The sequence below is a fragment of the Lepidochelys olivacea genome (genome assembly GCF_965140295.1).
Source record: "Lepidochelys olivacea isolate rLepOli2 genome assembly, chromosome: 5".
Lineage (NCBI taxonomy): Eukaryota > Metazoa > Chordata > Testudines > Cheloniidae > Lepidochelys > Lepidochelys olivacea.
The window spans coordinates 39,106,428-39,233,907 of NC_140415.1; the positions used below are offsets into that span (position 1 = coordinate 39,106,428).

The 127,480-nt window shown below is 42.5% G+C and overlaps 1 protein-coding gene across 4 annotated transcripts; it reads right to left on the bottom strand.

Moving 5' to 3' along the window:
- Positions 1–26,611: 26,611 nt before the first annotated feature.
- ELOVL7 (ELOVL fatty acid elongase 7) lies at positions 26,612–76,838 on the bottom strand. 4 transcript variants are annotated; one of them, XM_084628120.1, is made up of 9 exons: positions 76,720–76,838; positions 73,362–73,472; positions 44,143–44,233; positions 39,859–40,049; positions 36,710–36,790; positions 35,857–35,913; positions 33,576–33,681; positions 28,561–28,697; positions 26,612–27,197 (listed from the first exon to the last, which is right to left on the bottom strand). In XM_084628120.1, exons 3-9 carry the CDS (start codon positions 44,198–44,200, stop codon positions 26,988–26,990), a joined length of 840 nt encoding a protein of 279 aa, XP_084484246.1. In that variant the 5' UTR covers positions 44,201–44,233; positions 73,362–73,472; positions 76,720–76,838; the 3' UTR covers positions 26,612–26,987. The 4 variants fall into 4 exon arrangements, with proteins under 4 accessions (XP_084484246.1, XP_084484245.1, XP_084484248.1 ...); XM_084628119.1 differs by having other exon boundaries at positions 44,137–44,233; XM_084628122.1 differs by lacking the exon at positions 39,859–40,049 and having other exon boundaries at positions 44,137–44,233.
- Between the last annotated feature and the right edge of the window lie 50,642 nt (positions 76,839–127,480).

Below are 127,480 nucleotides of genomic sequence, written 5' to 3' on the forward strand. Positions count from 1 at the left end.
GGCACTGGGAAAGGGTGTTGGGAGGGGCATTGGGAGGAGATGGAGGGGGTACTGGGAGGGGACATTGAGGGTAATGGTGGGGGCACTGGGAAAGGGCGTTGGGAGGAGAGGGAGGGGGTACTGGGAGGGGACATTGAGGGGTGCTGGGAAAGGGCATTGGGAGGTGACGGAGAGGGCACTGGGAGGGGGCATTGAGGGTAATGGCAGGGATACTGGGAGGGGCATTGGGAGGAGATGGAGGGGATACTGGGAGGGGGCATTGAGGGCAATGGCGGGGGCACTGGGAAAGGGCATTGGGAGGAGTGGGAGGGGGTACTGGGAGGGGACATTGAGGGGTGCTGGGAAAGGGCATTGGGAGGAGTGGGAGGGGGTACTGGGAGGGGACATTGAGGGGTGCTGGAGGCGGGTGCTGGGAAAGGGCATTGGGAGGAGATGGAGGGGACACTGGGAGGGGGCATTGAGGGTAATGGCAGGGGCACTGGGAGGGGCATTGGGAGGAGATGGAGGGGATAATGGGAGGGGGCATTGAGGGTAATGGGGCTCACAACTAGGGGGCTAAATTTCTCAACTAGAGATTAGCTGGAGCAGCTAGAAGGGTATTAAATTACCAACACATTGGGAGAGTGTTAAGGAGGCAAAACTCAAACCCAAAGCGTCAAAGAACAAATTGTACTGATGTGGCAAAGAATGCAAAGAGGAGAATTTTTTCAATTGCTCATACTGTATATCAATGCTAGCAGTCTGGATAACCATCAAGAGGAATTATAAATTCTCCTTGATGAGGAAAAAAATTATATACTTGAAACCATTAACTATAACCTCTTCAGGAAAAATAGAGTGGGTAGAAGAGGTGTGTGGAGTGGCATGCCCATAGCATGAGTTAACTCATTACAGACAGGTTTCAGAGTAACAGCCGTGTTAGTCTGTATTCGCAAAAAGAAAAGGAGTACTTGTGGCACCTTAGAGACTAACCAATTTATTTGAGCATGAGCTTTCGTGAGCTACAGCTCACTTCATCGGATGCATACCGTGGAAACTGCAGCAGACTTTATATACACACAGAAAATATGAAACAATACCTCCTCCCACCCCACTGTCCAGATGCTTAAGGTGTTAAAAGAAATGGTGCTGTTATGGGGGAGTTGGATTTGGGAGACATATGCTAGAGGTTTCACGTGGTCAGTAATAAAACTTCCGTCCAGTTACTAAAAATTATAGATGATTTTCTAATATAGAAGGTACAGCATCCAACATGAGGGAATGCTATTTTGATCCTTATTACGACAGATAAAAAATTAATCACTGGACTGGATGTTGGTGTTTGCCTAGGGACCAAGATGAGGAAAATTATGAGTGACGTTGATTGGGAGAAAAAAATTAGAGAGAAACTGGGATTTTTTTAAGAGGAGTTTATTGGATGGACAAAAAGATTCCACAATCAAGAAAGAGGAAAACTTTGGTTAAAAGTCCATCCTGATTCAGTGTTGAAGTGGAGTAGGCAATTAGAAATAAGATATAGATAGCAATCAATAGAAATGAGAAGTTATGAAGTGTAGAAAAGTGATAAGGGAAGGGAAAATAGGGAAAAATCCATAGCTGGGAGGGCTAAAGCACAATAAAAAGGGTTTTTTAAAGAATATTAGGAACTAAAGACGTTCTAGAAATGGTATAGGGATATAAGCACATTACCAGATAGAGATGGTCAAATTGTTAATAATGATTCCGAAAGTATTCAATAATTATTTCTGTTTTGTGTTTGGAAAGAAGCAGGATGATGTAGTGTCTCATTCTGGGTGCAATCCAGACCATGATGGGTTGTGTCACTGTCTGCCCTGTAATTTGGGTGCCTCCCAATGCTTTGCTGTTGTAGCTCCCAAGCTGGGCTGCTCACAACCAGCCTCCCAGCATGCAGATTGCACCCTGAGTGTCTGTGTGCTCACAGCCCTGGTTCAGCAGCTCTGACCCCAGCAGCCTGTCTACAGCCCCACTCTGGCTTCCACCAGCCTTGGTTACTACTTGCGGTGCGACCCCCACATAATCCCAGTCCCAGATTTTTTCCAAAACCACGTGCTCTGCAATGTCCAGCTCTCTCCTGGGCAGTTCAGAGATATAATTTGGTTGATTTGTTCCTCGAAAGACACAAGAATACACCACAGTTTATTAACTTAACTGAGTAAATACACCCTTCCCTTGAAAAACAGCATTGAGCTGGTTTATTGTAAAAATGAAATAAATTTATTAACAAAAATATATATACAATTAAGTGAATTCAAGTATAAGGAATGAAGATAGAAAGAGTTACAAGTAAAACAAAATACACTTCTAAGAGTTTACAACTTAATCTCGGAAGATACAGGCTTTATTCAAGGTTGTTTCTCTCAGTCATTCTTTTTCCCAGCCATGGCTGGCTTTCCCTCAGTCAAGATCTTCCACAAAAGTGCAAGATGTTGGCTTCCCTTGTGAAAGAACTTTGCCTACTCAGGTTTCTCACCTATATTCAGTTCCAGAGACTTCAACCCTGCTTGGTTGAAGGACCCATCTTTCTCAGGTTGCAAGAGCTCTGGCCTCTTGTGTCTGTCTAGTGATGGATGCCACAGATGGCTCCTGCCCTTCCTTGTATCTTCCAAAGTTCAATTAACTTGTTTCAAGACGAAGGATGACCTCATGATGTTCTTCCCTTCCTATGGGCTTCCTATGCACCTGTATGATTTCTATGTAAATGGGGCTTCCACTGTTTCTGATTCCACCCTGCTTAATTTACATATGAGCTCTGTAGCCATTCCTGTCCTCCTGTGATTTTTCTCTCCTGTCTGGGCAGATTATACAGCCTAATATCAATGAGTATCCATAATTTCTTATGTAGTATTAATACATACATTTCACAATTATATTAATCACCAGTGTGTCATTAGCATTCAGAAAAGAACCACACTGTACACTTTTATAATACAGTAATATTGTATACAGTCAGTTGATTCTGTTGCTTATCACTTCAAGTTCAGTTCCCTGTCTTTATATGCCAGTAAACCTTTGAAATGGATTCTTCTGCAAAGCTTCTCTCTCTTGCTAAGTGTAGACACTATTGTGTCATCTTCCCCACTTGTTAGTGTATGGTTTGCTTCCACCTTTTGTTAGCTTGATGGGTCTATTTACTGTATATATGTAAATTGAGGTAACACACATTCCTTTGTTTAGCATACACCTGTTTAACAACTCCCCCTGACATACGTGGTTTGAACACCTTTTAGTTATCATTCCAGCATATATATATTCATAACTCCTAATGCCTGTCACGCACATACATCACACAAGAATATTAATTGTCAGTGAGTTATTAGTTGTCAAATGATATCTCCCAAGGCATATGTTGTACAAAGATTATTACACTAGTGGATAAGGTGTGAATACAGGGGTGCTTTGTGTCACATGTATTTGTATCATATGAAGCCAATGAATTTCTTTCCAGCCCATCAGCAGACCCTAATAACTTGCACCAAAAAATCCTAGAAGAGTTGGTTAAGGAAATCTCAGTGACTAAAAAATTAAAGAATAGGAACATAATTAATTCCAGTCAACATGGTTTTATAGAAAATAGATCTTGGTTTGGAGGAGGGGTAGACTGGGTACATCTGGGGAAGCCTGGCTTCAGCAGGGGCAGAGATCCCAGCTGGAGGTAGGTAGTGGGAGTGAGGGGCCCAGCTCAGTGTGCAGTTCAGGCTACCTAACCAAGGTAGGATGCAGCCCTCCAGTAAATTGCTAACAGTGATTTTTATACACAGCAGCTTACGGCAGGAAAGAGCAAGAAGCAACCTCTTACACGTTAATGGCTTCTACGGTACCAACCAGTGGCTTACTAGGATGAGAAGAGGCGGAACTAGAAATGTTGGTCGGGTGAGCTACATGTGGGAAATGGTGGAGGAGGAGAAAGACACACCAGTCCTCTCTCACGTGCGTAAAGTTACTGTAACAATCATGTAATAAAACTGTCAACATTTTAGGACATAGACAATGATTGAGATTTTTCTCATTGGCCCTGTTAGCAACTGTGAACGTTTCAAAGTATGACCATGATTCCCATTCCACTATAACAAAATATACAGGGGAGGGGAGCACTGAGGAATTACATAGCAACTGTGTGGCCTAGTGGAAAGATCACTGGACTGGGACTATTCCTATCTCTACCACTGGCTTGCTGGGTGACCTTGGGCAAGTCATGTTACCTCTCTGTGCCTCAGTTTCCCGTCTGTAAAATGAGGATAATGATGTAATAGTGTTTGAGATCTACAGAAGAAAAGCATTACAGTACCATATCAACTGCCAACCTAAGTGAGAGCTACAACTGTCTAAAAAGCCACTAACTCCTACCAACAAACATTTTTCTTTCTGTTTAAAAATCTAGGAATTAAATGGCAACAAAATTCTGTCCCTGTCCCTCTTCCTGGTGTCCTAATTCTCCCCTCCCCATCACCTGGATCCACAACCCTCTCCTGCTATTCTCCCCTACTCTTGCACGCCAATCATCCACCTCTCCCAGCAAGTGTTTGCTTTTCAGGGCCTTTTGAATATTCTGCTGTATTCAGATTATAATTTCCAGAAATAAAAAAGCTTTGACAAAGGCAGGCTGGAGCCGAATGCCAGCTTTTTTAACTTCAGATATCTGTCTTGGGTTGGAGTCAAGCACACAGAGCTCAGGATGGTACTCCGATTCAGAGACAGTAACATACCATTGGAGCTACACAAGTTCTTTTACATAGGACTAGTTTTCCAGATAGCCTTTCTTTCAGCACCTGAGCAGTGTAATCCATTAGGCATATCCAGATAAGATTGCCTTTGTGGTAGGTGGTCCGTTACACCCAAAAAAAAAAAAAATAATAATAAAAATAATATTGTTCAGGTTACTCCCAGTTCCAAAGTACCGTCACTTACCCCAGGTAAATTGCACCTTTGATCTCACACCAAAGACAACGCCTGTAGCCAATCCTGTAATAAACTAAACTAGGAAAAGGAAATAAGAGTTATTTACAAGTTTCCCAGCTGGAGGTGGGTAGTGCGACAAACCAGGTAAAATACACAAACACACAAATGAGTTACAGTCTTTGGTTCCAAAAGATAATAGAGGCTGCTGTTTAATATGCAAGCCCTCTAAGTCCTTTAGGCCTAGCCCACGCTAAGTAGCTGTGGATCCCTTGCTTATTCTTAGAAATCTTGCCATATCCAAGTCCAAGCAGCATAGAGATGCAGTTTCTTCCTGTCTGAGATTTTTATTTCCTTCCCCCATAGTTCTAGCTGATGGTACCAGTCCCCATGCACATCTCCTCTTCATGGGCACGGGGAAAGAAATGGAAGTAATTTGTCCACTGATGTTCCACATTGGTTTGTCTGATGTCTATGGCCCTTCTTTTGTTGGACAGGTGATAACACTTCCTGTGGCAAACTAGTATTTCATACTTAGTAGTGCTTTTCTCCTGACTCTGAGGGTTTACAGTTCCAGGGCAAACACTTAAATATTACCTTCTAACATGGGATATGGCTATTATAAATGAGATTACTGCTTGCAGCAGCTTATAAGCATTCCATAAAGTCTAAACACTAAAAACATTTTCATAAACTTAATACTTATTTTAACAATGCTAACACACAGGTGAGCCAGATTGGTTTCCAGCTATTCATCTGTCAGTGTTCAGTGAGGCCTAGGGGCTTTGGCATGAGCTGGCATCTAGTCTGCCAGCATTACAATATCTAAAAGATTTCCTACGTTCCTGAACAAAGATCACGTTCAGCAGCTCCGCTCCTCAGGCACAACAGAACAACTCTCTACAATAAGGATGAAACTTGTCTGTGCAGTAGACAGAACTTTCTGAGGGGCGTGACTGAATGCCCCCAAGAACGAAGGACCCACATAAACCTCACCACCTTCTGCTCCAAGTGCAAGGCCTCTGTCTATGTCTACTCTAATATAAACACATAGCAACATGTATATTCAAATAATTAAAAACAAAACCTAAAATCCAGACAGAACTAGACACTGCACTGCACACTCTTCGATCCTTGTGGAGAGGATGAAAGAACAAACACCATATGACAGATGTATAGTCACTTTGCTTAATGCACTATTGGAAGGCACTCAGATACTGCAGTGATGAGTTTGATATAGGATGATACAATAGATGTAATATATTTAGACTACTGTCAGGCATTTGACACAGTACCATGTGACATTCTGATTGAAACGTGACCACTCTATACGTCATCATTAAAGCACACGTTAAAAGGTTTAAGAAATGGCTAATTGTCAAGGTAGTTGTCAACGGGAAGTCATCACGGAATGGAGGTCTTTCTAGTGGGGGTTCTGCGGGGATCAGTACTAGGTCCAACACTATTTAACATTTTCACCAATGACTGGGTAGTAAATATAAACTCACTCTTGATAAAATTTGTGGCTGACCCACTGCTTGGCAAAGTGGTAAATAATGATGAGGCGAGAGTAGTCTTACAGAGAGACCTGGATTCAAATAAAACATGTTTAGGAACAAGGAACACAGGCCATACCTACCAAATGCGGGACTGGAAAACAGTCACTCTGGAAAGGATTTAGGGGTCTGTGACTTACTGTTGTGCTGCGTAGCACTTAGGTCACTGGGTCCCAGCTCTCCCCTGTCTCGCGTATCCCTTGCCAGCACTCACTCCAGCTCTGTGGCAGTCCCTCTTCCCGTAGGTAGTAACTTGGCCCTCCAGCCAGGTTACCAGTTGAGTCAATTCCCTTCCAGAGTAACAGAATCCAACAAGATATAGATGTCCAATGTCCCCACAAAATGAAGAGCCTTCAGCCCTCCTCCAGGTTCCTATGGGCTGCGTGCCCTTGACTCAGATCTCACAACATCTGTATTCCCCCTTAGTCTGGAGAAGGGTTTGCTCTTGTTTCATGAGAGAGGTTTGGCAGAGGAACTTGGGTCCTCCCTCTCCACTAGGCGCTGACTAAGGGCTCTACAAGTAGCAGCAATATCAAGTGTCTCCCTGGGACACTTCCTACTACTTACTTTCCCTGGGCATGATCGCAGTACCAAACAATCCAAGTGAAGGCTTCCTTAATCCTTAGAGATAAATTAATCCCTGCTCTGGGATAGCTGCTGTTTGTGGACCCACCTTTCCTGCAGCAAGGGCTTCTGCTATATGCTTGCACATGAGCTGCTGGGCTATTCCACTAGCCTATGTGCTATTTCCTCCCCTAACTGAGCTGCCTGGCTCTCTTTTAAACTCCTCTTTGCAGCGGCAGTGGTGTGGGAGCCCAAAACTGCTTAACCCAATTCTATCCCAATGTGGGGTATATATACCCCAACGTAGGAGTATAGAATGATAGAAATATAGGGCTGGAAATGTCCAGCCGCCTCCTGCTAACACACAACCAAGTAAACCTAGACCCCCCCGATAGTGGTTTGTCCAACCTGTTCTTAAAAACCTCCAGTGATATGGATTCTACAACTTCCCTTAGTATTTAACTATCCTGAGAGTTAGAAAGTTTTTTGTAATAGCTAACGGTCACAGGGTAACTGCTCTCTGAGGATAGACTGAGTCTAGCTCCTCTGCACTGGAACAGCTGATCCTAATCCAGCTAATTAAAGAGGGCTGGGGAGCAGTCACGTTGGAGTAGAGCTAATGCTGGTGGTGGGTCCCTGGAGCAAGGTGGCCAGGAGCTCAAGGAAACAATCCTGTGGCTGCAGCTCCAAAAGGGGAGCAGAGCTGGCAGAGGTGAGGAAGCTGCCAGGAGCTAGAGTACCAGAGTCCCGTGGGAGGGGTGGCCCTGAAGCCTGGGTAATGAACTAAGACGGCCTTGTTTGGTTTGCTATCCTTTGTTATAAAAAATTTAAATAAATAAACCTCCTTGACTGAGACTTGAGACTGAATGTGGCAGCATGTGCTTAGAGCCAGGGAGTAGTGGTGGCTTACGTGTGACACTAACCTATATCTCCCTTACCGTAGATTAAACCCATTATTTCTTGTCCTATCTTCAGTGGACATGGAGTACAACTGATTACTGTCCTCTTTGTAGCAGCCCTTAACATATTTGAAAGCTGTTATCAGGTTCTACCCCCATCTCCTACAGTCTTCTCTTCTCAAGACTAAACATGACCAGTTTTATTAACTTTTCCTCAGAGGTTGGGATTTCTAAACCTTTGATCACTTATATTGTTCTCCTCTGGACTCTCTCCAGTTTGTCCACATCTTATCAAAAGAGTGGCACCTACAATTGGACACCTTACTCCAGCTGAGGCCTCACCAGTGCCCAGCAGAATGGGCCCATTACCTCCCATAGCTTATATATGATGCTTGTTAATACACCCCGGAATGATATTATTCTTTTTTGCCATTGCATCACATTGTTAGCTCATACTCAGTTTGTGATCCATTATCATCCCCAGATCCTTTTCTGTAGTAGTACTGGCTAGCCAGTTATTCCTCATTTTATAATTGTGTATTTGATTTTTCATTCCTAAGTGTAGCACTTGTCTTTACTGACTTTTATCTTGATTGCAGATGCATTCTCCAATTTATCAAGGCCCTTTTGAATTATAATCCTGTCTTCCAACGTGCTTGCAACCCCTCCCAGTTTGGTGTCATCCACAAATTGTATAAGCATACTCCCCATCTTCCACTCTGGTATCCAAGTCATTAATGAAGTGGACAAGTAACTGAACAGGAGCTCCCGGTGCAGTGCAGGGGCTAATGTGATTGTTGGATATATAAACAGGAAAAATGAGTAAGAACATGGAGGTGATTTTACCTCTATTTATAGCAATGGTGAGACCAATACTGAAATACTGCATCCAGTTCTGGTGTCCACATTTTTTAACAGATTATCAAAAACTGGAGAGGGCACAGATCCAAGGGCTTGAGAAAATGCCTTACAGCGAGAGAGTTAAAGAGCGCCATTTGTTTAGTTTATCAAAAAGAACATTGAGATTTGACTTGATTAGGGTGTGTAAGCACCTTCATGAGGACAAAATACTAGGCATTAAAGGGATCTTTAATCTAGCAGAGAAAGAGAACAAGAATCAATGTCTGGAAGCTGAAGCCAGACAAATTTAAATTAGAAATTAGGCACAAATTTTTAACGAGAGTGATCAACCATTGGAGCAAACTACCAAGGGAAATGGTAGATTCTCCATGTCTTCAAATCAAGAGTGGATGCCATTTTTGAATATACATTTTAGTCAAAGACACTTTGTTACTGGACTCAGGACAGGGGTAACTGGATGAAATTCTATGGTGATATACAGGATATCAAACTAGATTATCTAATGGTTCTGTCTGAAACAGAATCGCGGGCCGAGGGACGTGCTGGCCGCCGCTTCCAGCAGCTCCCATTGGCCGGGAGCAGCGAACCGCAGCCACTGGGAGCCGCGATCGGCCCAACCTGTGGAGGCAGCAGGTAAACAAACCGGCCAGCCCGCCAGGGGCTTTCCCTGTATAAGCGGCGGAACAAGTTTGGGAATCACTCACATACAACATTAGAAACCATTTTGTATGTTTCCACAAACTTGATCAAACTGTCATGTCTGTGATGGAGTTCTGGAATTAAAACAGAAAGGAGGCTAAGATATTCTAGCCACACACAGAGTTCACCACACTCCATTAAAATGTACCAAGCCACATTGCAACTGTCTGAGTCTCATAGCAACACTAAAAACACTAGCTACTTCAGCTAACTGTCATATACAGGAATAGGGTACTATTCCTTTAAGGAGCTTGTGAGTACCTAGAGTGTTCACTGTTTTCTATGCTGTTTGAAGCCCTGTGGACAGCACTAAAACTAACAATAATCAATTGTAATGTTTACTTGCTATTTAGGAAAGTGATGAACAGGAGAGGTAGGTACTGAATCTATTTGTGGGCTGGGGGGATAAAATAATACAAATAATTTTTTTAAAAGGCTGAAAGAGGAATAGAGCACTGGAGATATTCACTGGTAGCCTGGAAGGTACGGGGAGAGGTATAGTGTTGTGGAGATGCCCCCTACTCACAGCATCTTGCAGGCTATATGGCAGTAGCATAAGAAAGAGGGCGATTCTCTCATCCAGCAGCTGAGGGTGGTTGCTTCACACCTATCAGACACTCACTAGACTTAGGGTGATATGAAATATGTAAAAGATGGAGCACATATGCAGTGTCCCAAGGGCAGCACTCTGCTAAGATTATCTATATCTAGGGTCCTGCCAAATTCACAGCCATGAAAAATGTGTCATGGACCACGAAATCTGGTCTCCAGCCATGAAATGTGGTCTTTTGTGTGCTTTAACCCTATACTATGCAGATTTCATGGGGGAGACCAGCATTTCTCAAACTAGGAATCCTGACCGAAAAGGGGATTGCAAGGTTATTTTAGGGGGGGCATGGTGTTGCGACCCTTACTTCTGTGCTGCCTTCAGAGATGGGTGGTCAGAGAGTAGCAGCTACTGACCAAGAGTTCAGCTCTGAAAGCAGCAGCACAGAAGTAAGGGTGGCAATACCATACTATGCCATCCTTACGTCTGCACTGCTGCTGGCTGTGACTTTGCCTTCAGACCTGGGCTCCTGGCCAGCAGCCACTGCTCTCCGGCTGCCCAGCTCCAAAGTCATTGCAGCAGAAGTAAGGGTAGCAGTACTGCAACCTCCCTACACTAACCTTGCAAACCACCACCCCCGCCCCTGGCAACTCCTTTTTGGGTCAGGACCCCTACAGTTACAACACTGTGAAATTTAAGATTTAAATTGCTGAAATCATTACATTTATTATTTTAAAAATCCTATGACGATGACATTGACCAAAATGGGCCATGAATTTGGGAGGGTCCTATCTATATCCCTCTCCAGGAGCTGGTATCAGTGGTGAGCAGTGGATTTTTCATCATAGTGTTTCCTTCGATCTTGCTGGTGGGGCCCCACGCACACAGTTTTCATATCAGCTCTGACTTGTAGGTGTGTGGTACAATGGTAAGACCCTGTGTTAATCACGTATGTTCTACCGTTTCAGTAAGGGTGTTATCAAATGGATTTTTCTCCTCCATGTAATAACTTCAAAATGCAAGTGATGCTCTTTTTCTGAAGTTTGACTTAGCTTTCATGTTAGTTATTCTAATTTCATATTATCATCTAGTATCTAAACAAGCTCTGCCAGCCTGGAAGTAACTGAAGTTTTGTTGAAGTAAGTGGTTTACTGCAACAAGTGCAAAAGACGGATTTTTATCACATCTATTAATTTTTGATCATTAGATCACACACAAGGCCCTGCAAACCAACAAGGTCACACTCTCCTGAACAGGAAAAGTACTTAGCACTACTGCCACAAGTTTGGAAAACATGAGAAATAAAAAATCATGGAATCGTATTTGGGACGATGTTTTGCAAAATGCCAAAAATGCAGGAATTTCTATTAAGGGAGAGGAGGACAAAAGGTGTTTGGAGACCAAGGTAAAATTTAAAACCAAGCGACTTCATTGTGTACTCAAGCAGTGGAGCAAGAGAACACCTTCCAGCTGAACCCCAGAACCTTAAGCAAAAGTGGTGCCAACCACTTTTTTCCCCCAGTTATTAATACATTAATGGGGAAATTAAAAGAAGGTTTTCTGAGGAAACGTCAATGCTTGCCAGAAGTGTAAATGCCATTCTGACTTGTGAACCTCTCACAGTTGACAAGGTGCTGGAAATCTAAGGGAAGATCATAGCAAGCAATGCCAGTTTAGCAAAATCTGAAATGCAGATTGCACATACTGATACTGAATCTCATGGACAGGTAGTAATGTTAGAAAATCTGAGATCCAAGCTAACAGCCTCAGATTTCTGTAAACTGATTCAGTTAGCTCTTCACTGTCTGCTGGCTCGGTAAAATCTCAAACATCCTTCTCAGCAATGCATCAAATTAAAACATACTTGAGAACAATAAGCCAGGAAAGGTTTTCAGCTTTGGCTATCCTGAACATTGAATCTGACATCACTGAAGACATTGATCCTTCAGAAGCAGTGATAATTTATGCTACCAAGGGAAACAGACAACTTCTACTGGAATAAGAAGGTAAGAGCAAGGTTTTTATTTTTTGTGTTCTTGCTGAATGTGTTTTACTACCGATGTAAGTGGACTAACACAAGATAAACAGACTGGCCACTGGGTTGTGGTCAAATGTTGTATACAGTAAGCAAGCAATGTTTCTGTTTGCAGCTTGAATATATATGTAAGCAGGGGAATAATCCTGTTATTGTGGGGAACCTTCCTGGCTTCTGCACTACCCCGGTGAAGTGGGCTGGCAAAAGGATCTGAGTCCTCGCTCCCACTTCCTTTAACCAGAGGCCTCCCTGCTCTTGAGGACTCCCCTTCCACTCTCCTGTCTGGCAGAGTCCTCGTAACCCCAACAAGGCTGAGCCTCAGATTCCTGGGGGGCTCAACCCCCAACCCTGCTGTGGTCACATAGGACAGGGACCAGGATGTCCCCACTCTGGGGTACTCTCTCTGCACTGGGCACTTCTCTGACCCACTGACCATTACATATAATTGAAAGCAAATGGAAGTTATTTAATCAACAATTAATTTTAAAAAGAATAAGGAAAAATGGGAAAGGTTAAAGGATTCACTTCAACCCGCTCTGTGGCAGGGAACATCACAACCAGTGTCTCTGGAATGCCAGGGCAGTTCACAGTCTGTTCTTGTAAGTCCCAGGCCTCCTGCTCAGGCTCTGGCTGTGCTGCAGGGATGCTGAGGGTCGGACACTCGCTCTGGTGGTGGCCACACGCTCTCAGGTTCTAGGTGGCAGGGCCCTTCTTCCCAGTGTTGCCACCGCCCTGTCGGGGTTATCAATCCCCCTCTGAGTCTGGCCTGCAGAGCCTCCTGGCTGAGGTGTCTCCCTGTGCTGGGCCCACTGCCCAGGGTCCCCCTCGCTCTCCCCAGCTGCTCACCGCACCCAGCTCCGGACTGCTCCAGCCCCAGCTCCACCATGCTGTCTCAGAACAGCTGCTGCTCTGCCTCCAGCTCCCTGGGCTGCTTCTTTGGCCCCTCTGGCTCTGGTTGCTGCAGCTCTGCTCCCAGGACAGGTCTCTGCTCTGCAGGCTGCTTCTGTGACTCTGCTCCCAGCACTGACCTACTTCATGGGCTGCTTCTCTGGCCCCTCTGGCTCTGGTTGCTGCAGCTCTGCTCCCAGGGCAAGTCTGCTCTCTCTGGGCTGTGCCTCTGGCTTTGGGGCTGCAGCTCTGCTCCCAGGACAGGGTCTGCTCTCTCTGGGCTGCTTTTCTGGTCCCTCTGGATCTGGCACAGCTCAGCTTGGGCCCCTGCTTTCTCCTTAGCTCGGCCCCACTCTGTCTGACCCAGGCAATTCGAGCTCACACAGAGGACAGGACCTCCCTGGCCTCCTGACTCCCTGATTAGCCGGTCCGCCCTCTGATTAGCCGGCCCGCCCTGTCATTCAGGCTGACCTGGAGCATTGGCCTCTCCTCATTGCTCCTAGGCACTGTCAGTCTCAGGGTCCTGATTTCCTGACGACACTTCCCCTTTTAGTACTGGGAGCTAGCCAACCAAAACATCCCTACTGAATTTTAGTAAGGGGGCATTTTATTTTAGTTTTAATTTAATTTTAGTAAGTCCCCTTACATATACACTATTATACACCAAAACCACTGCTGTCGGAATCGCTCAATTCTGAATGGCACAAAATGTTCCTGAGCACAGTTGCTATTAAGTTTCATTCAGTCCCCCAAAGAACATTTTCACCAGTCACCTGTGCTGGCTGGAATGTGAGACTTTGTTCTCCTACCCCCCGCCCCCGCAAGTTTCCTTCCCTCTCCCCCCCGAACCTTATTTCTTCTTCTTATCCCTCTCCTTTTTCCTTCTGTCTAATAAAAGTCTGGCTCAGCCAGCCAATACTACATATTTTACAATACCGCTGAGAGCCTGTGACCAGAAAACCAAGCAAAACAATGCCCTACACAGCCCCACACTGGAACAAGTTTGCCAGGTTTTGGAGAGGCTGATAAGGCTGAAAGGCTGTGCCTGTGTTTTTCCAGCCGAGAGGTTGCAAGTGAAAGTCAGCACCAGAGACAGAAGCTGCATTTGCTATCTTTACTGTTCTTTTCTTTCCCCTTTTGTACGTGTTTGTCCTGTTTTGTTCTCCAGGAAACAGGAAACAGCAGCTTCAGTCCATATTAACTAGCATTTTTTCTTTTCCCCAGTTATTACCAGTGATGTACTGCTAAATTTTATAGTACAGGAGCCCTGCAGAAATGATCTCACATTGGTAATTCTGTCACACGAGATAGTTTCTAAAATCTATCTTGTGTGTGACATCACCATAAAGTACCCATATTCAAAACCTAACTAACATTTTACCAGTAAATTTTATCTAACTGAAAATCTGTGCAACAGCAATTATGAGACTTCACACGTTAGTAATACATACACATATCTCATCAACATAAAACACACATAACTCAGCTTTTATCTGCCAAACAGTAAACTAAGGGTATGTCTATACTACGAAATTAGTTCGAATTTATAGAAGTCGGTTTTTTATAAATCATTTTTATATAGTCGATTGTGTGTGTCCCCACACAAAATGCTCTGAGTGCATTAAGTGCATCAGCTCGGCAGAGTGCTTCCACAGTACCAAGGCTAGCATCGACTTCCGGAGCGTTGCACTGTGGATAGCTGTCCCACAGTTCCCGCAGTCTCTGCCACCCATTGGAATTCTGGGTTGAGATCCCAATGCCTAATGGGCCAAAAACATTGCTGTCGCTGGTTCTGGGTACATGTCGTCAGGCCCTCCCTCTCTCCCTCCATGAAAGCAATGGCAGACAATCATTTTGCGCCTTTTTTCCTGAGTTACCTGTGCAGACGCCATACCACGGCAAGCATGGAGCCTGCTCAGCTCACTGTCACCGTACGTCTCCTGGGTGCTGGCAGATGCGGTACTGCATTGCTACACAGCAGCAACCCATTGCCTTGTGGCAGCAGATGGTGCAATTGGCCTGAAAACCATCGTCATCATGTCCGAGGTGCTCCTGGCTGCCTCGGTAAGGTCGGTCAGGAGTGCCTGGGCAGACATGGGCACAGGGACTAAAATAGGAATGACTCAACCAGGTCATTCTCTTTAGTCCTGCCAGCAGTCCTATTGTACCATCTTCTGCTGAGCAGGCAGGCAGATGAGGATGGCTAGCAGTCCTACTGCACCGTCTGCTGGCAGCCAAAGATGTAAAAGATAGATGGAGTGGATCAAAACAAGAGATACACCAGATTTGTTTTGTATTCATTTGCTCCCCCCTCCCTCCCTCCGTGAAATCAACAGCCGACAATTGTTTCGGTGAGGTCTGTCAGGGGCATCTTGAAAAGTTTAATGGAGATTCAGTCCTGCCTGAAATACTAGGGGGAGGGATAGCTTGGTGGGTTGAGCATTGGGTTGAGCATTGGCCTGCTAAACCCAGGGTTTTGAGTTCAATCCTTGAGAGGGCCATTCTGTGTGACAGTTGTTTTTGTTTCTCCTTAATGTAAAGCCATCCCCTTTGTTGATTTTAATTCCCTGTAAGCCAACCCTGTAAGCCATGTCGTCAGTCGCCCCTCCCTCCGTCAGAGCAACGGCAAACAGCCCAGCAAGAACAGCCACCTCCGAATGTCCCCTTAAGAAGAGCACCCTATTTCAACCAGGTGATCATGAATGATATCACTCTCCTGAGGATAACACAGAGAGATAAAGAACGGATGTTGTTTGAATGCCAGCAAACATACACTGAAATGCTTTGTTCTGCAGTGATTCCCGACTATGTGCTGTTGGCCTGGTGTGGTAAAGTGTCCTACCATGGTGGACGGAATAAGGCTGCCCTCCCCAGAAACCTTTTGCAAAGGCTTTGGGAGTACATCCAGGAGAACTTTATGGAGATGTCCCCGGAGGATTTCTGCTCCATCCCCAGACATGTTATCAGACTTTTCCAGTAGCTGTACTGGCCGCGAATGCCAGGGCAAATTAATCATTAAACACGCTTGCTTTTAAACCATGTATACTATTTAAAAAGGTACACTCACCAGAGGTCCCTTCTCCACCTGGTGGGTCTGAGAGGCAGCCTTGGATGGGTTCAGGTGGTACTGGCTTCAGGTCCAGGGTGAAAAATAGTTCCTGGCTGTCAGGAAAACCGTTTTCTCCGCTTGCTTGCTGTGAGCTATCTACAACTTCATCATCATCATCTTCCTTGTCCCCAAAACCTGCTTCCGTATTGCCTCCATCTCCATTGAAGGAGTCAAACAACACAGCTGGGGTAGTGGTCGCTGAACCCCCTAAAATGGCATGCAGCTCATCATAGAAGCGGCATGTTTTGGGCTCTGACCCAGAGCGGCCGTTTGCCTCTCTGGTAGGCTCGCCTCAGTTCCTTAAGTTTCACACAGCATTGCTTCAGGTCCCTGTTATGGCCTCTGTCCTTCATGCCCTGGGAGATTTTGACAAATATTTTGCCATTTCGAAAACTGGAACGGAGTTCTGATAGCACGGATTCCTCTCCCCATACAGCAATCAGATCCCGTACCTCCCGTTCGGCCCATGCTGGAGCTCTTTTGTGATTCTGGGACTCCATCATGGTCACCTCTGCTGATGAGCTCTGCACTCACCTGCAGCTTGCCACGCTGGCCAAACAGGAAATGAAATTCAAAAGTTCGCGGGCCTTTTCCTGTCTACCTGTCCAGTGCATCTGAGTTGAAAGTGCTGTCCAGCGCGGTCACAATGGAGCACTCTGGGATAGCTCCCAGAGGCCAATACCGTCAAATTGTGTCCACAGTACCCCACATTCGACCTGGCAAGGCCGATTTCAGCACTAATCCCCTTGTGGAGGTGGAGTAAGGAAATCGATTTTAAGAGCCCTTTAAGTTGAAAAAAAGGGCTTTGTCATGTGGACGGGTGCAGGGTTAAATCGCTTTAACACTGCTAAATTCAACCTCAACTCCTAGTGTAGACCAGGGCTAAGTAACAAGGCACTTCCAAAGCACATGTGCATTTCGTCAAAAAGCTCATGGGCGATACATGTAATATACTGGTTTTACAACATTAATATTCTCTACAAACTTCAAATAAAGCATTTAAGTTTCCAAAAGAGTAATTTACACTGATCTCAAACTTTACATAGATTTTAAGTTTCGAGTCTGCAAATTTGGAACGGTATCAGGTGATTTACTTTATGATAAAGGATTATACACTTCTCTTCTAGAGCAGGATTATGAACAAAGGTGCATGAGACATTTTCTGCCTGCTTAATGTCAGAGAGCTAATAATGAGAATTACCACTTTTCCTTCGTTAATTTCACAAATGCTCATGGGCCTCTGTGGCATGTGAGTTTATGCTCAATTGGCTGAATTTTCAAAAGGTTCTCACCAAAGTTCTTGAGTCACCATTGTGTTACTTCAGTTTCAAGTTTGTGTAACTCTGCTGGAACTAAATGAATGGAGTTACATCCCTGTAAAAGCAGAGTTAAAAGCAGGCCCCTTTATATCTGAACCCTCAATTTTGCCCCTGGAAAAACTTGCAATTTAAGCACAAACAGCATTTGTTGGTCATTCCCCAGTCATGCAGCTGGGCACCAAATGCAAACAAGTGGTCATCAACAAATTTATATCCTGTTTTTGAAAATGTGTTCTCTGTGTCACAGAAATCAAACACAAGGATCCATATTGCCATGCAATTTAAAAAAAAAAATTAAAACAACGAACCAAGAAAAAAAAGTCCCACGGTCACACCTTACTTTATGCTTAATCAGTCTGAATTGTTCATGGAATGCTGAGAGAACTGGAAATACTCCTATTTGGTTTAAATTTGTCAGATTTTCATCATGTTTAGATAGACCTTTGCCTCCTATGATGTGTCTCAGGAAAACACAGGGATGTGAGCCCTTAGTGTCAGGAAGTCTTTTCTGTGTCTACTATGAAGCAGCTCCCTGAATCCACCAGCCTCTGGCAACATAGGCACAACCTTGCAGGCCTCCACAAGCCTTGCTCTCTCTGTACGGGTTGCAATGGGCACACACCAACCTCTGAGTCCTCCAAGCTTCCCTCTGGAGTGCCCCGCTCCTGCTTCATTGAACACTCATAGAACACTCAGATCCACTACTCCTGAAGGAATAGTACCCCCTGCTTTCAAGATTCAATTCAGGATCCCCAGTCTACTTAATACACACCATTGGCAGGAGGAGGGAGAGCGAGAGAAAAAATACAAGAATGAGCTTATCATCAAAGAACAAATTCAAGTGACAGAAAGTAAGAATATTGGGGGGAAATGAAAAAAATCATATAAATTGTTTATAAATTGTTATAATATATAACATATAATAAAATCGTATAAAAAATCATAACATAATTTTTAAAGCCTAAGCTCACAAGGCATTCTGCCCCATCTACTACAAAATAACTTACACCAAGTCCTTTTCTCAGCCTTTTCAACCAGTTTGGCTGAGATCCCTTCTCATAAGATCAGGCCCACTGGCGTCTCGTCATCACACGTTGAAGGAATAGGGGTGTATCTCCATACCCCTTAATTTATACTCACAAAAGTTCATTGTCCTTATTTCAAACAGGGCTCTCCCTTGTTTTCTTCTTGTCAATGTCCTCTCTTTGACGATTTCACAATCCTTCATTATCAATCCACTCAGACGCTAAATGACTGCCCCTTCTGAACCATACAATACCTAATTTACATGTAAACAGACAGATGGATAAACATTTGTTGCCTGAAAGAAAACCTGCTTTTTACTTCTCTGATGACCAGTCCCTAGTCATGGAATTTAAGAACATAATTTTCAGTAGATATACATAATTCCTTACACAACACCCATACATATATTTTGCAGTGATTATGATGACCAGTGTGACACAGACTTTAAGTAGAGACCTGACAAGGTGTTCTTTTGGTGAACTCAGGGGATCTCTGTACCCCTGTGCCCTCTACCACTTGGCATCCGGAAGTTCTTGGCTCACATGTAGGACGGAAGAATCCCATGCACTGCTATAGGCTGGGGACCGACTGGCTAAGCAGCAGTTCTGCAGAAAAGGACCTGGGGATTACAGTGGATGAGAAGCTGGATATGAGGTAGCAGTGTGCCCTTGTTGCCAAGAAGGCTAACGGCATATTTGTCTGCATTAGTAGGAGCATTGCCAGCAGATCAAGGGAAGTGATTATTCCCCTCTATTCAGCACTGGTGAGGCCACATCTGGAGTATTGCATCCAGTTTTGGGCCCCCCACTACAGAAAGGATGTGGACAAATTGGAGAGAGTGCAGCGGAGGGCAACAAAAATGATCAGGAGGCTGGGGCACATGACTTATGAGGAGAGGCTGAGGGAACTGGCCTTGTTTAGTCTTCAGAAAAGAAGAGTGAGGGGGGATTTGATAGCAGCCTTCAACTACTTGAAGGGGGGTTCTAAAGAGCATGGAGTTTGGCTGTTCTCAGTGGTGGCAGATGACAGAACAAGGAGCAATGGTCTCAAGTTGCAGTGTGGGAGCTCTAGGTTGGATATTAGGAAACACTATTTCACTAGAAGAGTGGTGAAGCACTGGAATGGCTTACTTAGGGAGGTGGTGGAATCTCCATCCTTAGAGGTTTTTAAGGCCCGGCTTGAGAAAGCCCTGGCTGGGATGATTTAGTTGGAGTGGTCCTGCTTTGAGCAGGGGGTTGGACCAGGTGACCTCCTGAGGTCTCTTCTAACCCTGATCTTCTATGATTCTATGAAATCTATTCATTTTAATTATCTAATCAATTTGTAATTAGACACCACATCTTCCATTCTGTAGATACTGGGTTGAAGAGGTTCAAGTTCACACCAAGTTCTTTGAAATGTAGCACAGACTTAAGGCCATGCCAAAGGAAAGGATTGAAATCAATTATTTTTCTCATAGCACCAATAAAAGTACGTTTTCTTGCTCTGTTGAGTGTTTCATTCCCCAAAACTAGCATCTGTGCAGGATTCTAACTCCAGGATCCTAACAGCAAGACTAGTGGAACTCTCCTAGTTTGCTGCCTCCCCCACACCCAGAGGCTGCCCTACCTACAGGCAGTTAAAGAGGGTGGCAGCTGCCTATGGGGTGGCAGATTTCTGGGAGAAGTGGCTCTGCAGATGGGGGTGTGAATTGCAGAGCACTGACACCGCTGCGTAGACTCTGCTGGCATGAACTAAAAGGTACCTTTGTGTGTAGGGTGACATATTCCTTCGCCTGCGGTTAGTACCATCCTTTTAGCCATCCAAGAGACTATCAGATAGTGGGTTCCCTCTAAAAGCTCTCTTCAGCTCGAGAGAAAAGGAACAAAGCATGTTGTTAAAATGAAAGCCTTATTTAATACTTTACATTTGAAATGCTTTAACTGGTTTTTCCTTTTTTCTTGTATTTTAATAAAGGGTTAAAAAGATTTTTAATGGTGTGTTTGCCATGGGATTAAGCAGGCTGAGGTCTCTGTGTACCAAACCCCAACCCTTGTTTAAAACTGTTTAATGTTGGACAGTTGCAGGGTCATGTTAACACCTTTGACTCTTTGGGCCCATATATTCAAATTAAATTAATACAACTCCCCTATGGGTTTTAATGCCACCAGTTGAGCGGTGTGCCTTGTCTACACTAGACTTTTCTAACATATGCTAGCAACACATGTTTTATCCAGGAGTGGAAGTAACATAAAAGAGTTACTGGTATGGGGGCCCAGCTCTGGGCCCCTGGAAGGGGCGGGGCCTTGGGCAGAAGGGGTGGGGCTGGGGTCAGCCTCCCCCAGCCGGCCCTTCCACAGTGCCCGGCTTGCACTGCCCAGGGCTCTGGTTGTGATTTAAAGGGCCTGGGGTTCCAGCCGCTGCCATGATAGCAGCGGCTGTGGCCGGGAGCCATCGACCCTTTTAAATAGCCAGACCCTGGGGCAGGGACCCCTTTTGCCCTCTCCCCTCGCCCGCCCCGGTCAGTGGCCCTAGTGGGAGGGAGGGGCAAAAGGAGCAGCAACATTAAAGCACTGCTGCGGCAGTGTTTTAACATCTGCTGTGTACAGGCTCGTCCCGGCGCCCACGTCTTACCAGTACAACATACCAGCCCACTTTCACCTCTGGTTTTACCCTAATCTAGGTAAGGCCTGGGAGAGCAGTATAGCACCTACTGCTCCCATGGGACAGAAGTGGAGGAGAGAATGAGTTAACATGGCCAGCACAGGCAGAAATGTGAGAGAGAGAATGGGAAGTCTCTGCCTGTAGCAGGCAGCAGCCATGCCTCTCTCAGCAGCCCAGAATAGTGTCTTTATCTAAAAGAAGTAGTTACAGAAAAAGGCCAGGCTCTGAAGCATCTAGAGTTCAGGAGAGGTATTTACAATGCTAGTTCTAGTTAGAACCAGCATTGTAAATATCACTGCCAAACATCACTGCCAAGCTTTGTGCAGCTCCATGTGACATTTTATGCAAATGATGTTCAAATTGGCTCATCGTCAAATTTGTATAGGATTATAAACTTCAGCTCCAAGTCAATACACCTTTCTCTAAGCAGTGCCAGGGGTAGACAAGGAACACCACAAAACATGGCAGCTGCTGTTGGTAAGTGAGTGCCAAAGGGTATTTTAGGAGCACAGGCAAAAGGCTACTGAGGGCAAGAAACAGGGCAGCTGGGTTTGGGGGAGTGTCTGAGTGGAACTAGTGATAATTGAGGGCTGGTGTAGGGGCTGGTAGAGGATAGGTAAGGGAAGCCATGGGGAAAAGATGTGGGGAGATGTGGGTGTAGGAGTTTGTCCATAGGTGGCTAGCTGAATGGCTGTGTATAGCTGTTGCTTCTACTTTCTACTGGTTACTGTCTCCAGGACATCTGCTTAGCAAACCCGGGATAACATGTGAATCATTTGCAGGAACCTGGAAATTTTCCTCCAGTGAAAACTTTGATGGCTATACAAAAGCACTGGAAGGTACCAGACTACAGAGGTACCTACACACCTAAGGCCCAGTTTTAGGTACCACCGTGATTCACAAAACACCATGCAGCTGCTGCCTACCACTGTAGGTGCATAAACTCACTCAGCACCTAAATTTCCACTGTAAAAGTTCCCTAGGTGCCTATGGCTACACCTACACAGCAAGCGGAAAACCTGAGCAGCGAGTCTCAGAGCCTGGGTCTACAGACTTGGGCTTGAAGGGCTTATGCTGACACTCAAAATAGCTGTGTAGATGTCCAGATGGGGGTGGAGTTCATAGCCTGAGCACAACCTCCACACAACTATTTTTAGCACCATCACATAAGCCCAAGTCTGTAGACCTGGGCTATGAGACTCTACCATGTTTTTTTGCTTGCTGCGTTGAGATACCCTAAGTTTCTGCCCCTGGGCACGTGCGCTGACTCATTCTGGCCATCCAGATGTCTATCTCACCCCTAAGTCCTTGTGCTATCCATGAACCCAGACAAGACTGGCCAAGGAGAACCTAGCTCACTTGTGAGACCCAATCCCGTAGGTGTGCTCAGAAGTTACTTTCAGGCCTGGATCTCAATCGCAAGCTGGCTGCCAGAGGTGGTGGAGGTGCTGCTATCACCTCTGTTATAACTTTTAGCCCAGTGGTCAGAGCACTCGGCTGGATTGTAGGAGACCCAGGTTCAATGTCCCCCCCCTTTCTGCTGCTGGGGAAAATGGGTTTGAACACAGGTCTCCCACACATCTCAGTTGAGTGCTCTAATCACTGAACTACAGGCTCTTCTGACGCACAGCTCCTACAGCATCTCCTGCTGAAGCTGTTCCAATGTGTATAACTAAACAGAGTCACTGGAGTAGGGGGAACTGGACCTGGCCTGTCTCACCTCCTGTCAGGGGTGATCTGTCAGGCTGTAGAGTTATTCTCAGTCCCTCTCTTTCTGACCCAATGACTATTTAAATATTTATACAGCAGTGCTCCTAAAGGTGGTTAATACCATTTTTCCTCACTCAGTAATGCTGACCAACAGGAAATTTTACTGACATTTTAGTTACAATATTTGTACTTTCAAATAGTACATGTCCAAACCTCATTGGTAAGAGTAGTATATGTCTGTGAAGAAAGGGTAGTATATGGCTCTAGTATTGTAGGCATGGTTTATGGACCAACATTTAATATTGAATTTGGCTCTCACAAGGGAATGACTTATAGACTAGTGCCTGAGGGGGCTTTTTGTTTGTTTTCGTAGCCAGAAGAGTAGTAACTTTTTTCTTAATGATACTAAAACTACATTAAAATTCTCTGCTGTTACTCTAAGAAAATTCATGGGTGCGCACACAACCTAGAGCCACTTATGAGCTACCAGTGCTGCATTCTATTTTAGAGAATTTTCAGTCTTGTGAAAAGTTTGCTACATCTGATAATCTTGGCAACGGGAAACTGATTGTTTAAGGATAACATAGCATCTACAAATGCTTGCTGATTTCTCCCCTGCCCATCTTTTCAATCAAATATTTTTCTTGGTCACTTTTTCCTAACACTCCTATTACAGGTAGCCAGTTCTGGGCTCCAAGACATCCACCTTTCTACCCCAGAGCTGTCCAAAATAATCTCCCCTCACCAGCCACTCAAACTCCCCTCAAAGATTTTCTCCCGATTGAAAGAGTCATATTTAAACTAGGCCTAATCTACTGCCCTCTATGCCTTCACCCTCTCTTCTAAATTGCTCTCAGTACCACCTTTCTTCCAGGAGGCCAATAAACCCTAAAACACGCCTTGCTTAGCTTCACTAATGAACAGTATTGTTTTACTTGTTCTTTCTCTCACTTCCCTATTTGGACGTTATCTAGACAAGTTTGCAAACTCTTCAGCACAAGAGCTTGGTCTTCATATATGTCTAGAAAGCGCCTTTCCCAATAAGACATTAATCCTGCTTTGGGAATGGATTTTAGCCACTATTTTATAAAGTGAAGATGTTATGTACACTATGTAGTACAGACAGTGCGAGCACTAGGTTTTCAGGAAACTCCTAAAGTTAGAGTTTCATCCAGCAGAGGGCTCTAATACCTCAGCTAAACCTTTGAAACAAGACTCAAACCAAATTTCCCTCAGTAACAATAGACACCCATTCATACTGATTGTTCCATTTTCTCTACCCACTTATTCTGACCTAAAACATAATAGAGAGTGGGTCTGAGTTTTTCCAAGCATGGTTTGGGCACAGAGACAAACTGATTCATTTTATACAAAAATGTATTGGACTTAGGGAGAAGCCTGTCTAGTTATTAAAGAGGAGAGTCACTAAAAATGCTACATCAGGCTCTATAGTTTTGAGTGGCCAAAAGGGTTTTGTGCACTGTAGTGAATTTGAGAATAATTTGATTTAATAACCAACTATTACAACATACTGCACATACATACAAACCTATAGGATGAGTCAGGACCACCCCTCTGAAAGGATGAGTTCCCCTTCAACTGTTACCAACTCAGATGTTTACTTTCAACAACTTTGAGGTGGAGAGAAGTAGGCCAAAGGACTTGTGAAACTGAAGTTGCCTCTGCTCTTGCTTAGGGGTGAGCCAAGTGTGTACACCATGAAGGAGATAGGATTATTTTATGCATCACTACTCACCTTCCAGAAATAGGTCAGCAACATTCTTTTCTTATTGTCTACCTATTCTTTTGTTTGCTGGTTAAATAGGACTTCCTGGGGCAAAGAGGCTGGCTACAAAGTCTGGCCACATAAGATATGGAAAAATAATCCAGTATGTGGATAAGAAATTACTGAAGTAGAGAATATTTGCTCTTCAGGTGTCTAGCTACCAAGCAAGGCTTTTACTGTAAGAAAGCTAAGCAGTAGCAACCTCTCCTTACCACACATACACAGAAGGAAAATGTAGCTTTAGTTCCCTTTCCCCACCTCCACCAGCGCCTGAAAATTTTTTCTAGGAATTAACAGGCATGAGGAGTAATTTTTGGAAACTTGGTATTCCATGTAAATAGTGGCTGTACATACATTACTCTCATAGAAAGATGGGCAGTGCTAACACAAATGTGTATCTTGGTCTTCCCCAAGATTTGTTTGCCAATTCATCTAGTTTGTGCAAGATGAAGGGCTTAAAAAAAAAAAAAAATCCACCAAAACAGTAAATCAAAACTTCACTCACCCAGCAAGTTTGGAAATATGAGTTATAAAACACTAATTTAAAAGATTAATAACTATATGCTGGAAGATAGGTTTAAATCTTAGTTCTTTAATATCTTATTACAGTATTTCAAAACAACTGATGGAGTTTTTTCATCATGTTATTAAAAAACAGCTTATTGGGGTATTAGGTCTTTTACACAGATGAACATAAAATTAGTGAAGAAATTCAAACTAAGCACTGCAGCATTGTGATCTATTTTGTTACAAGAAAACAGTATTAGAAATGTATGTCTAATAGTCCTCAATTAGCAACTAAGTCCCCACATGCCACTTTAACATTGTAGGGATACAAGGCAGAAAGACAAGAAGCAAATCTCTGTTTATTCGTTCAATAAGGAAGACTCAGATATGTTATTTTATAAGAAGTCACTTGCAACACTATTGTGGTAATCATGTCCATATAACAACAAAACATGCCTTTTTGGAGTTCTTCAAACACTAATACAAACAGGTGGGTCAGAAGACATGTTAGAGAACATCACAACTCCAGCAGATCAGAGCAGAGTACAAGATAGATTTCAACCCACCACTTGCGGGAGTTGTCACAAAAACAAATCAATGAATCAATGCTGTATGGTGTGCATCTCAAGGCAGAATATAGCTCCTAGTTTAGTTCTGCATAATACAGTCATTCCTTGACCATCTCACGGAAGTAGAGAGATACTATCTGCATATAGCTCTAGGTCCTATAAATTGCTACTAAGCCAGCTGACATGTCTCCCTGACCAGTCCCTGGAGATACCCTATCAGTTCATTCTGCATAGTTCAGAGTTAACTATACTACACAATCACCTGTCCTTTCTCCCTCTCCATAAAACTGTGTAGTTTCTAATCTCTTTAGACAGTTCATTTAGTACCACAGGGCAAAAACAAGGCACTAGTGCTATTAACAGAGAAACTTAACCATGAATTATACAAAACAATTTCTCATTAGGCACCATTCATTTCCACAGGCAGTGGAAAGGAGAAAGAATACAGCAAAATAAAGTAATGAAACTGCCATTTGTATTTTACACAAACCTGTTCTAAAAATGTAGTAAGGTTTTGGTTGTTGAATTGCATGGTGTTTTTCCCAGTAAAAACATTCCTATTTGCTGATATCAAAATACATCCACAGACAATTTTGAATATTATTCTACTTCAATGAATCAATCACTATTTTTTTGACTGGGATGTTAAATCAAGAGACAGTTTTTATGATTATAATGTTCAATTAACTAACAGCAAACATTTTTAAAAGTTCATTAATTTAAATCATTTTAGTAAAAAACAGATTATAATCCAAAAATCCATCTTTTTTAAAAAACACATTCTAATCTGCCAAGGTTTTATTTAACTTACATTCTTTAATATGGTACAGTTTGTACAAAAATATGAATGTTTACAGGTATTAACTATATTAACAATGTGTTTTAGTCTCTGTAAGTTATGCATGTAACAATGATTTTTCATTATTTTAATAAAATTAAAATATAGTTTCAACATCTTATGATATTAAAATGAATGCTCTTTATACCCTTTCTTAGTGCTCAAAGTATTCTGTACTTATCATAACATTTTCTTAACGAAGATCTTTTTATTTATATGCATCTCACCTGTAAGAATGCAATTAAATATTCATTTCTTCTAGGCACAAGGAGAAAAATTTCTTTAGATATGTGCAGCAAGTTGCTGAAAACCTGCAAATCTTTAACCAGAAAATTACCCCTCCCGCACCCCTCTGCAACATCAGAAACCCAAATAACTTATTGTAAAAATACAAGCTCTTTGTTTTGGAAAAACATATAAAATGTACACATTGTAGTGTGCATCTAAATATCTTGATTGTCAAGTAGTACAAGTTACTAATCTGAGATGTACACATTCATATAGATGAGGCATTGCTTCAGTGATCTTTGCTTTTGCTGATTCCGTTTTTCATAGTCTTTGGTGGTCTCTGGCCCCTTGTGTAAGCATGATACCAGAAGTGGAGAAACAGGATTAAAAACACAGAGCCATAGAGCCAAATAATGAATATGAAAACTGGATACTGGTATGGACAATCATCCATAAAGTAGATTTGTCCTATGTGAACTGTAACCATAAGAAACTGAACCTGGAGGAAACAGACAAGGAAAAATATGCTCAGTTATGCATTACAGGTTTAAAAATGTAAAAAGATATACTTGAGAGAAGTTTAAATAGTTATCAGCATAATGTGCACACACACAAAAAGAGAAGGTTGGTGAGAAATAGAATTTGTGTAGTCCTGCAAAACTCCACTCTCCTACTTGGCCAGGGAGAGGTGTTTTTTTTGATGAAGTAACTTTTTGTTTTTGTTTAAGTTATAAACATTATCATGGTGCAAGGATAGGGGAGGAGATCCATATCAGGGAGACCAGGGAAGGAACTCTCCCTAATAGTCATTCTCTTGATAAAAAACACAGAGGGAAAGGCCTGGCTGGAGCTATTTACAAGGTGGCATATTCTCAGAGGGATTGATTCTGCCACCCCTTAAGTTGACTAGTCCCACTGACTACTTGCATGATAATGTGGTAAACTAAAAGTATTAGGCCATTGAGCAGAGGCATAAACAAACTTCTCTTCCTATACAAGATTTTAATAGTTAGGGATTACATCTGTTCAGTTTAGAGAAGAAACAAAAATGGTAACGTCTAAAGTATATAAAATGGAACAGAAGATCAGTGGGGTACTCTTGTTCAGTGCAAGAGCAAAATGGCAGCCAAAAGAAATTTAAAAGGTAACCAAGTTAATAATGGTTAAAAAAAAACGTTTACTTGCTTTCCCCTTTCCACACGCTGATTTATTTGGAGAACTCAGGGCCAAATAATATTGAGGCACAGAATCTAGAAGGGTTTTTTAAGAAAAAGATTTTCATATGAAAATCATAATGCACAATTACAATAGCTATGATAAAAATGCTTGAGATAATTCAGTTATTTCTTCATAAGGCCAAATCCAAATTAAAAGAGATATCATCAACTTCTGTAGCCCCAAATGTTTACCTTACTTTAAAGTAAGATAAATCCTAAGAAATAGTCCTTGTAATCTTTTGTTTTTAAATTTAAACTGTTACTCTATTTAATACTGTTTTGCAAATTTCTTTTTAAAAAAACACTTTGTTCCTAGTGTAAGTCCATACTCCAACAGTTCTTAAATGGACAAATAGTTCTTTATCAATACACTTAGAGTACAAAGCAATTAAATACACTGAGTACCTACAACTCCTACTGACTTCAGAGAGAACTGTGGGTTCTCAGAACCTCTGGAAAACAGGTCAACAGATTTTATTTACACAGTTGACTGGTCTCATGATTTCTGCTGAGCTCAGTTGAGGTAAAACTCTTCTGTGCCATTGTAAAAATAATTCTTAACCATGTCCATAGAAGTGACATTAAAAACTCACTCACATACAGCTTGACTAACTGCAAAAAGTCTGGCTCAGACACAATACTCACAAGCTGTATAGTTGTCATGTGTTTTTTCCACCACAGGTATTTATAATATGCTGGTCCCAGTGAACAGAGTCCATAGTAGCTGTACATGATGACGTGCACAACACAGTTTAACAGAGCATGGAATGTTCCTAACCCACCTGTAGAATAATAAAAATAGTCCAAGATTGTTACACCAGTGATCCTAAAAAACCCCAACCCTGTATCTAGCTATCAAACAAGGTTTTTGCCTTGCGTTAGTTAAGTAGAAAACTAGATAAAAGCATGAGGCTCTATTTGGAGGGGTCTCCAACTTTCACTAGCACATAAAATACAAAGATTCAAGTTAAGCTCTGTAGTCACCAACTCTGAAGGATTTCAGCAGTTCCCTCTTTTCTCAGCAAATGCTTATGTAAATATTTTAGCCAATACCCTAGTAAAATGCTGCAATGTTTTAAAATCAATTTTCCAAAGCTGTAATAAAAGTCTAATTAGTGTAACTGAATGCAAGTAAGTTTTTTGTTAGTGTGTTACATGAAGGGGACTCAAACACCTCTGCAGCATCACCCCTCCTGCTCTACCTCTTTTCTAGATCCCATGATCGGCTTTTCATGAGTCCAGGGGCTGCAACCATGTAGCAATCCTCTAGCCCTTAGAGGTTCCTAGTAAAAGTACTACAGCTCAAGGCTCTACTCTCTATTCTTTTGGTCACTCTCTGGGGACAACAAGGAGTCCTTGTGGCACCTTAGAGACTAACAAATTTATTAGGACATAAGCTTTCATGGGCTGTAACCCACTTCATCAGATGCATGGAGTGGAAAATACAGTAAGCAGGTATAAATGTACAGCACATGAAAAGATGGAAATTGTCTTACCAAGAGGGGGTCGGGTCAGTGCTAACGAGGCCAATTCAATGAGAGTGAATGTGGCCCATTCCCAACAGTTGACAAGAAGGGGAACATTACTTTTTGTAGTGCTAACGAGGCCAATTCAATCATATGGATGTGGCCCATTCCCAAACAGTTGACAAGAAGGTGTGAGTATCAGAGAGAAAATTATTTTTTGTAGTGACCCAGCTATTCCCAGACTTTATTCATGCCTAATTTGATGGTGTCCAGTTTGCAAATTCATTCTAGTTCTGCAGTTTCTTGTTGAAGTCCGTTTTTGAAGGGTTTTATTTTAAAAAAAGCTGGGGACAGCTCCAGAGCATCCATGTTCCCAGGACCAGGGAAGACCCAAGGGGCAGAGGTGTGGGACCTCAATGTATGTGACCTTAGCTGCCCATGCAACCCTCAAGTTTGGGACCAAACCCATTAAACAGAATGATAATAAAGGAACTTGTTGTCATTGAGGGGATCCATGCAGATATTTCCTTCTCCAGAACCCTCTCTCCTGCTCAGTTTCCAATAGGGTTAAATTATCTTAGCCATAGTAGTAATATTTAAGAAGTGAACTGAGTTTTAAATATAGCTGGTCAAAAAATGGTTTAGAGAGAGAGACAGAGAGAAAAGCATTTTGATTATTTGGTGGAAATTCAAATACAAAACATTCTACATTTCCAGGTGAGAAGTCCATGAAAAAACTTAGCAAAAAAATAAATTTGGTTGAAAGCCCAATTAGATATCCAAACCAGTTTCAACTAGCCCTACTTTTAAAATCTAAATGTTTCTTTTATTACTGATTAGAGCAGTTAGTGGAGCTTTCCCCCTCCACAAATGACCATCATCAGTTTCAATTGCAAATTCTCTCTGAAATGTTGTGTTTCTAGGTCACATATTCCCAAACAATTTGACTGCTTTTCTGAGACTAATGCATTTACTTTTTTAGGTTGCATAGTGAAAAGTCATGGAAGAAGCCTCAAAATGAGTTACATTAGAAAAAAAAGCTACCTAGACATTACAAAAATACTGTTACACAAGAAAGTCACTGCACAAAAATGGTTTGCAATTCTCTACGTCAAGTCCTAAGAAGGAGAAGATCCCCATCTCTTCAAACACTCATTTGGATGATTTGGAGTAAGAACAAGTTCAGAAGGCTGGGCAGTAGACAACATAATGCCATTATTTAAAGGAAAGAAACAACTAGGAAATGAAATAAGAGATAAACATCAGTTGTACTGAAATTCTTGGAAATTATTTTACGGCATCAAAGAGAACATTTGGAAAGATTAGTTTAAAGACAGGCAATAAAGCTTTGAGAAAGAAACACAATACACTAAGATTACATGAGGGAATATTACTGACTCAAGCCAAAATGGTTCTCTCACTTTGTGGAAAGCATTTGCCAGATTACTACAGAGGAGATTTAAGTCTGAGATGCCTTGTCATGGAACAAGTGCACAGCTGGTACATGGTTCTGAAGCCCAACTAAAGAGCAGGAAATTAACAGTATGGGTAATGTAATTTTTTTTTTTTGGTGGTGGTGGTGGGGGGGGGGGAGGTGACGACTGTTAAGTGCTGGGAATACCAGATTAATGTGTTTTATATTAACAGATCTAAAATGGTCTGATTTGTAAGCAGAGGAAGATAATTCCAATTTTAGTACTACCGTACCACTGATGTGGGGAAAAGGATGCAGTTCAAAACATGAGAGTTTCTTTATAGGGGGTTTCAAAGAGGATGGCTCTAGACTGTTCTCAGTGGTAGCAGATGACAGAACGAGGAGTAATGGTCTCAAGTTGCAGTTGGGGGAGGTTTAGGTTGGATATTAGGAAAAACTTTTTCACTAGGAGGGTGGTGAAACACTGGAACGCATTACCTAGGGAGGTGGTGGAATCTCCTTCCTTAGAAGTTTTTAAGGTCAGGCTTGACAAAGCCCTGGCTGGGATGATTTAGTTGCGGATTGGTCCTGCTTTGAGCAGGGGGTTGGACTAGATGACCTCCTGAGGTCCCTTCCAACCCTGATATTCTATATATTAGAAATTGGACTCAAAATACAGTGAAAATGTAGCAGTCTCCTTCATTAGCTAACTGCACATTAGACAACTTTTCATGGAATCCATGCAAAGCTTTTGTACCTCTTTCAGAACATATTTTTGTATGCATGCAACTAATATACACAGGAGGGATCAGGTAGGCAAAGGTTCAATCCTTCAATTAAGCATCAAAAGCTGTGGGGGAAAAAACAATGCCAAGGAAAATGGGTGAAATGTTACAGAAAAGGAAACTATGTCCAGACAAGTACTGCTGTTGTCCCCACTGATTTTTCAACTAGTAACCTCTTCCAGACACACCACCACTAGGAATACAATCCAGCACCAGGGGTTCCACCAGGTTTCCATTCTCTCTGCAGGTTTCAAGCTATATGCTCTTTTTAGGCTATGTCTACAATACCAGCAAGGGGTATGATTCACCAGCTCACGTACACATTCACAGTAGCTTGAGGAGAGCTAGCACGAGTATAAATAGTAGCGTCACTGTGGTACGATGGGCAGCAACAACACAGTTTAGCTAGTATGTACCCACTCTTTTCAGGAATGCTTATACTCTTCATGGCAAGCCATGCCCGACACTGCCTGTCTGGCTGCAGTAAGGTTACTATTTATATGTGCACTAGCGCTCATCAAGCTACTGCAGGTATATGTATGCAAGCTGGGGACTCATACTCCTAGCTCAAGATGCAGCCTTCAGTCCATTACACTGTAAAGCCCCAGGTTAGAAAGGCCACGCATTCTACGAGCTTCTTATGCAAGGATCTCTCTGGATTTTTGTCATTTCTGCTCTGTGGAGAGATTATTGAGGAGAGTGGAGGGATTTGTAAGGCTAAGGTAACAAGAGAGTATAAAGACCAAGATGAGGGAAAAACAGCAGAAGGTTTTCCCCAGTTCCCAAACATTTGGATGCTATCTGGCCCGAATTTTCAAATCTTTTACGTTGCTGGCCCTTCACAGACAGATATCACTATATCTAACTAGCTCTGGAAAAGTTACAGCATTACCTCTGGCTACATTTCTGCTCCCAAAGGGCAGTCAGAAATAGTTGCAACAAAAACTAAAATAATTTCTAAATAAAATTAAGGTTATAGAGAGAAACAATGATGAAAAAACAACTTTACCCTCTCATTAGATCTGTGTGTTCCAAGGGACAATGTCAACGTGAAATCTACTCTATTTTTTGACAGGTTTCAGAGTAACAGCCGTGTTAGTCTGTATTCGCAAAAAGAAAAGGAGTACTTGTGGCACCTTAGAGACTAACCAATTTATTTGAGCATGAGCTTTCGTGTGCTACAGCTCACTTCATCGGATGCACACCGTGGAAACCGCAGCAGACTTTATATACACAGAGAATATGAAACAATACCTCCTCCCACCCCACTGTCCTGCTGGTAATTGTAGCTCACGAAAGCTTATGCTCTAATAAATTGGTTAGTCTCTAAGGTGCCACAAGTCCTCCTTTTCTTTTTGCGAATACAGACTAACACGGCTGCTACTCTGAAGCTTATCTAAAGTGATCATCAAGTTTAGATAAGCTATTACCAGCTTTATCTATAACTTTAGATAAGCTATTACCAGCAGGACAGTGGGGTGGGAGGAGGTATTGTTTCATATTCTCTGTGTATATAAAGTCTGCTGCGGTTTCCACGGTGTGCATCCGGTGAAGTGAGCTGTAGCTCACGAAAGCTCATGCTCAAATAAATTGGTTAGTCTCTAAGGTGCTACAAGTACTCCTTTTCTATTTTTTGAAGTAGTTTCAATAAATGTACCTGCCCCATAATTCCCCTGCTGGGTTTTACAAACCACAACCTCCCGCCATTGGTATGCCGTCCCCTCTGCCCCTAGCTGCCCCCCACCTCCACCCCCAGCAACAGGGGAAAATGACTGTATACAAAGTATTTTCAAATGAGCCAACTGGAAGATTTCCCCCTCCCTTATAATCTAGTTCAGGTACAGTAATCTTTGGGCATTGCTTGTAACTCTAGTAGATACAAATTATGACAAAGTAATTTTTTTTTAATTGATGGTGTCCATTTGAACATGTTTTTCATTTAGAGTATGGAGGTTTTACTACTACACGTAAAGTATCATTTCAGCTCTCGACTACCTGCAGCAAATTTGACTCCAAACCACCAGGTCCACGGCATGATTGAGTGATGCAAGACATGCAGGAATGTAATCTGGCCCTCTTTCTTTCGCAAAACAAAAAAGATCTGAAATAGTTTTAAGAATAAGAGATTAGAAAAGTCACATGTGAAAGTAGTTTGCAGTTAGTTGTACGCACAAACATAGGTTGCTCAATACAGTACATTAAAATTCTTTGCACTTATGCTCATTTTATGTATGTGGAAATTGAGTGACAGATTGAGGGGCTAATTTTCAAAGGCACTGAATAATCTAAAATTCTGCTACAAATAATGCAAGCTGCAGAAGACCAGCATTTCTGATTAATCATCAGTTCAGATGTCTCAACTCCTAGCTCTATGCTCAAGCCACTAGACCACAACCACCTCTCCTAGGACTCTTCATCCACACTATTACAAAACTGTCTATACAAGATATTTCCAAAAAATATTCATACTGGTTCACTGTTTCATCACTGTAGAGAGGGTCTGAAAATCAGGCCCGGGTACCCCCACCATGCTTCAATTTCTGATCTGTATTAGGGTTATAATGGTATTCACCTTTTTAAAGTCCTTGAGATCTATGAATGAGAAACATTAAGTTCAAAATGGAATTGATGTGAAGCATGTAGGCAAGGTTTAGAAAGAACTGTAAGCAAAAGAAGTGTGGCTTTCAACATATTTAGCAAGGATGTCAATTCCAGATGCAGCAATCTAAATCAAAGTGACATCCGTTTTATGGTGGCTAATTACTGGGAAGGAACTTAAGAGGCCAAGACCTAGGAATGAGAGTGTGCAGGATGAAGAGGTGGATCTGAACTCAGAGGGTTGAATGAAATAAATCCATATAGAGTCCTGAAAGCCAAAAAAGGCACTTAATACATTCAGGGATGGCTATGAAGCCAGTGCAAGTGATGGAGGATGCAGGAAAGACGGCCCCAATTCCAGGACCGAACTGTCCAGCCAGAGTATTTTAGACCTCTTGAAGTTTGAGTATAACAGGTTGAGAAGAGTATCGGAGGCAACTGAAAAGACAGGATGATTTAAAGATCTGAATTTAAGGCACAGAAGAGGTACACAGAAGGCAGAAAAGATTAAATCAGAACCATCATGTAACTAAAGAAAGACTATCTAGCGCTTGACATGTTAAAAGCACTACAGAGACAATAACTGCCCAAAGATGTGAAGAGGAAGGTGGGATAGTATTGAGAGGGTTGAACGTGGATATTCTCTATGGACATAGTGCTGCCATAGTAAATGTCCATCAATCTGCTGTTAAGGGAGAAAAGAGCAAAAACATTCTAAAAGCAGAATCCAATAGATGGGAATAAATGTGGGAATGAGAAGAGCAGAGTCAGATGGCAAGAGCAGATAGAAGATGGCACCCAGAAAGAGGGGAATAGAGTGGTCAGATGTGACAGAGAAAACATACATACAAAACTGTTTTCATATGGCTAGAAACAGTAAATTAAGCAGCACAATAGTAACATGTTAGAATGTTGCCAAAGTTCCAAACAATTAAACTTCCACAATCAAACTAAAAAGAAGCTGAGATATAGGTACCTAAATAATGAGAAGGCACAAGGGCAAGTATAAAACTAGAAAGATTCAGAAGAAGAAAATAACTTTTCAGGTCCAGGACTAATTCAAGATCACCAGTCAGTAGATAGTAGAGATGACAGGAAGGTCACTCAACTTCCTTTTCCAGCATTCCTGGTCCCTCCAACAGGAGATCGGAGATCTAGTTAGTTGGGCCTTAGAAACAGTCCAGAGTGGTCAGGCTAACATTGTGTTATTACTCATGACTGCCAGGATGGGTACTTTAAATTGAGGCAGGTGGCTACTGTCGGCTATGCCATACCCCTAACTGCCAACGTTTGAGAAACAGGATGGAAAGTTGTTGGGGAGGAAGTGGAGGAAGACTTGAAGTATAACCAGCACTTGTTTCCAGCCCACCTACCCTAACAGAGTATTTCCCAGGACAGTTTAAAAGAGACATACCATGCTATCATTTTTAGAGACTTCCCCTTGTAACTAATGGGGAGATATGCTTAAAAGTTTGTGGTACAGAAATGCCTGAAACATTCTCCGCTCTCACTGTTCTCCATTACTAACGGATTTTGTTGATTGAATATATGAGGTCTGATTAGTAAGCAAACAAACAGAGTAAAACTACTGTGTGATCCAACTGCTATAAACACCAGTGTCCTTTTTTCTCTATGGAGATCACAGTATTTTTACCAGGTTGAGTCACTACATACTTACAGTGTCTAATAATTCAATGAATTTGGAGAAGTAGTACAGCCAACAAGTCCGAACCATCTAAGAAATCCAAAAAATACACAGGGTCAAGTCTAATGAAGTCATTAGAACATCAGTCTAATTTTTGTTGGTTTTCTTTAAAAACAAGGAAGCAAAACAAATGCCTTTTCAGCATCAGGGAACTTTAAAATGTTGAACTGAATAAGCAAACACACTGGATAAATAAAAAATTTTTTTTTAAAATAAACCATTTTAATGAAATCTGAATGTCACACAAGATATGTCAAGTCAACACTTCATATAACTTCTTAAAATATTTGAATAAAAAAAATAAATATGCTGAATCCATGAGTCTCTATCAAAACCTTTGAGTTAAAAGCTGCTTTTCCATAAAAAGAAACAATCTGGGGAAAAACATTTGATTTTGAGGTCAAGCTTTATAAATATGGCACAATACATCATGTAATGTATAAAGGGCTTGTTTTGTTTACAAACTTATGAACTCCTAGGTAGAAAGAGATATATCAAATCAGCATAAAGGTTCTATTTAGTTGTAAATCAACATGGTTTTAAGGGTTACATGAAGCAATGAAAATGTACCTTTAGAAAACAACTGAAGAACAAATAGAAAAGTTGATTAATATTGAAGATTTAAATCAAGGCTTCCACTTGGTGATTTAAGTCACTGATTTAAAATCAAACCACCTTGCTAGCACAGGTTGCCTCCAACATCCCTTTCATCACCCTTTATAGTCACTTACATACTCTTCATTACGCATCAAGGCATTTTCATTAAAAGCATTTCAAAAATATAAAGTTAATGTAGCATAACAATTAGCTTCATTTGGTTACTTACTCTCAGAGCTGTAGGTGACCTGGAGTAGTCAACAAGGTCACATCGGAACGAATAACCTGTGGCCCAACCAGACATAAGAAACTGTAACAAGGAGAAGGGGGAGAGGAGAGATTTAGTTGATCACTTGAGAAAATTCATTAATTTCAGTTGACCTTAATAATCATGTAATGATTAAAAAAAGCCTGTGAATTCAGTCAGCTTGTCAGCTATTATCTACTTCAATGTGGGATGGCAACACTATAAAAAACTCTGTTGCTGTAGCACTGTAGAGAGATTTGAATCTCATAACTTGACAATATGGATGAGAAACCCAACTATACTCACTTCAGGGTACCTAACCCTCAGTGCCACAAGAGAAGAAATAGTTGCTCCCCTGAACAGACTTTAGATCAGTGTCTCTTCCCACTATGGGAAGCAGGTGATTGAAACAAAAACTATCCCAAAAAAGTGAGTATTGGTATTGAATCCAGGCATTTCAATACATAAGACACTTTTAAAAAAAAGGGTCAAGTACTAACACAGAACCACACTTTTATTATTTAGAAGTTAAGTAACTCAATTCTTCATAGATTTTCTACAAATGGAAACACAGTATATGCAGGACCAGGGAATTCAGCTAATTAAGTCTTTGTATTACAATTTAGCCCGTTCACCATGTATTTGTGACTGACCAAAAGTGTAATAAAATAATATCACACCATGATGAGGAAATCCTAACAATAAGAATTAAAATCCAAAGTGTTTTGGGCTCATTAGAAGTTACTATGTCCACATAGAATTAGAACTGCAATTTTTATGTTTGCCAGAGGTCCCCTATGCACTTAATGATTTTGGCCAATTCACATGCCAGGTTGAACTGCACATAGTTTCTTAGATCTATTTGCAACAAGTCCATAAAGGGGGACAAAAAGACCATAAAAGACAATCCAAAAAAAGTTTTAACCAAAGTAAATAATGTTTTGCCATGGGTTTTCCCCACCTCCATTTACAACATCCAGCTGAACTTTAGTGTATACACATACAACCTCTGTTTCAGCAACTGTTTTAATGAGTTTGATTGTCTGTAGCCCACAGAAGGGGCTTGAGGCTAGAGAAGAATCAGCACTGGACTTCTTTTATTTGGTACCATAAGTATCTCCATTTCTTGTCAAAAATATTTACTCTGTGATGCAAGTTTGACTATAACTGTCAGAAGAAATGGGGAGCTGTCTTCAGATCACATGCAGATGTACAGTATCAATGGATTGTAAGAGGCGTCACATCTAATACTCCTTCTATTACTATATTAAAACTCAGCCAAGAGTAGCACTGTAAATATTATATTTCATTTGCGTCTTCTCTCTTCCTCTCCCACCCCAAATCCCAGCCAATACTATAAAAACTCCACTTGTGTTGAATGAGTATTCGTTAATTAATCATAATTATCCATGCATGATTAATAGGAAACCAAGTTTTCCTGGTAGGTGAAGAGTTGTAGTTTCAATCAAACATCACTTGAATAAGACAATTAAAAGATTATCCATTTAACAGAATCAGACACCGAAACCAACAGGATTTCAAACATTGTAAGTGAACATAATCCCAACACACCCACAAAATGGCTTATATCCAATGAGGAAAAGAATTAATTCAATCTGGTATACAGTATCTGTGCATTCTTTTGCAGCATTTTAAATAAAGGCTTAATGATCGGCAAATCAAATATGTTAGCGTCAAAAGTGAAAGAGGCAAGTGTTTATTTTTTTAAATACTCCTAAAAAAGCACAATACTAACAAGATCTGTAGAAGCAGGAAGTGCAAAAGGAAAGCATGCTTTTCATCCTTCTTTGCATTTACGGTATTTGCACAACAATTATTAGCCAATGCATCAGTTTCTTTTTAAACAACAAATGTAAAGATCTTGGAGCACTGTTTTTAAAAGCAAAAGCTCAGTCTTATCCATTATGAAGGTTATGGGAACTGGGTCAACTGAAGTACAGCCAATTTGGCAGCAGTATCTGAACAATTCCCTAACCAGTATGCCAAAGATGAAAATAGCTACCACAATAGTGTTGTTTCAGCTGGCCAGTTGTAGAAAACTATCAGGCAGCTGCTTGTAGTATTGCTGAGTATCCACACTGTTTATTGCAACAGTGTCCCAATTTAGTCTCTTTAGACACTTAAAGAAATGCCAGTTTAAGAGTTAACTCTAAATGACTATTTGTAGGTGCACACCATGTACATATAATAATTTATTTTCTCGATCATTAAACCCAATGCATCTCACTTGATCACGGTCTAATAAAAATGTTCTTTTCTCCTAAAAAGCCTGGCTTTTTGTTGAGCCACAAGTTGAGGGGGGGGGGAAAACAACACCCCAGAACTCTTCTAGGAAAGATTTTATTAATTATTCTAAAAACCTTGTTTTATATGGATTGAGACCCTAGACTAAATTTTGTAAATAGAAGTATCATTTACAACATTAGGAAAGTGTGATTGTGCAATCTGAAAACCAAAAACTAACTGGAGGATCTTGCACGTAAATATTCCCTCTGCAGTGTGAAAGATGTCAACATATTCTATCATGTGGCAGCCAAAAAAGTAAAAGACTATAAACAAAGCATGCAACCTGCCAGTCTAGTTCAACTTTCCTCACCCAAAGAAGTTCAAAAACTAACCATCTAAATACTTTCCAGACTTTAAAGCAGGGGTTCTCAAACTGGGGGTTGGGACCCCTCAGGGAGTCACAAGGTTATGACATGGGGGGTCGTGAGATGTCAGCCTCCACTCCAAACCCTGCTTTGCCTCCAACATTTATATTGGTGTTAAATATATTAAAAAGTGTTTTTAATTTATAAGGGGGTGGGGGGGGGTCGTACTTAGAGGCTTTCTATGTAAAAGGGGTCACCAGGGACAAAAGTTTAAGAACCACTGTTTTAAAGTGTTCTGTTATGGTCTTTCTAATATAAAATATACAATCACCCTCTTGACTGTGTTCAACTTTCATTTACAGTCATTGTTAAATTTCTTTTTTGTGTCTAACTATATCTGTAATTAGAGGTTCTCTCTAATCTATTATGCTAAATGTCGCTATTACCGTATCCAAAAAATTACATAATAGTAGCTGAGCTAGCTGAAGTTAAAAAAAGTATTTATAGAAAAATACTTACTTCATAAGTCATATACACTGAAAGGGCTACTACACCAAAATTGTAAAATGCCATTATTTGCCTGAGTTCAAAAGGTTTTCTGTTTTCCATGAGTTTTGGTCCCAAAGAAGTGACAAAATAAACATAGGCTCCAATGATAATAGTCTGTGGCACAGGTGAAGACATGAGTAGGAAGCCTTCCACTCTTGGATCTAGAAGAAGGGGAAAAGTTACAGGTATTTCATAATGCTTTTTACATCTACATTAACTTAACAAGGATATTCTTTTCTTAAATTCCTGGTTAAATTTGATTAAATTATTTTCTTAAATTGTTTCTGCTTTCACTGCTCAGGTTTTAGAATCACTTATTAGCTTCAGGTTCTTATAACTTGCTTTAACAAGATTTAGTGCCTCCAGGGTTCTTAGCCTCTTCGTAAACCAACATTGGTCCTTGCCAGATTTTTTGGAATACCACTCAAGGTAAGCAATTAAAGCCGCTGCTGCCCTTGACCACAATCTCTGGAGACCAGAGGTCAATTTCTTTCCATTCATCAACTAGCAGTGATTTATTCTCAGTTTAAGTCTTCACATTCAACTCAAATTTAAAAGGACATTTTATTGGCAACGTAGAGAAAAACATTAATGTATACTCAGCTACACTAATACTATAAATTGCACCATTAACCAGGCACAAAAATCTTACACTTAAAGTTTACACACGTGCTCACCTCTACTGCGCACCACATCATCCTCTCAGGTACAAATGACTGTTCTGTCCCACACATTAGTACAGATAGTCATTAAAGGATATTGCCTAATTCCCCACTTCCAATCTCATATGCACCGTCAGGCAATTCTCAGTCCAAACCTTGAAGAAAATTCTGGCCATGCTGGCTAAGCAACCCTTGCCCAACAGACTCATATGGAATTCTAAAGCTATTTGCCCAGATAGAGTCATCCTTCACATACTCCTCCCTTGCCAAAATAAAAACCAACAGAAATCTATTAACAGGTATACTCTGCAGATTTATTCATCCATAGATGGTAAGCAGAGTTCACCCTCCCCCCGCCCTTGGTCTATGGAGTTTGTTTCACTTGAAGTTACCCTTTAAACTCATCTGGCACACAGAGTTATGTCCTCTGCACATATGACATTTGTAGCGTTCCTTCTAAGACATTTTCGATGCCCTCTCTTGGTGCGACAGTCTTCCCAGCAAAGGTTTTGGTTAGTGGGGATCAGCAGGGCTTCCAATTAATCTGGCTATGGAGTGACTTTCAAGGTTGTTTGCTGGTTGTCTTTGGGATGAAAACTCCAGTTATTGGATGCTGTCAATTGGAGCCCAAGTTTTGACAAAAAAAACTTTAGAAGCAGGGTTTCCATGCTGATAAAAGTGTGTCTCACATCATCACTCTCCTCCAACATCCATTCAGACTTGTGTGCTAGATCGGGTCTGACACCCACCACTCACCTCAATTTCCACCCCATGGAAAGTATGTATTGTCACAAGACTATGTAGTTCAAAAGCAAAAAGAGGAAGAGGTCTTGCAAGCAACTAATCCAGGCTGCATATGAGTGAAATTAAACTCTTTTGGGAAAATGTGAACATTCTTAAAGAACTTCAAATTGTAAATTGGGAAATGCCCCTATTTTTAAGAACCTTGTCCCTTCTTGTGTTTAATCATACTTGGGTTACTAGTTTGGAGAATGGCTTTAAACCTGGAAGTTTTAAGCAGATGATTTGACCTACTCCCTACCACTTGGAGAGCCATAACATAGTGCCTGTTAAATCTTACAATTCCTGAAAGTTGTCCCCACCCTTCTCTCAGAAATATCTGGTTTTGTGCAGGGATTGGTAGGTCCAGAGTTGAGTCTGCGCGGTATACAGGGAGAACTCACATTAAAATTATCCATATGGAGAAAATGCTGTGATTCCCTCCCCAGGTAGCTTACAAGGATGTTAAGTGCTGTGTCTAGAGTTGCTCCATACAAGCCCCATTTCCCTCATTAACAATTGACATTGGTTGGAGCTACATTCAAGCTTTTGACAGTGACATCATCATGGAGATCTGGAAGTCTTGACTATTTCTTCCTCACTGGGAAGCGTAGTCACCTGGTTAGTTGTTCTGGACCCCTGCTTTTACCAATTACCTTTGGGGGGGGGGGGTTAGGTTTTTGAAAAATACCAACATGGCTTTTGAATTAGTATTCTGCTGCTTTTGTGGATTGCTGCCATATTACTGGAGTGAAGTCACGAATCCAGACCTTCAACTTACTGTTGCAATGTTTTAAAAGAACTGCTCAATTCTCTAATTTATTTGTTCACATTTACAAAGCATTAGTCAAGTGCTCTAGGCGCTATACAGAAACAAACACTAGATAAGTAATCAGAACTGTAAGGGGATCACCACACCCTCACAACAAGCCACTCCCTTTCGCCCACTCCACCAGCTCCTTCCCACTAATTGATCCCTGAGGGAGATCAATTAACTCCTTAGTGTACCCCTATTCCAGTGACGGGCAGCAGAACAAAACCCTAACACAAGCAGTACACAACAACATTAGCAGGGAGACCCGGTCTTGGTCATCCCTTCGGGGACCCACATAACCACTTGTTAAAGCGCTCAAGTTTTAATTCAAGTATTTTATTTGTCTTGTTTCCTAACAAAGCAGTTTTAAATTTCAGTACACACAATCAGAACCTGACAAACCATATACACTCTTAAAACCTTACTGCTCAAAAGAGAATTAGAAATCTCCACTAACCCACCCAAAATCCTACATAAGGCTGCCATCTTAACACTGCAGAAGTCAGAGTGTTAGACGAGAAGCTTCCATGTTAGTTTACCATGTTATTAGGTTCTCTTGGTGCGGTATCTGCATCTTCACTTCATGGTGTATTTTTAGGCTGAAGCAGAACTCACTCTGTGACACCCCTGGCTCCAAATACATTTTCTCCCACTCTAGGTCTGTAGTCTTCCAGTTGCTCTGCCTACATTGTCCTTATCAACTCCTTGTTCTCATCCTGATCATCCACTTCTGGAGATTCATCCTCCTTCTCTGGTCCATCAGAGCTATCCTCTGGGCTAGCATCTCCATTCACTTTCAACTAGCCCCCTGGCACAGCTGTGCCCAATTCCCACTGATGATGGTAAAAAAGCTATGGTACTAATCTGAACTCATTCATTCCAGTCTCAGATGTACAGCATCTTTCAGCCATTCATATTTACAGTGAATTTCTGTTCAGATTTCACCATATTTGTCCAGTTCAAGGCAACATATGTTCTACAGCCATGGCATTTTCCATTGCCTGCATCTAGTTCCATAGCTACAGAATTATGAAAAGTCAGGCTATTCAACACCTACAAGTTCAGAATAGGAACTAAGCAGATATACAGCACTATAAAACATTCACAGTAAACCACAGAATGATTTATATACTTATTTCCTGAACTTTGTGAGAGTATGAATACTCCCTTTAAAAACAGGAACTTGATACAGTGAATCACTTACAGGAGTTTGCAACATACAACGATAAATTATCAAGGTTTACATTTTCTTTCACCTGCTACTTTAGTACTAGAAAGAGCAAAATACATCACTTTATAACAGAATACTTTAATTCAGTTAACTAAGAAAATGTAACTCCATTTATAATTAAATAAAATTAAAGTTTTAGACTGTCCCAGTAGAATTTCAAAATGTAAAGTGCAATTCTGCTGATAGTAGAGATCTTTTTAGGAGAGCCATTCTGTACACACAGGGCACGTTTACACTTACCTCCGGAGCGATCAATCCAGCGGGGGTTGATTTATCATGTATAGTGAAGATGCGATAAATCGACCGCCGAGTGCGCTCCTGTCAACTCCGGTACTCCACCAAAGCGAGAAGCGTAGACGGAGTCGACGGGGGAGCGTCAGCAGTCGACCTACCACAGTGAAGATACTGCGGTAAGTAGATCTAAGTACGTCGACTTCAGCTATGTTATTTACGTAGCTGAAGTTGCATAACTTAGATCGATCGCCACCCCCCGCCCCCGTGTAGACCATGCCGTAGTGCCTGAAGTTTTAAATCCTTAACAAATCAACTTTTGTAATTGCAAAAGTTACACCTCTAAAGTCTGCATGACATTATACTACTTTTCTTTACAGTTAGACATGTGAACATTTAGCTTGACAACTTAGGTGTAATTAGAGGAAAACAATGCTATTTTAAGTTAGCAATACAAAATTATGCTTAACACAACTCCACATCTGTTGAAAAGCCTTAACATTAGCGGACATTAGGATTTAATGACTCACCAGCACCTTTAATCCATTCATCATAAAGCAGTGCAGCTTTTGATGTCAAATTGCTAAAGGCCATTTTCGTTGGGATAAGTGGATATTATGACTTCTCCTGCAAAAAAACAAAAACAAAAATTTTTTTTTTAAATCTATGCTGAAAAGATCAAGTATTCTTGGTGGAAGATTTTCAAAGGCAGCCCTGAAAAGAATGTAACAGGGAAGGTCAGCAGTACACTGATTAATTAGATTAGTGAGCATTAATTAGCTAACTGCATTTACTCTGCTTGATGCAACATGTAACCTATTCAGCTAGTACAACCATATTATTTGTTAATCCCGTATACTGAAGTGTTATAATACCACAAGGCTCTACAGCTGAAGAAGCCATGTGGTGGTTAATCATTACAGGTAAGAGAATAATAAGAAGCAGGTGATCTTACTCACGCTTATCATTCTTCATTTTAAAATCCAACACAGTGATGCTACGAGAGCAGAGTTGCAAAATTACTCATCTTCATTTTCCAGCTGGAAAATATATGGAGGACATGGCAGGAGAGGAGCTCGTCCCTCCCCACACTTCATTTACATGTGCATTTATAACTAGTATGTAAATTACAGTCTGCCAATGCAGATTTAATCACTGTTTTTACTGCAAGATTCTCTCCTGGGATTAGCACCATTAAAACATGCTACTTACCCAGTCAGAATGAGGCAGGAGGATGATTCACACACACCAACTATATTAATTAATAATGTGAGACTATAGATAGATTTCTACAGAGCTGGAGAATGGATGAGTATTTGCACACTGCCTAACCAGGGTCGAGAAAAATCAATGATTTTTTTCTGGGTGGGGAGGAAAAGGAATCTGATTTTATTTAAAATTGGAGTTTTTTTATTCTGTTATTTAAATTATAAAGAGTATTTCCTTTAAAAAAATAAACCTGTTTAAAAAGAAATCTGAATTTACTACAAAATATGTTAAGACCTAAATGTATAATAAGCTCTTAAAATATTTAAATAAAAATAAATATGCTGAATCCATACGCCTCTAACAGAACACTGAATTAAAGGCTGCTTATCTATATAAAGAAATAATCAGGAGAAAAACATCTAACTTCGGAGGTCAAGTTTTCTAAATATGATACTATAGATCATATACTATATTAAGGACTTGATCCTGTGGGGGACCTAGGGGCTGTGTACTGGGTGCAACAGACTGGCAAATTCATCACAGTTGTTGGAACCAGGCCCCTGCTTCCAGAAGACACCATCAGTTATCTCATCAGGATCATCTACTGAGCCCACGTGCATAGGATGACCACCTTTTCAAAATGCAAGAACAGGACACATGCAGGAGCCCTGACCCCAGTTGTGATCCCACTCCTGCTCTTCTTCTTCCCCCTGGGGGAAGGAGGAGGAGGAGCAGCAGCGGGGGGGGGGGCACCTCCTGGCTAGGGGTGCTAAGGCCCACCTCAACCCCCTGACTGGGAAGAGATTGCTGCCACCCCTAAGCCACAGGCAGGAGCAGAGTGGTGCCAAAGGGAATCCAAGACAAATGCTGTCCTGTAGTCATTCAGCCTGGGACCAGGACTTGAAATGTCCCACCCAATTAAGGAGGGCTGGTCACCCTACACCCGGGTGGTCTCATACTTCTATTTTCTAGCTTCTTCCAACAGGAGCTCTGATTGGCAGAGTTCTCAAATTATGAACAGTGCTGCAACTCAACATACCTCAGATCACAGGCACTGACTCATTTTTCGGTGTGGGTGCTCCACCAATGCTTCAGCAGAGGCCTCGCCCCTACTCTACCTCTTCCCCCAAGACCCGGCCCTCACTCTCTCTCTTCCCGCCCTCACTCCAACCCCTCCCCCGCACCTCCTGCCAGCTGATCGGCGGGGCCTGCCAAAAGACTGTGGCAATATTGTTTTCCATGGATGCTCCAGTTCCAGATCATCCACAGAGTCGGCGCCTAGAATAGTAAATTACCTGAACAATGAAATAATAATAGGAATAAGACTCTCTTCATTATCCAGTAAAACCGTGGATGAGTTCATTATCAGGATCAGCAAATTCCAGCAAGACTCCATAGATGAAAAGATTGCAATAAACTCTCCCTTTGATCTTCTTCAGAACAAACATTTCACTAACATTGGTCACTCATTACAACCAGATTACACTCCACCCAGTGGAGCAAACATTGCTGGAAGGTTGCTGGATACAATATCTGATAAGGAAATTGTACGGTGTACAAAAAAAAACTATGATAGGAAATTCATTAATAGGAGTCTTGATGGGTGGAGCAACAAACAGAAGCACTTATTATTGGATCACTGTGTAACAACAGAAGATGGGATTGTCTATCTTACAGAAACAATTGAGACATCTGGAGATGCCCATACAGAATACTTAAAAGTAGCAGCAGTAAAAGCTATAACTAAACAAAAATTCCAGTGTGTAGTTTTGTCACAGACAATGCTGCAAATGTAGCAAAGATGAGAAGACATCTAGAATGAGGTAAAGGGAAACCTGAAACTTACAACACAGGGGCGCAATGCTCATTTGATGCATCTTTTAGCCAAAGACCTCTTCAGTACAACTCCAGGAAGAAAGAAAAATGTTGAAATTGCTAAATACTTCTGGTAACAACGACTTGGCTTCAACTTCACTGGAAAGAACAGGAGGATGCAAACTAATTCTCTGCCCAAGACATAGGATGGAATTCAGTGGCTGTCTGTTTTGAGCTACTTAAGCTCTGGTCTATTCTGACAATGTCACAATCTCAGGGGTTCTCCAGGGAAGGCAGATTGGCACTGTATGTGGCTAACACTGTTGCAAGCATCACAAAGCATTTTGGGGAGGGTCAAAGGTGTGTGAGTGGAGAGTGGAAGGTTCCTTTGCAGAATACAAGAGGCCAGGGGAGGAGGAGGAAGAACAGAGCAGAGAATGAGTGAACTCAACCCTGGAGCGCTAGCTCAGTGAGAAGATAAAGATGCTGGCCCCCTCCCAAGGACACTGTTCACAGCCGAGACTTAGCTGACGGCCGAGAAAGACGGGGGCTTGCAGGTGCCCGAGCAGCCGTGAGAAAGAAGATTTCAACTGCACAAATCTGCAAGACAGCAAGGTCAGCACAGAAGACAACTAAGTCTAAGACTGCAGAGATGGAAAACACTGGCGAGATGGAGCCAAGCCTTGAATCCCGGAAGCCGAGGTGTTTTGGGAAGCTAAAGAACCCATGGACAGCCGGCTTGGACTGGCACGGAGGGCACCAGGAGCAGAGGTCCCCAAATGGAACGCCAACGCCCCCGCCCCTCCCGAGGGGCCAGAACTTAAAACCCTCCCGAGAGCTGGAGCAATTTGGAGAGCACAGCAGATCCTTGGATGGCCTGGGCCCAGGACAGCACTCCCGTTCACCTTTCCCCCCCCAAACCTCTTCTTCTGGCGTTACACTCAGACTTGGCCAGTCTGGGTCTTGCGTGTGAGAGTATGAAAGTGGGTTAGGGCTTGGGGCATTAACGCTTTCTTTCTTCCTCTGAGTGACGTGGGAGTGTTCCAACACTCTCCGCTGTTACATTAATTTTATTAATAAAGCTTTAAAATTTAGACACTTGGTGTGCCTCGTCATCTCCTCCCCAAAAAGATCCTGTGGCCCCAGCCTGATCAACTGTGGCCCCAGGCAGATTGGTAACGAAAATCTGTCACAATAACAAGCTGTGAAAAAAATCGTGACAAAACAGATGGAATTATCATAGCCAAAGTAGTCAACACTGGAGTAAAGAGAAATGTAGAAGATACAATGAATATACTGAAACCTATTTCCATAGCCTTTGCAAGCTGCAGAAAGATTCCTGCTGTACTGCTGTTGCTCCTGAAATTTCAAAAGAATTGCCAGAGTTACCCAACAACAATTCAAGAGTTACCCAACAACATTATACTGCAGGCAGTTAAGCAGCAGATGGCTCAAGCACATACTCCACCTCATTTTCTTGCCAAGTCTCAACCCAAAGTACCAGGATAGATGCCTCATTGTTACAGAAGATGCTGCTATGACATGGAAATCTAATAATCACGCATCAATCATAATACATTTCAGGACTGGAGGCAAACCATTCAAGCAGTACACGTTTGCTGATGAGGTTTTAAAGGAAGTCACACCTCTGAACCGATGGAAATCCCTAGCTAAGCACCTGGAACCATAGTTTGTTAGATGGTTAAACCAGCTTGTGACAGAAGAAACCTCTTCTGAAGGCAGAGAAAGATGATTTTCTTCATTTGGACTAATTCATTCTAAGTTGAGAAACTAACTGGAAGTTGAAAAAGTAGCAAAACTTATCTCTCTCTTCTAGTCTATGAGTAAAAATGAGGAGGGAGAGGATTTGGTTTACTAAAAATAAAGTTTATATGCTGTTTGTGTGTTTAAATAAATTATAGTTACCATCCTAATACAGCTTGACACAAATCATGAGCAAACAAAAATTAGTAAATAAGCAATATTCATTCACCATTTTCTAACATAATAATGCACAGTTAAAAATCTGAAAATAATAAGTATACATTTAAGCAATTATGTAATAGTTATAGTACTTAGCAAAAAGATGTACCAAATCTTATATAAAGGCTCGATTTAGCTGTAAATCAACATGTTTTAATGGTTATATCAACAAATGAGAATGCACCTTGCTTTCAGAAAATAATTGAAATATGAAGAGAAAATTTATTAAATTTCTCCAGACTATGCCGAGTGCCACTTCTGGAAGTAGTTTCTCTGACATTGCTCTGACCCGGTCTCAAATCACTCTTTACTGGTTTCTTCTCGTACCTCTGCCCCCTCCTTCAATGTCCCACAAAATGTCACTTCCGTCTATATCTCCGCTTTAATTTTCCTCCACTCCCTCATATCCTATATTGAGTTTTGAGCACCTGGAAGCATGCTAGGTTCTTCATCACAGGAAGCAGAACTGACATATCCCTTCCCCCAGAGACCTTACAACATACCTTCTTCTCAACTCAACTCTTACTGTTTGCTTACTCTTCTTTGCACTTCCAACTTTGTATCTTCTGTCATATTGCTTCCTATGCCTGAAACTACCTCAAATTTCTTGTCTACCAAGAATTCTCCCATTACAAATTTTTCCTCAGAAGCCCAGAAACACCCCCTCTGCCTTCTCCTCCTCCCCAAATCTCTTCATAATCTACCCTTTCCAGAATCACTGACCAATATCACATCTTATCTTTTTCTTGTCCATGTTCTTTAGTATCATCTTTGGTACAGGGATTATTTTAATCTAGCTTTTTTAAGTGCTATGTTTATTTACAGTGCTACATAAGTAACATTTAATGAAAATGTCTAAAAATAAATGTAGTGATATTTAATTATGTAAGGGCTTTATTTATTCATAGCGGCTATCTGAAAGGGTACGTCTATGCAGCAGAAGCTGCGCATGGGCTAGCCTACCCAAGCTAGCTTGAATCCAGGTAGCACAGGTAACGATAGCAAGCAAAGACAACACAGCGTGGACTTCAGAGTGGGCTAGACAGTTGACTATGCACCCAGAATACATGCCAGGCTTGTATGACCTGCACTGAAGCCTGCATTGTGCGGTCTTCACTGTTATTGTAACCCGCACTAGATTCAAGCCAGCTCGAGCAGGCTAGCTATGCACAGCTTTCACTATGCGGACACACTCCAAGACATTATACATTAGATATTTCTTGCACCTGAAAGATCCTGCAAGCTTATTCTGGGATGCATCTGTAACATGAATGCTGACCCAACAAGACTGTTGTCACTGGCAGAGATTATCAGTCTCATATTGTAGATCACTTTAAAGAAGACACAGTGAAGATATTTTTCCTTCTCATTTCTAGATAAACCAACAAAAATAGTCACCATGGTAACAGTTGTGCATTGCTGTAAACCAAGTACTGTACTGAGCCAATGAACATCATAATTATCGTTAGACTGACTCCCCACTGCTCACCCAAAAAAGCAAAACAGAAAAGACAGACTACAACGCAGAGGATTGTCTCACAAATCCCTAGGAAAGTCTGTTCATCATACTGCTGAGTTCACAAAAGTAGCTTTCTATTGTAGTGCTGAACTGAACTCTGATGTCAATTTATTCTCCTGGGCAAATAACTTGTATATGGAGAACTGCAGAGATAGTTCAGAGCATGTAAATCTTTTAAACTCAAGACAGATCTCACTGAACACCACCAAATGTCACTGTTTTGCTTTTGTATGCATGTGTAGATGAATCAATTATTAGGTAAATTCTACCACCACCATTGATCTCTATTAGGCTCTTAATATTTATATGAACGCCTATACTGAACTGGTTTCAGAGCAGCAGCCGTGTTAGTCTGTATCATGCATCCGACAAAGAGAGCTGTAGCTCACGAAAGCTTATGCTCACATAAATGTGTTAGTCTTTAAGGTGCCACAAGTACTCCTTTTCTTTCTGTAGTGAACTGTGACTCTAAGCATATTGCTTCACTTATGTAAATATGGTTTGCTTATATGGATAAAACAGTACAAAGCCCTAACCAAAAAAACAAAAAAAATGTGATATACAGTAGGGGATAGAACCAAGTGAAGATTCCCCTTATTACGTTACAGGTCAGGTATAAGCATCTGCTGCCCTCAGCAAACTTCAAAATGTACATCCTCCATAATTGTAGCTGGTCTCACCAAGCCCCAACTCCTGAATTCACAACGGTAATACATGCACATACATCTATACACTCATCTCACCTATTCGTCTATCAACACACTCGCAAAGTGCATATATTTTCAGACCAGTGTGCTCTGTTCTCTTAATCTTTTAAGAAGTATGATGTTTTACAAAGCATTCTAGATTATTATAAAGGTGACCATTCTGAGAAGGATAGGGATATGAAAGTGGTAAAAGCCATCTTCTTCCTACTCCCCACAAAGGAGGAAGAACAATGGTTTCTTCCTCTTTGGCACTGGCTACCCAGGCAAGGGAACAGAATTTTCCTACCAGAGACACATTACAAAATGTGAACATCCCTGCTGTCTTGTCTGTAGTTTTGCTGGGTACAGCAACACCCAGCACAAACCCTACCTCTTCTGAAGCACTGAGCCCACTACAAAATTCTTAAAGACTCATGTACAACACAAGTGAGTGTGTTCTCGTGGTGTGTGTTTGTTCACTCTTTCTCCCTCCTGCCCTTTATACTATTTACATTACTTAAAACTATTAAAAGCCTAACTGCATACTCATCCATTTCCATTTTATATGAGCACTGTATTAATAGGCAAGTGAAGGATACCTGCGTTAGTAATATGGCAGATAACTATTTGTGCTTCTATTAAACCAAATGCTATCTTTTTTGGTACCCAATGAACAGGTTTTAAACAAAAAATTATGTTGCTCAAAATCATGTTCCATTTAAATTTAGCAATGCCTTTTAAAAAAGTCAGTCACTCACCCATATATACACTGAATTCATCGCATATCCACAGGCTGACACAATGGAAACAGAAACCTTATTGCAACACAGATTTACGGACAATCATTAATTCATCTAACATTTTAGTAAATTAACAAAGATTTCAATTACTTTAAATAGAAACTTAAAAAGCCATAGCACTTGGGAAACAGCTACTGCTGCCAAAGTGGTTGCCATTTATATGGTATTGTTTTTGCACTAATGCAAACACCCCTCATTCCAACAATTGCATTGTAAATGCACACATGATTTATATTCATCTTGTCAACACTGTTTTAGTTATGTGTTGGAGCTAGTGAAATAGTGTGTCTAGATTTAAATGATCTTTTATATGCCTGCTAAACATTGCAGCCAAGAGCAAGGGTTTTTTTTTGGTTTTTGGTTTTAACCTGGAAACATCAACCTCGGAGTGCTTTTAATATATAGCCTCTGACCTACACAATGAACCTGCAGTGGATGAAAACATTTCTTTCCCACCCTCCTCAGTCCATTCCAATAGCAAAAAGTGTCTCCTTCCTGGCCCTGGCCCTCGCCCTCCCACAATGCTGGACTGAACTTTGTCCTTCCCTCTGTTCCATAATTTAAAACAGTTAGAATGCAACGCTGCTGGGATGCCTGTGGGAGAGACTGAAGCAGGGGCTCTTCTCCTTCAAAGTCCACTTTGTTTCTAGCCTAGCAAACAGGCAGGGATGTGACTCTAGAGCAGCTGCTTAGCTATTTGGAGGGCAGCAGCCTGACAATTCATCTACTCTCCAGAAGGGAAGGAGAGTCCAGCTGGAGAGCAGCCAACTGCCCAGAGGGTGGGCTCAGCTCCAGAGCAGAAGAAAGAAAGAAACTGTTCAGCAGCAGGTGGGTGAACTGCTAAATGGTTGAGCAACTAGGGTTGACCCAGATGTCAAGAAACGGCAACAGGCTGAGTTTAAGATATCCGATCACATGAAAAATTGGCATTAACAAAATATAACATTGGGACTGAAACAGAGTTATGTTTTGCTTAACAATTCAAACAAAGGTCAGCAAACCACCTTGCAGGTTAAAGGGCTAAGACACAACTTGATTTTATCAGATCTAACCACCTACCCAGATTCAAGGGACTTCTCTGTAGCATTACAAGGTTGAGGGAAAGGAAATCATTGTCTGCCTCGGCTACTAGCCATCATTTATTATTTGAGGAGCAGAAACACATGAATTTCATATAATGATAGCAATGAAACCAAGTCTGAATTAAAATTACATGGCAGAAATGGATTTGAATAGAAGTTGGATTGTAATGCGGATTCAACATCAAGACGAACTATGAATAGGTCAGGGACAAGTTCACTAACAAAGAGAATCCAAGCTCAAATCTGGAGTTCTAACAGTGAGCAGGGGGGTGGGAAAAGAGAGGGACAACACTTGGCAGCAATGCCAAGGTTGAGCACTCCAAGAATATACAAATATTCTTTTGCTTAAATCTAGCAAGGCTTTTAGGAAGACCTTAGATTTCATAATGCATAGCTTCGATTTCTCTCTAGACTTTTTAAATAAGGTAATGGTTATTTAAAAGGTGACTTTGGAGCTAGGCAGTCACTAGAGATAACCAATGAGAGTAGTGGTAAAAAAAACCAACAGGCAAATCAACTTCTGACCTTTAGTAAGAGGCAAGAGGTACCTGGCCTGAATCTCCTGATCAAAGGCATAGGCCAGTATGATGCCCATTCCCAAAAGGTGATGCCAAGACAAGATGTGAGATAATTTGGGTGCACAGGAAAAGCCTAGTAATCATCAGGAGCAATAGGAATGTGAATCTGAATGCTGCATCAAGTAGCATGAGATTCGAGCAAAATCTTTCAGTGTTATAGACTTCAAAGCAAAGCTGAAGTAGTTTTACCCAACAGTAAATTTAAAATTGCTGGAACAGGTGGGAGATACTACAAAGAGATGCTACAGTAAGAGGCAGAGAAAATACATTAACACTATATTCAAAAGACTAAATCTTCACAGAAAAATCAGTTTGCATGTACGTATTACTTCTAAGCTGCCAATGGACGACTTGCTAAATGTTGAATGAATACATGAAAAGACCACCTCAGATTACTGCCTCTTCAGTTTTTTAACTAGTCTGTGTCCAGTGTAATTGTGACATTTTAGCAGCACACCCAAAGCCATCAGAAGGTATTTTCAGATCTCTCTAAAGTTGGCTAGCTGGAGGGAAGGGAGCAACTCCTGCACAATGCTTTTTTCCTAGAGCTTTTTATGTAGGAATTGCACTCGCTGCCTGATACTACAAAGGTTGCTAGCATGACACCACCTTTTTATTATTGAGCCTTATGCGACACTAACATGCCTTGTCTTTTCTATTTAAAAAGGTATTCAAGGTAACCAGCTCTCTATCCCATTCAGGGGTTGACCTCAACTTCAGTTTTACTACAAGTAAAGTGCCTAGTCTCTGCTGAGTCTTTACCTCAGGAACGTTAGTTACCCCAAGGTAACAAAACTTTTTTTTAGCAGTGAAGATGTGGCTTGTGTAACATTAGTGCTCCGTGTTACTATCACAGGCAGCAGAAAACAAACATGTGCACAATAGCCCCATGACAGCAGCCTGCATATGCAGCATGAAGGGTACTGAGATAGTAGTCAGTGTCTTATACAGTTGAACCTCAGCGTTATGAACACCTCGGAAATGGAAGTTCATGGTTGTTCTTTCAAAAGCGTACAACTGAACATTGACTTCATACAGTTTTGAAACTTTGCTACGCAGAAGAAAAATACTTGTAGCTATCTTAATTTAAGTGAAACAAGCACAGAAAATTTTCTTACCTTGTTAAAAAAATTTTTTTTAAACTTTTCCCTTTAATTTTTAGTAGTTTACATTTAACACAGTACTGTACTTGCTGCTTCAGAAGGAGAGGGGGTGTCTCTGTTCCTGCCTGATTGTGTACTTTCAGTTCTAAAAGAGGTGTGTGGTTGACCGGTCAGTTTGTAACTTTGTTCATAACTGAGGTTCTACTGTAAAAAAAATTTGTAACTTTCTCTCTGCATTCAATAATTGGCCTTGAATTACAACATGTGATGATCATAAAACTGATCCAGAGAACATCAACAGTTTTTACTGTAATCAAAATTTGTATTTCCATTTCACCCAGACTAGATCACATTTGGGTATACCCTAAAATAAAGCTATTCATTCTGTCCAGTCCTACTTCTGCCCCAGTCACATTAACCTTGACAGTTTGGCAGCTTAACAAAGAGAGAGAGCATCTGTGCTTTCCAGAGTCCAAAAAAGAGAGATGACAATGACAACTCCATCTCCTACTTCTTAAGAGTGTAATACGGCTTAAAAAGTGTCCCTCACCATTTGGTATCAATAATCGCCAAACTAGGTCACAAGTAGGGTCACCAACATTGTATTTCAAAAAAAGACTTATTCTCAGCACCCTCACCCCACCCTCCCCATATTATGATTATCAGCAGCAGCATTATTAACAACGCTGATAAAAATAATAAGCCATTCTCCAGGTGAGATGCCAGCTGGGGGAGGCTAGCACCCAGCCCTGCCCCTTCTGCCCTTCCCCCCCCCCGGAGCCCAGAGCCCCCCCCCCCATCATCACCACCAGCCCCTGCCCCAGGCTAGCACCCCTTTAGGCCCCCCCCCGCAGTGCCAAGAGCACTGGCGGTGCGGCCCCGGCCCCAACCCAAGCTGGGGCTACCGCATGGGGGAGCCACAGAAGGGGACCTTGGGGCAGAGTGTGGGCAGGGCCGCTCCTGGCTGTTTGGGGAGGCACAGCCTCCCCCAGCCTATGATACCCGCCACTCATGCTGTTCTCACCTACATTTGCCAGGAGCATTTCTTGCTGATTTTTGCAGCACTCAGCAACTCCCAATCTTGTTGTACAGAGATGAAAAAAATAAAGGGATGTCCCTTGACAACTCTAGCACAAGTCATCTCAGCAGATTCTCTCTTCACCTTCTTTAAACATTCAGACTGCTCCCTAATTTGCTCACTTGGATACCAATGTGTAAGTAAAGAGATACATTTAAAGGCACACCATCAGCGGGGCCCACATATCACCTTATACAACTATACGCAGAAGCATCTTGAGTATTAATATTACATCTACATATTGGTATTTGCTACACCAGCATTCTCTCCAAAACGTATAGAGACTTTGAAAGAAGTAAATGTGCATAAATTACTGTAATACAAGTCACACTTAAGTTATCTTTTACAACTTATGCCATAGATATAAAACTTATATCTTGATCTCAAAATGTAAGTTTATTTTTAATAAGGCTATTTAATTAATTGACAATTGGATCTATTCTACACCTTAAAAGGGGCTAATTACATCAGAACTTACTAATGAATTCTAGGAATAGGAGTAATGTCTGTACAGGGCTTTAGAAGAAAGGATAAAATAATGACTTTTTAAATAAAACACCCAATGCTTTAATTTTTAAATTGATTTTTCTGTATATGTTGCTAGTTCTTCACTTTCACCCCATTTTCTGTTCAAAATTACTGAAGTCTATGTTTTGTATTTGTTTACTACTTGTCAGCAGAACTGCAGTTTTTACATAGAGATTTGAAAATTCAATACATCACAAGGTGGTATTGGTTGCAACAATAGCACGAGCTATTCGCTTTTCAGATTTATGTGTATTTATGTTCTTCTCGTAAGAATATTAATAAGGCCCTGGGCTTGCCTCGTTAAGCATAGATTAGTATCTTGAACGTGAAACACCTTTACAAAAAAATCTCTGTGGATAATATGATCACAGTTGTTCAAACCAGTAAGTAAAAATGTACATACATGTCCTAAACAAGGTACTAATGGCAAAGCAAACCTTAGTTAGGAGGTCATCTTTTGATGGAGGTTCCCATGTAAATACAATTATTATATTTCAATTAGCATGATGAAACTTAGTGAAGATTAGTGTAATTAGAATCACTGGCATGCATAGATAGCTATTGCTTTTTTAAAAAGGGAGCAAAGAATTTCTGACATTCTTTGCTTAAACAACCCACATGACAAATATTTGTCATTCTTTATCCTCCTTTATTCCCCCTACATAACATTTAGTGTAAAAGGGCTACTAAAAATATACATCTTTTTTAAAATAAATTAAAAATACCCCACCAAGGCAATTTAAACACAAATATTTGCATCCCTATGATAAATGTTTGGGGGTTTTTTTTACAATCCAATTGTTTTGGGAAAAAATTCTTCTGCCCTGTTGAGTGAAAGATCCACACAAGCAGCAAAACTGACTATACGAAGCAAACACACGCTTTTATCATAATCTCTTTCAGTGTCAAATATTTGTATGACCATAGCGTTTAAAGGCCCTAACAAGGACCAGTGCCTCAATGTGTTCAATGCCATACAAGATGAAAGATGCTTTCTCTTGTCTTGAGAACTTAGAATCTGAGGCCCTGATCCTGCAGACCCACATGGGCTCAGATAGAGCCCAACTGAATTCAATGGATTTTGCAAAACCATGAGGGTCTACCCATGTTGATTACAAGATCAGGGCCTAAGGGGCAGCCTTAATACTTAAGTGTCATGACACGGGTGCAAATTCTGATGTTCATAGTGTCACTTAAACGAAAGAGCATAGTCATAGTTGTGTGCAAAGGACAAAGCTCAAAAGGCAATTAAATCTGGACACTTCAAACATTATCAGCATTACCCAAAAAACATTAACTCCACCCTTTCTTTCTTATAAGGTCAAGTAGTTATGCTATTTTAACTGCATCATCACCTCACGTTACAGAGCACACAAATGAAGATCATCTGCAATTGCAGACTAGCCGTATTATTTGTACTGTGTAACTGATTCTAAATTTCAATTGGGTGCTGGCTGTAACTGCTGGTTTTATTGAGAGCAGTTCAGTTTTCCCTCTGATTGTCTTTTTTCTAATTGTGGAATATTTCAACTCTTGGCCACGTTGGCTAGTGTCTCTTCAGTTATATTTTTTAGTTCTGGTTAACTTAGTTAAGTGTAGAGAAAGTAAAGCTAATAGAGGAAAGACAGCAACAAGTTCTGTCTCAGTGCTTCCATGGCCTCCCCCCACCCACTAGTGTGGCCAAGCACTCGGGAGAACTGAAGAACTCCAGAATTACTTCTGAATTAAATGGTTTGCAATTAAGAGTCATAACTAGAGCTGGTCAGGACTTTTCCCAGAACAGTTTTTCATCTGAAAATGCCAATTCTTCAAAACCAGAGTGTTCCAGTGTGGTTTCAACGAACTCTAAATGAAATACAGACAGTGCTTTGACAGAAATCTGCGTGGTTCCTCAGCCAGCTTACCTGCTGGGCCACTGGAGAGCCCAGGTTTCCCAGCTCCCTGCCACAGAGCCAGGAGACTGGAAGCTCTAGTTTTAAACGGGGCTTTCAGGATCTAGGCTCCACAACAGAGAGCCTGGTAGCTCAAAGCCACAGCTCAAGATGGGATTCTCAGGGCTTCTAGGCTCTGTGCTCCACAGTGGGGGACTCCTCTGACTCCTGGAGTCTGGGGAATCCCCAGAAGCAGCCAGCTGCTCTGTTTCATTTGGTGGCAGAGGAGAATAAATCCAAAATGTTTGATTTTTCTGAATTAAAATGTTTGCAGAATTTCATTTCTGCAGGAAATTAAAATAAAATAAAATAAAAAAAAAGCTTTAATTTTTGCTCTGAATCAGAAAGATTACTTGTTTGAAATGCCAGACTTGCCCTAGAATTTAATATTGCTAACGGTTTAAGCTAAACGCTAACCTGTTATTATTCAGTTGGTTTTTTCAAAGGTGTCATTCGTTTTAATATTTCATGCAGTATCTAAGAAACACTCCTCCTGATGTGCTTGCTTTTCGACAATGGTGGGCCCCAAACCAAAATGGAGTCACATATGCTAACTTTTCCTTAACATTCAAGAAGGGATTATCCTATTGTTAAGGCAGCTGTTTGGGATCACTGTATTCACCACTGGTCACAGCTCCCAAAAGGGAAGAGAGACAGGTACCAAATCCAGTTGGCCCTGCTGAGTACTCTTTGTGGTGCACAGAGGACTGTAGCTCTGGGCCTAGTACGAGAGCGGGAGAATCACAGGGTTCTACTCTAGGAAGACAAAGGAAAGACCCATATCTGAAGGCGGTGCACTCAGAAGAAACCATAAGGGAAAGAGATGCAGCTAGCTCCGAATTGTGATACAACGTAACTGATTTAATAGACAGAACAGATGGTGCTGGGCTGTTGCATTACCCTTATTTATTTTAGAAAATAATTTGCTATAGCATCCCATTTGCTATAGTATCCCAGTATAGTATAGTATACAGCCCAAGAGTGGCAAATCCAGTATCACAATGGATGGAGGGAGAGGGAACAGTATACAAGTAAGGAGCATTATGCAAATGTTCTGCACTTTAGCTGCATCTTTACAACAGATAGTGAATAGCACATCTAAAATTTTACACCAGCAATAATCTTCCAGGTCTTGTGGCCTTGCAAAAAGGCAAGTTTTCTATCAGTTCATTGCTATCTTGGATCAACTTTCAAACATACATCAAAAGCTAGTCCATTTAGAGCTCTTATTCATTGTAGCGCAGCAACAATATTTCACCTAAAGGAACAAGGCAAAGAACATTCTGCAGTAGCTGGAGTTGGAGGCAGAGTAGCAAATATTCACAATGAGCAGATGTTGCTAAAAAGTTTTGTTACACTAGGGCAGAGTTTCAGTAATGGCATTGGGAACAGCCTCCTTTCTTTGCCAATATCCTCTGTTGCTGGTACTCAAGAGACCTGATGCTTACAGGTACATATAGTACACAGCAGTTGGTTGTTCAAGTTGACTATAGTTAATTTGTTGAAATATACACAAAAAAGCAATAAACAGGGAGGCACTTTTCCTGCAAGCACCTAATCTGTCACTTAGATTAATACGTAAAAGCAGCAGTAAATGGCAGAAATAGCCAACACATACTTCATTTTAGTCATACTTTACTATTCACTTCGTTCTCTCCAAATCCAATGGATTTTGTGTTCTTGTGCCTCCTGGGATGTGAAAGGATCAGCTCATGGTCCCCTCGCCCCCTGCCTATAAAGTCAATTGTTAACAAGATCAATATTTAAGTTATCTTTCAGAGGCAGTCTAATACCCCACCAATGTAAAGTGGTAGGGATAGGCTGAGAAAAGCTGAGTTCACACATCTTATGGGTACTGTTTCAGGTTCTCTGGCTGCAGCAGATTCAGCACTAGTTTTAACTCAGGCCTTGGCTACACTTACAGATGTACAGTGCTGTGAGTTAAACCTGCCTTCGCACAGCTGAGTAGGGAAATCACTTCAGTCTGTCCACACTGACAGCTGCCAGTGCACTGTCGTGGTCACATTTGCAGCTGCACTGGGAGTGGTGCATTATGGGCAGCTATCCCAGCATTCAAGTGGCTGCAACGTGCTTTTCAAATGGGGGTGGGGTGGAGTGTGACAGGAAGCATGGGGGAGGGAGAGTGGGTTTTTGGGGTGCTGAGAGTGTGTCAGCACACTGTCTTGTAAGTACAGACCCCCCTCCCTCCGCCGCCTCTCTCTCTCACTGAAAGCAAATGGCAGCTGTTTCTTTTTTTCCTCATAGACGAGATAAGCAGCCGCTCCCCGAAACAGACCCCAACCCCCCTTCCCCCCCCTCAAGCAAACATTAGCTGTTGGCACTCCAAACGGAGCCCCCCTGCCTACCTCTCACTCATTCAAAGCACAGTAGCTGTGTTTGTTTTTTGGATAAGCCGCCCCCCCCCCCCCCCCCGAAACAGAGCTTTGAAACGGCACTTCCGCGTCCCGAGTTCACAACAAAACAAGAGAGGACGCTTCAGTTAAAAGTCTTATGGGGAGTTTCCAGAGGTCAATCAGTGCGTAACAACGTTACTCCCCGTTTACACTGGAGCATCTCAGCCAATGCGCAACAGCTGTTAATCCTCTTGGGGAGGTGGAGTACCAGGAGCGCTCCATCCAGGGAGTCAGAGTACTCTACGTGCCTTGCCAGTGTGGATGGGGAGTAAGGTAGAGCGCTCTGGGAGGCTTTATTGTGGTATAACATGCAAGTGTAGCCAAAGCCTCAGTTCCTATGTAGAAGGTTTTCTTCACAACCACAGGGGATAAAAATCTTTAATTTTAAATTAAAAGCTTAGATTCTGCCGATGCTGATGAAACTCGTGAGGCAGGGGGGGAGGGGAAGGTTTTCCTTAGTCCCCCATGTCTGAAAAACAACAAAGTATAAAGCAGAACAATATGTCTGCATCTACACTGACCAACTCCGTTAATTTAATTCACCATCAGTACAGCTTCATTGGTGGTAGGAATGATATAAACTCTACTCTATACAGGACTGGACTTTTTTTTACTGTGAAGTCTGCTAGCACTGACAGTCTAAATGAAAGAAATGCTAGCAAAACGTGTACAGTTTATAAGAATGGTCAGAATTAAACATTTAAGTTAAATTATTTTAAATAAACTAAATTAAGTTTAAGCGAAAGTACAAAATGAGAACCCACTGGCTGGACTATCAACCAACACACAGACACAATACTCTATGTATATTCCTATGAGAGTAAACATAATGAAGGACTTCACCAAAGTATGGATGTTCTTGTTGTTCTTACACTGTTGTTGTAGTCATGTCAGTCCCAAGGTATTACAGAGACAAGGGGGCTCAAAAGCTTGTCTCTCGGATCTACAGAAGCTGGTCCAACAAAAGATATTCCCTCACCCGCCTTGTGTCTCTTATGGTCTCAGTATTTCTGGGGCTGTTGGCAATATATGAAAACATGATCGATGACTGGTATGTCTAGACTGCACACTTCACTAATATTTAAGCAAAGCACCAGTGTCTGATACCAATTCAGGGGGCAAATGTAAAAGCTGCACTGAAAGACAACATGCACTGTTTATGTCAAAACACAGTTCTTGGCCACTACACTCATAGGAAAATACTGGTCTTCTACTTATGAAGCACAAACATTTTAATCCATAAACAGGTGACATACTGTAACGATAATACTGAAAAAAGGTCTAGATGAGTTAGAAAACAATGTACTGACTGGATTTGTCTAGACTAAAAACCAATCTCCAAGGTGCCCGACGAGATTACAAGTTACTATGTTGGTAGACTTGAAATATAATGAATGGGATGACTAGGTCTCTGTAAAACAGGGATAAAGCATTTTACAAGGAGGTCAGTATCATTAAGATCTACTGGTGAACAGTGCTTATACTTGGGGACAATAAAAGACATTTAATTGGACATTTTGGTAGGACACTGAGTCAACCATTTCCCTGCTGGGCACTTCTTTTGGGGAAGCATGTGGAATGAACATGCAGATATCAATCCACAACACCTTTCATGGGTTTCTTCATACATCCTGGCTATACGCATACTATGAGAAAACTAGAGATCAAGCCAGGGACGCTTACCACCAAGACTCACGTAAGCTTTATAATTCTCATTACCTCTTTCTAACATATCATTAAACCCCATTCTATTTTATCCACTATCTTTTCTGCCTTTTGAAGAATTTCTAAATTGGTCAGTCTTGGAACAGACTCAGCTTCTTTGTACCACTGCTGTAATCAACATGGCAGCTAAACACTGCACAGATGTGAGAACTTGTGGAAAGACACTAGACGACCGCCTCACATCATCCCAACATGGGTAGCTGAGCTGTAACTCAGAGACTAGAGGTCCTGTTTATGATTGATCTGTCCAAACAACAGGCCAGTGAAGCAAACATCAGAGACTGACCTTTTCTATCCTCCATCTCTTCCTCCTGTAGGAGTTTAATCACATCTGTCCTCAGAGGCCGATTCATTTTAAAACTAAATTGTGGGTCAACAGTTAACAAGCTCTCTCTCTTTTCTCCTCCCCTTCCCCCCTCCTCACTTATCCAAGGAGCACATTTGGTATTATCCAGAGGCTATGGGAAAATCCAGATAGAGAAACACTCCGTGCAAAAGAGGAAGGAATTTCTCCAAAATCTATATTCCTTTAACTTTTGATTTCCAGGTATGTGTCATAATTGCTTTTATTTAGTGCATGTTTAATCATTTTTAGAGGATGTTTTTGATTGGTTGCTTATAAGTGAACAAAAGTCCATTAAAAAACCTTCCACCTAAAATTATTAAGTGTTGTGGTAGTAAATAGGTGACTAATTCCATCTTTGAGTTCCACATCCAATCAATACAACAGCAAGAACTGTTTGTTATTGAGAACTGGTGGAATCCTTAGTTTCTGTTTACTCATCATTTAGCAGAAGAATGAAACAGATACTCAAGTTGTTACTACAAGGGTGCTGCATTCCTTACATAGTGAGAGATATGCAAACCTGAGATACACCTATGGGCAGAGATTACTCATCAGTGATTCCTATGATGTGGTAAAGATGAGCAGCTTCATTTTCAAAACTATCTTGTACCCACAAACTTCACTAATGTCAATGGGATCTCTGGGTACTCAGCACTTGTGAAAATCATGCCATAAATCTTCATAAACTGGTTTTGGGGAAGGTGGTGTAATGTGTAAGAACTCTTCTGTAGCTGCCAAGATATAGGATTCAGAGTAGCAGCCGTGTTAGTCTGTATTCGCAAAAAGAAAAGGAGTACTTGGGGCACCTTAGAGACTAACCAATTTATTTGAGCATAAGCTTTTGTGAGCTACAGCTCAATGAGTAGCAGCTGTAGGGAGAACAAAAAAAATACAATTGCCATAAAACACAGAATTATCTCGTGGAATGAAGAAGGCAGAGACAGATGCCAACACCCTTGTGAGAGGGATTATAAGTGACTTTATGTTAAGGTCTTATCTACAATGTGGAGTTGACCCACTTACAACCACTGGTGGCCAGCAACCATTGCAGCTCCACGGTCTAAACCTAACGTAAACAGAGTAACGCGCTATAAGCTATGATTTGCGCCAATTCAGTTTATGCTTATTTCAAGCTAGGTTTAAGCAGCAGCGCAAATTAACAGCTTAGTTTGTCTGCACTGGGGCCTAAGCCATTGCATCAATGCAGCTACACTGGTAGCTGGACACAGATGGCTGAGATCAAGACAAGTTCTATATAGGATTTTGAGAAAGTGCAACACTAGAAACTTTCTAGCCCATCTAGTGATATTTATTAATATTAGTTTATGGCATGTTTATGCTCATCTCTATTTTCTTCTAATAAAAAAATATTAAGTAACTCAGCAGAGTCCTGTTCATTTTAAACTAGAGTTAGTCTTTGCTAGACCTTCCGGAAAGAACAAAACTCACTTCTCATCTTTGGAAAGGTGAAATGTCAATAAGGCATAATCACGGAAGACCTATTACTCCACTGCTCAAGAGAGTTCTGTGAAGATGCTGGTTGCAATTCGTTGGAGCATAGGGAAAAGCTCAAGACCCAGAGGATGGAGGGAGTTGGTTACAGGGAGCACAGAACTGGAACACCAAAAGTTGAAATACAGATCAAGATTGCCTTGACATGACTGGTACATCTTAGTCACCCTGAAGTCTATGGGCCCTCAGCCAGTTACTTCTACTAAACCTTCCCCCCAGACACATTTGACATGCATTATCACTACATCTCACAGATCAAGTGGTGCATAGAGCTGTATGTCTAATGAACGCACTAACTAGAATAGGATCAATGGAAAAAAAACTAAACAAATGCATTCTCATGGCTGATGTTATACAGTCACAGGAGGTAAACATTAAGTTATATTTCCCATCTAGAAAATTCAGATTGAGTTCCTGATTCTATTCAAACATTCCCTGTCCATTATTTTCCCCAAATGCTCATAACTTCCTTGAACAATTCTTTTGGGGCCAAAATTTTCCATTTTTGGCTTTGGTTCAAATGACTTTTTCCATGCAAGTTTGAACAGAAGTAGTTTAATTCTTGGAGTTAAAAAACAAAGATCACGCACTTTGCCCACATGTACCAATCATAATGACATTCTGGTCACTCCATTTGAAGCTTCCAGCTTAGCTTGCTTTGTGATCTCATGTACTGAAGTCCACTCAAATGTGAATAAAATCAGTTCAGTAGTTTTAAGTTACAAACGTTTGAAGTACAGAATTGTGCATGCACATGAGTCTTTGCAGGAGAGATGGAGCAGAAGAACGTATTTTCAGTATCAGAATACAGTCAAGCCTACCACGAACTCAGGCATTATACAAGGTACCATATGTGCTCAAGGGAGCAAAACTTTTGCTTCACTAAGCAAAGCTGCAACCTGACTCAAGTGTGTAAAATGTAAAACAATATTACATTTTTAAAAACTGGTTCTCACTATACAAACTCAACTGTAAACAACAATGCCTGCTTTCTTGGTCCAATATCTTATCAATCAATATGCAGCGGTTAGTTTCAAACAAAATGCAAAGTAGGTGATGTTTAGGAGAGGGAGGGGCTTCCTAGAAAACAACAAAAAGTAGGTGGACAAAAGAAAAAAAAAAAAAAGACATGCATGGCTGTACAAAACTGTTAGTGTCCATTAAATTTTCTAGGTCTAATCATCTAAAATATCCCTGCTAAAAGAACGATTTAAAAAAAAAATACCGTTATCTAAACTAACAGGACAAAACTATGCAGTAATAAAAAAATACACACATTTAGTTAGGTATGTTTTGAGACATGAGTCTATCAAAGAAAGGTATGTGATATTTTCCATTTCATAACACAATCCTCAAGAGCACACAATTGAAATTTAAATGTTTATGCTCTTGCTGAGCACTTAAATGCCACAAAGGACTGCGTCTATGTCTCCACAGTTTAAACAGCTCAACTTACACTGATATAATACAAGGACGAACCTGGTAGATCTGGGCACACAGAAACATTGCATTTCCTAGGATATACTGCACTGTGATTTCCCTTCCCCATACCCCAAGATGGACAAGTATAAATAGCTCAAGAAATTCATTCAAACAAAAGTATATCAGGAGATGGATATGCCATGTTATCAGAACATTACAGACGACTGTTATACTTCCAAAACACATCCTTGATGAGAGGACCAAGACACACTTAAGTTGCAAAAAGAAAAGGAGTACTTGTGGCACCTTAGAGACTAACCAATTTATTTGAGCATAAGCTTTCGTGAGCTACAGCTCACTTCATCGGATGCAAGTGAGCTGTAGCTCACGAAAGCTCATGCTCAAATAAATTGGTTAGTCTCTAAGGTGCCACAAGTACTCCTTTTCTTTTTGTGAATACAGACTAACTAACATGGCTGTTACTCTGAAACCTGACACTTAAGTTGGTATTCGGCATTGTAATATAAGTCTATATTGTTGAAATCAAATATGTTCAGTAAAAACGCCAATGTGCTAGAAACAGATCCTGCTGGGCAAGGGTTTAAGTATCGTCTAATCCCATTGTTTCCAAATTTGTTACAACACTGCGACTCCTCAACAGATATTTTAAATCTTGGGTGGCGCCCTACAACCAAATTCTGTTTAAAAAAAAAAAAAAAAAGTCTCATGTTACTAGAGTCAAGAGTTCAGGACACTAGATTCAAGAGGGACATGAGTTTTTCTGACTATTCAATTACATGCAGTTTAATATTATAATATTAATATAATCTTATATATTCTACACTAATTCATGGTTTTAATATGGTAATTTGAAAACATGGATTTTTTTGCACGCTCAGATACAGTCTAAGATTCTAGTGAGAAGAATGTGCCTGTTCCAAAATTCATAGTTGTGTTGGGTTGAATCTGATAGTGCTGGAGTTTAAGTTGTTTTCATAGAACATCAGGGTTGGAAGGGACTTCAGGAGGTCATTTAGTCCAACCCCCTGCTCAAAGCAGGACCAATCCCCAGTTTTCGCCCCAGATCCCTAAATGGCCCCCTCAAGGATTGAACTCACAACCCTGGGTTTAGCAGGCTAATGCTCAAACCACTGAGCTATCCCTCCCCCCAAGTTTAAACCATTTTTATGTTTAGTTTTCACAGAAATCACTGCTGAAAATCCAGACTCAGAATTGGCTGGAAGCACACTGAAACAATGTGTATTCACTGCCTGAGATTTTAGAATATTAACATCAAGGGCCTTATGTACTTCAGGATGCAATTTCTTTGATACCAAAGCTTAACAATAAACCATGCAGTGTATCCAAATTGCTGTTAGCACTTTCTTCACTCACACTGCAACCCCACTGTTCTTTCAGGTCATGGTTACTGCCCCTACAGTGCGTAGCCCCAAATACACAGACCTACATCCACTACAAATTTATCAAAGATCTTGAATATTTCTTCACCAGCTGTTTGGACTCATATTGCTTTGCCAAATAAAAGTTTTTCAGCTATTGTACCTTTTTGACAAATATCATGTAACACAGAAGCTGAGCCAGGTTGGTTATATCTGTGAAATCACCAAGCTGTAGTGCAAAATATTGACTTTCAACACATTCGACTCATTTTCTGCAAGGTCATCAGTGCTTCAATGGATGGTATTATTTGCCACAGGAATGGTTTTCAGTGCCATAACTGCTCGTTTCCCAGTCATAATTCTACACGCCTATTGCCACTGAAATTAGGAGGATCTCATCAATAGCGAGGGTTTGTTTGCCTTTTGCAATTTACTTGACCACAACATAAGATGCTTTTAAGGCTTTCTGAGGAACAGCTGATTCTTTAGACATGACTTATTACCACTTTTAACTCTTTTTGTTTCTGAAAGAAAAACATCACAGTTCTCGTTCCAGGTGTTTGGTTTCTAAATACCTACTTAGTTTCTCTGGCCTCATACTTCACAAATGACATGTTGTGGCTGTGTATTTTCTGCAGTAGTATCAAGACACGAAAATCTACACATAAATGAACCTACCATGTCTGCCAGTGCTGCTGCTGCCACTGGGAACATTCTTATCCTTTCACTCCAGCAGGGGGCTTTTACCAGAAAGCCTTCCTGCTCAATGTTTCCCCTGTAGGAAGTCTCTCTGCTGAAGGCAGCCCCTGCAGGAACAGAGGGGAGAGAGATGCTCCCAGCCCCATAGAATATCAGGGTTGGAAGGGACCTCAGGAGGTCATTTAGTCCAACCCCCTGCTCAAAGCAGGACCAATCCCCAACTAAATCATCCCAGTCAGGGCTTTGTCAAGCCTGACCTTAAAAACTTCTAAGGAAGGAGATTCCACCACCTTCCTAGGTAATGCATTCCAGTGTTTCACCACCCTTCTAGTGAAAAAGTTTTTCCTAATATCCAACCTAAACCTCCCCCACTGCAACTTGAGACCATTACTCCTCATTCTGTCATCTGCTACCACTGAGTTTGGGAAGCACTGGTCTAATCACTGTGGAACAGGTGGGGCAAAGAAAATGTAAAATGTAACATGAGCCTCTTTTTACAGTAGCAAAAATACTTAAAAAAAAAAAGCTTGTTACAAAGAGCTTACAGCAGCTCCTTCAGGAATCTAGATACTTTTAGAGAATGCCCACAATTGCTAGAGCCCATGTCATAATTGGTGTCCTACAGTATATATTTCACTTGCAAATTCAGTGAAATGGGATGTAAAAACTCCCCACATACACCGCTTCCCAGCAGCTGTCAAAGGGGATAGACAAAAAGAAGACTGAAGCTTTTCCCTCCAACTAGAAAAACAGAGCTTCCTTTCCATTCTCAGGAAGGTAAGTTTGTCTTTATACACACATAATGTAACTGCAAAGTTATTCAACAATGTATCCCACAAAGACTGCTGTTTTAAGTGGTTACAGCAGACTTGGGGTCTATCCCTCCTCTGCCACTGACGTGCTAAGGGACTCAAGATCACACAATTTCCCCATTTGTAAAATGGATATCTTCCCAATCTCAGGGGATTGTTTTAACTTTTAATTCATTATTTGTCTAATGCTCTGGGTCCTTGAACGAAAGCTACTGTTGACATGCAAGTACATAGTTTAATGATGCAGAGAAAGTCTCCATTAGGAGGAACGAGGAGCAACAAATTGCAGGAGTCCCATGCATCCAAAGACAATTTTCCACTGGACCATTTGAAAGGTAGGTCAAAATTTGGGCCTGAGCTACTTAGTTTTAACAATGCAGTAGAAGAACTCACAGGAATAATGTTGAGTTGAGAAGAATCCAAAGAGCAAATTGGGGCAAAACTCATTTTCCTATTCACATTTTAGAAAGCGGTGGTGGGTTTTGTTTGCATTTGTTTTTTGTTGGTTGTTGTTTTTTTTTTAAACACAACTTATAAACGAATTCCTCAAATTGCTTGTTGTCCAATTACATCTGTCATAAATATAAAGGGAAGGGTAAACCCCTTTGAAATCCCTCCTGGCCAGGGGAAAGCTCCTCTCGCCTGTAAAGGGTTAAGAGGCTAAAGGTGACCTCGCTGGCACCTGACCGGGATGGCCAATGAGGAGACAAGATATTTTCAAAAGCTGGGAGGAGGGAGAGAAACAAAGGGTCTGTGTCTGTCTGTAGTCGTCTTTGCCAGGGACAGAACCGGAATGGAGTCTTAGAACTTTTAGTAAGTAATCTAGCTAGGTATGTGTTAGATTATGATTTCTTTAAATGGCTGAGAAAAGAATTGTGCTGAATAGAATAACTATTTCTGTCTGTGTATCTTTTTTGTAACTTAAGGTTTTGCCTAGAGGGGTTCTCTATGTTTTTGAATCTAATTACCCTGTAAGATATCGACCATCCTGATTTTACAGGGGGGATTTCTTTATTTCTATTTACTTCTATTTTTTATTAAAAGTCTTCTTGTAAAAAACTGAATGCTTTTTCATTGGTCTCAGATCCAAGGGTTTGGGTCTGTGGTCACCTATGCAAATTGGTGAGGCTTTTTATCCAACATTTCCCAGGAAAGGGGGGGTGTAAGTGTTGGGAGGATTGTTCATTGTTCTTAAGATCCAAGGGTCTGGGTCTGTAGTCACCTAGGCAAATTGGTGAGGCTTTTTACCAAACCTTGTCCAGGAAATGGGGTGCAAGGTTTTGGGAAGTATTTTGGGGGGAAGGACGCGTCCAAACAGCTCTTCTCCAGTAACCAGTATTAGTTTGGTGGTGGTAGCGGCCAGTCCAAGGACAACGGGGGGAATATTTTGTACCTTGGGGAAGTTTTGACCTAAGCTGGTAAAGATAAGCTTAGGAGGTTTTTCATGCAGGTCCCCACATCTGTACCCTAGAGTTCAGAGTCGGGGAGGAACCTTGACAACATCTCATGAGAAGAGGTGCGAGGTTAGGTTGAGGGATCTCCTCCCAGCCTGTAATGATTCTCTGCAAGGCTTTGAAGCGAGATACGGAAAGTTCCTACAACTTGTACATTTCAAATTTTCAGAGTTTATTTTTAAATGACTACTACAATTTAAAAGTTGTGCTCAAGACTGGATAAAGAACATGTCAAAGGAGTGAATTTACAATACACCAAAGATATACAATAAGTGATTTCCAAGATTCTCCTACCAGTAGTTTTATTAGGTCTCAAAAGGAAAAAAGTTCAATAGATTTAAACCTAAGGAGACTTCTTTTTAACTACCTAGTTTTATATGTAATAAAAATCTCCGTCTTGTTGGTACATTAATATCATCAATTTAAGTGACCTAAGGAATTAAAATACAATTTTTGGCCTCAATTAAAAAAAAAATCTGTTAATTAAATTCACACAGGATCCAGGTATCACAATGGTAGAATTTAACTATGAAAAAAACAACCAATATCCCTTAGGAACATTGTAAAACTCAGGGTACAGAAAGTAACTTTGGCAATGAATTTGCAATCAATAGCGCCACAAGAGAATCTAAAGCAGCTTTATACCATTCCTCAGAATATTTACATGGAAGAGAGCAACATGCAGACTTCTGAATCCTTAAGGCAGAGTCACCCAATGATTAGAGTAAAGTGCACTTTAAAAGGACCTCAACTTGAAAAATATTTCAGCATTCAACAATTTACAATTTTCAATCTTCACCTTAAAAAGAAAAAATACACTATCAGTGTTCCCACATGATTACCAATGACCTATTCACAGAAGCCTCAGGATGGAACAAATATATGTCAGACAGCATAAAAACTAGCAGGTCGTAACTGTAACCCTGTATTTTGATGTTTCAGCTAACACCTTTCCAATAGGCAAAGCTTGTTTAAGAAAAGAAAACAGGACAAGTTGCATAGGTGATTAAGGGCTGCGTGAAGTGTATAAATGCACACTAGAGATGGTTGAAAACGTAATTCAAATTTTAACAAAAACTAGGGATAAGTTTTCCACAAACTGTTTCATGAAAAAATATCACTTATTTTTCAAACCAGCTCCAAGAGTATATTTCAAAATCTTTTACCTGTATTCCTATCAGTTACAAGTCACAAAGCATCAATTCTGGCCACTTGTAAACACTTCCAGTTTTTCATACTCCAAGTGACATGACCAAAAAAAAAAAAAAAAACTCACTTACATGAAGATTAATTTTAGGAGCACAGGTAAATGGAGGGTTCCAACATGGAATATATCCAAATAAAAAAAAGAGCACATTAAAATACTAAATCAAATTAATCCGGCATTAGTTTAAGCCATTTTTGGATTTTCACTTTATAATCCAAGTTATTGCCAAGTCGATAAATCAATCCTTGGTGTTTCAGACTTTGAAATGGGAATTGCTTGCTCCTTTCTTCTGTTAGAAGATGAGAGTAACAGGGAGGGAATTCTTCAATGTAGCTGTGTTCTTGTCTTGGAGATATTCATAGACTACAGTAAACAATTATGTAAAAGTAGTATTTTCTCAGACCCCAGTCCTGCAAAGACTCACATATATACTTAATTTTATGAACTGTGAATAGCCCTATTCACTTCAATGCATTTCTTAAGCATATACATAAACCTTCCAAAATTATAACCTCACTCAACACATCTATTCTCTGGGTATTCAGAATCATTTATTTTATAGTAGTGCCTAGAGATCCCAGTCAGGGATCAAGGTCTCATTTTGTTAGGTGCCGTATACACGTAAGAAAGATAGTCCCTGCCCCAATAATACACACCTGTAAAACAAAGGGACAAAACATAAGAGGTGTGAGGAGGACAAAGTAGCAGCCAGATTACATCAGCTGCATGACCACTGTCAAGTGATTTGCAGACATCACAAAATTGAGTGTAAAAATCTATAGAGCCACTACAAAGAGCTCCTCTCAAGTACAGAGCATACGGGCAGGATGGGAGAGGGCTAGAGGGCCATGTCCCCATCAATTTTTTCCTGCCTTAAGGATGAGCTACAGGGGTGGGGCAGAGAGGAGTGAGCAGTGTGTAGCGCCCCGGGGGAAAAAAGGCGGAATGAGGGTGGTGGGGCCACGGCTCAGGCACCGGAGGGGGCTCCCCCCCGCACTTCTCAGGATCTTCCAGCACTCCTGACAGAGGGCAGCATCAGTGAAAGATAAGCCTGGTTGAGGGAAAGTTAAACTAATGTGCAGTAATGGTAGCACTGTTTCCACAGAGGAGGCAGGGTTGTTCTGTTTTTCTTTTTTTAAATTAAAAGGTACATTTTTACTGCTTTGTACTTTTGTTAGCAATGCAGAGCTAATGCAGTTAAGAGCTATAGTCTTGATTCCACTCCTTCTTGTGAATCATCAGAACAATTCACCAAGTTCCGTTCACTGACACCTGAGTTTGAACAGTTATCATAATGAGAACTACAGGGCTGCAAAGTTGGAACCAAGGGATTAATCTGGCCTGGATAACCTTTATTATGAGTAATAGTGCATGAAGAGACCCTACCTTGTGTTTGCTTCAGTGACATTTAGATGAATATCCTCAGAGGAGCCTAAGAAAAGTTAGGCACCCAAATCCCACTGAAATTCAACCCCTGTTGGTATTCTGAGCACATTTACATGGAAATCAAGATAATTGATAATCAGTGCTATTTTTACAGCGCTGCTTTTCAGAACAGAACAAAACTAAGTTATGCTAGTTACAGGCCTTAAAATATACTGGTCGTTTTTCATAAAAAACATCACTTAAAATGTGTATGCATCTTAGCCCAATTTGACCTTCATCTGCATTAGGAGCCAAGATGTAGCTCACAAAGTTGCATCAATGTATGAAACCAATAAAATCCCATTCCAGATATACTCCAGCAGTGCACACGGAACAGCTTTTACTATATTAAACATGTTTTGAGTGAAACAATACTACCTCTGCAGCAAGTAGAGTTATATTCTGAAACCAAAGAATGATCAAACAAGACGACAGCATTCAGACAGACTAGTCTTTGTCCGAGCTTGCTTTAAGCCAGTGGTTCTCAAACTTTTGTCCTGATGACCCCTTTCACATAGCAAGCCTCAGTGTGAACCCCCCTTATAAATTAAAAACACTTTTTTATACATTTAACACCATTAGAAATGCTGGAGGCAAAGTGGGGTTTTGGGTGGAGGCTGACAGCTCACAACCCCCCATGTAATAAGCTCATGACCCCCTGAAGGGTCCCGACCCCCAGTTTAAGAACCCCTGGACTAGTGGCATGACCCGGGTGAAAAACTGCAGATTTTGCATTATCTTAAATAATCTCTATTATTCTTGGATTTTACCTCAATTTTCTCCCCCTTTGTTATTTAACTATTATATCATTTAGTTCTGTAAAGCACTTTGAGTACAGCATGCATGACAGAGAATATGCAAAATAAAGTTGTCTTGTATTACCCTTCCTGGCTAATATTTTCTTGCTCAAAAGATTAACTTAACTAAAGAAACATCAGTTTTACAAAATAAATTATCTTATTTGTTTTAATAATCCAATAATACAAAAAATGTAAAGTTTACTTTTCACCATTAATGTTGCATTTACCTTTTTTATCACACTCAAGTTTGGACAATAAAAGTATGTTGGCTGGTCAGTTTCACTTTCCCCTTCTCATGCACAAGTACAATGCTGTCTGTCACCTTCTGATTTCCAGGGCTATAAGGGAATGCATAATAACTTAGTTTTTAAGTTACATTAAATGATTTCATTTAAAAAAATTTATAGAAAACTATTAACGTTAAATGTAAAATAATAATGAGGCTTTGACTTATTTTAGATCTGTTTTATAGCAACAATCATTCTTGATACTTAAAAACACTTTCTACCAGGATTAAGGTTCTGATCCTTGTGGTTGCAAAGAAAGCTTTCCAAATTCAAACTTATTAGTCTCCTCCTGAATTTGCAGATAGACATAACAGAGCTTCTGTGAAGTACAGCAAAGTGAAAATTGTTCAGTGTTGTCAGTTTTCACTGTTTTTCAGATCCCCACAGTAGTCAAACTGACAAATCTTATACCAATTCTACTCTGCTATGGCTTTAAAACAAAAAAAAAAAAAGGGGGGGGGGGGATTTCCAGCAATAGCAGGCTAGTGCAGGTGTTAAAGCTGAGTGGGAAAGGTAGAGTAGCAGAACCTCCCTTCCCATTGCACTAGTCAGAAGGAGGTGTAAAACAGTGAAAAACCCCACCTCCAAATCATTTAACAGGCTCTGGGATGGGGGAAACCCTATGAGACACCTTGGTCCTCCTGTTTTTTTATAGCCAGCTAGAGTTGAACAGAGACGCTGTAAATTTATCAGGCACCTACTAGCTCTGGAGGCTGATATGAAAGTTAGAGTACCCAGTAAAGTTCAGGGTAAGCATCCCAGCACTCTGCTGCTTCCTACACAAGGAAAGGGCATCAGGACTGACTCCATTCCTGCTGTTCCCCCAGCACATTTTGTATCAATCTATGGCTAATAGAGTTGAACTCACTCTGGCTTTTAGGCAAATTTCAAAATCCTATGTGTGAGTGCACAAATGGGGATGAGCAGGAGTGACTGATTAGGTAAGTTAGAGAAAAGAAGTGCTGCACAGAAGGAGGGCTTGAAAGAAAAGAAAAATAAGAGATGAAAAAAATATAGTAATGGATCAAAGGGGAAAAAAAAGAGGAAAGACACTGATGACAACTCACAAAAGCATATACAATAGATTACTGTAATAAAAAGAGTAGAGTGAAGCCAAGAAGGAAAAGGAGGTAAGAAGAAAAATATGTATCAGGGAAATGTACTAAGTAGAGCTGGTCACATAGTGCTGAGAAAAATCTATTTAGTTACTTTTACTGATACTTGACTACTTTGATTAATACTTTGTGGTATGCAGCTACCTTTATAGCTGGTTAAATGCTAGTCAGCAAGTATTAGTAGATTAATACCAACGGAATTTTTAAAATACATTCCATGGATTACCTGCTATTCAACCTGCCTTACTGTACTAATAAAATTTAAGAAGCATTTAATAGGAATGTTGATGGACAATGGTACAATGAAACAACATACAATTACAGGTTTCAGAGTAACAGCTGTGTTAGTCTGTATTCGCAAAAAGAAAAGGTGTACTTGTGGCACCTTAGAGACTAACCAATTTATTTGAGCATAAGCTTTTGTGAGCTACAGCTCACTTCATCGGATGCATACAATTGTTTTACTCCTTTCTCCTGCAATGGGTACAGCCTTGGAGGAGCAGAGCAGGCACAGGTTTCAGTTTTAGACCCTGGATTTTTCTGTACAGGGACACTCAGGAAAGTTAATACAAATACACTAAAAGTGCAAAGTTAGTTGTCAAAAGTTTAATGCACATGGGAGTTTAGTTTAACTCTCATGTGCGCACCAATTCAGAAGTGAAATGGCATTAGTTTGCTGTAGCTTAGGTCTGGCATACACTAGAAAATTAAGTCAGTTTTAACTATGTAGGTCAGGGATGTGAAAAATCCATAGCTCTGAGCAGCATAGTTAAGCCGACCTAACAATTTTAGTTAATTCATTTTAATTAACACACCTTTAGTTAATTCATTTTAACTCCCCCATACAGAGAAGTCTGGTCTAGCTAATAGGTAGAGTCCTCAGTCTAGTAAGTGTCAAGTATATTTTTCAAGCCCTGAGCTAGTTAGTTCTATGTTAGTATGGGGGAAAGCAAGGCACAGAGAAGCTAAGTGATTTGTTCAACAAGGTCAGACAAAGTCTACAGCAAATCCAAGTGTACAGGCTCTCAGTGCTCTACCTCAACCATACCCACCATCCTCTTCCTCCCTCCCTCCCTCCCCCTCCATTTTTAGCCTGTTGAGGAGGCTTGGATCTACAGTCTCTCCCTTGATTTTCTCTCTTTGGGCGGGGTCTGGAGTTTGTCAAAGCCAACCACACATTTCCCAGCAGATAAAGCTACTGATGTAGTCTCTTGCACAACACAAGTGTTCCATTCCCCTCTCCCATCCTCGGCATGACTTGTTTTGCAAGTTGGGCTTATTATCTCAATGCACGCTGCAGTTTGGAGGAAAGAGAATGAGTTAGGGATATTAAGTAAGCCCAACCCAGTTTATACCAGCTTCATGAGCGCACAGCTACTGTAGGAGAGTGGGGGGAATGGAAAGACAGATGAAGAATTCAGACCAGTACTGGGCAGGAGTGGGACGGATTCACTCAGGAAAAAGCTGTGCTCATAGGGTGAAAATGTCCCGATTTGGGAGGCTTTTTCTTATATAGACACCTATTACCCCCTACCCCGATTGTTCACACTTGCCCTCTGGTCACCCTATCTGCTCATTTCCAGTGAAAGTCATACATTACTCAGCGGGCGAAGGGCTTACGACCTGAAACTGAACCGTGAACAAATACACACGCCGCACCTGTCTCTCCCTCTCCTGCCCTCCCGGATGGGCAAACACGCGCGCACTCCCAGGGCAGGCGATTTTAGCTGCAGGCAGCCATGCTGCCGCGGCTTCGTAGGTCAGCCTAGAAACACTTTTTTGTCCCTTGCCTTCTGCCTGTAGCCGCTGCGGTTTCAAGCCCATCAGTCAGCAACCATTTGTTAGAGCGGGGCCCAGGCAACGAGCACAGTGCCAGCAGCGCACCCGCCCCTCTGCCCGGAGCCGGACGTGGGTCTCACCTCGCCCAAAGCCGGGCGTGGGGGGAAAGGGGGTGGGTCCTTCCCCAAATCCACCTCCTATTAGACCTGCCCCCCCCGCAAACCCTAACTCCCCCTCCCACCCCCCGCAGCCCCTCCGATCCCCCCCTTCCCCCGCCTCTCCCCTAGCCCGCCTCGCACAGCGGGTGACTGGGAGCCACGTTCCCCCGCCCTGGGCGGCCCGACCTCACTCCCCGGCCCGAAAGTTTGCGGGAAGTTGCCCGGAGCCCCCGCGCGGCCACTCACCGGCGCCGAGACCCGAGCGCGGACCGCACCTGCCCCGGCAGCCAGCAAGCGTGCGAGTGGCAGCGGCGCCGGCCGCACACAAGCTCCCCAGGGGGCGGGGAGGGGGAGCCCTGAGTCACCTTCCCCCCGCCCATGTGACCGGCCGCGCTGGGCTGCACCCTGCTGGGCCAGCCCAGCCCAGCGCCCGCCCCTCCGGCTGAGCCGCGCGGGCTGCGGCAGGTAGGAGGGAGGGGGCCCTGGGGGAGGTGTCCAGAGGGGCGAGCCGGGGCGCGGCCCCGTCCGGTGTGAGCGCAGATTCCAGAATGGTTCCAGACGCCCCTAGGCGCCCTTCCCTGCTCCCAGGAGAAGCCCTGCGGGGGTGGGGTGTGGGGGACGATTGGTAGATGGCTGGACCTGAACCGGTCCCCTCCCAAGCATCAGGGATGGCCCTGGTTGGAGATGGGACTTTGGACCCAGAAAGCCAGAGCCCTGCCCGTGGCATGGAGCACACACACCCTCTTTCTCTCTCTCTCTCTCTCAGGTGTTTGGTTCAACCCTCATACACTCAGGGTCTAACTGCTGACCAGATGTTGGGTCAGAAGGAATTTTCTCCAAACTCAGACTGGCAGTGACCTTGGGGTTTTTTTTACAACTTCCTCTGCAGCGTGCAGGTCACTTGCCAGGATTATCTGGGTGTATCTCACTTAATCATTTCCTGCCATTATGGGGCCCTCAGGAACCTGGCACAGTGGTCCAGCCTAGTCTCTTCCTGAGGCACATCATAGTCAAGTTGTAATATTGTGTTCTAGTTGGGGTTAAGCAAGAGTGCTGAGTAAACGTCATTTAGCTGTCAATGAACCCTCAACATTGACGGGTATGAAAATCGTGGGATTGCACATTAGGATTAATGAAAGCAGCTTTACTGGGATGCTCCAAGCAGGAGCTGGCCGAATTCAGTTTGCTAGGAGGATCATTAGCTTCCCCGCACTGTGGTAGGTGCTGACAGGAGATATGATGAGAATGTTGATCCATTGCCACCCAGAGTATCCTATGCCAGTATTAGAGTAGCAGCTGAATTAGTCTGTATCCACAAAAAGAAAAGGAGTACTTGGGGCACCTTAGAGACTAACAAATTTATTTGAGCATAAGCTTTCGTGAGATGCATCCGATGAAGTGAGCTGTAGCTCATGAAAGCTTATGCTCAAATAAATTTGTTAGTCTCTAAGGAGCCACAAGTACTCCTTTTCTTTTTGCAAATTTATTAGAGCATAAGCTCACTTCATCGGATGCATAGAATGGAACATATAGTAAGAAGATATAGATTATACATACAGAGAAGATGGAAGTTGCCATACAAACTGTAAGAGGCTAATTAATTAAGATGCACTATTATCAGCAGGAGAAAAAAATCCATGGTTAAGGCTGTCACCAGGACATGACAGTGCAGTCCTTGTGGCAGGAAGACTGGCGGTTAACATCAACCACCAATCAGTTCCTTGTCACAGACCCTACTGCTCACCTGCCCAGCTTCAACCTGCCACATCATCAGCTGGCCCTTCTTAACCAATTCCGACCGCACACTGTTGGGGTCTTTGAGACAATCCAAACTGCAGCACAGATCAAACAATGATATACATTGTTGAGGAGAGTCCGCTAACCAAACTCACTTAGCCTTCCACAGAGTGCTAGGTCATCTGCTACAGCTTAGAAAAGAGCAGATAACACACAGACCTGCAAGAGCAAGAAGATGTGAGGGTAGAGTTGCAAAGAGTGGGAAGAGGGGGCAGGAGAGGTTTGATACTTTGTTAGACCAGAGAAAAGGTTGTAATCGTGGATAGGGTTTGATAATCAGCCTCCAGCCACCCCAAGGAGAGAACAGAAGGTTTAAACCCAACAAATAAGCAGTTAAATCAATTGATTGTACTATAAAATAGATCAAGTAATGTCTTTTATGAAAGCTTGTAACATTCTGACCTTGATACTCACTATGAAATATCCATATAGACTATGATTATGAATTTATGTATATAGAAAACTGGGCTCATAATCTGTGGGTCAACTTCAACTACACCTCACAATAGAGCAGTCAAGCAGGGAAGGGCACTTCCGAAGCCAGTTGTTCAGAAGAAACTTGTTTCAGATGAATGCAAATACATCCGATGAAGTGAGCTGTAGCTCACGAAAGCTTATGCTCAAATAAATTGGTTAGTCTCTAAGGTGCCACAAGTACTCCTTTTCTTTTTGCGGATACAGACTAACACGACTGCTACTCTGAAACTTGCTTCAAATAATTATCCATTGTCCAACCCAGGAAAGGACAGTAGTGGGAAACTGTTTAAGGCAATATGTAACTTGTCTTAAAAAAGGAATTTTATCTAATTTGAAAGTATAAAACCCGAAGTTGCATCTATGTTTATTTTCTGTGTAATTTGGATATGTTTGCTTCCTTTACTATTTCATCATTGACTCTGTGGTTTTTCTGTTAAATAAACATTTTGTTTATTTTCATCCCAAGCCGTTCGCTGGTGTGCAAACTGTCTGGAGTGTATATGCCAAGGTAAGCTGGTATCAGAGGGCCTGGTGTCATGCCTTTAGGGAATATGAAGCAGAGCAGAGCAGAATGGTCCACTTGTCTGGTAGTTTGGAACTCAGGGAGGATGTATTTGGGGACACTCAGGACTGGAAGAGCTATTGGTGCCAGCATACAAGGAATAACTAGGCTGATGAGAACTAGGGGTGAGACCTTATGCTTGGGGGCAGGCTACTGGCATCAGGAGTCTGCACCATAGCTGCACAGCACAAAGCTCCCCAATGTCACATGGTAGGTGGTGATCTGGAGAGGAATAGACTACTCGAGCAGGGGAGATGGATGGATGGAGCTGGAGGCCAGACATCACAGTGAGGAGGCAGAGCTGGATCAACAAAAAGCTTGCTGAGCAGGACAAACACCGGCAGCTTGAACAGAAGAGGTCAAGGCAGTCCCATGGACCCAGGCAGGAAGGACATACAGATATGCCTGATCAAGAACTAGCAGACAAACAGATGTGGATGAGATGGACCCCATCACTCAGACTGTAGCCTGAGTCATTATGGACTCTAAACTTGTTCTGAGATTCTGACAGTGGTAATGTGGGAAGTTATTTTTCTTGACATGTTATTTCCTGCAATAATATAACAGGGTTAAACCCGGAGGACTCAGATACAAGGCTGCCACGGCCAGACTCAGTCGTCAAGGGTGTGAACTCAGTGTCTACTCTGGCAAGTGCTGAGTATGTTTGTGGCACAGCTGAAGGTGCTGTGACCCAGAATCTTCTGGGAGCAGGGAGTCACTGGTACAGCTAGGAAATGCTGTGGGCCAGAACTCTGTTGGCAGCAGGGAAGACTGCTGGGGGTGGTAAGACACTGGTACAACTAAAAGGTGCTGTGAGCCAGAACACCACTGGGAACAGGGAAACTAGGCATAGCTGTTATGTGCCGTGTCAGAGCTGCCCTGGAATGAGAAAGACTCTGGGTGATAAAAACACAGACAAACTCATGCTACCCAGTAAAGAATGGGAAGCAACCACTGAGAGAAGTATAGATGTCAAGGAGAGGGAAAGGTTTCAGAGTAGCAGCCGTGTTAGTCTGTATTCGCAAAAAGAAAAGGAGTACTTGTGGCACCTTAGAGACTAACCAATTTATTTGAGCATAAGCTTTCGTGAGCTACAGCTCACTTCATTGATGTCCCTTAACCTATGGGTTTAGGGTGGTCATTTGAGATGTAATTAAATCTGAAGGGGATGGAATAAAATAATAAGAAACATCCCATGGCATTTCTCAGCAAAAAACTTTCCCACTAAACAGAATTATTCGGTAATAAGAAAGGAATGTTATGCTATACTGTGGGCTGTAAAGCAACTCAGACCCTATCTGTTCAATAGGTGGTTCCAGTTGTTAACAGACCACTCACCAATAGTATGGCTCCATAGAACAAAAGGAACCAACTCCACCTTGCTCTGCTGCAACATAACTTTGTAGGAGTAGGTTGTGGAGATTAAACGTGGGGAGGGATTGCAGAACAAGATAGCCAACACCCTATCCAAAAAAAGAGGAGCAGAGGTGAACCTTATGTCTTGGCCAGAGACCAAAACTCCAGCCTCAAACTCACAAGGGGCTGTGTAACAAGCAGTGTCAAGACACCACAAGGGGAGAACAGAAGGTTTACCCCAAAAATAAGCAGGTAAATCAGCTGATTGCATACAGTGTTATTGAACTATAAAATATATCAAGTAAGGTCTTTTATGAAAGCTTGTAATGTTCTGAACTTGATGCTTATTATGAGATATACAGACTATGGTTATGAATTTGTGTATACAGAAAACTGTACTCAATCTGTGGGGCCAAGTCAACTACACCCCACATCAGGATGGTGAAGCAATCAAGCAGGGAGGGGTATTTTCCAAGCCAGTTGTTTACACAACCTTGGCTTCAAGTAATTATCCATTGTAGGGAAAGGACAATGGTGGACCATTAGAGTTAATGGAAAGACATTGAGATAACCTACAGCTGAAAAAAAAAGCCCTCCCCCCCCCATTCCCCACTCCGCAGCATCAAGTCAAGAGGGAATTTCACTAATCTGAATAACCATTAGTTAATATGGTGTGAGAGGAAAAGAAAACCACCATTTAAAAAGAGGCTTGGAACAGAGGTTTTTTCATCCAGAACTTGAGGGCCAGTGTCCAGGTGGGAGGCTGTCTGTGAAAGCCAGATCCTGCCCAGTAGCCAGGTAGTACACTGGGAAACTGTTTTAAGATATTTTTATCTAATTTGAAAGTGTAAAGATTGGAAAGGTTGCGTCTTTATTTTCTGTGTAACTTGAGTACGTTTGCTTCCTTTACTGTCTCATCTTTGAATCTGTGTTTTTTTCTATTAAATAAACTTTGTTTATTTTCTCCCCAAGCAGTTCTCTGGTGTGCAAACTGCATGGAGTGTGTGCTCCAAAGTAAGCTGGTAACTGGGGGGCTGGTTTCACACCTGTGGGGTGACAAACCAGAGGGGAATGATCCAAGTTTCCCATAGTTAGGAACTGAGGGAGGACATATTTTGGGAGACTCTGTACTGAAAGGCCTCTTGGTGTCACCTTGTAAAGTATAACTAAACTGATGAGAGCCAGGCTGAGATAGGGTGACCAGACAGCAAGTGTGAAAAATCAGGACGGGGGTAGGAGGTAATAGGTGCCCATATAAGAAAAAGCCCCCAAAATCGGGACTGTCCCTATAAAATCGGGACATCTGGTCACCCTAGGCTGAGACCTTATTCTTCCAGTCAGGCTATTGAACCATACACTACAGAACCAGACTACTGAATCATGCACAGCATTAAGGCCTGCAAGGTTACAGGGCAACAAGTGACAGAACCACTTATTGTCTGGGTGGTTGCCAAAACATCACATGGAGAATGATAGAGGGAGGAGGTTTAGAAAGAAGCAATGCTGAGGCTGACTGTTCAGCAGAGACAGAGGAAAGGCCGAGGACAAGATGTTCAGACCGTAGGAACTCCAGGTAAATTTTTTAAAAGTGTATGTCCCATTTTCAAAAGTAACTTTGGCATTTAGGAGCTTAGGGGGAAAATTTTCAAAAGTTTAAATCATTGGCAGGAACCGAGTAAAGTACATAATTTGTTATTCATTAATGGGATTTACAGAAGGGTCTAAGCAGATTAGGTCCTACCTCAATGGAAGTTAGGCATCTAACCTGCTCAGGAAGTTTTGTAAATCCCAGTAGATACTTATCGGCATCTTTAGGCACCTAAATACCATTGTAAATCTGGCCATTAAGGACCTAGGGGCTTCTCTGCACTTGCAGCTGCGCCATTGCAGCTCTTCAGTATAGATACTACCTATGCCAGTGGGAGGGATCGCCCATTGGCATATGCACTCCACCTCCCCAAGAGGTGGTAGCTAGGTCAACAGAAGACTTCTTTTGTTCAACTAGCACTGTCCATGCAGTGATTTAGATCCGCCTAATTTTGCCACCCAGGTGTGTGGATTTTTCACACCCCTGAGCAATGTAGTTATACCAACTTAATTTTTGAGTTTAGACCAGGCCTGATTTCCATTAACTGTCAAAGAAATTTAGTTTCCTAGGCACCTAAATCACTTTTTGGAAATGGGATGTAGGCACCTAAATCACTCTGACACATTTGAAAACTAGCCCCTTCCTGGACATGAGAAAAAGTTAGTGGTGCTTCAGAGGTACAGGCTGATCCAAGAAGTGGTTTAGCAAATATGCAATGAGTTGAAGAAGACGAGTGGATGAGCCAGCCAAGCCACAACCTGTCAGGGTCTATGATATTCATATGAACGCATTCTGATGGACCACTAGAGATGCCAGCAGTATCAGTCAATCCTCTGCATCCAAACTCCTTGACTGGTTTCAGGCACTGTTCGGCAGGACCTGCAATCACACCACTTTCCACATGAACTGGCAGAGTCAGCAGTAAGCCACAGAGGAATGCTGTGCAACTGCAGTTTCGATCATTTCTGTTCCTCTTAGACGCTCCTCACCTTCCCCTGAGGGTACACAAGAGTATAGTGTGCCCTATACAAATAGAAAATCAATTAACTACATGAACATGCTGGCTGGCTGCAATATCAGGATGACCTGCACTGTTGTGTTGTTCAAGTATCTATAAGAAAGAACGAGGAGTCCTTGTTGCATGTTAGAGACTAACAAATTTATTTGAGCATAAGCTTTTGTGAGCTACAGCCCACTTCATCAGATGCATGCAGTGGAAAATACAGTAGGAAGATATATATCTTAATTGATTGGTCTCGTTAAGAGTTGGTATGGCAAACCCCATTTTTTCACATTCTCTCTGTGTGTGTGTATATATCTATATATCTTCCTACTATATTTCCACTGCATGCATCTGATGAAGTGGGCTTTAGCCCATGAAAGCTTATGCTCAGATAAATTTGTTACTCTCTAAGTTTCCACAAGTACTCCTCGTTCTTTCTGCTGATACAGACTAACACAGCTACCACTCAAACAAGTATCTAGAGTAAATGGTGGATTCTCTGTAACTTGAAATCTTTAAAGCATTATTTGAGAACTTCAGTAACTCAGCCAGAGGCTATGGGTCTATTACAGGAGTGGGTGGGTGAGGTTCTATGGCCTGTGATGTGCAGCAAATCAGACTAGACGATCATGATGGTTCCTTCTGCCCTGAAAGTCTATGAGTCTCTCTCTTCAGGTAGTGATGTAGCCCTCACTAGTATAGTATCCGAGCATGGAGAATTACGTAATTTTATCATAACTTCTTCATCCTAAAGAACCCATGACTACTGAGCCTCATTGAGGGCAGATAAATCTGGGAGGAGACAATGTTGTTGAATTTCTCAGATTTTTAATGCCATATCCAACATGTGCTAGGTACATTAGACTTGGCTCCTGTCCCAAAATGTTTACAATCTATATTTTCCTGTCACTGAGGCATCATAGATGCAGGGGATGACTGTGATAAAAAGGATAATTCTTAATACAAGGAAAATGAATAGAAAATATGGGGTAGCAGAGCATAACAAAGGGTTTACGAACTACAAACACGTTGTTAGTTTGCATGCTTGGTTTGCATGCTTCCTAAATGCTCTAGATATTTGGAGGGCTGGGGAGGAGGTTAAGAAGAACCTGGGTGGGAAGGTTATGAGATGGGGCAACTGAGTTGGAAAAAGTTGGAAGAGGTGATGATCATCAGAGGAAAGAAGCAATGGGGGAGAAGAGATGTTAATGAGGAACAGAGAGGCCCTGTGAGAAGTGGGAGGGAAGATAAGAGGATGGAGAAAGAAAGAAATGATACGCGAGATGCATGGCAGGAAGTGGGCAGGTGCAGAGGGGGCCTATGGGGTAGAAGATAGCCCTAAGTTGGAAACAATAATAGAGAGAGAAGCCAATATAGAAAGTTTCGTAATGAGAGTCCAGATACCAACACAGACTGTTAGAGCTGAAAGATGGTCCAGAAGGGAAAGGCCATGTTGGTAACGGAGAGGCCACAGAACCCCTATGGCTTGAAGAAGTCCTTTATTAGTTCAGTCAGAGACCGGAAGGAGGACCTAGAGTGCCTGATTTTCTCCTATAGCTCTTGGTGGGACTGATGTTAGTGTTATGGGGAATGAAGACATTCTATAGCCTTTAAAGGGCACGTCAGGAAGAGTTCTAGGTGTGGTGGGGAAGGTGTGATGTTCCCCTCTGGTGTTATCTAGACCTGTGATCTGCTAGGCCACTCCAATCCTTGACTTTGGGAGCCAACCTTACCCTGCTCTGCTGTAAGAACTCCCACTCCTGGGCTGTTCATGCACAGCCTCTGGCATGTAAGCTGCTCCCAGCTACTTGCAAGCAAATGACACTAGCCAGTATCTCCTGTCCCAGACACAACCCTAGGAACCTCCGTCTTGCAGTCTCCAGTTATGTCCGCTGGACGCTGCAAGCTTTATGAGTTTGTCAATTTAACAAAAAAATGGATATGTACCAGGCTTGTTATCACAAGGGGAGCCTCTGACACACTTCAAACCAAATGCATTGCTTCAGATAGAATAGACAAACAAATTTATTAACTGTAAAAATTGACTTATAATCACTTAAAATCTAAATGTAAGTCAGATTTAGTCAAATGAAATAAAAAGAAAAAGCATTCTAAGCTGATTTTAACACTATCAATGTCCTTACAAACTTAGATGCTTCTCACCACAGGCTGGCTGGTCGCTCTTCAGCCAGGCTCTCCCCTTTGATCAGCACTTCAGTCACTTGGTGGTGGTGTCTGTAGATGTAGGTGGAAGAGAGAGAGAGCATGGCAAATGTCTCTCTCTTTTATCATGTCCTTTCTTCCCTCTTGGCTTTGCTCCCCACCCACCCCCTTTCAGAGTCAGGTGAGCATTACCTCATCACAATTCCAAACTGACCAAAGGGAGGGGTGACTTCCTTGAAAGTCTAACAGATTCTTTTGTTGCTGCTTAGGCCAGCACCCTTTGTTCCTGTAAGGCTCGGCTGGGTTTGTCTCATCCACGCCCCAATGAGGTGTGAATTGCCCCTCTGCTTCTGCAGAGTCTTTGTCTGGGCTTGCTTTAAGCCAGTGGTTCTCAAACTTTTGTACTGGTGACCCCTTTCACATAGCAAGCCTCTGAGTGTGACCCCCCCCCCAATAAATTAAAAATACTTCTTTATATATTTAACACCATTATAAATGCTGGAGGCAAAACAGGGTTTGGGGTGGAGGCTGACAGCTCACGACCCCCCTATGTAATAATCTTGAGACCCCCTGAGGGGTTCTGACTCCCAGTTTGAGAGCCCCTACTTTAAGCCATGAGGATATATTTTCAGCCTCATAACTATATACATGAAATTATAACCTATAACATTACTGTAACAATTAATATAACATCACAATAACAACCATGCTCAGTGCATCATGAGCCTTCCGAAGACATCTGTCAAGGTTCCTTCCCCACTCTGAACTCTAGGGTACAGATGTGGGGACATGCATGAAAAACCCCCTAAGCTTATTTTTACCAGCTTAGGTTAAAACTTCCCCAAGGTACAAACTATTTTACCTTTTGGCCCTGGACCTTATTGCTGCCACCATCACCAAGTGTCTAACAAATATAACAGGAAAAGAGCCCACTTGGAAATGTCTTTCTCCCCAAAATCCCCCCAAGCCCTACACCCCCTTTCCTGGGGAAGGCTTGATAAAAAATCCTCACCAATTTGCATAGGTGAAGACAGACCCAAACCCTTGGATCTTAAGAACAATGAAAAAGCAATCAGGTTCTTAAAAGAAGAATTTTAATTAAAGAAAAAGTAAAATAATCACCTCTGTAAAATCAGGATGGTAAATACCTTACAGGGTAATCAGATTCAAAACACAGAGAATCCCTCTAGGCAAAACCTTGAGTTACATAAAGACACAAAAACAGGAATATACCTTCCATTCAGCACAACTTATGTTATCAGCCATTTAAACAAAACAGAATCTAATGCATATCTAACTAGATTGCTTATTAACCCTTTACAGGAGTTCTGACCTGCACTCCTGCTCTGGTCCCGGCAAAAGACAACACAGACAGAGAGAACCCTTTGTTTCCCCCCCTCCTGCTTTGAAAGTATCTTATCTCCTCATTGCTCATTTTGGTCAGGTGTCAGTGAGGTTGTCTCAGCTTCTTAACCCTTTACAGATGAAAGGATTTTTCCTCTGGCCAGGAGGGATTTAAAGGGGTTTACCCTTCCCTTTATATTTATGACAACACCCAACAAAGTGTCACAGAAGGACCATGTGGAAGCTGTCTTACTTGGGAAAAAACCTTCCACTTCCAGGAGACTGAAGCTTTCTGTTGGGTCTTTGGCTCATGTCTACCTCCTACCAGATTATGAGATGGGCCAACTGAGTTGGAAAAGATCCACCCAATTACTCAAAAGTCTTTGGTAACCGGTAACCTTAAGGCACTTCAGGATGTCTTGATCTATCCAGTGGGATGCAGTTCTATGGCTCAGAGAGCAGATGAGATATTTGTCATATTGTAATTTCCATGTTGCCATACCTGATAGGGCTGACATGGCTGAGAGAGTGGGAGGAGGCCTTGCGTACAACCCAACAAGACTATGACACAATATGATGTAGTTGCCAAAAAAAAAAAAAGCTAATATTCTGGGGTGTATTAACAGGAGTATTGTATGTAAGACACAGGAGGCAGGACTGGCTCTAGGCACCAGCAAAGCAAACACGTGCTTGGGATGGCACATTTCCAGGGGCAGCATTCCAGCCACTCTTTTTGGGGGGGGGCAGTTGTACTCTCAGAGCTTCGCCACTTAGATGGGGCGAGGGTGCCGCGTCCCTGGCCGCAGCGGGAAGGGGAAGCCCCAGCTCTGGGATGCTGAGCTGCCAGGGCCCAGCCGCTATCTGGGGAGGAAAGGGCAAGTCCTGCCGAGGAGTCGGGGCTGCACCGCCTCATCTGTGCACTGGCTACTGCACTGCCTTGTGCCACCCCTTATATTGGGGCTTCTCTGTGCGTCCGGGCAGGGGTAAAGCCCCTGCAGGCACTGGGAGAAGGTGACATCACTCCTTCCGCTTCCAGCGCCACCTGTGAGCCCAAGCCCCACCTGAGCTTGGGGCGGCAAATTTTTTGCTTGGGGTGGCAAAAAATCCTAGAGCTGGCCCTGACAGGAGGTAATTGTCCCTCTCTACTCGTCACTGGTGAGGTCTCAGCTGGAGTACTGTGTGGTGCCCAGAACTGGACACTTTAGGAAAGACGTGGACAAGTTGGCGACAGTCCAAAGAACAACAAAAATGATATAAGGTTTAATAAACCTGACCCATGAGGAAAGGTTAAAAAACAATGGGCAAGTTTAGTCTTGAGAAAAGATAGCTGAGGAGGTACCCAATGACAGTGTTCAAATACATTATGACTGTTACAAAGACAATGGTGATCAATTGTTCTCCAGGCCCACTAAAGGCAGGACAAGCAGTAATGGGCTTAATCTGCAGCAATGAAAATTTAGATTGGATATTACATGAATAGGGTTACCACCTCAGATGTACAAAAGGCCCCTCGGATATCAGAGATAATCCTGAGCCTGCAAAACTGGACAGCTGGTAGTGTGTACTGAGCATCCTTACAGATTTCTCAAAATAACTACCTCAAAAAACGATGGTCTGGGGAAAATCTGTACAGGTGGCAACCCTAGCTGTTAAGGCTCCTTCCCAGTACCTATACACTTTGGATATGGGTAACAGATTTCCTCTCTTGCAAGAAATCAAGGAGAGAATAAATTATTATTCAGGGACTGGAACTTGTTGCTGACTGCAAGAATCTTATTCATAGATTCCGAAGTCAGAAGGGATAACTGATCATCTAGTCCAGTGGTTCCCAAACTGGGGTTCATGAAATGTTATAGGGGGTTCTTGGGGAAAAATTCCCTAATGGCGGACAGAGCTGTCCCTCGGGACCCCAGGCAGCACGGAGCCAGCAGTCTCGAGCGCCTGGTCTCCAAGAGCTAAGCAGATCAAAGCAAACATATCTATCACATTGAGGAGATTTAAACTTCAAGACTCCTTAAAAGAAATGGAAAGAAAGATGGATATTTTTTGCTGTTTTTAAAATTAAATAGGCAGCTAGTATTGTTTTTAAAATTATTATGAAGAACAAGTTTAAGCTTTGTTGTAACATGCTTTGTTTGTCTGGACTGCTCAAGACCTGAATGCTTGTGTAGGAGGAACTCTTTGAGTTGACTTCTTAAATACCTTCATGCTGTTTCACATCTGATACTCCTTGATGAAACATAAGAGCCTTGTTTTATAACAGGCTTATTCAAAGTGATACAAGCTATGAAAGTGAGATCTTGGAAGAGTGTTGCTATTTTCATAATGTAATAAAATACTGTAATGATAAATAATAATAATAATAATATAGCGTGAAATAAGCATGTCATAAAAACAAATTTTATATTTCCAAGATCACTCTTTTTATAATTTATACTCAGGTAAAGGAGAAAATCCCTGGAAATATTTTTAGAAGGGGGTTCACGAGACTTGACATTTTAATGAAAGGGATTCACAGGTTGTTAAAGTTTGGGAACCACTGATCTAGTCTGATCTCCTGTATAACACTGGCCATAGAACTTCCCCAAAATAATTCCTAGAGCAGATCTTTTAGAAAGAATATCCAATCTTGCTTTTAAAATGGTCAGTGATGGAGAATCCACCATTACCCTTGCTAAATTGTTCCAATGGTTAATTACTCTCATCATTAAAAATTTACACCTTATTTCCAGTCTGAAATTGTCTAGCTTCAGCTTCCACCCATTGGATTGTGGTATGCCTTTCTCGCGAGATTGAAGAGTCCATTATTAAATATTTATTGCCCGGGTAGACACTTACAGACTCTAATCAAGTCACCCCTTAACATTCTCTTTGTTAAACTAAAAAGATTGAGCTCCTTGAGTCTCTCACTGTAAGGCATGTTTTCTAATCCTTTAATAATTCTTGTGGCTCTTCTCTGAGCCCACTCTAGCATATCAACATCCTCCTTAAATTGTGGGCACCACAAGTGGTCCCAGTATTACAGCAGCAGTCACACCAGTGCCAAATACAGAGGTAAGATAACCTCTCTGCTCCTACTCAAGATTCTTGTTTATGCATCTCAGGATTGCGTAAGCACTTTTGACCACAAGGTCATACTGCGAGCTTATGTTCAACTGATTATCCACCACAACCCAAAAATCTTTCAGTCACCGCTTCCCAGGAAAGAGTCCCCCATCCTGTAAGTATGGCCTATGTTCTTTGTTCCTAGGCATATACATTTAGCCATATTAAAATGCATATTGTTTGCTTGTGGCCAGTTTACTAAGTGATCCAAATTTGTACATATATTTCTTCAGACTGTTCTTACTTTGGAGGAGGTTACCCTGAGGTTGGTCCCCAAAATGCAGAGAAGGATTCTGTTCAAATAGGCAAGCTGGGCCGATATCCAATGCTGTTGTTTGAACATAAGAACATAAGAATGGCCATACTGGGTCAGACCAAAGGTCCATCTAGCCCAGTATCCAGTCATCCAACAGTGGCCAAAATGCCAGGTGCCCCAGAGGGAATGATCAGAACAGGTAATCATCCTGTGATCCATCCCGTCACCCATTCCCAGCCTCTGGCAAACAGGCTAGGGACACCATCCCTGTCCATCCTGGCTAATAGCCATTGATGGACCTATCCCTCCATGAATTTATCTAGTTCTTTTTTGAACCATGTAGTTTTTTAATGGTGTCTCCAGAGCTGCTGTAGGAGTGGAAGGTAAACACCATCTATATGGGCACTCTGAAATCATCTATACGGGCATTGCTGTGCAATCTTCAGGCCAAATTAGTGCACTGCCATAACAGTAAAAACTTAAGCCAAACACCTATGACTCAACATAAATGCACTGCAAAGGAAATAGAATTCTGCAGTAACCCAAAGGGGGATGAGTGCCTTAAGAATCTTGTTCTGGGCCAAGGTGTTCGAAGCACTGCAGGCCGGCAGAGGTACTCTGAGAAAATGAGACCACACACAGCTAAGTAGCGAGTTATTGGCTTTATTGAAGGTTAGTGACACACCCGCAATAGGGACTCCAAGCGTTGCTGTCACGGAGGCGGAGAACCCAGCACACCGGAGCTTTGCCTGGGACGGAGTCCGACGAAGGGGCAACCAGCGAGCCATAATAAGCAGTACACAGAAACAGCTCATGAATATATAATTAGGTACTTCCCTAAAGGGGCTTTCCGCTACCTGGCAACGGGCCATGCAAGGCAGACAAAACCGGCCTAAAACCGGTTAAAGTTGGTTCTCCATGTTCTACAGTGACTGGGCAGCCACGAGAAAGCGGAAGTTCCCTAGCTAGGCCGTAACAAAGTCTTCCACAGTCCCTTACAAATCTTATTTTTTTGAAGTGCCTGTGTAGCATGAGTTAGATGAATTACGTCGTAATACCTCACATTTGCTCACTGCTGATAGGAATTAATGAAACCATGAGTCACATACATGATTCCAATGTTTTTTCTTTTCCATATCTGCTGTTACAATAAAAGTGCCTTTCCTTCCAACCATCTGCTCCTTAACCCACACAATGCATTCAACTTGGCTGGGATGAGTTTGGGGGTGAGGATGGATCAGGCAGGTAGGAGAGCAAGAAGCCACCCCAGTAGGGGGATGTGGGAGAGGACCTAAAGCTGAAGTAGTGATCGTCTTTAAGTATTTACAGAAGAAAGGGAATAGAGAATGTTTACATTCTCCAGGACAGCTGCCATTATGAGCAACAGGGGTTGGGAGGACTGGGTCGGGCGGAGGTTTAAAAACATAGAAAGAGAAGAGAGGGTAAAGCAACACAGTGATCTCCTGCTGACACTCTGAACAAAGCTGTTTAAGATGCCCCTGTTCAGTTGTACCAAGATATACAATACAATAATTACTGGAAGTGGTCCCCTCTCCAATTTGGATCCTCACCTGTGCTTCAGAGTGAGCCACAAGTTGTGACTGAGGAGGGGGTGGGTGAGTCCTGGTGTCCACGACTGCATCTGTTTCAAGGTTCATCAGGCTGATAAAATCCTGTATTTGAGGATCAATCAAGGGGTCCACAAAATGCTGAAAATGAGTACTGGGTTCTCCCACAAACAAGCGGTCCAGCTCCTCATGGAATGCAGCTACCCTCAAAGCTCTCCTAGCAATTGTATTATTGTCCTTAGTTCTTATAGCCCGGTCACAGATCCACTGCCTTATTACAGCAGTGGCATGGGTCCAGTGGAGCCCCCTGTCCTGCATTTGTTGTGATTCCCACTTGCAGACCTGTGCTAAGTGAATGTCATTCAGATAGGCCTGATGGCCACTGTTATTGCTTCCTAGAGGAGCTGCAGTACCCTCCTGGAGTGTCAGACAACCCCTTGCCCATAGTGATACATTCACTTAATACAATGTAGCTGACTGGGCCACAGAAAGAAGCAGCTAAAGGTTCCTGGTCACACCGATTTTCTGTCTCCTGAACATCAGCTGGAGATGATTCTTGCCTAAGAGAAATATCTATAAGAGGAGAGGGCAGATTCCCCAAATCATCTCTCCCTTGCTCTCTACCCATGGCACCATCAACCAATGAAGAACAAAGGAAGCAGCACTGGACTGGGGTGGGGGTGAGATCCTGACTCAAAGTGGATCAGTCAGTCACACTGCTGGAACATGCGGTGAGAGATCTTTGCTTTGTATTCACTTAGCTTGTTAAGTTAGGTGTTAGTTGCATTTTACCTTTTATTTCTTTGTAACCAATTCCGATTTATGCACCTTAAAAATCTATCTTTCTGTAGTTAATAAATTAGTTTAGTCAGGGCCGTCCCTAGCCATTTTGGTGCCCTACACAGCGCCCCCATAGGGAAGGGTGTGGGGCCCCAGGCCTCTGCAGGGGGGCTGTGTGGGGCTGGCCCCAGGCCTCCACAGGGTGGAGGTGGGGGGGCTGGCCACTTCCTGCGGGAAGTGGAGTGACCTGGCTCCAGCCTGTTCTGCTCCCCTAGCTCCCAGGCTTGGGTGGCACGGGGGGACCACCCCCCAGCACTTGCCAGCACAGCTGGGAGCCAAGGGAGTGGAGCAGGCTGGGGCCGGGTCACTCTACTTACTGCCACCGGTGAATTCAGGGAGCCCCACCCCTGCTGCAGTCCTCAGGGGAAGGGCTGGCTGGAGCAGGAGCAAGAAGAGGCAGGGTGGGGGCTTTGGGGAAGGGGTGGAGTGGGGGCGGGGCTGGGGTGGAAAGAGGCAGGGCTGGGGCGGAGCAGGGGGTGGAGCAGCACGCAGCTGCTCAGGGCACCAGGAAATTTGGGGCCCCAAATTTCCTGGTGCTCTACACAGCTGCGTACTTTGTGTATGGGTAGGGACGGCCCTGTGTTTAGTTGTTTTATCTAAATCAGTGTGTTTGGGAAACTCCATTTGGGATAACAAGATTTGTGTATATCATTTTCTATTACTAAATGACAGACTTTATAGTCCATGGGGTTGCTGGGCAGTACAAGACACATATTTCTGGGGGAAGTCTGGGACTGGGAGTTTGCTGGTGTAGCTCAGCAGTATAATTCATAAGTGACTGGCTATAGCACCCATACAGAATAGCTGGGAGTGATTTACACGGTGGGGGCTTTGTGTGAGGAGACTGGGAGTGGTTGCTCTCACAATGAAGCAGTGTAAAAGGCACCCCAGGCTGGGGAATTAAGGGGACATAGCTGTCCATTAGCCCAGATTGTACCCTGGGTAATGTCACAGATAGTCTTTGATTAAATTATGACATATTGTTTCCACAGAAACCCAGCTCATTCAGTGTGCACATTAGATTGTACTGGGATACTGGAATGGCTGACATGAAGCAGTCTAGTCTATATAGTTACAAGCTTGGTCCAAGCTGACGGGTGTTGTCATAACCAAACAGATAAGGGTAGACTAGAATTCCTCTTTACCTCTAAGGGGTTAAGAAACTCAAATAACCTGGCTGGCACCTGACTAAAAGGGCCAATGGGGAAAGAAGATACTTTCAAATCTGAGGGGAAGGCTTTGTTTTTGTGTTCTCTTAGGAAGCAGAGAAGCACCAGGTCAGAAAACTCCTATAAACCATCCTAAAATGAGTCTCCATATTGCAAAAAGAGTAAGTAAATAAGGCAGGGCACATTAGATTACCTTTTGTTTTCAACTTGTGAATTTTCCCTGTGCTAAGAGGGAGGTTTATCCCTGTTTTTTGTAACTTTAAAGTTTTGCCTAGAGGGGAATCCTCTGTGTTTTGAATCTGATTACCCTGTAAAGTTACCTTCCATCCTGATTTTACAGAGGTGGTGCTTTTACTTTTTTTTCTTTACAATAAAGTTCTGTTTTTTAAGATCCTGGTATACCTTTTGGTTGGTATATTATTCTCAAGGCTTCCCAGGAAGGGGGTGTAGGGTTTGGGGGGATATTTTGGGGGAATAGGAATTCCAGGTGGTCTGTTCTCTGATTCTTTGTCTAAATCACTTGGTGGTGGCAGCGTACTGTCCAAGGACAAAGGATTTGTGCCTGGGGAAGTTTTTAACCTAAGCTGGTAGAAATAAGCTTAGGGGGCTTTCATGCAGGTCCCCACATCTGTATCCTAGAGTTCAGAGTGGGGAGGGAACCCTGACAGGTGTATTAAGTGCCCTTCTTCCAGACGGAATAGAAGGAGCAATTAAGCCCTTTTATGAAGTGAGATTGTCTCTAGCTACCACTCACAGCAATCAGCCATATAGCAAAGCCTGAGCAGGGCTAAGCTGTGTAGTCTGAGGGGTTTTCTTGGGACTGATTGCAAACATAGGGGCTAAGTAATTGATTGCACAAGGGGATGAGGGACAGAAAACCAGAAAAAAGTGAGAAGCAGTGGTGAGCATGGCCCCAGGGAGGAAGACAAGAGAGAGACCTTCTCTCGGGGATAGGATATGCTGGAACGTCAGACTTGGATTTCTGAGTAAGGAAACTGCCTGCCTTGTTCCTATTGTGTTCAGGGAAACAGGACTCTGTGTACATTCTTTGATGCAATCCTGTCTATTGACTGAGAAATACCTGACTTGTATCATCAATTTCTCCTCCTAAAGGAAACAATCCAGCAAGGCCCTGAATGTTAGCTAACCACCCAGACCAAAAAGGGTCAACAGTACATAAGAATGAGGCAGCTGAGCAATGCTTACTATTCTGTGAATCTTCAGGTGACAGAACAGTGAGTCAGTGACCATGTAATTGGCAGCCACAAATTCCACAGTCACAGCACGTTTGTTCTTCTGCTGGATACCAGAGTTCCTGAGGGTACTTCGCCAGGTGTTATCCTTTCCTGCATGATCGTTAAAGTCACTCAGGACTATGACAACATCTCTTCTTGAAGTTTCATTAGGGACTGACTGCAGTTGCTGGTAAAATGTATGTGCCACTGCCTCATTCGCCTTGACCTTAGTGGGACTACACACTGCCAATGATGATAAGATGCACACAGGTGGCAGAGAACCCAAACTTGATAAATTGCTCATTAATCACCGACCAATTCTGCAAGGCCTGTTGGGTATAGGGTGAAAGTACAAGGGCCACCCCTTGCTGGAGCAACCCGTCAGGGGAGCTTGAGAACAAAAACGTATAGTCCTCAACTTTCTTTTCACCACTTCCTGGCCAGCTTTAGCTGTTTCAGACAATGCTCTAACATTCTAGGCACCAATTGTACATTTGTTGCCAGCATGCAGGACATTAGATTGGCCCTTCTGGAATGGGACATCAAGCAGCTGGCAACTGTCAGATACTTGGACAGTGTCACAGACAGTACTAGAGGATGCTCAAAAGATGAGGACATTCATATAGCAGCACCAGCCACCATATTTTGGGCCCTTCAACAGCCTCTGTGAGGATGTCATGCTACAAAGGTGTGGATCTATAGAACTACATCTCTATCAACTCCATTGGACAACAGTGAAACGTGGGCACAGATGAAGGTTGAAGAGTAGCAGACTGACGTTTTTGACTCTCATCATTTTCATCAGCTGTTCCATATTAAGTGGCAAACAAGATCAACAAGGAGGAGAGTTGTAGTTGAACCCAGCAACAGCATCCATCAGCACTGGTACAGTTTTTGCAGCTTTCTTGGTATGGATATATTACAATTATACTACAATTGAAGGCCAATGCATTACAAAGCACATTTACCAAGGAATGCCACTTCACAGCCGGTGATCACATGGTCCCCAAAAGCCTTGGTGGTTCAATAAGATTACCAGTGATGGACAAAATGAATATCCAGTCAGATTACCATAAGGGCCTTGCTCGAGATCAATCCAGGTAGCACTCTATCACAACTGCAAGGGTTTGTGATTTGCCCTGATGGTGATGTTTATTTACAGCACTCTGTGCATATAAATTCACCTCTGCTCAGTTACTTACTTGTTCATTTGCAGTAAATTCATTAGTTCAGTGGATTTACTTTGAAAAGACCAGAGAGGTATTCAAACAGAGTTTGGCCAAGAATGAGACATAGGTGCATAGAATGTCTCAATCCCTGTGTATCCTCCAACTGGGCACTGACTGATGGCTGATATGGAAATAGAAGTGCATAATCATGTACTTAAAGGCTGTTATAATACACAAGCACAAGAGAGCATTGTAAAAGTTGACTGATTAGCTTTGGCATTTCCTTACTTGAGTACTTAAGTTTGTAATCTTAATGTTGGTAAGAAATTAAATTTCCTAAGAAGCTATTTTAAAAAAAAGTTCTTTAAATGTTCTAATATGGGACTACATGATGAATAGCATGCACGGGGTTGCTAGAATTCTGGTGGTTGTGGGATTTACAAAGTTAGGCTCAAACACAGTTGGTCATTAAATGATGTTTAAACGCCTCCAACTTGTCTGGAAAAACTCACAGCTGGTGACCCTGGTTCTGTAGATCAAAAAGCAGTCCAAAGCAGAATAAATTCAGTCTTTCACTATCCCCACTTTAACTGTACCAAGCATGGTGGGGAGAAGTTATCATGGGCTGAGGTTGAGGCAGAGCATATTCCTTCCAAGAAAGGTCTTCTCCTAAAGTCCAGTCCTCCCCCCCTGCTTTTTTTTTAAATGTATATAAACAGGACTACTTCCTTAAGGACTCCAAAAAAAGAAAAGGAGTACTTGTGGCACCTTAGAGACTAACAAATTTATTTGAGCATAAGCTTTCGTGAGCTACAACTCCTTCATCAGATCCGATGAAGTGAGCTGTAGCTCACGAAAGCTTATGCTCACATAAATTTGTTAGTCTCTAAGGTGCCACAAGCACTCCTTTTCTTTTTTTGGATACAGACTAACACAGCTGCTACTCTGAAACCTGTCACTGAGGACTCCAGTTGTCAGTCACTTCCTCCAAGAAGCACTGTCTGTACACTCCCTTCGGTCTGGCATATGTTAATTTCCCTCACCTCCAAGGAAGTTTACTAATCCTTTCTTCACCTGGCTGGGGATGAAGTACATACACCAGGCACATAGCACTAGAGGGCCCTGTCTTGCACAAGATGTACACTCTGTCAGTGACAGTCATCTCTGTGCAGAGGGCAAGCAGAACGTGTATGCACCACGTAAACTCTTTGGAATTTAAGTGGTATATAGACCTTGGGGTGGCCTTTTGCACAGTGAAGGAGCCCTTGCCTCATTGAAGGCCTGACGCAGCTCCTTTTATGGTCACTGGAAACTGGTTTTACATGTTGAATGAGGCTGGATTATGCCTACACATTTACTGACACAAGTCTTACCAAGTTTTTGTAGGACAGCCCCTTATATACAGTTTACAGAGACCCCTGCATGCTTCATTAGAACAGTGGGAGGTGGTTGATGCATTGTTAACACTGTTGGGATGGTGCCAAATTGGGGTGGCCATACTGAATGAATGGTGAGAACATGGCTTGACATGACTGAACTGCGAAAGAGAATTCTGGGAGCAGAATCCTTTTCTTAGCATCAGGCAGATGCCAGAGGTGAAACTAACTGCCTCCATACTGCATGTATGATCAATACGGATCTTTGAGTGAGCAAATATGTCCACTTGAAAGCAAACCTCCAGAGTGGAGCATGGGCTGAGTGGAGCATGGCCTGACCGGGGCATCTCAACGCTGTTGAAGGACATCACACACCCACTGGGCATGCTTTTAAGAATATGTGACTCCTTTGAGGGAAAAAAAGGAAAAAAATCAAGCAAATTAAATTATTGTGGAGCGATTCCTTAATTAATGCTTAAAGAATCAATGCTGCTAGACAGAGTAGCCAAAACTAGTAGGACTGTGAACCAGAGAGGTCTCCAAGAAGCCAAGGCCTTGCCTCTAGGGAATCTGAGACAGACCAGAGGGCTGAGGAGACCAGACCTGGAGAGAAGAAGTTGTCCATAGAATTGGTAACCACTTTCTCTGTTCGCCAAGGAGGAACTGTATGAGGCTAGCACACGTTTGTGAAAGAGAGGCACGCTAAGAGGAATGTATAGCTCTTAATGTATAGTTCTTAATGTCTAAGATAAGAGTTGTGTGCTTAATGTAACCCTTTACAGATTGTGTAATTTCTTCTCAAACAAACTGCAGTGTATACAAGATAATCACTGTGGACCTTTTTCACTGGTATGACAGTAATCTGCTCCAGTGATGCCAACATTTGGTAGTAGAGGATAGTTACTGTTGTGTCAAAAAAAAAAAAAAGTGTTCTTTAAACTGAATCAAACTGTTTCTGAACTGGTTGCCTGTGAAGAGCTTGGCATCCAGAATCACTGGTGTTAACCAACTAATTTAAATATTGTTCTGAATCAGTTCTGACATATTAATTTTAGCTCGAGATCCAGATTTAGTTACAGTACGCAGAGCGGGAAATATACCAATGAGCGGGGTTGTACTGGTCATTCCTAGAGTCGATGATGTTTCACAAACACAGACAGGGAAGGGTTGTTGAACTGGAGGACGAGGGGATGCCCTGAAGCCTCCGGGTGTGGTTGATGAGTGTTTGTTAAGACAGGTGTTTAAAAGCTTGGGGGTCTGATCCATGTCTGACTGATGCAGTTCCCACACTGCATGAGAAAGTTTTGGATAACTTGCTGTTGAGGTACCGAAAGGGTTACACTCCCAAGAAAGCCTGTGCTATGTGTTGTGCTGTAGATAAGCTTGTAAAGGAGCGACATGTTTTGGAACCATCAGCGAGATGTTGTGCAAGAAAATTTGGAACAGGAATTGGAAAAACTAAAATTGCAGAATGAAAGCCTGAAACGTGACCTGCAAACTGCTGTAGCACAAAATGTAACTAAGGCTCAGCAGGTAACAGCTTTAACCCATACATGTCCAGAAACAATAAATATACAGGTGGAAGAGGAGGAGGAGCCCCTTCCAGGACCTCCAGCATCCCAGCCAGTAGTGATAGCAAAAATGCTGCAGCCTTCATGGCAAATACAAGAGGAAGTAAAATCGTCCTTTGACTAAAACTAAAAACAGGCACTGGCTAAACAAATGGACTCTTTGACTAAGAGAATGTGTTTGTCTTGGCTGTTGGAATACACGGTTAAAAACATTTAGAATACTGATAATAACTTGTGCTGGCCCTATGGAAGGAACAGGTTTGCTGGCAGAAACTGAGGCAGAGTTAAACAAAGGTGACAGAGCTGGTGCTATCCAGAATATAGTTCAACACTTTCTGACCCCCTCTGAATTGAGAAGGACAGCTGGTTCGGAACAGCGTGACTGAAAAAGCTATATTAACAGTAGATCTTGTACAACAGGAAAAGTGAATGATTAATTTGGCAGAAAGCCTGGCTGAAAAGAAAGACTGTAAATAACGAGGTTGTTTCAGAAGGATTGAGAAAGTGAGCGTGTAAAGCTACGGCAGTGTGGCACTGCCAGAGAAGAAGTGGGTAAGGAAATTTCTTATGGTTTGGGCTAGAAAGAAAAGGCAGTGATAAAGATAGTGAAGAAGAAAAAAGTATGTAAAGCCAGCTTCTCAGTATTCCTATACAGCAGAAGCTGTTCCCCACGTAAAAAAAACCTGTTGCAGGATCTAAAAGCCCAAGGGGTAGTAGTAAAGTGTCAACGTCCCTGCAACTCCCCAATCTGGCTTGTACAGAAAGCGGATGGCAGGCAACATCCCATGATTATATTATAAAAATATCATTGTAAATCTTCCCTTGTTGTAGCCAACCATCCAACTATAATGGCCACAGCAGCGGCCAGGGCTAAATGGTTCTCTGTACTCAATTTGTTAGTTGTTTCTTTGTTATGTTATTAACCTCTTTGAATTAATAACAGACTAAATTATAAGAACTCCTGAGTTCCTGTTAACACCAAAGAAACAAATGCCTGAGTAGGTACAAAAGAAGATCTGGGTAGCAAATTTGATGCAAACGTTGGAAAACATTTGGACAGAGAAATCAACACAAACAAAAGGAAGAGTCAAAGGAATCATTAAAATATGGATGAAAAATAGAAGACACAGTGATGCTTAAAATTGGTAAACAAAGGTAAAATAAACCCTTAACTGTTAAGTATATGGCCAGTCCCATCGCAGTTTTAGTAACCACTCTGGATGGAGACGTGTAAAACATTCTGCTCAAATCCAATTACACTTGCCAACAGACTAAATATAACAATTTTCAGAAATGAATGCACGGTATTTACTAACCTATAAGGTCTGGTCAGAGGCCTTGTGTGTTTTGTATTGTTTGCTTATGTTTTTGCAGGTTAATCTATAAATTTATGGAAGCAAGAAGTATGCTGTGAAATTTGTTATGGCTTGTTGGCGATGTGATTACTAGACCTGTCTGTGCCACAGGATTCCATCTGAAGAATAAACCAGAAGGTGGTTAAGTTACTCAAATGTCAGTACAATGAGCACCCTTCTGAGGGGCATAAGCATAAAAACATGCTGGGTCAAACTAAAGGTCCACCTGGCCCAGCGTTCTGTCTTTTAACCATGACCAATGCTACGTGTTTCAGAGAAAATAAACAGAGCAGATAATGACCAAGTAATCCTTGCAGCCCATTCCCAGCTTCTGGCAAACGGAGGTCAGGGACACCATCCCTTCCCACCTTGGCTAATAGAGACATTCATAGAGGCTCTTTCTTTTACAACAAAAACCAAAAAACACCTTGTTATAGTCTTGGCCATTACAACATTTCCTGTCAAGAAGTTCCACAGGCTACTTTTCCTGTGTTTATTTCCTTTCGTTTCTTTTAAACCCGCTGCTTAGCAATTTAACCTCTAGTTCTTATGTTATAAAATAAAAGACGTAAACAACACTTTCTTATTTACTTTTTCAACCACAGTCAGGATTTCATAGACCTCTGTTGTATTCCCCCTTCAGTTATCTAAAGTTGGAAAGTCCTAGTCTTGTGAATCTTTTCTTATAGGAAGTTGCTCCAGACCCCTGATTATTTTTGTTGCTTTTTTTCCCTGTGCTTTTTTTCAGATATGGCTGTTGCACATTAAGTGAATGTTTTTAGGGATCTATAGACAATGATTCCAGAACCCTTTTTATTTTGGGTGGTAGCAGCTAATTGCAGAGACCCAATTCTTTTATATGTATAGTTGGAATTATGTATTTCCAGCATGCATTACTTTGCATTTGTCAGCATTGAATTTCATCTGCTTAGTCACCCAGTTTTTTAAGATCCCTTTACAACTCTTTAAAGTCTGTTTTGGACTTGACTATCTTGAAGTTTTGTATCAGCTGCAAATTTTTCCAACTTCATTGTTTGCCTTTTTAATATATAGCTAATTTCACAGTACTGCCTTTTCCCAGTATAGACCCCTGGAAACGCCACTGTTTACCTCTCTCCATTCTGAAAACTAATCAGTTATTCTTGCCTTTTGTCTCTTATCTTTTAACCAGTCATTGATCCATAAAGAACTTTCTCCCTTATCCTATAATAGCTCAACTTGCCTAAAAACTTTCAGTAAGGGTTCAAAGACTTCCTGAAGATCTGAGTACACTATATTCACTAAATCACCTTGTCTATATCCTTGTTGATCCTCTCAAAGAATTCTAGTAAACTAATCTTTACTATAATTTCTTAACTGTAAAGATGAATGCAAATTTATTTAGTTCTTCTCTATTGGCTTTATTCTTTTTGGGTGTCCCAAGCGCTAAGGAGACCTTAATTACCCAGTGACCTCACTGGTTGTGTAGTAGACTTCCTACTTTTGATATACTATCAGTATAGGAAAAATCTCAAAATCTGAAAACAGGCTCCAGGCTTTATTCTCTGAGGAGGGGAAAGTTTTAAAAAAAGCTTTTGGAAAGTCTAAATTCCAGTATTGGGATAGATAATAGTGCAGATTTAATCAAAGTCCTAGCCAGAGTAAACCTTACTGTGGGCAACAACTTGAAGCCAACCTCTGCAACAAGCCCTATACAAAAGTCATATTGGGGTTGCTTCCCTGATAATGTTTACTCAACCAGCATTTATTATCAGTTGGATCTGGCTCTCTCTCCCCAGGTATTACCAGGTATGCAAATTGGCCTCGCAGGTCCACATTAACCCTTTTCAGGGTCTGTGTGGGGTACAAACCCCACCACAGGCAGACAGAAAAAAAACTGTCAGAAAAGTGCAAATTTGACAGAGCAATAAACTGAATGAGGCAACTGGAGAAGGGAAAATCTTTGGCCATCCTAACCATAGCTGTTGCAACACACTCTACATATAACAATGTAAAAGAAACATAAATACATGCACATGGCAGAACTGAGTAATGGCGTGAACTTATTATTATAATCCTTGACATACTCACCCTGCTTATTCATTTCCTTCAGGTGTGCCATTTTTAAAACTTTACACTACAAACTCTTCAGGGCAGGAGCCTGTTCTCATAAATAGACCATAAGTCACCTAGCACATGCATAAATACTCAACTACACACACATCTATTAGGGTTTATATAATAATAACTTCCAGCATCAATCTCCTCTTGGAACTGAATTAAAACTGTTATTCAAAGATCTCTTGCAGCTTCAACTACTTTCCTTCTTTCCTTGCAACTTTATTGTCAATTAAATCCAACATGCAAAACAAAACAAATGTACAAATCACATCCCCACACAAAACAAGCAACCTCCTCCCCATGCTTAAGCTTCACCCCTAGCATCTGAGTCAGAATTCTCTGTCCTAAGGTTGGGGTCATTTGCTCTTTAAGGGTCTGAGCCTACAAAGGCTCATCTGCACCTAATTAGCTTAATCAGGGAGAATCTCCCTGAGCCCTGGTCTACACTATGGGGTTAGGTCAAATTTAGCCACATTAGGTCGATTTTAAAATGAATGTGTCTACACCACCAACCCTGTTCCGTCGACCAAAAGGGCTCTTAAAATCGACTTCTGTACTCCTCCCCAACAAGGGGAGTAGTTGTGACGAAGTGGGACTCTTCTTAATGTTTCCTCTGAATAGTGTGGGGGTGCCTCAGTTTCCCCTAGGCAGTTCTTAAGTATCTAGGTGGTGGGGTAAGGGTGTATGATCATTGCAGAGCCCTAGAGGGCCGGTGTGTGCAGGAGTCTGGACACAGAGAATGGCCGACACCCTGTTTCCTGGCAACTGATGGCCTGGGCCCTTCCCCCCTGCGAGGTGAGAGCTAAAGGGTTGGAGAACAAAGGAATCAGGTGACCACCTGGCCCGGGAAAGGAACAAAGCCCAGAGGAGGAGAGGCTGGAGGGAGTTTCAGTTTGGGGCTGGCTGGGACATGGAGTGAAGTGCAGACGTGGTTGTCTGGCTCACTGCCCCCCAGAATGGACCCAGCTGAGGGGTCCCGTTCTCTGCACCTGCAAGCTCTGTTTTAGACCATGTTCCTGTCGTCTAATAAACCTTCTGTTTTACTGGCTGGCTGAGAGTCCCGTCTGACTGCGAAGTTGGGGTGCAGGACCCTCTGGCTTCCCCAGGAGCCCCACCTGAGTGGACTCACTGGGGGGAAGCGCACGGAGGGGCAGAGGATGCTGAATGCTCCGAGGTCAGACCCAGGAAGGTGGAAGCTGTGTGAGCTGTGTGTCCTGCAGACAGGCTGCTCACAGAAAGGCGACTACCCCAGAGTCCTGACTGGCTTCATAGGGAGCAGTTCCAGAGCATCGCCCAGGGACTCCGTGACAGTAGTGCTAAAATCGACCTTGCTGGCTCAAATTTGGGGTAATGCAGACACAATTGGACAGTATTGGCCTCTAGGAGCTATACCAGAGTGCTCCAATGTGACCGCTCTGGACAGCACTTTCAACTCTAATGCACTAGCCAGGTACACAGGAAAAGCCCCGGGAAATTTTGAATTTCATTTCCTGTTTGGTCAGTGTGGCAAGCTCAGCAGCACAGGTGACCATGCAGTCCCCCCAGAATTGCAAAGGAGCTCCAGCATGGACCAAACGGGAGACACTGGATCTGATTACTGTATAAGGAGAAGAATCTGTGCAGGCCAAACTCCGATCAAAAAGAAGAAATGCTAATATATGTGCCAAAATCGCACAGGGCATGGTGGAGAGAGGCTACAACAGGGACACACAGCAGTGCCACGTGAAAGTCAAGGAGGTCAGGCAAGCCTACCAAAAAACAAAGGAGGCAAACAGTTGCTCCGGGTCAGAGCCCCATACATGCTGCTTCTATGATCAGCTGCATGGCATTCTAGGGGGGGATCCTATGACTACCCCACCATTGTCTGTGGACACCTGCAAGGGGGGAGTCTCAAGCAACAGGGAGGAGAATTTTGTGGATGAGGAAGAGGAGGAGAAGGAGGAGAATGTGCAGCAGGCAAGCGGTGAATCCGTTATCCCCGGCAGCGAGGACCTTTTCATCATCCTGGAGCCAATACCCTCCCAAGGCGGGATTCCCGACCCAGAAGCCGGAGAAGGCAGCTCTGGTGAGTGCACATTTGTAACTACAGTACAGGGTTTAAAAGAAATAGTGTTTAATGTTTTATTTGCCCTGAAGAATCAGGATGCATTTGTGGCCAGTACAGCTACTGGAAAAGTCTGTTAACGTGTCTGGAGATGGAGCAGGAATCCTCCAGGGACATCTCCATGAAGCTCTCCTGGAGGTACTCTGAAAGCCTTTGCAGAAGGTTTCTAGGGAGGGCTGCCTTATTTTGTCCTCCACGGTAGGACACTTTACCATGCCAAACAGTAGCAAGCAGTCTGGAATCATTGCAGCACAAAGCATGGCAGCGAATGGTCTTGGACTTTGGTCACATTCAAGCAGCATTCGGTCTTTATCTTTCTGTGTTAGCCTCAGGAGAGTGATATCGTTCATGGTCACCTGGTTGAAATAGGGGGATTTTTGTAAGGGAACAGTAAAAGGACCCCATTCATGCTGGGTTGTTTGCCCTTAGCTAAAAGGGATCATCCCGGAGAATAGCCACATGGTGGGGGGAGGGGTGAAGGGATCATCCCAGAGAATAGCCAGGTGGTGGGGTGCGGGGAGGTGTGTGCTGCAAATCCACCCGAAAACCACAGCCCCTCCTTTTAAATGTGAAACCCAGTCAGCATTGCTTGCTATGGGAAAGGATGGTGCTGCAGTTTGAAACCATTCCCACATGTTATGAAGGCAGAAGAAGCCAAATCCGCGTACCAAAAGGCTTCCCATGGCTGCCTGGAAACTGAATTCTGTTGCCCAGCCATTTGTGATGTGTCACCATACCGGCAGGCGCTCAATATAGAAGGCAAAATGTGACCTTGTACCTAAAACACATGTGCTGTCTGCTGTGAATTGCTTAATTCACTGTGAAAGAATCTCCCATTCGTTCTCAGAAATGTATCCTCTTAAATTTTACTCTCCCTTTTTATCTCCCCCAGGTGCAAATGTTTCTATCCTCCCCATCATCTCTGTCCCTAAGGTTATCTCAGATTAGAAGGAGAAAAAAATGCACTCGCGATGACATGTTTTCCGAGCTCATGCAGTCCTCCCACACCGATAGGGCACAGCTTAATGCCTGGCAGAGGCATCAGTGGCAGAGGCCAGGAAAGCATTAAGTGAGCATGATGAGAAGAGGCAGGAGGCGAAGCTAAGGCTAATGGGGGAGCAAATGGACATGATGAAGCGTCTGTTGGAGCTGCAGGAAAGCCAACAAGAGCACAGACCCCCACTGCATCCATTGTATAACCGCCTGCCCTCCTCCCCAAGTTCCATATCTTCCTCACCCAGATGCCCAAGAACGCGGGGGGGGGGGAGGGGGGAGAAGAGGCTCCGGCACCCAGCCACTCCACTTCAGAGGATGGCCCAAACCACAGAAGGTTGTCATTCAAACAGTTTTGATTTGTAGTGTGGCTACAATAAGCAATGTGGTCTTGTCCTCTCGCACCATGTCACCCAACCCCTGGGCTATCTTGTCAGTTATCTCAACTTTTTTTAATAAAGAAAGAAAGAATGCATGGTTTCAAAACAATAGTTACTTTATTTCCTTTACCAGCTGTGATCGAAGGGGGAAGGGTGGTTGGCTTACAGGGAATTAAAATCAACAAAGGGGGTGGGTTTGCAGAAAGGAGAAACACACACAACTGTCACACCGTAGCCTGGCCAGTCATGAAACTGGTTTTCATGAAACTGGCATATATCACATTGGTAGATGTGCAGGTGAATGAGCCTCTGATGGCATGGCTAATGTGATTAGGTCCTATGATGGTGTCACTTGAATAAATATGTGGGCAGATCTGGCATCTGGATTTGTTGCAAGGATAGGTTCCTGGTGTGTTTTTGTTGTGTGGTGTGTGGTTGCTGGAGAGTATTTGCTTCGGGTTGGGGGGGCTGTCTGTAGGCAAGGACTGGCCTGTCTCCCGAGATCTGTGAGAGTGAGGGATCATTTTTCAGGATAGGTTGTAGATCTTTGATGATGCGTTGGAGAGGTTTTAGTTGGGGACTGAAGGTGACGGCTAGTGGCGTTCTGTTATTTTCTTTGTTGGGCCTGTCCTGTAGTAGGTGAGTTCTGGGTACTTTTCTGGCTCTGTCCATCTGTTTCTTCACTTCATCAGGTGGGTATTGTAGTTTTAAGAATGCTTGATAGAGATCTCAGATATTCCTGCATTCAGCACTGCATCTGACTTTCTCCCAGAGTACCACTGTCATCTTCTATGGCCTATATCTGGGAAATTAGCAGGTGATTGCATGTGACAGCTTCCATGATTAGGGTGAGCTTGGTGTTATGATCTGTGGTACTTTGCTCTGGGGAAAGGATTGCTAATCCTCTCTCCTCTTCCTTTTGTAGTTTCTTTTCTGTGAGTCCAGAGGATTAAATATGTTAAAATGAACAGGTGGAGGCTGGATTGGTAGATCTCCTTCAGATTGCAGAATACTATTTAGTTAATTTTTAAAATTGTTGTCAGTTTATTTTTTTGTGGGCCCCCACCTAGTATAGCAAGTTTTGACATGCCAGAGTAACCACAGGCAAAACAATGAATTGCGAGAACAGCCACGCCAGAAGTTGTCTGAAATTAATAAAACCTTAAATATAGTGTTCTGGAGCTTTGAAATAAGCTTATTATTTAGAATTATTGGGGTTTAATGAAGCAGTACCTCTGTATTAGCCTTGGGCACACTATTATGTAGTAATAATAGCAGTTTCTCCCACTGAAAAACAGCATCTATCACTGAAACTTCTTAGATGTTTAATACCTTGACTGAGTTGTCAGGCAAGTACAGAGGGAGGTTCTTCCAGTCTTGGAGTTTCATACAGGTAGCACTCTGGTGGCTAATGCATGGAAAGACCATTCTGAGCATGTCTATAACTGCTTCCAGGTGGACCTGCATTGCAATAAACAATTTCTGAATGCATTACACAAGCATTGTGACAGTACAGTGTACAGCAAATGTGATTATCCAATGAATATAGATTATCAAATCTCCTTTTCTCTTTCACTGCTCTGGATCAGACCGTGGTGGGGGTGTTGGGTTTCTCTCCCATTCCTGCCACTTCCAACCCTTCCCTTGCCACTTTTTTTTTTGGGGGGGGGGGGGGGAAGAAAGGGGAGTGAGCAGCAGTGCATCTGACTCTTTGTTCCTCTCTTCCTCCATGTTGCTGTCATCTACCATCCAGCCAAATCCTCCCCATCAGCTTTCCTCTCTGATTTTGACTCCTGGCTCTCTCTCTCTCTCTCTCTCTCTCTCTCTCTCCTCAGTCTCCCACATCATTTTTGGTAATTTCAGCTTCTATGTCGAATACCCATCCACCCCCTTAGCTGCATGTTGCCTCACCCTCACCTCTTCTTTCAAGCTGCAACCCTAGTTCAACTTTCTCACTCACCAGAAGAGCTATTTATTCAACTCGGTCTTCATCAAGCACTGCTCTCTCTCTGAACTTTATTGCTGAGTTTCCCCTCTGACCATCATCTGGTCTCTTTCAGCATTGCCCATCAGCCTCCTCCCTCAAACTCAGTACTCAGCCTTTCCTTGACTTCCAGTCCATTAGTGTTGATGACTTCTTGTCTGCTCTCCTTCCTGACCTCTTTTCCATTAATACCATTGTTGATTCTCTCCATTCCTCTGTCTACTCCACTCTTGACTCTTCTGCCCCTCTCTCCCATTGCAAGGTCCACTCCGCCAACTCCCAGTCCTGGCTCATTTGCAACATCTGCTTCCTCTGCTCCTGCTCTTGTGCTGCGGTACGGGGTCCTGTGACCAGACAGCCTTCCTCCATTACAAATCCATTCTCCCCACTACCATCTTCCCAGCCAAAAAATCTCAGTTTCTCCAATTTAACTGAATCTCACGCCTGCAATCCCAGCTGCCTTTTTGCCACCTATGACTCACTTATCAAACTCTTCTCTCTTCCTGTCTCCACTTCTCTCTATGCACAGGGGATGTTGCCAAGATCATCATAGTTTTTTTTTCTTTTTACAAAATTGACAAAATATGACAAACTTTCCCCTTCATTCAGCTCACCTTCCCTTCACCCTTCCCATGATGCTCTCCTCCTTCTCCCCATCACAGTTGCAGAAACTTCTCATCTGCTCTCCTCCTATGACCCCTTCACTAGCCCCAGTGACCCCATCCCATCCCCTGATCCTCCTTGCACCCATTGTCATTCCCTCCCTTACTCTTTTCCTTAACCTTTCACTCTCTTCTGGCTCTTTCCCCTACAATACAAACCTGCTATAGTATCTCCCATGTTAAACACTAAACAAAAGAACCCACCCTTGACCCCACTTCCCTCTTCAATTCTCTTTCCTTCATTTCTAAGCTTATTCAATGTGCTGTGTGGAGTTCCTCACCTCCAATTCCATCCTAGACCATCTCCAATGTGGCTTCTGCCCCTTACACTCAACTGAAACTGCTCTCAGAGTCTTTAATTATCTTGTGAGGGGGTGTTTACCCCCACATCAGCCCTGGAGGGACTAAGGTGGTGAGGGAGGCCAATTAACTGCAATGCTGCATATGGAGGAGGAAGCCAGGGAGCAATGAAGACTAATTAAAGGATGAAGCTGACCTGGACAGGAAAAGATGGAGTTTGTATAAAGCCAGGTAGCTGAGGGCAGAATGGAACTGCAGTGAAGAGGTCTGCGGTCATTCTCTCAGAAAACAAGGAGGGCGCTTGGCCCAAAGGAGGGTGGACAAGGAGGCGGATAGAAGCAAGGTAGGAAGCAGTCCAAGGAAACAGCAGCAAGATGTGGGACAATACAGACCTTAGTTGCTGTTTGTAGGGTCCCTGGGCTGGAACCCGGCAAAGAGGGCAGGCCCAGGTTACCCTACAAGCCACTGGGGAAGTGGCACCACTAAGCAGCAGTGCATTGGAAGACTGCCTGGGACAGCTTATACAGAGAGACTTTGGGGCACACACCCCCGGCAAGGGAAAACTACAGTTACCTGGCTGGAGGGCTAAGCCAGGAAGAGGGAGCAGTCAAGTCCAGAGAGAGAGACAGAGTAAGCACCCACAGGAAGAGGCATCAGACTGGCAGAGTAAGTCCCCAGCCATGACCAACATGAAACACCGCAGTGGTGAATAGAGAACCCCATGACACTCGTCCTAGCCAAATCTCAACCAGTACTCCAGTCTCATCCTCCTTGACCTGTCAGGCACCTTTGACACAGTCAACCATGGTGGTCTTCTTAAAATCTTGTCCTCCTTGGCTTCCATGATGCTGTCCTCCCTGGCTCTCCTCTTATCTCTCTAACTGCTCTTTCAGTTCCTTTGGATCCTCCTCATCCCCTGCTCCCACCAAATTTCTGTGAGGGATCCACAGGGATCCCACTTCTTTTCTACTGTCTCCCTTATTTCTGGGAAATCTCATCCACAAACACAAATTCAACGACCATCTCTATGTGGAATAATCACAGATCTCCCTCTACTCCAGGCCTACTTCCTTCTGTTCAGATCTCAGCTTGTCTCTGACATCTTTGTGGACTTCTAGCAATCAGCTCAAGCTCAACATGACTAAAATAGAACTCTTAATCTTCAACCCCCAAAAACCCTCCCTGCTACCTCTTTTCTTGATCACTGTGCACAACACCATCATTCAACTCCTCATGCAGGCCCATAACCTGCATGTCACTCTCTAGGTCCTCACATCCAGGCTATGCCTAAATCTTGCAGGTTTTTTCTGCGTAACATTTCTAAGACACATTCTTTCCTATTCATCCTCACAGCTGAAAGTTTTCCAGTCTTCAGTCATCTCAAACAGTAAATCAGCACAGGGTAGAGTACCTGAGGCCTGAGTCACTGCAGGCTCTGTTGGAAGGGTAAATCAGTGCAGCTGGGTTGTTGCCGCATGCCTGAGTGGTGACTCTCCACAATTCTGGAGGTGCAGCTGAGTGGACAGACCCTGACTTGGCTGCAGGTTTGTCTCACAATTACAATTCGGTTGATAAAGGTAATAGTGTGGGTGTAATATACTTAGACGTCTGTAAGCCATTTGACTTAGTATTGCATGATATTTTGATTTTTAAAAAACTAGAATACAAATTTAACATGACATACATTTTGGGACCTATCCATTTAATGTAACTGTACATGGGGAATCAAGTCTGTGTTTGTAGTGGAGTCCCATAGGGATCCATTCTTGGCCTTATGCTATTTAACATTTTTATCAATGACCTGGCAGAATATGATGCCCCCAGTTTTTGGTTAATACTGAAGAAGACAGGTCACAAACAATCTGGATCAATTGGCAAGCTGGCCACAAGCAAGTTGTGTGGCACCCTTTTTTTATTTTTATTTAAATACAGCTAAATGTAAATTCATACATCCAGGACAAAGAATGCGGGGGAACTCTGTCCTGAGAAGCAGTGACTTGAAAAAAGATTTGGGGGTTGTGGTGGATCATCAGCTGAACATGAGCTCCCAGTGTGATGCTGTGGTCAAAAGGGCAAATACAATCCTTGGATGCATAAATGGGGAATCTTGAAGAAGTAGACAGGTCATTTTATCTCTGTTTTTGGCACTGGTGCAAATGCTGCTGAAATACTGTATCCAGTTCTGGTGTCAATAATTCAAGGAAGATATTGATAAATTGGAGAGTTTAGAGAAGAGCCACATAATGATTAAAGGATTAGAAAATGTGCTTTAGAGAGAGATTCAAGGACCTCAATCTATTTAGATTAACAGAAAAGTTAAGGGGTGATGTGATCAAATCTGTAAGTATCCACATGGGGAGCAAAAATTTGATAATGGACTCTTCAGTCTAGCTGACAAAGGTGTAACATGATTCTACAGCTAGAAGTTGAAGTTAGGCAAATTAAGACAGGAAATCAGGGATATATTTTTTAACAGTGGGGGACTGTTAACCATTGGAACAATTTACCAAGGGTTGCTGTGGATTCTCTATTGCTGGCAATTTTTAAAATCAAGATAGCCTCTAGTTCAAAGGAATTATTTTAGGGCGGTTATTTTAGGGCCTGTGTTTTGCTAGATGTCAGACTAGAGGATCACAATGGTCCCTTCTGGCCTTGGAATCTATGACACATACTTGAAGAAACAACAGCAGTGCTTCAAGCATAGCAGTGATGTTTTGAGAATCCCCAGTGGCTAGGTGCACAGCTGACCCTGAGCCACCCAGTACCGAGAATACATTTTTTTTCAGGGACAAACACCATCCCTTTTCTGCCTTTAAAATTCTCCTTGTTGTTTAAGTACCTAAAAGTGAACCACACCTCTTCTGCTGAGTACCCAAAGGACCTTTTGTAAATTTCTCTGTGACTCAGTTTTCTCATTTGTAAAATACTGGCTATAATTATTCTCTAATTCACAGGAATGTTCTGCGGTCATAGTTATTCATCTTGTACTTTGGGTCCTATTGTAGACATGCAGGGTATTATTATTGTTGTTGTTTTGATACTGGGCAGGCCTGTTAAAAGCAGATCCAGCTAGCATCAAGTGCATCTTTGCTGCAAGTTTCCTGACTCTAACAACAGGAACCACAGCCCCCACACTGAAAGAGTAAGGTAGGGTGCCAGGAGGAGAGCTATGGCAGAACACCACTGCATTTTTTTCTGTCCTCCCCAACATGGCTGTGGAAATACTGTAGGAGATTTGTTTCCCACCAATTCCTAACAACGCCTTCCACCAGGGCCCATCCTTGATCCACTGTGGGTGAGGTAAAATCACTATCAAATCCTTAACCACGGGTAGATTGTCAATAAAATGACAGAACTGAAATATGATGATTATCCCAAACTTCTGCACAAAAATCTCAGGCTCCTTTCTTTTAGACTTCACTGGGCTGGGTCTTATTCATTAGTATTTATATAATATAAGCTGAAAGGCGCAACAGCATCTGCTAAATTCATGCATATGTATGAAGTGAAAATCTGTCCCTTCAGAGATAATGTCATTATGACACTGGGAAAGAACTAAATTGCTGCGTTAGTGTGTCCTAGTCATAGGTTGATGTTCATTTGCGCATGCTCGCTCTCCTTTCTCAAAATCAGAATTAGTGGGATAAAGCATAACTCGAAATAATAAGTGCTTGTCTCCTTATGTCCTGGAGCCAAGTGAAAAGAATTATACACTTAGGGCTGGAAGGGACCTCGAGAGGTCATCTTCTCCACCTCCCTGGTGCTGAGGAAGAATCAAATATACCTAGACCATCCCTGACAGACGTTTGTCTAATCTGTTCTCAAAAACCTCCAGTGATTGTGCAATCCCTATCTCCCTCGGTAACCCATTCCAACGTTTCACTAGCCTTATAATTCCCCCCATTTGGTGGAAACAATATCCCAGCTTCTCCAAGAAGATAAAGTCCTGATCACACTGGCATCATGCACCCTGCCAGTGCAGCACATATTTGTGTCCATCAATCTTCCCCTGTGATAGAACAGGGCCTGCATAACAATGGAGTAGTACTCTTTGCAGTATGTGTACTCATGTGCTTCTTGCAGAAGGCAAATTATAGGCATGAGTCCCATCCACAGCCCCAGTGTAGTTCGGAAAGCCCATTCTCTGAAAGCCAACAATAATTACAGGAGCATTTTAATGTCCATCATCTTTGGGTCCATCGAAGTCCTGATCACCTCAGAAAGCTTTGCCAAAGCAATCCCGACAGTTGATTTGCTTCCCAACTCCAAACTGGTTAGTCATGAACTTGTTGCTGTCTTGGGTAGACAGCTTTCTGATGGCTATTGTGACCCACTTTTGGACTGGACTGGCCTCCCACCTGTGGGTGTCCTGGCACTGGAGGGTCAAAGCAAGCTGATCACAAACCTCCAGGAAGGTCTGCTTCTTCATGTGAAAATTCTGGACCCACTGTTGGTCATCTCAAGTCTCCATAACAATGTGGCCCCACCAGTCTGTGCTTGTGGCCCTGCTCCAGAAGTACCGGTCTACATAGGGGAATCTGCAACTAAGGCAACCCTCTTGAGCAGCATCAGCTGGGTTGCGGCTGGCATATCTGCATCTCCCTCTAAGCAGTGCCTTTGGACGTTCAAAAACTGCCTCCAAAATGTTCACCAGCATCTTGCACATGCCCTAGCGGATTCCCAAAATAGGACTGACACACCAGGTGGAGCATTTCTTCCACTGGGTCGTGACCCACATTGATAGCTCTGGCTGCTGGGAGCATGTAGCCACAAAATGATTCAGGTGGATGTGTTTTCAGGCAAAAACCAGGCAAAAGACTTCCGTCAATTCCCACAGGCTGGACAAACAAATTCTCCCACAGCCCACTGTGAAATAAGCCCTAGACTGGCTTCAGCTGGCAAGGCTACTAAGAACCCTGGGATCTGATAGAATATATTCACAGAAGCTGAAATTCTGACTCAGGTCTGCCTAGTGCCAGCATGGTTGTGAGGTCCAGCATTGCAATGTAGCGTGGATGCTTGAGAGCGGGTGCGGAAACAGAGGCCATAGGTGTAGGTCACACAGCCCCAGGCTTAAGAGGGGTCAACACTACCGCCTATGTTGGCAAAACTTATGTCACTCAGGGGTAAGACTATGCCACTCCCCGAGTGACATAAGTTACACTGACGTAAGCGTTTGTGAGCATAGCGCTAGGTTAGTGGGAACGCTTCTCCTGCCAACAGGGCTTATGCTGCTGGTGGAGGTGGGGTTTTTTACGCCGACGGGAGAGCTCTCTCCCATCAGCACAGAGCATCCTCCCCAGAAGCGCTTCAGCGGCACAGCTGTATCGGGGGGTGCTGCAGTACTCTACATATAGCATACCTTTTCTGTGCTGTGTAGACAGACTCTAGATGGCTGGATAGCTTTACCAAAATCAAAATGGCTAACCAACCGTGGCACTAGTAAGAAGAGTGCTAAATATTCCTGCTCAGCCACATCGTCTTTACTGTTTCCCTCCTAGCCCTCTCCTCCCACAAATCTGCGTCCGTACATTTTCCATGTAGACTCTAAGACTGTCTTAATATCACTCTGGTAAATGTGGGCACACTGTTGAAGGCTTCATAATAGTAATGCAGTTTCAGAAGACAATGGCAGACTGAAGTCAAGTGTAGGGTAAGATGTGTCTGTGCTTTTCCATAGATGCTGACTGTTTAATCTTTAACAATTAGAATGGTTTGAAATTGTGCTTTATAAGAAGCAGCCTGATGGGGGAAGTGAGCAAACACTCTAAAAATATGGAAGGGAGCTAGACTAGACAGGAAACAATGAAGGAAATATAAGTAGAGAAGAGCTGTTCACTACAAATTCCTTTAATTTTCTGGATTTCTTTTAAAGAAAGACATAAGACTCAGCCAAGCCATGGCAGGAAAATGAAGGACCAAGTCCTCATCCACAGCAGAGCTTTGCTTTGCGTCATTGAGAAAAAGGGAGGCAAAGGTGACTTTAAACCACCTTTGTCCCCCCCTCCCACAATCTCCATGGTTTGTGTGGGCCTGTTTGGCCCTCACCATGATTTAAACCAGCTTCAAGCTAAGTTCTAACAGCCTCTACAGGAGCTATTCTGGGGAAGGCTATAGCACAGCTCTGTTCACCCATTTCCCCAGACCCTGCCCTCCCTATTGTTAGGGCAGGCCCCTGAGAAGGGGTGTGATAGAGTTGCCGATGCCAGTACTACACCAGGGAATCTGTGAATAGCCAGATCTGCTGCTTTGTATTATCAGAGTGACACCGAGCTGCTAGAAAGCGGTGTGGGAGCATGAAGATCTAGATCTAGCTCTTTAAATCTCAGTAAAGTTTACTCAACTGTTATGCTCTTTCCAAAGGAATATAGGGAAGCTAATCTGGTGATCTGTTTACACGGTCATTGGGAAAAAGGCTTATCTTTTCTATTTAAGAGAAATAAATTTGCCTAACAGTCCTGTTACTTAATCACACCCTGTCAATCTATTTTACACTTGATGAAACACAAACTTGTAGCAAAGAAGAGAGATGGATCTTAGGAACTAAGTCTGAAATAAGAATGAGAGGAGTAGAACCCTCTTCCAATGAGAGAAAGCACCCAACCACCTCCCAGAGACTTGCACAATGTGATTGTGGGAGTAGGATTGTGGTGAGTAAAAGAGTTGAGAAACAGGACTGAATCAACATTGCCATACACCTTGTGAAATCATTAACACCGGAGCAAAGTGGATGTGTAATGCTATCATTCTTATCTGGTCTTGTTTTACACAGGTGTCAGTAACTACACAGGGGAATACTGAATTGGGCCAAAAAGGAACAGACATGAGCCTAAAGCAGAGATTAGAAATTGTTGCAGTGAAGAGACTGATTGCTTTGCTGATTAAGAGCTTTTGGATCACTTTCTTTAAAGTTACTCTGAAACCTTTCTTTAAAGAGAGTCCAACAGCAAATATATTAAAACTGTCATTATCCTCTATAAAAATGTGTGCACACATGCTTACTCAATTGAAGTCTATGGTTCTGCTTATTGAAACATGGGTATATCCTGGGTGATGCTGTCATGCTCACTGTCTTGTGGGTAAAAGAAAACAAGAATAAGAGCTACAGCCACAATTGCAGCCTTCATGCTGGGGAGAGAGAGAGTAATGGCTGCATTTCAGCCCTTTATCTTAACCTGGACTGTGAGTTCACTGTCCTCCTTGTGCACCTACTCTGTGTAAAGCCTGATTACTTCGGCTTTCTGCAGACAAAGTTATTTTCTTTCATCTGTGCATTCTTTCAGGAATCAGGGCCTGCAGAAGAACCAATCTCTGGGCTCCCTGTCAAATGCAGCTGGCCTGTAGAAGACTGCCTGATTGGCTACGCTACTGGTTGGAAGGGTCAGCTGACTGGCTCTTAAACTCAGCAGCAGGTAAGTGACTGCTCAAGGCATTTGGCTGTGATAGTTCCTGTCTTATTTTACTCTACGTAACTGGCTTCTGAGCCTTATGTATGATTCCTGAACTGACTCCAGTTCTGATCTTTGGCTCCAACCATTAGAAATGATCCCCCATGTCCCAGTTGCTGACAATCTGTTAGTTCTTCTTATAATAAATCAGTTCACATAAATGTAGTATAATGCTTTAATAATGTTGCTCAAGGTACACATTTGATTTGCTGTTCATTTGTTAGGCAAATATTTGTGTGTCCAATATGTTTACTTTTTCACAGTATATTTGGTATGATTATTAGTCTGATTTTATATGGTGCTCTAAGGTGTGCTAGCTGTCTCACAGTGCCAACAAGAAGGCAAGGGCCCTGATGCAGTAAAGGAGAAACAAAACACTCAGGACTGGTAAGGGGAAGAAGAATGGTGATTAAAACAATGAGATTACATAGTTACGCAGAAAAAGTTATGCATAGCATGGCAAAGTACTTATCAAGCATAAATAAATATCTGATTCACTTGTAGGCATCATGTCAGAAGTAGATCTTGAAAAACAGGTGTGAATCAGAAGAAACCTGCCTGGCAGATCACCTCAGGAGAAAATTTGATTAATATGGCAGAGATGATTATAGGAGAAGAGACAAACAAGGCACTGATGGCTCTTTAAGTAGTGTGGGGCTGAGTTATGCAATGCCTTAAAGGCAAGGACAAGCTTAAAACGCCTATGGTGATGTCAACTGGAAAGATTCAAAGAGAGTGATGGCATAGACGCTATGCTACGATTATCTTCGTGGTTTTATTTTACGTAGCCAGGAGGGGATGGCGATATGGGCAAAGTAATGAAGATGGAAGAGGACGTAATGAACAAAAGTTTTTAGACTCTCATCACAAAGAAAAAGTCAGACTTTAGAAATGTTATGGAGGAAGGGGTGGCAAGATCTGGACCCTGGCAAGATCTGGATCTGTTGGGTAACAGAAGAGTGCATGGGTCTGAGTGACAGAAAGGCTGCTGCTGTCATCTTCAGTGACAGAAGATTAAAAAGTTTTGAAAGGAGAGTAAAAAGTGGAGTCTGGTCCATCTGCAGTATATGCTGACATGGTGAATTCAGCAAATGTCAGACAAGCGAAAATATGAGTTTGAATAGAGAGACAGGTCAGGTATGGAGAAGCAGATTTGCAAAATTGCATAAAGAGTAGAGCTGATAGACATCTTTATTGAATTAAGGGGTTTTTTTTAAACTGAAAAACTTTTTTTGAAAATGAAATTTTTCATGGAAGTTGTCAGCATTTCTGAAACATTCCACAAAATTTTGCAACATTTGAAATTAGAATTATTTTATTTAAAATGTTCATGACTTCAAAAAGCATTATTAACATTTGTAGTTTACTGATAAAATTTCAGGAACTCTTGATTTTCAGAAAATTGATAAATGTCTTTTTAAAAAGTTGTAGATAATTTTGCAAATGTTTTTATGTTAAACCTTGAAAAATGAAAACTTTTAAATATCAGTGTCAAGGTTCCTCCCCCACTCTGAACTCTAGGGTACAGATGTGGGGACCTGCATGAAAAACCTCCTAAGCTTATCTTTACCGGCTTAGGTCAAAACTTCCCCAAGGTACAAAATATTACACCCATTATCCTTGGACTGGCCGCTACCACCACCAAACTAATACTGGTTACTGGGGAAGAGCTGTTTGGACGCATCCTTCCCCCCAAAATACTTCCCAAAACCTTGCACCCCACTTCCTGGACAAGGTTTGGTAAAAAGCCTCACCAATTTGCCTAGGTGACTACAGACCCAGACCCTTGGATCTTAAGAACAATGAACAATCCTCCCAACACTTGCACCCCCCCTTTCCTGGGAAATGTTGGATAAAAAGCCTCACCAATTTGCATAGGTGACCACAGACCCAAATCCTTGGATCTGAGAACAATGAAAAAGCATTCAGTGTTTTACAAGAAGACTTTTAATAAAAAATGGAAGTAAATAGAAATAAAGAAATCCCCCCTGTAAAATCAGGATGGTAGATATCTTACAGGGTAATTAGATTCAAAAACATAGAGAACCCCTCTAGGCAAAACCTTAAGTTACAAAAAAGATACACAGACAGAAATAGTTATTCTATTCAGCACAATTCTTTTCTCAGCCATTTAAAGAAATCATAATCTAACACATACCTAGCTAGATTACTTACTAAAAGTTCTAAGACTCCATTCCTGTTCTGTCCCTGGCCAAGACGACTACAGACAGACACAGACCCTTTGTTTCTCTCCCTCCTCCCAGCTTTTGAAAGTATCTTGTCTCCTCATTGGTCATTTTGGTCAGGTGCCAGCGAGGTTACCTTTAGCTTCTTAACCCTTTACAGGTGAGAGGAGCTTTCCCCTGGCCAGGAGGGATTTCAAAGGGGTTTACCCTTCCCTTTATATTTATGACAATCAGTATTTTCACAAAATTGTTTTCCATTTTCTGCTATCTCTAATAAAATGGGAGCTGAACAGTGAGCTGATGAGGTTACCCAGATAAAGGGTATAGAGGGAGAAAAGAAGAGGGACACACTGAAGAGACATGGAAAGAATGACCCGAGAGGTAGGAAGAGAATCAAGTAAGGATGGTGTTGCAAAACCCACTGAAGCAGAAGATATAAAGCAGAAGTGCGATCAACAGAATCAAAAGAAGTAGAATGGTTAAGGAATGGAGTATATACCTTGAGACTTGGCCAGAAAGGGGTCATGAGCAGCCTTGGGTGGTGATCCCCATGTTGGCTTGAGAGCATGAGTATCAGCCTCAGGGCAGATTGTTTAAAAAAAACAAAAAACAAACAAAAAAACCCCTAAAAACAGGCCATAAATCCAAAATTGGTTGTGAGTTCTTAGATTTCACCAACCAACTGCAAACACTTCAGGCACTTTAAGAGCCTTAACATGGAATCACAGACAGTCCCCTTGGGTACTCTGGTCTGTCTTGCCACCCAGGTGAGCATATCTCTGTGATAGGTGAACTCCTTACAACAAGAATCACAGCAATATTCAAGTTATTCCTATTCCCAAAGGACCAGTAGCTTACCCCAGGGCAACTGAGTTTTAGATGTCACACCGAGGACAATGACTGTAGCCAATCCTCTAATAAACTACATGAAGACTTATTAAGTAAGATAAGTAAGAAAAGGAAACTAGAGTGTTACATACAAGGTTAAAGCAACCCACTCTGGACACACAAGTGAGTTTCAGAGTGGTAGCCATGTTAGTCTGTATCAGCAAAAAAACCGAGGAGTACTTGTGGTACCTTAGAGATTAACAAATTTATTTGGGCATAAGCTTTCATGGGCTAAAACCCACTTCATCGGATGCATGCTGTGGAAAATAGAGTAGGAAGATATATATACACAGAGAACATGAAAAAATGAGTGTTGCCATACCAACTGTAACGAGACTAATCAATTAAGGTGAGCTATTATCAGCAGGAGAAAAAAAAATTTTGTAGTGAAATGGGCCATCCTGTCCCAACGCCTCGTGATGCATCGGTTCGCATCCCAGCAAACCCTGGGCTTCCGTCCACATTTGGTTCCTTCTTTCAACGTTTTTTGTACTGCGTGCTCTGTCTTCCCTTTTGGTCTATGGGAATGGAGCCTGAACTGCTGAGGAGTATGCTGACGAGGCTCGCCAGCACATCACGTTTGGCAGTTGAGTTATTCCTTATGATCCAAAGTGACAGTGAGGGCTCAGATGATATCGACTCGAGTAACACATATCACACGAGTTTGCTTGTGCATGCTCACCGCCGTGGAACGCCGCTTTTGGGCTTGGGAAACAAGCACTAAGTGGTGGGATCACATCATCATGCAAGGCTGGGATGATGAGCAGTGGCTGCAGAACTTTCAGATGAGAAAAGCCACTTTCACAGGACTGTGTGAGGAGCTCGCCCCCACCCTGCGGCGCAAGGACACGAGATTGAGAGCTGCCCTGACAGTGGAGAAGCGGGTGGTTATTGCAATCTGGAAGCTGGCAACTCCAGACAGCTACTGATCGGTCGCTAACCAGTCTGAAGTGGGAAAGTCAACCATTGGAATCGTGTTGATGCAAGTTTGCAGGGCCATTAATCACATCCTGCTCAGAAGAACCATGACTCTTGGTAACGTGCATGACATTATGGATGGCTTTGCACAAATGGGTTTCCCTATCTGCAATGGGGCGATAGATGGCACACATATTCCAATTCTGGCACCAGCCCACCTAGCATCCAAGTATGTTAAGCGGAAGGGGTATTTCTCTATGGTTCTCCAGGCGCTTGTGAATCACCGTGGGTATTTCATTGACATTAACGCAAGCTGGACCAGAAAGGTGCATTACGCAAACATCTTTCTGAACACTGGCCTGTTCAGGAAGCTGCAAGCCAGGACTTTTTTCCCAGACCAGAAGATCACCATAGGGGAAGTTGAAATGCCCATTGTGATCCTTGGAGACCCCGCTTACCCTTTAATGCCGTGGCTTATGAAACCCTACACAGGGAGCCTTGACAGCAGCAAATTCAACAGGCTGAGCCGGTGCAGAATGACTGTGGAGTGTGCTTTTGGCTGTTTAAAGGGCCACTGGCGCTCTCTGTATGGGAAGCTGGACCTGGCCGATGACAGCATCCTCGCGATTATATCCGCATGCTGTACCCTCCACAACATTTGTGAAGGGAATGGTGAACGATTCACTCAGGCATGGAACTCGGAGGTTCAACACCTGGAGGCTGAATTTGAACAGCCAGAGAGCAGGGCTATTAGAGGGGCCCAGTGTGGGGCTGCAAGGATTAGGGATGTATTGAGGGAGCAATTTGAGGCTGAAAGCCACTAGTAATGTCTGGTGCCCTGCATGGGAGTGAAGTGCAGTGGTTCCAATGTTAATAGGAGGGTGCAGTACCTTTTTCTTTCCTGGGCTAAGGTATCTTTTACTTCATGCAATAAGAAAGAATGTTTTCAAAGCCAAAAATCCATTTATTGAAAAGAAACAACAGCTTGGGAAACAGAAAGGGCAAGTGGAGGGTGGGGCAGGGTGGGGTGGGGAATGGTACAATCACAGATTTGCGTATGTCTGGTTATCATACTCAGCCTTCCTGTCTGGAGTGCTGTGCAATGAGTGCTGCACTTCAGGATGGCTATACTGCATGGTGATTGGGGTTGAGTGCAGTGGGTAAGAATCGTAGTTTGCAGGGCTGGGTGGTGAAGCTACAGGTGTTGGAGGCAGCTGGTGGTGGTGAAGAACCCTGATGTTGGGGAAAGTGTGTTGGAGGTGACATGGGGGCACAAGGGAAAGAGTTTTGGGACAAGGGCTGTGGGCAGGCTCGGTAGTGCTCAGTCTGCATGGCTACGAGCGCCTGGATAGAGTCTGCTTGGCACTCCATTTTGCTTATCAGCCGATCCGTACTTTGCTGCCAGAGCACTGCGCTTTTGTGCTGGCACTCCTCATTCTGCTGGTGGATCCTCCTTTCACTGTCCCGCCACTCCGGCACTTTTTGATTTTCATTACTTGAATGTTCCATTACTTCATGCAACATGTCTTCCTTGCTTCTACGTGGCCTCTTTCTGATTCTTTGGAGTTTTTTGGCCAGTGATAATACGGACGGTTGAGATCTCAAGGTTGCATCTGTAAAGGCAAAATGCAACACTTAACAGAGGCAGCATTGTTCACACCAGACAGAGCAATGATTCCCTCATACTTAAGGGCAAGTACAGTCTGCACAATAGCATAATTTGCCCATCCCAAAGCTGCAGCTACATAACCCATGGAAGCCCCAAAATGGTGAGTAAGCACGGGGTCAAGCGTGACTGATTGTTTCACGGCTGTACTGTCTTCTGGGTTTCTGTGCCTTGGGGAGAGCCAACAGTGGCAGGGGGCCCCTATACTGAACACTCTCCCCACATTTTTTACAGGAGTTCATCCTGGAAGATATCTTGCTGCTGAGGGTGACCTGGGAAGCAAGGGAGGGTCTTCTACTGCAATGCGGCTTCTGCCCTGGCCCATATGCAGCTTGCCCGTGTGCAGCAATGGTTCCCCCGCCCCTCACGGCACAGTGGCGTGGACAAGTTAGCCTTACTGGGGCAAGGTCCACAGTGGCTCTCCTGAGAAACCTGCACAAGAGCATTGCCCAAATTCTGGATGAGACCTTTGAAGAGATCACTGAGGCCAATTACCGCGATGTGAGAGAGCACATCAATGCCCTATTCCGCATCTAGGCATGCATGCAGCCCTAACCCTCCTTGCCCCAAGAGCCCGCACCAAATAACTTCCTTCCCAAAATAAAAGCCGCTTACCATGAACCTCCTCTGGTGTTTGTCCTTCCCCAAGCACTGGCCGCCACGACTGGCTACCTTCCTCCTGGCTTGAGAACAGCTCCTGGCTGCATGCATCTTCGTCTGCCTCAGCACCCTTGCTCCTGCTTTGCTCCTCCTCCTCTTCCTCCTACCTTGTTGAACTGGGCTCTGAAGCATCCATGGTGGTACTCGGAGTGGAGGTGGGGTCGCCCCCAAGTATTGCATCCAGCTCTTTGTAGAAACAGCAGGTTGCAGGGGCAGCACAGGAGTGGCTGTTTGCCTGACAGGCTTTGCGGTAGGCATTCTGCAGCTCCTTCACTTTAACCCTGCACTGCAGTGCGTCCCGGTCACGGTCCCTTTCCATCATGTCCCTTGATATCTGCCCGAAGGTATTGTAATTCCTATGGGTGGAGCGCAGCTGGGATGGGACAGCTTCTTCCCCACAAACACTGAACCTTGCCATTGCTCCATACTGGGGATCGCCTGGCACGTGGAGGCATGGTCACCTGGAAAGATTCGCTGAGAGCACTCCACACCTGGCTGAGCAAACAGGAATGGGAGTTTCAAAATTCCCAGAGAATTTAAAGGGCGGGTCTGACCGTTGGTCACCTGAGGGCAGGGCAGTAGAGTTCAAAGTGACGATGACCAGAGTGGCTAGCACAGGGATTGTAGGACACTTCTGGAGGCCGATCAGAGCGCACTATAGGACCAGGGCGTCCACACTGGCGCCGGGGTGCTCCAGCAGGGGCGCACAAAACATTATTCCACTTGCCGAGGTGGAGTACCAGGAGTGCTGTGTGCCAGTGTGGACGGGTAGTGAGCTAGTGTACCCGGGGCTCCTTTAATGTGCTCTAACTCGCAAATGTAGCCAAGCCCTCAGAAGAAGGTTAAGGTTGCAAGGTCAAACACTCAGATGGTAGGAAACACCAGCAGTGTCGTTGTCCATGAAATCTTAATTCTTCCTCTTAGCGCTGACATGTTGTGATTTTTAATTCTATTTTTTCTTTTAAAGTAGTCCTGAGTTTTGTTTGTTCCACGTGCAGTTTAACATATGTTGCATTAGCACCCAGAAACCCCAGTCAGGAGCTGAGTTAGTATGGTAGGCACTATACAAATACACAATAGGAGACAATTCCTACAACTTATATATATGCATGCAAAGCTAGCAAGAATAAATTAGTTGATTGTAAACCCTATTTCCTTTTCCAAAAGTTTGTTTCAATATGCTATAAGTGTACTATTTAAAAATAAAACACACACCAGTACAAAAGTTAGTTCGTAATCATACCAATTCCACAAACACATTTTCTTCACCCCAAAGGTAATGTTTTCCCTTTTATTCATCAAAACATCTTATTTACATCACACTAGCAGAAAACATATGGACATAGGCTAATACAGGCTGGGAATAAATTGTAGAATTGTGAAATTAGTTCTAATTAAATACCATACTTCTGTAGATACGTAATATATTATTTCAGAACACAAAGTGGCACAGATAAGGTTTGGTGACAGGCATAATGTGCATTAGGTAAAACAGTGGCTGAGTAAAGTGGTTACCTCCCTTAATTATTCATTTCCATACCTGCAAACAGATTTTTTTAGGTTACAGTGGGATTTTCTGATGGACGATGTAGTCTCTAGAAGTAACAAATTAGTCTGTTAGGGAGACTCCACTGATAGACTTAAAATCTTAACTAGGTCCTAAGTTTTTGTATACTAACACTAATATACAGTGATCTTTTGGTTGCTTGCTGCAAGTTGTCCAGGGTATTGTTTAGCAAAAGTGATTTGTCAGTACTGCTTACAGTGTGAGCTAAAGATCAAAGGTGAAGAGAGCTCTGCACAGTACTCCTTTCCTCTCGGACAAAGTCAATCCCTTAGGCTTGGGCGTCTGCAGCTGGGCATAACTATTACTCTCTAAGGAAAAACTGCCCCCAACCCCATTGCATAAGTTAACGCAGACTGTCATAAAACCACTGTTTATTTATTACAGTAACACCCAGAGGTTCCAATCAGTATCAGGACTCTGTTGTGAACAAACACACACAATCATTCTCAGAGTAACAGCCGTGTTAAGTCTGTATTCGCAAAAAGAAAAGGAGTACTTGTGGCACCTTAGAGACTAACCAATTTATTTGAGCATAAGCTTTCGTGAGCTACATCTGATGAAGTGAGCTGTAGCTCATGAAAGCTTATGCTCAAATAAATTGGTTAGTCTCTGAGGTGCCACAAGTACTCCTTTTCTTTTTACAAACATTCTCTCTACTTCAAAGACCCTTTACTATTTAAACTGTCAAGTGACATTCAAAAGATTGGGGAGAGAGGCATAATCAAATAGACATGATTATACATTTTTAAAAAGTGCAAATATATACAAAAGGGGAATAGAATCTCCTAACACGAGCCAGCATTAATAAACTAATATTTTACAGGCACTGCAGAAGACTGGCGTGGGATTAGCAATGCTAATTACTTGTTGGGGAACACAAGACATTCCCTCCCCACTGCTTTGAAGACCCTCTTTGCAATGTTCATGCCACACACCATCTGATACAACCTTTTAAGGAAAATCAACTGGCACTCTCCCAGGAGCTGAATTCACTCTCCATCCTTGCTAGAGTATCCGTAGAGAAGAGTAAGTGAACAGATGGTCAGAAAAACTTACTGCTACAGGCAGTACATATTGTAGATTAATTTTCTATGGCAGCACATGACTATTCAGATTTACACTCCAGTAGAACCTCAGAGATACAAACTGACCACTCAACCACACACCTCATTTGGAACCAGAAGTATGCAATCAGGCAGCAGCAGCCGCGACAAAAAAAAGCAGGCGAGTACAGTACAGTACTGTGTCAAACAAACTACTAAAAATATAAACGGAAAGCAGTATTTTTCTTCTGCACAGTAAAAGTTTCAAAGCTGTATTAAGTCAATGTTCAGTAGTAAACTTTTGAAAGAACCATAATGTTTTATTCAGAATTATGAACAACCTCCATTCCCAAGATGTTCGTAACTCTGAGGTTCTACTGTAATAGGGCCTTAGTCGAAGTCCATTAGTCATTGACTTCAGTGGGCTTTGGATCAGGCTCACAGAGAATTAACAACAGTTGCATCTTAGCTAGAGTGTTAGTTTTCTACATTTACGCCCCCCCCCCTTTTTTTTCTTCTTAAAATGGCACCTGACAGATAAAAAATTTTTTTTACAGACCAAGGATTAGTTGTCTGGCAATCTAAATCATGTTTGTTGTGTTCAAAAACTAGTGTGTCTTCATAGGCCCTGATGAAATACTAACAGAGGATTAATAATCAGCTTTAAAATAGTGTGTACAGCTGAAGTTTTGTGGCTGTCAGGGCAGTCATACCATTGGCAACAGTCTCCACTAAATGAAAAAAAAACAAAACACAAAAACCCACTTCCCCCCCTCACCTTATTTTGTCTAGAATTTTCACTAAATGTTGCTAGAAGGATGTGTTCATGTTTGCTTAAAGATCTGCCTACTGACAATTTCCTCACAATGCCAGCGAAGCTCAAACCCTGCATTACTACAGGTACATTCAATCCTGTTTAGTGTTGATTACCTATTGAAGTCAATGGGAACTGAAAACACTCAGTTTGCATGGCTGGCTGCCTGGTGAACACAAAGCCTGGAGGAAAAGAAGAAAGGTGTGTGTAATTTTTGTATTGCAATGTTGTTTATGTCAAAAAAGACAAGTGTGTAATTTTTGTGTTCCAGCCAGCTGAATTACCTGTCCTTGCTTGCACATGTTAATGTAGTTTGCAATAGGGCGGACCAATTTTTAAATTGTTTCTCTCTTGCTGTGGGAAAAATTACTACAAACTCTCCTTAGTGTTAAAGGAGCAGAAAAAACACTGTGTGCTCCTCCCTCACAGGTCCAGGAAAATGGCAGAAGGTGTGATCTGCCAACTGCACAGAGCTAGAGGATCTTCCTCAGCACAGAAAGGTGGTTTTGACTTTTTAAAATGTCAAAACAGCATCAGTTTATTTTCCTCCCCTGTAAGTTTCTTTTCAAAGAGAAGCGTAAGAAATTTTTAAAAATAGGGCCTAGCATCATTTTTGGTTTCCTTATTATGTAAGGTCTGAAAAGTTTTATTTTTAAAAATAGAGACTATTTTTACTTTACATTTTATATTTCTAAAGACTCATCTTTCATGGTTTTGTTGCAGGCATTCCTGGGAGTTTGAGCTGTCAATGTGTGAGCAATCAGACTTTAATTGAAGAGGTGTGTAACAGATGCCCTAGGGTGCATCAACACAGTCCAGGATGCCTGATATGGCCTTTGGGGCCTTTGTATCGGGGGTTGCTGGGAGCTGTACTCTTTCAGGTCATTTAATGGGAGGGTCAGCTAACCAAGCACTATGTGCTGGAGACTGAGCCAGGGTTATTCCTTCATACAATCTTAACAAGATGAGGGTTGAGGAAAGACCCTAAAGGAAGTCAGTCATGAAAACCTAGCAGGAGGCCTCTAGGAGACAACCGAAAAGGTTGTCTTCCTCCCTTCCAGCTTGCAGAAAGCAGGATAGGGCTCTTACAAAAGCCTTAATACACGACACTGGGTATCTTCTGTTTATTAATAAAACCAGCTCAGAGGAAAGGGACCTGGAATTCAGCTTGAGAGTTTGGGTTTTATTTTGGCTACGGCTGGTGGCTGGTGCACCTGCCCATCAGCTTACATGATGACAATGTTAAATCTTAAATAACCTCTTCCACAATGTTCATTTGTCATTGGAGTTAAATAGCAGTTCTCTAAAAATTGCTCAGTCTTGTTGGTTTACTCTTGTGATGTCATATTTGCCCTAGTGC

What these genes read in the sequence shown, in the direction of transcription:
- ELOVL7 (XM_084628119.1), bottom strand. Translation starts at nt 44,200, where the DNA reads ATGGCCTTTAGCAATTTGACATCAAAAGCTGCACTGCTTTATGATGAA. An exon ending in CAGTGTATATGACTTATGAA is followed by an intron (nt 36,791 to 39,858) that starts GTAAGTATTTTT and finishes TCCTTGTTACAG; the next exon opens with TTTCTTATGTCTGGTTGGGC. An exon ending in TCATTGAATTATTAGACACT is followed by an intron (nt 33,682 to 35,856) that starts GTAAGTATGTAG and finishes AAACTATTTCAG; the next exon opens with ATCTTTTTTGTTTTGCGAAA.